Raw genomic sequence first — 144179 nt, 5'->3', positions numbered from 1 at the left:
ATTATCCTGTACCCCCAGTGTCATTATCTCGTACCCCCAATGTCATTATCCTGTACCCCCAGTGTCAATGTCATTATCCTGTACCCCCAGTGTCATTATCCTGTACCCCCAGTGTCAATGTCATTATCCTGTACCCTCAGTGTCATTATCTCGTACCCCCAGTGTCATTATCTCGTACCCCCAATGTCATTATCCTGTACCCCCAGTGTCAATGTCATTATCCTGTACCCCCAGTGTCATTATCTCGTACCCCCAATGTCATTATCCTGTACCCCCAGTGTCAATGTCATTATCCTGTACCTCCAGTGTCATTATCCTGCACCCCCAGTGTCATTATCCTGCACCCCCAGTGTCATTATCCTGCACCCCCAGTGTCATTATCCTGCACCCCCAGTGTCATTATCCTGTACCCCCAGCGTCATTATCCTGCACCCCCAGTGTCATTATCCTGCACCCCCAGTGTCATTATCCTGTACCCCCAGTGTCATTATCCTGCACCCCCAGTGTCATTATCCTGTACCCCCAGTGTCATTATCCTGTACCCCCAGCGTCATTATCCTGCACCCCCAGTGTCATTATCCTGCACCCCCAGTGTCATTATCCTGCACCCTCAGTGTCATTATCCTGCACCCCCAGTGTCATTATCCTGCACCCCCAGTGTCATTATCCTGCACCCCCAGCGTCATTATCCTGCACCCCCAGTGTCATTATCCTGCACCCCCAGTGTCATTATCCTGTACCCCAGCGTCATTATCCTGCACCCCCAGTGTCATTATCCTGTACCCCCAGCGTCATTATCCTGCACCCCCTGCGTCATTATCCTGCACCCCCAGTGTCATTATCCTGTACCCCCAGTGTCATTATCCTGTACCCCCAGCGTCATTATCCTGCACCCCCAGTGTCATTATCCTGCACCCCCAGTGTCATTATCCTGCACCCCCAGTGTCATTATCCTGTACCCCCAGTGTCATTATCCTGCACCCCCAGTGTCATTATCCCGCACCCCCAGTGTCATTATCCTGCACCCCCAGTGTCATTATCCTGTACCCCCAGTGTCATTATCCTGCACCCCCAGTGTCATTATCCTGTACCCCCAGTGTCATTATCCTGTACCCCCAGTGTCATTATCTCGTACCCCCAGTGTCATTATCCTGTACCCCCAGTGTCAATGTCATTATCCTGTACCCCCAGTGTCATTATCCTGTACCCCCAGTGTCATTATCCTGTACCCCCAGTGTCATTATCCTGCACCCCCAGTGTCATTATCCTGTACCCCCAGTGTCATTATCCTGTACCCCCAGTGTCATTATCCTGCACCCCCAGTGTCATTATCCCGCACCCCCAGTGTCATTATCCTGCACCCCCAGTGTCATTATCCTGTACCCCCAGTGTCATTATCCTGTACCCCCAGTGTCATTATCCTGTACCCCCAGTGTCATTATCTCGTACCCCCAGTGTCATTATCCTGTACCCCCAGTGTCAATGTCATTATCCTGTACCCCCAGTGTCATTATCCTGTACCCCCAGTGTCATTATCCTGCACCCCCAGTGTCATTATCCTGTACCCCCAGTGTCATTATCCTGTACCCCCAGTGTCATTATCCTGTACCCCCAGTGTCATTATCCTGTACCCCCAGTGTCATTATCCTGTACCCCCAGTGTCATTATCCTGTACCCCCAGTGTCAGTGTCATTATCCTGTACCCCAAGTGTCATTATCCTGTACCCCCAGTGTTATTATCCTGTACCCCCAGTGTCATTACCTTGTACCCCCAGTGTCATTATCCTGTACCCCCAGTGTCATTATCCTGTACCCCCAGTGTCATTATCCTGTACCCCCAGTGTCATTATCCTGTACCCCCAGTGTCAGCGTCATTTTACCGCACCTCCAGTGTTACTACCTTACACTATTATAGCAATGTCCTGCTATACACTGGTTACAGCCCCTAGTCTGGTATATACCCGCCCTTGTTGTGCAGAATATGATGTGCCCATCTGCTGTCACTAATTCCACGTCTGATACGTGGAGGCCTCGAGTGCAGGAAGCTCCACCGTCTATACAGACTCCAGGAGCAGAGGAGCAGCAGAGAGGAGACCTCGGGCACGGATTCAGCAGAAGCCGCCGCTCCCGAATGTGGAGCAGGTTACACTACATATAGGCACACGGTCTATTACCCTCCAGATCCACCAGGCACACTATGAAGATCTATGGACAGACATCACTGCTCCTGGCGGCTCTGATAAGTGATTGATGTCAGGTTATTACCGGCTCCTGCCCCAACCGCACCTCAACTATCACTGCACAAGGAAAATGGGAGGCTATCCTCACCTGGGGCTGAGGGCTTCCAAAGACATACAAGTTCTGTACGACAAGTTCTGCCACAATCTCTCCAGCGATGGATCCATAATTCACATCTACACTGTTCAGTACTGCGGTATAATGTCTGCCCCGCTGTTATTTCTAGTAAGTGTTTATCTCTCCCCAGAGCTGGATTCACATCTACACTGTTCAGTACTGCTGTATAATGTCTGCCCCGCTGTTATTTCTAGTAAGTGTTTATCTCTCCCCAGAGCTGGATTCACATTTACACTGTTCAGTACTGCAGTATAATGTCTGCCCCGCTGTTATTTCTAGTAAGTGTTTTCTATTACCACACAGCTGGACTCACATCTACACTGTTCAGTACTGCTGTATAATATCTGCCCCGCTGTTATTTCTAGTAAGTGTTTATCTCTCCCCAGAGTTGGATTCACATCTACACTGCACAGTACTGCTGTATAATATCTGCCCCGCTGTTATTTCTAGTAAGTGTTTATCTCTCCCCAGAGCTGGATTCACATCTACACTGCACAGTACTGCTGTATAATGTCTGCCCCGCTGTTATTTCTAGTAAGTGTTTATCTCTCCTCAGAGCTGGATTCACATCTGCACTGCTGAGTACTGCAGTATAATGTCCACCATGCTGCTGTCATGCCTCGGATTTGATCCTGCCGCCTTCTGTGGTGTGGTCCGTTTCCCTCTCCTCTGAGCCACAGTCAGGTTCGGTCGCTGTCCTGGTTCTGAACACTTTGTCTCTGTGCGGACACTTTGTGTGTTCATTGCCTTTTAGCCAACAAGTGTTTCCTATTATGTAATTTAGTCTGCCCGATCATCCGGTGGCTGTACTTATGTAAAGCCTCCCCAGGCTCTCGATAGTGTGTTATGGTACTCAGGTGCCATGTTCGAGTCCCCACCCCACATATTTAGCGGCTATTTTTCAGCTGCTAAACATGCGGGAATTACCTGATGGCCCTCCAAAAATGATGGAGTGAGGGACGCCTGATGGCCCTCCAAAAATGATGGAGTGAGGGACGCCTGATGGCCCTCCAAAAATGATGGATTGAGGGACGCCTGATGATCCTCCAAAAATGATGGAGTGAGGGACGCCTGATGGCCCTCCAAAAATGATGGATTGAGGGACGCCTGATGGCCCTCCAAAAATGATGGATTGAGGGACGCCTGATGGCCCTCCAAAAATGATGGAGTGAGGGACGCCTGATGATCCTCCAAAAATGATGGATTGAGGGACGCCTGATGGCCCTCCAAAAATGATGGAGTGAGGGACGCCTGATGATCCTCCAAAAATGATGGATTGAGGGACGCCTGATGGCCCTCCAAAAATGATGGAGTGAGGGACGCCTGATGGCCCTCCAAAAATGATGGAGTGAGGGACGCCTGATGATCCTCCAAAAATGATGGATTGAGGGACGCCTGATGGCCCTCCAAAAATGATGGAGTGAGGGACGCCTGATGGCCCTCCAAAAATGATGGAGTGAGGGACGCTTGATGGCCCTCCAAAAATGATGGATTGAGGGACGCCTGATGATCCTCCAAAAATGATGGATTGAGGGACGCCTGATGATCCTCCAAAAATGATGGAGTGAGGGACGCCTGATGGCCCTCCAAAAATGATGGAGTGAGGGACGCCTGATGGCCCTCCAAAAATGATGGAGTGAGGGACGCCTGATGATCCTCCAAAAATGATGGATTGAGGGACGCCTGATGGCCCTCCAAAAATGATGGAGTGAGGGACGCCTGATGGCCCTCCAAAAATGATGGAGTGAGGGACGCCTGATGATCCTCCAAAAATGATGGAGTGAAGGACGCCTGATGATCCTCCAAAAATGATGGAGTGAGGGACGCCTGATGGCCCTCCAAAAATGATGGAGTGAGGGACGCCTGATGGCCCTCCAAAAATGATGGAGTGAGGGACGCTTGATGGCCCTCCAAAAATGATGGATTGAGGGACGCCTGATGATCCTCCAAAAATGATGGATTGAGGGACGCCTGATGATCCTCCAAAAATGATGGATTGAGGGACGCCTGATGATCCTCCAAAAATGATGGATTGAGGGACGCCTGATGATCCTCCAAAAATGATGGAGTGAGGGACGCCTGATGATCCTCCAAAAATGATGGATTGAGGGACGCCTGATGGCCCTCCAAAAATGATGGAGTGAGGGACGCCTGATGATCCTCTAACAATTATCAGTGAGTGCCACATGATTACTCTATGGATATGGTGAAGGAGGAAGAGGAGGAGGAGGAGGAGGAGGAGGAGGACAAGAAAAATAATAAACCATGGTGAAAAAAATGCTGCAAAATGCTGTGTGTGAACATAGCCTAAGGGGTGGAGGAGGTCAGCTCCAGGAGGCCACGGCATGGCCACGCGAGGCAGCGAGATCCCGGCCAGCTCGGCGTCTGCGGCCATTGTTAGGATGAATGACAGCCGCTTCTGGCTCAGAGAAAACATTTCATTTCCAAGAACTAAAATTGGACCCAGAGAGTTAAAAATATTTTTACTTAAACACTTCGTCAGTGTATTCACACATTGTGCGGAGCGTCTGCCAGAGGAGATTGTGGCGAGACGTGCGGGACGCACAATGTGCAGCAGCCATACTGGTCTGTACAGACTACAGCGTACAGTATAGCATATATACTATATACACCAGCTGTACAGGGTGACTGCATACGTCGGGATCAGAGACATCAGATGACAAATCACTGGATACAAAAAGCAAGATATATGGAACAATCATATCTGGGTGTAAGATGTAAAACACGGGAGACACCGGCCACATCGTATCTGCAGGCACCAGCGCGCAATAATACAAGAACATATACAAATGGCTGATATCTCATCAATTAACGCAGGTCTCATTAGTGATCCACTTTTCATCTCTCTGCCTCTAAATCTCATCAATCTCCCATCGGACAGAGGAGAAGTATTAATTCAGTCCCTCATCTATATTAGTGTTTTTGGATCCCAGTAACATCAGAGTGCTGATATAGTGGGGGAGAGGTCGTTTGGTCTCAGGGTTTTTCCATATCAGTAGTGCTGGTATTTATTAGGGTTTTTACAGCTGCAGACAGTTGCTCCTTCCTCTCCTTTCCTATAAAGATAGTTTTGGCCTCACCTTTGCTGAATATGTCTTTTCTGGCTTTGTTTTGTGTTTTCCTATATCACCGTAGCCTTTACATGTGGGGGGCTACATATCTATCTTTGGGGACTGCTCCGAGCCAGATTAACTTTCTAATATATCTCTATCTGTGAGAATATTTAGTTCTCCGGCTGTGTCCAGACGACTAGGTCATCGTAGGCTCGTCCCACGGCAACTTCTAGTTGTGTGGCAGAATTAGGTCTGCAGTCCGTTAAGGTTCTAGCCACTCTGTTACCATTGAGGATTCCACATTTTTTGATCCTTTTTGGTCCCTGAATCATAACACACTGCTGTACAATATTCTGCAAGCTGCTGCTTTCTAGTACAGGTTGTATATCTATTACTGGATTCACAACTACTCTGCTAAGCACTGCTGCACAATATTCTGCAAGCTGATGCTTTCTAGTAAGTGTTATATCTCACTCTAGAGCTGGATTCACAGCTACACTGCTCAGCACTGCTGTACAATATTCTGCAAGCTGCTGCTCTCTAGTAGAGGTTATATCTCACTCTATTGCTGGATTCACAGCTACTCTGCTCAGCGCTGCTGCACAATATTCTGCAAGCTGCTGCTTTCTAGTAGAGGTTATATCTCACTCTATTGCTGGATTCACAGCTACACTGCTCAGCGCTGCTGTACAATATTCTGCAAGCTGCTGCTTTCTAGTAGAGGTTATAACTCACTCTAGAGCTGGATTCACAGCTACTCTGCTCAGCGCTGCTGTACAATATTCTGCAAGCTGCTGCTTTCTAGTAGAGGTTATATCTCACTCTATTGCTGGATTCACAGCTATTCTGCTCAGCGCTGCTGTACAATATTCTGCAAGATGCTGCTTTCTAGTAGAGGTTATAACTCACTCTAGAGCTGGATTCACAGTTACTCTGCTCAGCACTGCTGTACAATATTCTGCAAGCTGCTGCTTTCTAGTAGAGGTTATAACTCACTCTAGAGCTGGATTCACAGCTACTCTGCTCAGCGCTGCTGTACAATATTCTGCAAGCTGCTGCTTTCTAGTAGAGGTTATATCTCACTCTATTGCTGGATTCACAGCTATTCTGCTCAGCGCTGCTGTACAATATTCTGCAAGATGCTGCTTTCTAGTAGAGGTTATAACTCACTCTAGAGCTGGATTCACAGTTACTCTGCTCAGCACTGCTGTACAATATTCTGCAAGCTGCTGCTCTCTAGTAGAGGTTATATCTCACTCTATTGCTGGATTCACAGCTACTCTGCTCAGCACTGCTGTACAATATTCTGCAAGCTGCTGCTTTCTAGTAGAGGTTATATCTCACTATTGCTGGATTCACAGCTACACTGCTCAGCGCTGCTGTACAATATTCTGCAAGCTGCTGCTTTCTAGTAGAGGTTATAACTCACTCTAGAGCTGGATTCACAGCTACTCTGCTCAGCGCTGCTGTACACTATTCTGCAAGCTGCTGCTTTCTAGTATAGGTTATAACTCACTCTAGAGCTGGATTCACAGTTACTCTGCTCAGCACTGCTGTACAATATTCTGCAAGCTGCTGCTCTCTAGTAGAGGTTATATCTCACTATATTGCTGGATTCACAGCTACTCTGCTCAGCGCTGCTGTACAATATTCTGCAAGCTGCTGCTTTCTAGTAGAGGTTATATCTCACTCTATTGCTGGATTCACAGCTACTCTGCTCATCGCTGCTGTACAATATTCTGCAAGCTGCTGCTTTCTAGTAGAGGTTATATCTCACGCTATTGCTGGATTCACAGCTACTCTGCTCAGCGCTGCTGAACAATATTCTGCAAGCTGCTGCTTTCTAGTAGAGGTTATATCTCACTCTATTGCTGGATTCACAGCTACTCTGCTCAGCACTGCGGTACAATATTCTGCAAGCTGCTGCTTTCTAGTAGAGGTTATATCTCACTCTATTGCTGGATTCACAGCTACACTGCTCAGCACTGCTGTACAATATTCTGCAAGCTGCTGCTTTCTAGTAGAGGTTATATCTCACTCTATTGCTGGATTCACAGCTACACTGCTCAGCACTGCTGTACAATATTCTGCAAGCTGATGCTTTCTAGTAGAGGTTATAGCTCACTCTAGAGCTGGATTCACAGTTACTCTGCTCAGCACTGCTGTACAATATTCTGCAAGCTGCTGCTTTCTAGTAGAGGTTATAGCTCACTCTATTGCTGGATTCACAGCTACTCTGCTCAGCGCTGCTGTACAATATTCTGCAAGCTGATGCTTTCTAGTAGAGATTATATCTCACTCTATTGCTGGATTCACAGCTACTCTGCTCAGCACTGCTGCACAATATTCTGCAAGCTGCTGCTTTCTAGTAGAGGTTATATCTCACTCTATTGCTGGATTCACAGCTACACTGCTCAGCACTGCTGTACAATATTCTGCAAGCTGCTGCTTTCTAGTAGAGGTTATATCTCACTCTATTGCTGGATTCACAGCTACTCTGCTCAGCACTGCTGTACAATATTCTGCAAGCTGCTGCTTTCTAGTAGAGGTTATATCTCACTCTATGGCTGGATTCACAGCTACACTGCTCAGCACTGCTGTACAATATTCTGCAAGCTGCTGCTTTCTAGTAGAGGTTATATCTCACTCTATTGCTGGATTCACAGCTACACTGCTAAGCACTGCTGTACAATATTCTGCAAGCTGCTGCTTTCTAGTAGAGGTAATATCTCACTCTATTGCTGGATTCACAGCTACACTGCTCAGCACTGCTGTACAATATTCTGCAAGCTGCTGCTTTCTAGTAGAGGTTATATCTCACTCTATTGCTGGATTCACAGCTACTCTGCTCAGCGCTGCTGTACAATATTCTGCAAGCTGCTGCTTTCTAGTAGAGGTTATATCTCACTCTATTGCTGGATTCACAGCTACACTGCTCAGCACTGCTGTACAATATTCTGCAAGCTGCTGCTTTCTAGTAGAGGTTATATCTCACTCTAGAGCTGGATTCACAGTTACTCTGCTCAGCACTGCTGCACAATATTCTACAAGCTGCTGCTTTCTAGTAAGTGTTATATCTCACTCTATTGCTGGATTCACAGCTACTCTGCTCAGCACTGCTGCACAATATTCTGCAAGCTGCTGCTTTCTAGTAGAGGTTATATCTCACTCTAGAGCTGGATTCACAGTTACACTGCTCAGCACTGCTGTACAATATTCTGCAAGCTGCTGCTTTCTAGTAGAGGTTATAACTCACTCTAGAGCTGGATTCACAGTTACTCTGCTCAGCACTGCTGTACAATATTCTGCAAGCTGCTGCTTTCTAGTAGAGGTTATATCTCACTCTATTGCTGGATTCACAGCTACTCTGCTCAGCACTGCTGTACAATATTCTGCAAGCTGATGCTTTCTAGTAGAGATTATATCTCACTCTAGAGCTGGATTCACAGCTACTCTGCTCAGCACTGCTGTACAATATTCTGCAAGCTGCTGCTTTCTAGTAGAGGTTATATCTCACTCTATTGCTGGATTCACAGCTACTCTGCTCAGCACTGCTGTACAATATTCTGCAAGCTGCTGCTTTCTAGTAGAGGTTATATCTCACTCTATTGCTGGATTCACAGTTACTCTGCTCAGCGCTGCTGTACAATATTCTGCAAGCTGCTGATTTCTAGTAGAGGTTATATCTCACTCTAGAGCTGGATTCACAGCTACTCTGCTCAGCACTGCTGTACAATATTCTGCAGAAATATCAAAAAACTGACCCGCACATCCAACAAATGTGAACAAGTGCTAACTGAAAAAACATAGTAACTATAAATGCATACAGTCGCACACTGAAAAAGCCAAAAATGTAGAAGGGAAAATATGGCACTGCATTATTGCAAAAGAGAGATATTTAGTTTATGTATAGGCCAATGCATGTAAGCCCGGAGACCAACGGCAAGGTATATCTCTGTAATCCGGGAACCTAACTTAAAATGCCACTATCTAGGTTAAAAACATCCTTATCTGGGCAAAATGCCACTATTTGGACTACAAACCTCCATGTATGGGCTGCTAGGCTCCTGCTATAATGGTTATGAACACAGCCAGGTCTTAGGGCGGAGTGCCCAGTCAGAAAGAGACTCACTAGAAATATCAAAAAACTGACCCGCACATCCAACAAATGTGAACAGGTGCTAACTGAAAAAACATAGTAACTATAAATGCATACAGTCGCACACCTGGCTGTGTTCCTAACCATTATAGCAGGAGCCTAGCTGCCCATACATGGAGGATTACAGAGATATACCTTGCCATTGGTCTGCGGGCTTACATGCATTGGCCAATACATAAACTAAATATCTCTCTTTTGCAGTAATGCAGTGCCATATTTTCCCTTGTACATTTTTGGCTTTTTCAGTGTGCGACTGTATGCATTTATAGGTACAATATTCTGCAAGCTGCTGCTTTCTAGTAGAGGTAATATCTCACTCTATTGCTGGATTCACAGCTACTCTGCTCAGCGCTGCTGTACAATATTCTGCAAGCTGCTGCTTTCTAGTAGAGGTTATATCTCACTCTATTGCTGGATTCACAGCTACTCTGCTCAGCACTGCTGTACAATATTCTGCAAGCTGCTGCTTTCTAGTAGAGGTAATATCTCACTCTATTGCTGGATTCACAGCTACTCTGCTCAGCGCTGCTGTACAATATTCTGCAAGCTGCTGCTTTCTAGTAGAGGTTATATCTCACTCTATTGCTGGATTCACAGCTACTCTGCTCAGCACTGCAGTACAATATTCTGCAAGCTGCTGCTTTCTAGTAGAGGTTATATCTCACTCTATTGCTGGATTCACAGCTACACTGCTCAGCGCTGCTGTACAATATTCTGCAAGCTGCTGCTTTCTAGTAGAGGTTTTATCTCACTCTATTGCTGGATTTACAGCTGATCTGCTCAGCACTGCTGTACAATATTCTGCAAGCTGCTGCTTTCTAGTAGAGGTTATATCTCACTCTATTGCTGGATTCACAGCTACACTGCTCAGCACTGCTGTACAATATTCTGCAAGCTGCTGCTTTCTAGTAGAAGTTATATCTCACTCTATTGCTGGATTCACAGTTACACTGCTCAGCACTGCTGTACAATATTCTGCAAGCTGCTGCTTTCTAGTAGAGGTTATATCTCACTCTATTGCTGGATTCACAGTTACACTGCTCAGCACTGCTGTACAATATTCTGCAAGCTGCTGCTCTCTAGTAGAGGTTATATCTCACTCTATTGCTGGAGTCACAGCTACACTGCTCAGCACTGCTGTACAATATTCTGCAAGCTGCTGCTTTCTAGTAGAGGTTATATCTCACTCTATTGCTGGATTCACAGCTACTCTGCTCAGCGCTGCTGTACAATATTCTGCAAGCTGCTGCTTTCTAGTAGAGGTTATATCTCACTCTATTGCTGGATTCACAGCTACTCTGCTCAGCGCTGCTGTACAATATTCTGCAAGCTGCTGCTTTCTAGTAGAGGTTACACACGGCCCTGAAATACTCTGTGCTGCAGCGGGAACCTGCACCTTCACAATTCACGAATCCCTCTATAACGTCTTCATCCCCTCCTTCACAGGTTTGATAATATGTCACCAACTATCAGCTAAAATCCTCCAAAATGATAAAAGGACCAGGGGTGAGACATGAAGGCTGACGGCGGATGTCGCCCAGGCACGCGCCGGAGATTCCCGGGATCCGCCTCTTCGCGAGAGCGGCGAGACCCGGAGCGACAGCGGCGAGACCCGGAGCGACAGCGGCGAGACCCGGAGAGAGAGCGGCGTGACCCGGAGAGAGAGCGGCGAGACCCGGAGCGACAGCGGCGAGACCCGGAGAGACAGCGGCGTGACCCGGAGAGACAGCGGCGTGACCCGGAGCGACAGCGGCGAGACCCGGAGCGACAGCGGCGAGACCCGGAGCGACCCGGAGCGAGAGCGGCAAGACCCGGAGCGACAGCGGCGTGACACAGAGCGACATCGGCGAGACTTGGAGCAAGAGCGGCGTGACCCGGAGCGACAGCGGCGAGACCCGGAGCGACAGCGGCGAGACCCGGAGCAACAGCGGCGACACCCGGAGCAAGAGCGGCGAGACCCGGAGCAAGAGCGGCGAGACTCGGAGCAAGAGCGGCGAGACTCGGAGCAAGAGCGGCGAGACTCGGAGCAAGAGCGGCGTGACCCAGAGCGACTGCGGCGAGACTCGGAACAAGAGCGGCGTGACCCGGAGCAAGAGCGGCGAGACCCGGAGAGAGAGCAGCGAGACCCGGAGAGAGAGCAGCGAGACCCGGAGAGAGAGCGGCGTGACCCGGAGCGGGCGCTCATTATACTGTACAATCAAGAGGGAGAAGATCACAGTCAGCTCGCACGGGAGCAGTATTATAGTAGATAAATTCTTGTACATAGGGAGCAGTATTATAATAGTTATATTCTTGTACATAGGGGGTAGTATTATAGTAGATATATTCTTGTACATAGGAGCAGTATTATAGTAGATATATTCTTGTACATAGGGGACAGTATTATAGTAGTTATATTCTTGTATATAAGGGGCAGTATTATAGTAGTTATATTCTTGTATATAAGGGGCAGTATTATAGTAGTTATATTCTTGTACATAGGGGCAGTATTATAGTAGTTATATTCTTGTACATAGGGGACAGTATTATAGTAGTTATATTCTTGTATATAAGGGGCAGTATTATAGCAGTTATATTCTTGTACATAGGGGGCAGTATTATAGTAGTTATATTCTGGTACATAGGGGGCAGTATTATAGTAGTTATATTCTTGTACATAGGGGGCAGTATTATAGTAGTTATATTCTTGTATATAGGGGCAGTATTATAGTAGTTATATTCTGGTACATAGAGGGCAGTATTATAGTAGTTATATTCTTGTACATAGGGGGCAGTATTATTGTAGTTATATTCTGGTACATAGGGGGCAGTATTATAGTAGTTATATTCTTGTATATAAGGGGCAGTATTATAGTAGTTATATTCTTGTACATAGGGGCAGTATTATAGCAGTTATATTCTTGTACATAGGGGGCAGTATTATAGTAGTTATATTCTGGTACATAGGGGGCAGTATTATAGTAGTTATATTCTTGTACATAGGGGCAGTATTATAGCAGTTATATTCTTGTACATAGGGGGCAGTATTATAGTAGTTATATTCTGGTACATAGGGGGCAGTATTATAGTAGTTATATTCTGGTACATAGAGGGCAGTATTATAGTAGTTATATTCTTGTACATAGGGGGCAGTATTATAGTAGTTATATTCTGGTACATAGGGGGCAGTATTATAGTAGTTATATTCTTGTATATAGGGGGCAGTATTATAGTAGTTATATTCTTGTACATAGGGGGCAGTATTATAGCAGTTATATTCTTGTACATAGGGGCAGTGTTATAGCAGTTATATTCTTGTACATAGGGGCAGTATTATAGTAGTTATATTCTTGTACATAGGGGGCAGTATTATAGCAGTTATATTCTTGTACATAGGGGCAGTATTATAGTAGTTATATTCTGGTACATGGGGGCAGTATTATAGTAGTTATATTCTTGCATATAGAGGGCAGTATTATAGTAGTTATATTCTTGTACATAGGGGCAGTATTATAGTAGTTATATTCTTGTACATAGGAGCAGTATTATAGTAGTTATATTCTTGTATATAGGAGCTGTATTATAGTAGTTATATTCTTGTACATAGGGGCAGTATTCTAGCAGTTATATTCTTGTACAATGGGGCAGTATTATAGTAGTTATATTCTTGTACATAGGGATAGTATTATAGTAGTTATATTCTTGTATATAGGGGGCAGTATTATAGTAGTTATATTCTTGTATATAAGGGGCAGTATTATAGTAGTTATATTCTTGTACATAGGGGCAGTATTATAGCAGTTATATTCTTGTACATAGGGGTAGTATTATAGTAGTTATATTCTTGTATATAGGGGGCAGTATTATAGTAGTTATATTCTTGTACATAGGGGGCAGTATTATAGCAGTTATATTCTTGTACATAGGGGCAGTATTATAGCAGTTATATTCTTGTACATAGGGGCAGTATTATAGTAGTTATATTCTTGTACATAGGGGGCAGTATTATAGCAGTTATATTCTTGTACATAGGGGCAGTATTATAGTAGTTATATTCTGGTACATGGGGGCAGTATTATAGTAGTTATATTCTTGTATATAGGGGGCAGTATTATAGTAGTTATATTCTTGTACATAGGGGCAGTATTATAGCAGTTATATTCTTGTACAATGGGGCAGTATTATAGTAGTTATATTCTTGTACATATGGGAGCAGTATTATAGTAGTTATATTCTTGTACATAGGGAGCAGTATTATAGTAGTTATATTCTTGTACATAGGAGCAGTATTATAGTAGTTATATTCTTGTACATGGGAGCAGTATTATAGTAGTTATATTCTTGTACATAGGGAGCAGTATTATAGTAGTTATATTCTTGTACATAGGGGGCAGTATTATAGTAGGTATATTCTTGTACATAGGAGCAGAATTATAGTAGTTATATTCTTGTATATAGGGGGCAGTATTATAGTAGTTATATTCTTGTACATAGGGGCAGTATTATAGTAGTTATATTCTTGTACATAGGGGCAGTATTATAGTAGTTATATTCTTGTACATAGGGGGCAGTATTATAGTAGTTATATTCTTGTACATAGGGGCAGTATTATAGTAGTTATATTCTTGTACATAGGGGCAGTATTATAGTAGTTATATTCTTGTACATAGGGAGCAGTATTATAGTAGTTATATTCTTGTACATAGGGGGCAGTATTATAGTAGGTATATTCTTGTACATAGGAGCAGAATTATAGTAGTTATATTCTTGTATATAGGGGGCAGTATTATAGTAGTTATATTCTTGTACATAGGGGCAGTATTATAGTAGTTATATTCTTGTACATAGGGGCAGTATTATAGTAGTTATATTCTTGTACATAGGGGGCAGTATTATAGTAGTTATATTCTTGTACATAGGGGCAGTATTATAGTAGTTATATTCTTGTACATAGGGGCAGTATTATAGTAGTTATATTCTTGTACATAGGGGCAGTATTATAGTAGTTATATTCTTGTACATAGGGGCAGTATTATAGTAGTTATATTTTTGCATATAGAGGGCAGTATTATAGTAGTTATATTCTTGTACATAGGGGCAGTATTATAGTAGTTATATTTTTGCATATAGAGGGCAGTATTATAGTAGTTATATTCTTGTACACCGTATACACCGTATACACAGTATATGATGGTCACCACATCTGTGCTGCTCCCCCGTCTCCCGCAGGTCCGCAGGGCTGGCACACGGCTTATACATGAGCTGTCTGATAATCTGTGAATATTCTGATCCCTGTGGAGTTGATTAATACAAAATATTTCTATATGCTGAGGATAATGAGCTAAGAATAAAGCAAAAACTCCGCGCCGCGCTACGTTTGTGCTCCCGGCGGTCAGTGAGCCGACATATAAATGGCCGCCCGAATATATGTGCAATAGACGTCCGATCAGTGAAGCGTCTCACTGCCAAGAAATACAACTGAGAAAAGGGCACGGAAAAGGGGGATAAACACTACGGATTTGGGTATACACAGTCTATACTCTACAGCTGAAATTTTCTTCGCCTTATTAAAAAAGATCGGCGCTGCTCTACCCTCATGCTTTACACTGCAGGTACGCTCACTCACAGCACAGTTATTGTGACACACATATCCTGGATCTGGGCTTTGCTTCCCTCACCCCGGTCCGGTGAACTCTGTTGTGCTCCACGTCAGGCTTTGCAGGTGGCCCGGCGTGATCCTATGTGATCGTCTGCATTGGGCCTACATACAATAAAGCTCACTAAGGCTACTTTCACACATCCGGTTTTTGCTCTGCGGCACAATACGGCACTCTGCAGAAAAACCGCAACTGGTTTTTTTGCCGCCGGTTGCGTTTTTTTTTGCATAGACTTACATTAGTGCCGTATTGTGCCGCATGGGCTTGCGTTCGGTCCGGTTTTTGCCGCATGCGGCAGATTTAGCCGATGCCGCGGACGGATGGAACGTTGCCTGCAAAGTTTTTTGCTCCGGCAAAAAAAAAAAACGCATCGCGCCGCATCCGGCCGCTGCGGCGCATTTTCAATGCATGCCTATGGACGCCGGATGCGGCGCGATGCGGAAAAAAACGCATCCGGCCGCCGCATGCGGTTTCTTCCACTGCGCATGCTCAGTAGCTTGCCGCAACCGGAAAAAAACGGAGCGGCCGCATGTAAAAACTTATGCAAAGGATGCGGTGTTTTCGCCGCATCCGTTGCATAGGTTTCACTGCCGGATTGAGCCGCACTGCTCAAACCGGATGTGTGAAAGTAGCCTAAGATGCACACCTATGTCATGGAATTAAGACTGTGTTCATGTGTCCTGTCTGCCTGCGGTCTCCAGTGCTTCCACTACCTGCTTCCCGGTCTCCTGTCTGCCTGCGGTCTCCAGTGCTTCCACTACCTGCTTCCCGGTCTCCTGTCTGCCTGTGGCCTCCAGTGCTTCCACTACCTGCTTCCCGGTCACTGTCTGCCTGCAGCCTCCAGTGCTTCCACTACCTGCTTCCCGGTCTCCTGTCTGACTGCGGTCTCCAGTGCTTCCACTATCTACTTCCCAGTTTTCTGCCTGTGGCCTCTGTTGCTTCTACTACCTGCTTCCCGATCTCCTGACCACCTGCAGCCTCCAGTGCTTCTACTACCTGCTTCCCAGTGTACTGTCTGCATGCGGTCTCCAGTGCTACCACTACCTGCTTCCCAGTCTCCTGTCTGCCTGCAGCCTCCAGTGCTTCCACTACTTGCTCCCCTGTCTGCCTGAATCCTCCAATGCTTCTACTACCTACTTCCCGTTCTCCTGACCACCTGCAGCCTCCAGTGCTTCTACTACCTGCTTCCTGGTCTCCTCTCTGCCTGCGGCCTCCAGTGCTTCCACTACCTGCTTCCCAGTCTCCTGTCTGCCTGCGGCCTCAAGTGCTTCCACTACCTGCTTCCCAGTCTCCTGTCTGCCTGCGGTCTCCAGTGCTTCCACTACCTGCTTCCCAGTCTCCTGTTTGACTGTGGTCTCCAGTGCTTCCACTATCTACTTCCCAGTTTTCTGCCTGTGGCCTCTGTTGCTTCTACTACCTGCTTCCCGATCTCCTGACCACCTGCAGCCTCCAGTGCTTCTACTACCTGCTTCCCAGTGTACTATCTGCATGCGGTCTCCAGTGCTACCACTACCTGCTTCCCGGTCTCCTGTCTACCTGCAGCCTCCAGTGCTTCCACTACTTGCTCCCCTGTCTGCCTGCATCCTCCAATGCTTCTACTACCTACTTCCCGTTCTCCTGACCACCTGCAGCCTCCAGTGCTTCTACTACCTGCTTCCCAGTCTCCTCTCTGCCTGCGGCCTCCAGTGCTTCCACTACCTGCTTCCCAGTCTCCTGTCTGCCTGCGGCCTCCAGTGCTTCCACTACCTGCTTCCCAGTCTCCTGTCTGCCTGCGGTCTCCAGTGCTTCCACTACTTGCTTCCCGGTCACTGTCTGCCTGCAGCCTCCAGTGTTTCCACTACCTGCTTCCCGATCTCCTGTCTGCCTGCAGCCTCCAGTGTTTCTAATATCTGCTTCCCAGTGTCCTGTCTGCCTGCGGCCTCCAGTGCTTCCACTACCTGCTTCCCGGTCTCCTCTCTGCCTGCGGTCTCCAGTGCTTCCACTACCTACCGTACTTCCCAGTGTCCTGTCTGCCCGCAGCCTCCAGTGCTTCCACTACTCATGGCCCGTGTGCCTCCTTTACTTGGCCCATGGCTACGTGCCCACCAGGACCTTTGGCTTGGCATATCCATCTCACCATTTGAGTCAGTTATAATCATTCACTTTGGCTTTAGATGAACGGAAATTAAAAATTTGTGGATGGAAAAGAGGAGCTGATTATAGAAGGAGATTTATCAGGGAAGAGTCTATCAAAAAGGGAGGAACCTGGTAAAGAGGAAAAAGACCAAAAATCTGTAAGATTCATATTGTTATCGGAGACCAGCAGTCGCCTTGTAGGACGGTGATCGGGGGCAGCGCCCGGATGATCCCCTTTGTACGAGGCTCCGCGTTTGTGGATTGTGTGAGATATGGACGCCTGTGACGGGGAGAATAATCATCTCCAGTTGCTGACAAACAACACTTTTCTATGGCTATTCATAAAAAATGGTAAATGACTGCCATCGTCATGACAACGGGAGAATCGCCTGTAATCAGCCGCACGGGAACAAGAAAAATCTATTGTTCTGACCTAAAAAACAGAAGAAGAGCATATGTCCTGGAGACGCCGGCGTCTGATAGGCCAAGAGCGCGTCATGTGACTAACTGGTGGGAATTCTCATCGCACTCACGGGAAACCAGAGACAACAAACTGCAGAGAAGATACAGACGCACCTGACGGACGCCGAGTCATTACCGCCATTATCAGCGTCCTGCAACCGCACGACGCTCTGCAACTGACTTGTAACACGTCTTCCTTCCATGGAGAGTCTTAAAGGATATTATAAAGAGGTTTCCAGGGCAGAGAAAAGGTTCCCGACACTCGATGCGCGGCGTGCAGCGCTCACTGTCGCCGTTCTTCTGTACGCCCCACGTGTATATAGGGGGTCATGTGACTACAGGGCCGCGATTTGCTCTATTGAAAAGGGGAAAAAATAATTTAGACAGCACATGACCGTAATCATGCAAATCACAGATCAGTGGCGACAGGGCAGAGGCGAGAGTGGGCGCATCACACCCAGCCGCGGTGCCGCAGTCCGCCCTCACGCCCGGCCGCGGTGCCAGTGTCTGCCCTCACGCCCGGCCGCGGTGCCGCAGTCAGCCCTCACGCCCGGCCGCGGTGCCACAGTCTGCCCTTACGCCCGGCCGCGGTGCCACAGTCCGCCCTCACGCCCGGCCGCGGTGCCACAGTCTGCCCTCACGCCCGGCCGCGGTGCCACAGTCTGCCCTCACGCCCGGCCGCGGTGCCACAGTCCGCCCTCACGCCCGGCCGCGGTGCCACAGTCTGCCCTCACGCCCGGCCGCGGTGCCACAGTCTGCCCTCACGCCCGGCCGCGGTGCCACAGTCCGCCCTCACACACAGTGATGCCAGGCTTGACTACTCAGCCCAAAAACACCTTTAAAGAGAATAACATTCTGCGATATCTGAATGGGCAGGAAAGGGGCTGGAGAAGACATCTTCTGATACCTGCCGCATCTCAAAGATTGCAGATGCCCTGGAGAACAGATTTTTGCAGTTTGGTCTAGAGGAGGCCATAGATGTAAAAATACATCGTCCCTCTATAGTTTAAGACCCCTCTGCCCGCCTCCCCATAGCGTATGGCCACTCTGCCCGCCAACCCATAGCATAAGGCCCCTCTGCCCACCAACCCATAGCGTATGGCCCCTCTGCCCGCCAACGCATAGCGTATGGCCAGACTGCCTGCCACCCATAGCATATGGCCCCTCTGACCGCCAATCCATAGCGTATGGCCCCTCTGGCCGCCACCCATAGCGTATGGCCACTCTGACTGCCTCCCCATAGCGTATGGCCCCTCTGCCCGCCAACCCATACCGTATGGCCACTCTGCTATGGCTATGTTATGGGAATGATTGTCTAAAAGGATAAGGGACGTTGAGATGAAAAAATGGTCAAGATGTGCCATCTTCTCTGGATGACCTAGTATCACCAGCTATCTGCAACAACATTTCAGTTCCAAGAATGATCCAGAGAGGCGAAGTGGGAGAAGAAGTCGTTGTGCTTGGTTCCTTCTTTCTAGAGGCCCATCATGTCGCTACCTGTAGCCTCTGAGACTCCTTACGTGCCCATGGAGGTGGATCAAGTGCTATAGGCGAAGCCCCACCATGAGGTCCGTCACACCAGAGAGGGGTGCTTTTTCTGCTTAAGCCCTGTGCACCTGACCCGCTTCTGTAATAAAAAGCCAGGAAACCGCTCAGCCTAGGGTCGGTAGGAGAGGCTACCCTAGGTGAGAGCAAGTCCTCTCCACCCCTATATATGACTGTGTCCATAACTAATGGCGACATCAGTTTAACCAAAATGGCCCTACTGGACTCTGATTCTGTTAGGAATTTCAGTCAGCAGGCCATAGTGGATCGGTATCGGATTCCTGTCTATCAGCTTCAAACTCCCATTGCTATGTCGTCTGTGGATGGGAGGCCTGTGTCTAAGTCTAACCAGTTCGTCATCAAGCAAGTTGAGCTTTGGGTGGGGATGCTGCATATGGAAAGAAATTCCTTCCACGTGCTACCGGGAATGTCACATCAACTGTTATTGAGCCTCCCATGGCTACAGAAACATGAACCGGTTTTGGCCTGGAGATCCGGAGATGTGCTCAGATGGGGACACTTCTGCCACGAAAGTTATCTAGTCTCTGTGCAACCTGCTTGACCGCCTGCGAGACCCTCTAATCTTCCGGGTCTGCTGTCCGCTTGCTGGGCGCCTTCGACAAAAAGGAGGCCGAGACTCTGCCACCACATAGGACATATGACTGCCCTATGGACCTTCTCGCCAGTTCCACTCCTCCCCATGGCTGTATCTACCCTCTGTCTCAGGCTGAGACCCAAGACATGCTCGAATACATTAAAGGAGAATCTGGCAAGGAGATTCTGGCAAGGGGATTCATCCAAAAGTCCTCCTCACTAGCCGGAGCCGTTTTCTTCTTTGTAAATAAAAAGGACGGTTCACTTTGACTATGTATTAATTGTAGGGGTATCAACCAAATCATGGTCAAGAAAAATACCCGCTGCCACTTATACCAGAATTGTTTAACCGCCTCCGAGGTTCCAGCATCTTCTCCAAGCTTGACCTCCGTGGTTCGCACAACCTCGTCCAGATACGGGCGGGTGACGAATGACAGACGGCCTTCAATACCGGGGCCAGCCACTATGAGTATTGGGTAACGTCATTCAAACTCAGCAATGCTCTGGCTATCTTCCAGGAATACGCCAACAATATATTCTGACATATGCTCTACTTATGGGTAGTGGTGTACCTACAGGACATTCAATCTTCTCACACACAGGAAGAATGTTCATCAGGTGCTACAGAGACAAAGGGAGAATCGTCTCTATACAAAATTCGAGAAGTGCCTGTTTGACCAGTCTTCCCTGCCTTTCCTAAACTACATAATCTCCGACACCGGATTTAGAAGGGATCCAGACATCGGCGATGTTATTGGCGGTGCTGAAGTGGCCTCAGTCCAACAGATTAAAAGTGATCCAGCTGCTCTTTGGTTTTGCCAACTAATATCATTCGTTCATCCCATAATTCTTGTCATGGATTCTGCCCATCTCAGCCCTGACCCACGAGCGGGAAAATCCTAAAACATGGACTCCAGAAGCAGAAAGCGCGTTTATCGCCCTCAAGCAAGGCTTCTCTTCGGCCCCGACACGGCTTAGACTGGAGATCAGTAGGCAGTTACTCCAGGAAGTGGATGCTTCGTGATCCAGGCCTGGTGTGGTTCTCACGCAGAAGTCGGCTGCTGGTAAGACGATAACCTGAGTTTCTTTTCCAGGGCCTTCTTTCCTTCTAAGCGCAACTACTCGATTCACAACTGAGAACTGTTGGCGATCAAGATAGTTCTGGAGGAGTCGTGATACCTACTGAAAGGAGCAGTGCATCCAGTCATCATTTACAGTAACTATAAAAACTTGGTCTACCTACAGTCAGCCCAAAGGCTGAATCCTCAACTGGTGGTCGTTGTTCTACACCCGCTTTGATTTTGTTCTGCATTTGCGTCCTGCCGAGAAGAATGTCAAGGCAGATGTACAGTCAAGACCCTTTCTGTAGGCCGATCAAGAGGAGGAGCCTCAGCATATTATCGAGTCTTCCAAGATACTCACAGTGGCTCTAACAGACGTGTCTCGAGTCCCTCCCGGAAAGACGTTCGTCGCTGAAGTAGACAGTAAGAGTGTTCTGTAGTGGGGTCATTTCTCCAAGTTGGCCAGCCATGCTAGACAGAAGACTTCTGATCTGTCGGCATTACTGGTGGGCAACGCTGCATCAAGATGTTCTGTAGTTTGTTTCAGCCTGTCCCTCGTGCTCACAACAAGACCTCTACGAAGCTTCCTGCTGGACGACTATTGCCCCTAACGGTGCCATCCACAACTTGCAGGCAGCAATGGATTAACACCGAACTGCCAAAATTCTCTGGTTGCACAGTCATCTGGGTAGTAGTGGACAGATTTTCCAAAATGGCCCATTTTACTTCGCTGACTGGTTTGCCCTCTGCGCTAGTTCTCCCTGGGCACTTTGTCCAAGACATCTTCCGGATGCACAGTCTACCGCTCCACATAGTTTCCAACAGAAGTGTCCAGTTCACATCTCTGTTCTGGAAAGCCACCTGTAAGCTGCTGGATGTCACCTTGTCTGACAGCTGCAGTCCAACGGCCAAGTAGAACAGTCAATCAGATCTTGATGAACTTCTTGTGGCACTTCGTCAACAAGTACCACAGCGATTTGGCCAAGGTCCTTCCTACGGTGGAGTTCTTGTGCAATAACCATGTGAGTGAATCCTCCGCTAAGTCTACATTTCACATAGTGTATGGACAGCAGCCCAAAATTCTGTTCCCAGTAGCGATCACCTCTGGAAACCCAACGGCTGATGTTCTTGTCAAAACTTTCTCTGAAATCTGGGCAGAAACCAAGTCCTCCATCCAAATAAAGAGGCATGCAGAAAAGAAACGCCTAGACCTTTCTTTGGTTCGGCCCGGAGACAAGGTATGGCTCTCTTCCAGATACCTCTGCCTTAAGTTGCCATGCCACAAGTTTGGTCCCCGCTTTATCGGTCCCTTCGAGGTGCTCCAGCTGATCAAGGAGGTATCCTAAAAGTTAAAGCTCCCAGCTTCCTTATGTATTCCCAACTCGTTCCATGTATCCCTCCTCAAATCTGTCATCCTGAGGAGTTACTACAGGGATCCAGGTACGTAGCCTCCCCGGTCAGTGAAGAAGACATCTTTGAGATAAAAGCCATCCTGGCTGGTAAAAGGATCTGTGGTAAAAACTGCTTCTTAGTGGACTGGAAGGGGTTTGGTCCTGAGGAGAAGTCAATGGAGCCAAGGGACAATATTAATGCCCCACTTCTCCTTAAGAGATTCCTGGAAAAGGGGGGGGGGGGGCGGTACTGTAACGCCCTTACCGGCGTCCCTGGACTGTCCTGCTCCCCTCACTCGGCGAGGACGCTGACACACTCACCCTCACAGCCACTCAGAGGTAGTTGTCTCGGTTTCTGCCACCACCGCCTCCTGGAGCCTGCACACGATGCACAGGTCTCCTGTGAGAGTGCTCTTAGGGCACACGTGCATACCATGAGTTAAAGAGCCAGTATGCCCTAACCCGGAAGTGCCTCACAACTTATGGCTGAGAGGCATCAGGTATTTAAGGCACCTTCCCCTTAAAGGAGGTGCCTGGGCAACATGGTCTATTCATTGCTAGTTCTTAGGTCCCTAAGTGCTGTTGCTGTTTAGTGCTGTGATCCACATGCTGTCGGCCACGTCTACTATACCAGTCGCTGCTGCATCGTATCCTATCAGTCAAGCCTGCTGTACTGGATGCTGCTGTATTGTTCCATATCATCTGAGCCGCCGCATCAGCCGCACCCGTATACACCTACCACATCAGTAACTGTCCGTGTCCATATCCCCAGAGGCCATCTCCAGTCTTCCCGAGTGGCACCTAGTGTCTAGCGCAATACCCTCACCTTTAGAGTCTCTGGTGAAAACCTAGTGAGAAGCCATAGTTAAGATCCTCTAGGTTTTCTGTGTGCTGTGCCCAGCAGGTCCACTCTCCCCTCGCACTTGCAAGCATTACACCATCTCTATAGTGTGAGGCCCCTCTCTATAGTGTGAGGTGCCTCTGCCCATCTCTCTATAGTGTAAGGCCCTTCTCTATAGTGTGAGGCCCCTCTGACCATCTCTCTATAGTGTGAGGTCCCTCTGCCCATCTCTCTATAGTATAAGGCCCCTCTCTATAGTGTGAGGCCCCTCTGCCCATCTCTCTATAGTGTGAGGCCCTTCTCTATAGTGTGAGGCCCCTCTGCCCATCTCTCTATAGTATAAGGCCCCTCTCTATAGTGTGAGGCCCCTCTGCCCATCTCTCTATAGTGTAAGGCCCTTCTCTATAGTGTAAGGCCCCTCTGCCCATCTCTCTATAGTGTAAAGCCCTTCTCTATAGTGTGAGGTCCCTCTGCCCATCTCTCTATAGTATAAGGCCCCTCTCTATAGTGTGAGGCCCCTCTGCCCATCTCTCTATAGTGTTAGGCCCTTCTCTATAGTGTGAGGCCCCTCTGCCCATCTCTCTATAGTGTAAGGCCCTTCTCTATAGTGTAAGACCCCTCTGCCCATCTCTCTATAGTGTAAGGCCCTTCTCTATAGTGTAAGGCCCCTCTACCCATCTCTCTATAGTGTAAGGCCCTTCTCTATAGTGTGAGGTCCCTCTGCCCATCTCTCTATAGTGTAAGGCCCTTCTCTATAGTGTAAGGCCCCTCTGCCCATCTCTCTATAGTGTAAGGCCCTTCTCTATAGTGTGAGGTCCCTCTGCCCATCTCTCTATAGTATAAGGCCCCTCTCTATAGTGTGAGGCCCCTCTGCCCATCTCTCTATAGTGTAAGGCCCTTCTCTATAGTGTGAGGCCCCTCTGCCCATCTCTCTATAGTGTAAGGCCCTTCTCTATAGTGTGAGGCCCCTCTGCCCATCTCTCTATAGTGTTAGGCCCTTCTCTATAGTGTGAGGCCCCTCTGCCCATCTCTCTATAGTGTTAGGCCCTTCTCTATAGTGTGAGGCCCCTCTGCCCATCTCTCTATAGTGTAAGGCCCTTCTCTATAGTGTGAGGCCCCTCTGCCCATCTCTCTATAGTGTAAGGCCCTTCTCTATAGTGTGAGGCCCCTCTGCCCATCTCTCTATAGTGTAAGGCCCTTCTCTATAGTGTAAGGCCCCTCTGCCCATCTCTCTATAGTGTAAGGCCCTTCTCTATAGTGTGAGGCCCCTCTGCCCATCTCTCTATAGTGTAAGGCCCTTCACTATAGTGTGAGGCCCCTCTGCCCATCTCTCTATAGTGTAAGGCCCCTCTCTATAGTGTGAGGCCCCTCTGCCCATCTCTCTATAGTGTAAGGCCCTTCTCTATAGTGTGAGGCCCCTCTGCCCATCTCTCTATAGTGTAAGGCCCCTCTCTATAGTGTGAGGCCCCTCTGCCCATCTCTCTATAGTGTAAGGCCCTTCTCTATAGTGTGAGGCCCCTCTGCCCATCTCTCTATAGTGTAAGGCCCTTCTCTATAGTGTAAGGCCCCTCTGCCCATCTCTCTATAGTGTAAGGCCCTTCTCTATAGTGTGAGGCCCCTCTGCCCATCTCTCTATAGTGTAAGGCCCTTCACTATAGTGTGAGGCCCCTCTGCCCATCTCTCTATAGTGTAAGGCCCTTCTCTATAGTGTGAGGCCCCTCTGCCCATCTCTCTATAGTGTAAGGTCCTTCTCTATAGTGTGAGGCCCCTCTGCCCATCTCTCTATAGTGTAAGGCCCCTCTCTATAGTGTGAGGCCCCTCTGCCCATCTCTCTATAGTGTAAGGCCCTTCTCTATAGTGTGAGGCCCCTCTGCCCATCTCTCTATAGTGTAAGGCCCCTCTCTATAGTGTGAGGCCCCTCTGACCATCTCTCTATAGTGTAAGGCCCTTCTCTATAGTGTGAGGCCCCTCTGCCCATCTCTCTATAGTGTAAGGCCCTTCTCTATAGTGTGAGGCCCCTCTGCCCATCTCTCTATAGTGTAAGGTCCTTCTCTATAGTGTGAGGCCCCTCTGCCCATCTCTCTATAGTGTAAGGCCCCTCTCTATAGTGTAAGGCCCTTCTCTATAGTGTAAGGCCCTTCTCTATAGTGTGAGGCCCCTCTGCCCATCTCTCTATAGTATAAGGCCCCTCTCTATAGTGTGAGGCCCCTCTGCCCATCTCTCTATAGTGTAAGGCCCTTCTCTATAGTGTGAGGCCCCTCTGCCCATCTCTCTATAGTGTAAGGCCCTTCTCTATAGTGTGAGGCCCCTCTGCCCATCTCTCTATAGTGTAAGGCCCCTCTCTATAGTGTGAGGCCCCTCTGCCCATCTCTCTATAGTGTAAGGCCCTTCTCTATAGTGTAAGGCCCCTCTGCCCATCTCTCTATAGTGTAAGGCCCCTCTCTATAGTGTGAGGTCTCTCTGACCATCCCTCTATAGTGTAAGGCCCCTCTCTATAGTGTGAGGCCCCTCTGCCCATCTCTCTATAGTGTAAGGCCCTTCTCTATAGTGTGAGGCCCCTCTGCCCATCTCTCTATAGTGTAAGGCCCTTCTCTATAGTGTGAGGCTCCTCTGCCCATCTCTCTATAGTGTAAGGCCCCTCTCTATAGTGTGAGGTCCCTCTGCCCATCTCTCTATAGTATAAGGCCCCTCTCTATAGTGTGAGGCCTATCTTCCCCTCCCCCACAAACAAGCCTGTTATTTTACCATCTAGGTATAGATTTTCCCATCTGCTGCTGGCAGAGGATTTCGGCTCAGATGTGCAGATTTGCTGGATATGGGGCTGTCGCATATATATATATATATATATATATATATATATATATATATATATATATATATATACACACACCGGTCTGCACAGAGCGGCCGCTGCGTCTCCATCGGTTCTTGCTTCGTGTGTGGACACCAAGAGCGTCTGAAGGACAAAGTCCACCGTTCATCAGTGAATGCTCAGCAGAGTCTCCTATAAACCCCTGTGTATCCCCTAATAAACCGCGGCTCCATTTCATCATGTGCGGTTTTATTTATAGTGTTGGCCTTTGTATGTTGTGATGTTATTACGATGAATGGAGACAGGGGGGTCCTACCGCAATCTGGAGCTGAATGTTGTATCGCATTGTGGCAAGCGCTGGACGAACAGATCTCACACCATCCTGGTTAGTAAAATTCAATTTATTGGGAGTCGATCATCACAAAACGACTGTTCAAACAAAGCGGAGGTGCTTACTGCGCCCTCATTGTGGTGGGGCAGGTCGGTGCACACTGTGGTGGGGCAGGTCGGTGCACATTGTGGTGGGGCAGGTCGGTGCACACTGTGGTGGGGCAGGTCGGTGCACACTGTGGTGGGGCAGGTCGGTGCACATTGGGGTGGGGCAGGTCGGTGCACATTGTGGTGGAGCAGGTCGGTGCACATTGTGGTGGGGCAGGTCGGTGCACATTGTGGTGGGGCAGGTCGGTGCACATTGTGGTGGAGCAGGTCGGTGCACATTGTGGTGGAGCAGGTCGGTGCACATTGTGGTGGGGCAGGTCGGTGCACATTGTGGTGGGGCAGGTCGGTGCACATTGGGGTGGGGCAGGTCGGTGCACATTGGGGTGGAGCAGGTCGGTGCACATTGTGGTGGGGCAGGTCGGTGCACATTGGGGTGGAGCAGGTCGGTGCACATTGTGGTGGGGCAGGTCGGTGCACATTGGGGTGGAGCAGGTCGGTGCACATTGTGGTGGGGCAGGTCGGTGCACACTGTGGTGGGACAGGTCGGTGCACACTGTGGTGGGACAGGTCGGTGCACACTGTGGTGGGGCAGGTCGGTGCACATTGGGGTGGGGCAGGTCGGTGCACATTGGGGTGGAGCAGGTCGGTGCACATTGTGGTGGGGCAGGTCGGTGCACATTGTGGTGGGGCAGGTCGGTGCACATTGTGGTGGAGCAGGTCGGTGCACATTGTGGTGGAGCAGGTCGGTGCACATTGTGGTGGAGCAGGTCGGTGCACATTGTGGTGGAGCAGGTCGGTGCACATTGTGGTGGGGCAGGTCGGTGCACATTGGGGTGGAGCAGGTCGGCACACATTGTGGTGGAGCAGGTCGGTGCACATTGTGGAGGAGCAGGTCGGTGCACATTGTGGAGGAGCAGGTCGGTGCACATTGTGGTGGTGCAGGTCGATGCACATTGTGGTGGAGCAGTGGAGCAGGTCGATGCACATTGTGGTGGGGCAGGTCGGTGCACATTGGGGTGGGGCAGGTCGGTGCACATTGGGGTGGAGCAGGTCGGCACACATTGGGGTGGAGCAGGTCGGCACACATTGTGGTGGAGCAGGTCGGTGCACATTGTGGTGGAGCAGGTCGGTGCACATTGTGGTGGAGCAGGTCGGTGCACATTGTGGTGGGGCAGGTCGGTGCACATTGTGGTGGAGCAGGTCGGTGCACATTGTGGTGGGGCAGGTCGGTGCACATTGTGGTGGAGCAGGTCGGTGCACATTGTGGTGGGGCAGGTCGGTGCACACTGGGGTGGGGCAGGTCGGTGCACATTGTGGTGGGGCAGGTCGGTGCACATTGTGGTGGGGCAGGTCGGTGCACATTGTGGTGGGGCAGGTCGGTGCACATTGTGGTGGGGCAGGTCGGTGCACATTGTGGTGGGGCAGGTCGGTGCACATTGTGGTGGGGCAGGTCGGTGCACATTGTGGTGGGGCAGGTCGGTGCACATTGTGGTGGGGCAGGTCGGTGCACATTGTGGTGGGGCAGGTCGGTGCACATTGTGGTGGGGCAGGTCGGTGCACATTGTGGTGGGGCAGGTCGGTGCACATTGTGGTGGGGCAGGTCGGTGCACATTGTGGTGGGGCAGGTCGGTGCACATTGTGGTGGGGCAGGTCGGTGCACATTGTGGTGGAGCAGGTCGGTGCACATTGTGGTGGAGCAGGTCGGTGCACATTGTGGTGGAGCAGGTCGGTGCACATTGTGGTGGGGCAGGTCGGTGCACATTGTGGTGGAGCAGGTCGGTGCACATTGTGGTGGGGCAGGTCGGCGCACATTGTGGTGGAGCAGGTCGGCACACATTGTGGTGGAGCAGGTCGGTGCACATTGTGGAGGAGCAGGTCGGTGCACATTGTGGTGGGGCAGGTCGGTGCACATTGTGGTGGTGCAGGTCGATGCACATTGTGGTGGAGCAGTGGAGCAGGTCGATGCACATTGTGGTGGGGAAGGTCGGTGCACATTGTGGTGGGACAGGTCGGTGCACATTGTGGTGGGGCAGGTCGGTGCACATTGTGGTGGTGCAGGTCGATGCACATTGTGGTGGAGCAGTGGAGCAGGTCGATGCACATTGTGGTGGAGCAGTGGAGCAGGTCGATGCACATTGTGGTGGAGCAGTGGAGCAGGTCGGTGCACATTGTGGTGGGGAAGGTCGGTGCACATTGTGGTGGGACAGGTCGGTGCACATTGTGGTGGGGCAGGTCGGTGCACATTGTGGTGGGGAAGGTCGGTGCACATTGTGGTGGGACAGGTCGGTGCACATTGTGGTGGGACAGGTCGGTGCACATTGTGGTGGGACAGGTCGGTGCACATTGTGGTGGGGCAGGTCGGTGCACATTGTGGTGGGGCAGGTCGGTGCACATTGTGGTGGGGCAGGTCGGTGCACATTGTGGTGGGGCAGGTCGGTGCACATTGTGGTGGAGCAGGTCGGTGCACATTGTGGTGGAGCAGTGGAGCAGGTCGGTGCACATTGTGGTGGGGCAGGTCGGTGCACATTGTGGTGGGGCAGGTCGGTGCACATTGTGGTGGGGAAGGTCGGTGCACATTGTGGTGGGGCAGGTCGGTGCACATTGTGGTGGAGCAGGTCGGTGCACATTGTGGTGGGGCAGGTCGGTGCACATTGTGGTGGGGCAGGTCGGTGCACATTGTGGTGGAGCAGGTCGGTGCACATTGTGGTGGAGCAGGTCGGTGCACATTGTGGTGGGGCAGGTCGGTGCACATTGTGGTGGGGCAGGTCGGTGCACATTGTGGTGGGGCAGGTCGGTGCACATTGTGGTGGGGCAGGTCGGTGCACATTGTGGTGGGGCAGGTCGGTGCACATTGTGGTGGGGCAGGTCGGTGCACATTGTGGTGGGGAAGGTCGGTGCACATTGTGGTGGGACAGGTCGGTGCACATTGTGGTGGGGCAGGTCGGTGCACATTGTGGTGGTGCAGGTCGATGCACATTGTGGTGGGGCAGGTCGGTGCACATTGTGGTGGGGCAGGTCGGTGCACATTGTGGTGGGGCAGGTCGGTGCACATTGTGGTGGGGCAGGTCGGTGCACATTGGGGTGGGGCAGGTCGGTGCACTTTCCCACCTACTTGCATTCACGTCTGTCACTATACCGGTATCCTGAAGGTGTGTAATGATTTTATGTTTTTTGGTGCATTTGTTAATTATGAATTTGATGATTTTTTTTGTGAAGTCTGACCCCCTCGGGTTTAAAGGCACCCGTGAAGGTCGGACACTCGAGAAATAAAAAAAAAAAGTACAGTAATACTAAAGAAAAGTAATAAAGTAAAATAATAAACTGTTACGCTGCTCCTGCAGCCGCTCATTCTTTTTCTGGGGACACTCATTAGGCTCATGCATATTTACTGCTTCCCCCGCCCACCGGTGTCTGTGATTGGCTGCGGTCAGACGCGCCCCCTTGTTGTGTGACAGCCTGTCTGAGGCTTCCAATCACAGACCCGGTCTGCGGGCATACAGTAAAATTAAATTTAAAAAAAACAGCGTATGGTCTCCCCAAATTTTGATAAACAGACAAGATATAGCCAGACAGCTGGGGGCTGCTATTCTCAGGCTGGGGAGACCCATAGTTATTGGGAGCCCCCCAACCTAAAAATAACAGCCTGCTGCCACCCAGGATTGTCGCATCCATTAGATTTGACAACCCCAGCACTTTACCCGGCTCTACCTTCCCCCACTCACAGCTGCCACTAAGCCCTAGATTAGAGATGACAGGTGTCCATGAGACACCCCCCCTCATCAGTAATCTGTAAGTGAAAAGAAATAATCACAAACACCGAAAAAATCCGGCTGCATTTTTTCTTTTTGGTGCGCACATCAAATGTGAATTCTCATAGACTTTGCTGAGAAGTCAAAAGTCAGAACTTTCTGACAAAACTGCACCAAAAAACGAGACAAAAATGCAACAAAAATGCAGCGTGCGCACAAAGCCGAAGAGTTGTGCGTTACTAGATGAAGGGACAAACTTCTAAGGGGCCTGAAATAATGAATGTAATAGAGGTCATCAGGTTTCTAACTCCAGAATCCTCAGGTGGAGGTAACCGCTTGGTCCTCCGGTGCCGCTCCTGGCAGCAGATTTCCATTGTCCCGAACCCCCACCCTCCACGTTACCTCCACCCATCCCAATAGGCTAACAGGGCCTTAAAGGGGTTGTGTCTCGGCCCTCGCCAGGAGCTGGGGAACCCTCTATGATCTCCATGGGCCATGATAGACAGCCCACGCAGCAGACCAGCAATCTGCTCCCTCTGGAGGATACAGATGGGGGTCTGTCGGATCTACAGGAGCGAAGAGCGGAGCTATAACTGGCCGATTTACTAATTATTAATTGATGCCGTCCAGCCGCTCGATCGATAGCTCTAAACAAACAATGTATTGTTACACGGCATTCAGATCCATGATGATGCGCGGAGCGGAGCGCGACTGGTTATTAGATGGTGCACAAAAAGGGTCTGATGGAGGAGTACGGCCGAGGACGGGGCCATAGGGGATTCATAGAGACTGCACCATAGCTCTATACGCTGTATTACTGTCCTGACAGCAACGTCTGGGCTGCGGGTCTCTATGGCAGGAGATTGGGGTCTCGTGTCCTGCACTGAGGGTCTCTATGGCAGGAGATCGGGGTCTCGTGTCATGCACTGAGGGTCTCTATGGCAGGAGATCGGGGTCTCGTGTCCTGCACTGAGGGTCTCTATGGCAGGAGATCGGGGTCTCGTGTCATGCACTGAGGGTCTCTATGGCAGGAGATCGGGGTCTCGTGTCCTGCACTGAGGGTCTCTATGGCAGGAGATCGGGGTCTCGTGTCATACACTGAGGGTCTCTATGGCAGGAGATCGGGGTCTCGTGTCCTGCACTGAGGGTCTCTATGGCAGGAGATCGGGGTCTCGTGTCCTGCACTGAGGGTCTCTATGGCAGGAGATCGGGGTCTCGTGTCATGCACTGAGGGTCTCTATGGCAGGAGATCGGGGTCTCGTGTCCTGCACTGAGGGTCTCTATGGCAGGAGATCGGGGTCTCGTGTCCTGCACTGAGGGTCTCTATGGCAGGAGATCGGGGTCTCGTGTCATGCACTGAGGGTCTCTATGGCAGGAGATCGGGGTCTCGTGTCCTGCACTGAGGGTCTCTATGGCAGGAGATCGGGGTCTCGTGTCATACACTGAGGGTCTCTATGGCAGGAGATCGGGGTCTCGTGTCCTGCACTGAGGGTCTCTATGGCAGGAGATTGGGGTCTCGTGTCCTGCACTGAGGGTCTCTATGGCAGGAGATCGGGGTCTCGTGTCATGCACTGAGGGTCTCTATGGCAGGAGATCGGGGTCTCGTGTCCTGCACTGAGGGTCTCTATGGCAGGAGATCGGGGTCTCGTGTCATACACTGAGGGTCTCTATGGCAGGAGATCGGGGTCTCGTGTCCTGCACTGAGGGTCTCTATGGCAGGAGATTGGGGTCTCGTGTCCTGCACTGAGGGTCTCTATGGCAGGAGATCGGGGTCTCGTGTCCTGCACTGAGGGTCTCTATGGCAGGAGATTGGGGTCTCGTGTCCTGCACTGAGGGTCTCTATGGCAGGAGATCGGGGTCTCGTGTCCTGTACTGAGGGTCTCTATGGCAGGAGATCGGGGTCTCGTGTCCTGCACTGAGGGTCTCTATGGCAGGAGATCGGGGTCTCGTGTCCTGCACTGAGGGTCTCTATAGATCGGGGTCTCGTGTCATGCACTGAGGGTCTCTATGGCAGGAGATCGGGGTCTTGTGTCCTGCACTGAGGGTCTCTATGGCAGGAGATCGGGGTCTCGTGTCATGCACTGAGGGTCTCTATGGCAGGAGATCGGGGTCTCGTGTCCTGCACTGAGGGTCTCTATGGCAGGAGATCGGGGTCTCGTGTCATGCACTGAGGGTCTCTATGGCAGGAGATCGGGGTCTCGTGTCCTGCACTGAGGGTCTCTATGGCAGGAGATCGGGGTCTCGTGTCCTGCACTGAGGGTCTCTATGGCAGGAGATCGGGGTCTCGTGTCATGCACTGAGGGTCTCTATGGCAGGAGATCGGGGTCTCGTGTCCTGCACTGAGGGTCTCTATGGCAGGAGATCGGGGTCTCGTGTCATACACTGAGGGTCTCTATGGCAGGAGATCGGGGTCTCGTGTCCTGCACTGAGGGTCTCTATGGCAGGAGATTGGGGTCTCGTGTCCTGCACTGAGGGTCTCTATGGCAGGAGATCGGGGTCTCGTGTCCTGCACTGAGGGTCTCTATGGCAGGAGATTGGGGTCTCGTGTCCTGCACTGAGGGTCTCTATGGCAGGAGATCGGGGTCTCGTGTCCTGTACTGAGGGTCTCTATGGCAGGAGATCGGGGTCTCGTGTCCTGCACTGAGGGTCTCTATGGCAGGAGATCGGGGTCTCGTGTCCTGCACTGAGGGTCTCTATAGATCGGGGTCTCGTGTCATGCACTGAGGGTCTCTATGGCAGGAGATCGGGGTCTCGTGTCCTGCACTGAGGGTCTCTATGGCAGGAGATTGGGGTCTCGTGTCCTGAACTGAAGGTCTCTATGGCAGGAGATTGGGGTCTCGTGTCCTGTACTGTAAGTCTCTATGGCAGGAGATCGGGGTCTCGTGTCCTGTACTGAGGGTCTCTATGGCAGGAGATCGGGGTCTCGTGTCCTGCACTGAGGGTCTCTATGGCAGGAGATCGGGGTCTCGTGTCCTGTACTGAGGGTCTCTATGGCAGGAGATCGGGGTCTCATGTCCTGTACTGAGGGTCTCTATGGCAGGAGATCGGGGTCTCGTGTCCTGTACTGAGGGTCTCTATGGCAGGAGATCGGGGTCTCATGTACTGTACTGAGGGTCTCTATGGCAGGAGATCGGGGTCTCATGTCCTGTACTGAGGGTCTCTATGGCAGGAGATCGGGGTCTCGTGTCCTGCACTGCGGCACCATATACCAGTGCGAGGGCCATGGCGTCTACCTCTGACGCCGGCGGTGTACGATGGTACATTACGATGCTCTCCTGGAGAGCGGCCATCAATCTCTGAATATACAGAATTGCACAAAGTGTCTCCTTTTTTTTTTTTTTTTTTTGCTGTTTTTACAGATGGAAAATGTTTCTGTGAGGTAAATCCTGGGATATGAAGAGGAATTATGACTAGAAGTCATAATTGCTCTCATCACTCCCTGGCAGTGCCCCCCCTCCATTCTTGTTCTCAGATGTCCAGCATCTGTGAAGCACACAACTGGTTTAGCAACAAATTCCATGGCCATGTCCTGTGATATGGAAATTAGGTGGCTTTAAGACAATGGACACAGGATGACTCCCTGCCGTCACCCTGTAGTAGGAGCTGCTATCTCATTAGCAAGGCTATGGAAATAGCCAGACAGAACGACTCCAGTAAAAAATGGTTCATATCTCGCAAGCCATATTTCCGATAAATATGGCAACCATAAAAATGGTGTCTCCGCATGTGGACGATGCCGGCACCCCCTTTTTATGGGAGCAGGACATTGGGAAATGCCCCAGGCGTGATATCAGCCAATGGGGAACTAGTAGACAAGTCATGAGTCCCCTCGTTCTGTAGCTAAATTCATAACTGTCACAATGAGAGCATTGGCGTCCGCCTACGACGCTCCCAGGCAAAGTTATGGCCATATTCCATGTTGTGGATTTTGTCCATAACTCAAGCCAGGGGTGGAGCAGTGCTTCCCTGTGAGGTCACTAAGGTAGGAGGGGACCTGGATTGCCCAGGTTGATAACCCTACTTCGGCCATTTTCCAGGGTTCTTCTGCTCGGGGGCCTGGTTGGGACAGACCTGTGAGAGAGTTCCTGGAAACCTGGTCTACAGCGCCCCCCTGTGGCCAGACGCAACAAGGTAACTGCTGGAACTGTGTATGCCTGTTTGTAACCCATGCTTTGATTGTAACTGTACTCTGACATAACTGTATATTCTGTAGATTCCCTATTGTATATATTGTAGTTTCTAGTGTGCTTTAGGCGATTAAATTATATAATTAATCTTGGGCTGTTCTGTTATCTCGATCTTGAATCCCACGTCTGTGTGTTCGGCTAATAGTTACCGTAAATCGGTTGGTGGCAGCGAGTTGTGCCAAGGATTATTGTGGGGAGGCCAGTGAGATTCGGGAAGATATTATATATTCCGCCCGCGGAGGTCGGGGGAATATATACCTTACTCTCACCGGGGACCCTTCAATAATCGGCATAAGTAGTATAGCGGCCTCCTTTCTTATTGTCGGGCAATTCCATAATTGGCCTGACTATAAGAGGGGCGCTAGAGAGCGCGTCACGTGCTCTGTCTGTCGGTCGGGAGGTATAAAGGAGGGGTGACTCCTGCTTGTTACCCCCCGATCGTGACGTACTGGTAGCCAGCGCGGGGGATTTCTGAGTGACCCCCCCGGTGGTTTGTGACATATTGGTGGCAAGCGGTGGGATCGAGATAATAGTGTGTGTGAGTGTGAGACCCATACTCCCAGACACTAAAGACTGCCTGCAGCAGCTGTGGCTGCTGGGGTCTTCAGACTAGCTCAACACTAGAGTGTCAGAGTGCAGATACTGTAAGGTGTGTGGAGGCATCAGGTGTCAGTTCTGTGTCAGTGACCAAAAGTCTGCAAGAATGGCTGAGAGCACCAGGAGCAAAGCCAAAGGAATGGCCGATGCTCAGGCCAGAGACGATGAGGAGGTTGTCCACGAGTCCTCCAGGAGCCCGACGCCAGAGAACAGCTCTGCAGAGGACATCGCACAACCTTGCACTGCTGGACAAGATGAGGAGGAGCTCGCCCAAGGTTCCTCAACGAGCCAGATGCCAGCCCTCCGCTCTGCAGTGGACAGTGAAGCACCAGGCTCCGCAGCGGGCCGCAGATCACCACGTGCCATTCCACCGAGCCTGGGAGGCTCGGATAGCCTTCTTCAAATGGCTATGGCCCTTCTCCAGGCTGGAGACCGGGATACCTACGAGATACTCATGGCAGAGCGCAGGGCAGAGCGGCAGGCAGCGCGTGAAGAGCGCCAGGCAGAGCGTGACTACCAGCTGCAGCTAGCTCAGCTCCGGCCCTCATCAGCCGCACGTGACCTTCAAGACACCAAACTTCCAAAGGTCCGTGTTGAGGACTTCCCAGTGCTGGAGAAGGATGGAGACTTGGACTCTTTCTTGACTGCTTTTGAGCGGACTTGCTTGCAGCACCATCTGAACAAGGACCAGTGGGCCAAATACCTGACCCCCCGTTTAAGGGGTAAGGCCCTGGATATCCTTGGGGACTTGCCTGCTGAGGCAGATCAGGGCTACGACACCATCAAGCGGGCCCTGATCCAACAGTACAACCTCACCCCGGAGTCCTACCGCAAGAAGTTCCGGAGCCTACAGAAGGGACCAAAGGACTCCTGGGCTGACCACAGGCGGGCACTTGCCCGAGCTGCCGACCACTGGACCCAAGGCCTGCAGCTTTCCACCGGACCGGAGATCCTGGACTTGTTCATCACGGAGCAACTCTTGTGGAACTGCCCTGAGGATCTCCGCCAGTTCATCCGAGACCAGAAGCCAAAGGGGTCCACGGCTACAGCTGCCCTGGCCGATGACTACACCAACAATCGGGCTCCTGAAGCCAGGAGAGCAGCCACCAGCAGCACCTGGAGAGGGGGTAAGATGAACTCTGCGACTGCCCCACCTGCCCCTAGACTGCAGGGGGTGTCCCCCTCAACTCCCCTCTCCAGGCCCGTGGCAGAACCAAGACGGTGCCACCAGTGCAACCTACCTGGACACTTCAAGGCCATGTGCCCTCAGCGTCCCAAGGCCCCGGCTCCGTCCCCGTCCCAAGGGCCGCCCAAAGTGTATTGTGTGGGTGGGGGTGGTGGTAGGTCCCTGGACAGCTTCCAACCTGTCACCGTCGGCCAGTCTGTGACCATAGGACTGCGAGACAGCGCCTCGGAGGTGACTCTGGTGCGGCCTGAGATGGTGTCCCCCCAAGACTTGATCCCTGGAAAAACCCTCGCTGTCTCCGGGATTGGAGGCATTGACCCGGCGCTGCCTGTTGCTGACATTTATGTGGACTGGGGCGCAGGGCGAGGGGTGAGGGAGGTGGGGGTAACTGATCGGATCCCTGCAAACGTGCTACTTGGGACAGATTTGGGGCAAATAACCTCCCAGTTTGGCCCCGCCCCAAAGGGTGAACCTTCAGCCAGTGCTGACGTGCCTCCGGACAATGTTAATGTGTTATCTATGAATGATGTAAGGGAGGAGGGAGTGAACTCTGATATTTCTGCTTGCATAGACACCATAGACACACACTCAGCTGCAGCTGTGACAGGGGGGGGGGTCAGAGAAAGGTGTGACAATGCCTCTACAAGTAATCAGCCTGTGAGCTGGGATCTGTTGCCCTCTGCAGGGATAAGCAGAGAGCAGGGTGCTGCAGGGGGAGGACCAGTGTGTGGGGTGGGGGCTACCACAGCAAATGTGGGGTCCCCAGAGATTTCACAGCGGGGTTCTGTTGCTGCAGGGGGGGAACAGGCAGGTGAGATTGGGGCCGGTCCAGGAGCGGAAGTGCTCCCAGGTAAGATCTCGGTGCAGGGTTCCCCCACAACCGGGGTGTCAGGAAGCCAGGTAGGTCTGCCTGAACCGGCGACTTGGTCAGGAACGGAGGAGGAGCAGGCACGACCCACGGTCGCAGCGGCTGTGGCCGCTGTCACCCGCAGTGGGAGTGCTGGAAGCCAAGGGGCCTCCCGGAGGTCCGATAGCTCTTCCCCTTCTGACCAAGTGGCAGCCGAGTCAGGTGGAGGCCAGGACACAGGTCCCGGGGTACTGACTGAAGATGTGACAGTCTCGTCGATTCTGGCCACATCTAGTCAGGAGTTTCAGGCAGCGTTAGAAGCTGACGACAGCCTGAAAGCTCTAAAGGAGCAGGCGGCACAGCCTCCCTCGGACTCGGACCCGGAGCGAGTGGTCTGGGACCAAGGACGGCTGTACCGGGCCACGGTCCAGCAGGGTTCACCGGAGGCGTGGCCCAGGGACCGACAGTTGGTGGTACCCTATCCGTTCCGGACGGAGTTGTTGCGGATCGCACATGAGATTCCGATGGCCGGACACCTAGGGATCGCTAAGACCAAGGCCAGGTTAAACCAGCATTTCTACTGGCCAAAAATGGGGGCCGATGTGGCTGCCTACTGCCGTTCGTGTGAAACCTGTCAGAGAGTGGGGAAGGCGGGGCCACGCCCCAAAGCCCCACTGGTATCTCTGCCAATCATCGATGAGCCTTTCAGGAGGGTGGCTGTGGATCTGGTCGGCCCGCTGGCCATCCCCAGCAGCTCCGGGAAACGCTTCATACTGACGGTAGTGGACTATGCCACCCGGTACCCAGAAGCCGTGGCCTTGTCGTCCATTCGGGCTGACAAGGTGGCCACCGCATTGCTGGAGATTTTCTCCCGAGTGGGTTTTCCCCAGGAAATGCTCACTGACCGGGGGACCCAATTCATGTCCCAGCTGATGGAGACCCTCTGTAAGCAAGTCCAGGTGCGACATCTGGTGGCCAGCCCGTACCATCCACAGACTAATGGCCTGTGCGAGCGGTTCAATGGCACCTTAAAGCAGATGCTTAAGATGTTGGTCGACTCCCATGGGCGTGACTGGGAGCGGTATCTCCCACACCTGTTATTTGCTTACCGGGAGGTTCCACAGGCCTCAACAGGATTCTCACCGTTTGAGCTCCTGTACGGGCGACGTGTGCGGGGCCCCCTGGCTCTGGTGAAAGAGGCTTGGGAAGGGGATTTGGCCACCCCTGGAGTGTCGGTTATCGAGTATGTCATGCGCTTCCGGGACAAAATGCAGGCCTTGACGCAACTGGTACACGACAATATGGCTCAAGCCCAGGCCGATCAGAAGCGTTGGTACGACCAGAACGCTTGTGAGAGGACCTACCAAGTGGGTCAAGGGGTGTGGGTACTGGTCCCCGTACCACAGGACAAGCTTCAGGCAGCCTGGGAAGGCCCATACCTCGTGTACCAGCAGCTCAACCCTGTGACGTACCTGGTCACCCTGGACCCTGCCCGTGGAAGGCGGAAGCCCTTCCATGTGAACATGATGAAGGCACATCATGAGCGGGAGGCATGTGCACTCCCTGTGTGCAACCTGCCCGAGGAGGGAGAAGCGGAAACCCTCTTGGATATGCTAGCCCAGGTTAGGGCAGGCGGATCCATTGAGGATGTGGAGGTTGGCCACCAGCTCTTGGAGGACCAACGGTCCCAGCTGTGGGCCACCCTACACCCCTTCCGGGGGTTGTTTACCAACCAGCCCGGAAGGACTGACTTGGCTGTCCATCACGTGGACACTGGGGATCATCCCCCGATCCGGCGTTCAGCATATCGGGTCTCCCTGGAGGTGCAGCAACACATGCGCCAGGAGATTGACGAGATGCTGAAGCTGGGGGTGATCCAGGCATCCAACAGCGCTTGGGCCTCGCCTGTAGTCCTCGTCCCTAAGAAGGACCGAACCACTCGGTTCTGCGTGGACTACAGGGGGCTCAATGCTGTCACGGTCGCCGATGCGTACCCAATGCCACGCATCGATGACCTGCTCGATCAGTTGGCCGGGGCTCAGTACCTGACCATCATGGACCTGAGCCGGGGATATTGGCAGATCCCCCTGACTCGCAAGGCCAGGGAACGCTCTGCCTTTATTACCCCATTTGGACTGTACGAGTCCACGGTGATGCCATTCGGGATGAGGAATGCCCCTGCCACTTTCCAGCGGATGGTCAACACCCTGCTCAAGGGACTTGAAGGGTACGCGGCCGCGTACCTGGATGACATTGCCGTCTTCAGTCCCACCTGGGAAGATCACCTAGAGCATCTAGCACAGGTGCTCAGGTGGATCCACCGGGCAGGTTTGACCATCAAGCCGGGAAAGTGTCAGCTGGCCATGAGCGAGGTCCAGTACCTCGGTCACCGGGTAGGTGGGGGAACGCTGAAGCCCGAGCCTGAGAAAGTGGAGGCCATCGCATCCTGGCCCACCCCCAGGACCAAGAAGCAGGTGATGTCCTTCTTGGGGACCGCTGGGTACTATAGGAGGTTTGTTCCATGCTATAGTAGCCTGGCAAAGCCCTTGACGGACCTCACCAAGAAGAAGCTGCCCTCTGCAGTCGATTGGACAATGGACTGCGAGACAGCCTTCCGGGCCCTAAAGGACGCCCTGTCCAGCCCGCCCGTGCTACAGGCAGCCGACTTCACGCGGCCGTTTGTAGTACAGACCGACGCCAGTGACTTCGGCCTCGGTGCGGTGCTCAGCCAGGTGGACTCTGCGAGCCAAGAGCACCCAGTCTTGTACCTGAGCAGGAAGCTGTTACCAAGGGAAGTGGCCTATTCCACGATGGAAAAGGAGTGCCTGGCCATAGTGTGGGCCCTGCAGCGTCTGCAACCCTATCTATACGGGCGCCACTTCATCGTGGAGACGGACCACAATCCCCTCAGCTGGTTGCACACCGTCTCTGGGACGAATGGGCGATTGTTGCGATGGAGCCTTGCGCTCCAGCAATACGACTTCACCATTCGCCACAAAAGGGGCCGTGACCACGGTAACGCAGACGGGCTGTCCCGACAAGGACAGGTCGCGGACGGGCGCACGGGGGAACACCGGAGTGTGCTGCCCCCTAGCGCCCTCAAAAGGGGGGAGGTGTGAGGTAAATCCTGGGATATGAAGAGGAATTATGACTAGAAGTCATAATTGCTCTCATCACTCCCTGGCAGTGCCCCCCCTCCATTCTTGTTCTCAGATGTCCAGCATCTGTGAAGCACACAACTGGTTTAGCAACAAATTCCATGGCCATGTCCTGTGATATGGAAATTAGGTGGCTTTAAGACAATGGACACAGGATGACTCCCTGCCGTCACCCTGTAGTAGGAGCTGCTCTCTCATTAGCAAGGCTATGGAAATAGCCAGACAGAACGACTCCAGTAAAAAATGGTTCATATCTCGCAAGCCATATTTCCGATAAATATGGCAACCATAAAAATGGTGTCTCCGCATGTGGACGATGCCGGCACCCCCTTTTTATGGGAGCAGGACATTGGGAAATGCCCCAGGCGTGATATCAGCCATATGGGAACTCGTAGACAGGTCATGAGTCCCCTCGTTCTGTAGCTAAATTCATAACTGTCACAATGAGAGCATTGGCGTCCGCCTACGACGCTCCCAGGCAAAGTTATGGCCATATTCCATGTTGTGGATTTTGTCCATAACTCAAGCCAGGGGTGGAGCAGTGCTTCCCTGTGAGGTCACTAAGGTAGGAGGGGACCTGGATTGCCCAGGTTGATAACCCTACTTCGGCCATTTTCCAGGGTTCTTCTGCTCGGGGGCCTGGTTGGGACAGACCTGTGAGAGAGTTCCTGGAAACCTGGTCTACAGCGCCCCCCTGTGGCCAGACACACAAGGTAACTGCTGGAACTGTGTATGCCTGTTTGTAACCCATGCTTTGATTGTAACTGTACTCTGACATAACTGTATATTCTGTAGATTCCCTATTGTATATATTGTAGTTTCTAGTGTGCTTTAGGCGATTAAATTATATAATTAATCTTGGGCTGTTCTGTTATCTCGATCTTGAATCCCACGTCTGTGTGTTCGGCTAATAGTTACCGTGAAGCGGTTGGTGGCAGCGAGTTGTGCCAAGGATTATTGTGGGGAGGCCAGTGAGATTCGGGAAGATATTATATATTCCGCCCGCGGAGGTCGGGGGAATATATACCTTACTCTCACCGGGGACCCTTCAATAATCGGCATAAGTAGTATAGCGGCCTCCTTTCTTATTGTCGGGCAATTCCATAATTGGCCTGACTATAAGAGGGGCGCTAGAGAGCGCGTCACGTGCTCTGTCTGTCGGTCGGGAGGTATAAAGGAGGGGTGACTCCTGCTTGTTACCCCCCGATCGTGACGTACTGGTAGCCAGCGCGGGGGATTTCTGAGTGACCCCCCCGGTGGTTTGTGACAGTTTCCTTCACTGTTAAAAAGGTGATAAAAAAAAGAACCCACATTATAAACAGTGGCCACTATGAAAGGGCATCCGACTACTAATGTCTCTTATGCCACAGATGATGTATAGCAGCACAAGCTCCCGGTATGTTCACACATGGGAAAAATAAGAACAATGATCAGACCTGGCAGCTGACATCGGGAGCTGCCGCGGATCGGGCCCCAGGACTGACATACGTGTGGCCACTTCCCTCATGTCCGGAGCCGCATCAAGACACAACAACTACAAGGGACGCGTCACTGACGGAAACGGTTATAGAACCACGGAGAAAAATAATCTGAAAAAACTTAAAAAAGTGGCTTCCCTATGGGGCGGCATTTTATAATCTTCATGTCTCCTTGCATTATGGAGGGTGCACCTGCCTCCTTGCATTATGGAGGGTGCACCTGCCTCCTTGCATTATGGAGGGTGCAACTGCCTCCTTGCATTATGGAGGGTGCACCTGCCTCCTTGCATTATGAAGGGTGCACCTGCCTCCTTAAATTATGGAGGGTGCACCTGCCTCCTTGAATTATGGAGGGTGCACCTGCCTCCTTGAATTATGGAGGGTGCACCTGCCTCCTTGAATTATGGAGGGTGCACCTGCCTCCTTGAATTATGGAGGGTGCACCTGCCTCCTTGCATTATGGAGGGTGCACCTGCCTCCTTGCATTATAGAGGGTGCACCTGCCTCCTTGCATTATGGAGGGTGCACCTGCCTCCTTGCATTATGGAGGGTGCACCTGCCTCCTTGCATTATGGAGGGTGCACCTGCCTCCTTGCATTATGGAGGGTGCACCTGCCTCCTTGCATTATGGAGGGTGCACCTGCCTCCTTGCATTATGGAGGGTGCACCTGCCTCCTTGCATTATGGAGGGTGCACCTGCCCCCTTGCATTATGGAGGGTGCACCTATCTCCTTGCATTATGGAGGGTGCACCTGCCTCTTTGCATTATGGAGGGTGCACCTGCCTCCTTGCATTATGGAGGGTGCACCTGCTCCCTTGCATTATGGAGGGTGCAACTGCCTCCTTGCATTATGGAGGGTGCACCTGCCTATTCGCATTATGGAGAGTGCACCTGCCTCCTCGCATTATGGAGGGTGCACCTGCCTCCTTGCATTATGGAGGGTGCACCTGCCTCCTTGCATTATGGAGGGTGCACCTGCCTCCTTGGATTATGGAGGGTGCACCTGCCCCCTTGCATTATGGAGGGTGCACCTACCTCCTTGCATTATGGAGGGTGCACCTGCCTCCTTGCATTATGGAGGGTGCACCTGCCTCTTTGCATTATGGAGGGTGCACCTGCCTCCTTGAATTATGGAGGGTGCACCTGCCCCCTTGCATTATGGAGGGTGCACCTACCTCCTTGCATTATGGAGGGTGCATCTGTCTCCTTGCATTATGGAGGGTGCACCTGCCTCTTTGCATTATGGAGGGTGCACCTGCCTCCTTGCATTATGGAGGGTGCACCTGCTCCCTTGCATTATGGAGGGTGCAACTGCCTCCTTGCATTATGGAGGGTGCACCTGCCTATTCGCATTATGGAGAGTGCACCTGCCTCCTCGCATTATGGAGGGTGCACCTGCCTCCTCGCATTATGGAGAGTGCACCTGCCTCCTTGCATTATGGAGGGTGCACCTGCCTCCTTGCATTATGGAGAGTGCACCTGCCTCCTCGCATTATGGAGAGTGCACCTGCCTCCTCGCATTATGGAGGGTGCACCTGCCTATTCGCATTATGGAGAGTGCACCTGCCTCCTTGCATTATGGAGGGTGCACCTGCCTCCTTGCATTATGGAGGGTGCACCTGCCTGCTTGCATTATGGAGGGTTCACCTGCCTCCTTGCATTATGGAGGGTGCAACTGCCTCCTTGCATTATGGAGGGTTCACCTGCCTCCTTGCATTATGGAGGGTGCATCTGCCTCCTTGCATTATGGAGGGTGCATCTGCTTCCTTGCATTATGGAGAGTGCACCTGCCTCCTTGCATTATGGAGGGTGCACCTGTCTCCTTGCATTTTGCAGGGTGCACCTGCCTCCTTGCATTATGAAGGGTGCACCTGCCTCCTTGCATTATGAAGGGTGCACCTGCCTCCTTGAATTATGGAGGGTGCACCTGCCTCCTTGAATTATGGAGGGTGCACCTGCCTCCTTGAATTATGGAGGGTGCACCTGCCTCCTTGAATTATGGAGAGTGCACCTGCCTCCTTGCATTATAGAGGGTGCACCTGCCTCCTTGCATTATGGAGGGTGCACCTGCCTCCTTGCATTATGGAGGGTGCACCTGCCTCCTTGCATTATGGAGGGTGCACCTGCCTCCTTGCATTATGGAGGGTGCACCTGCCTCCTTGCATTATGGAGGGTGCACCTGCCTCCTTGCATTATGGAGGGTGCACCTGCCCCCTTGCATTATGGAGGGTGCACCTACCTCCTTGCATTATGGAGGGTGCACCTGCCTCTTTGCATTATGGAGGGTGCACCTGCCTCCTTGCATTATGGAGGGTGCACCTGCTCCCTTGCATTATGGAGGGTACACCTACCTGCTTGCATTATGGAGGGTGCAACTGCCTCCTTGCATTATGGAGGGTACACCTACCTGCTTGCATTATGGAGCGTGCACCTGCCTCCTCGCATTATAGAGGGTGCACCTGCCGCCTCGCATTATAGAGGGTGCACCTGCCTCCTCGCATTATAGAGGGTGCACCTGCCTCCTCGCATTATAGAGGGTGCCCCTGCCTCCTTGCATTATAGAGGGTGCACCTGCCTTCTTGCATTATACAGGGTGCACCTGCCTCCTTGCATTATAAAGGGTGCACCTGCCTCCTTGCATTATGAAGGGTGCACCTGCGTGCTTACATTTTGGAGGGTGCATCTGCCTCCTTGCATTTTCGAGGGTGCACCTGCCTCCTTGCATTTTCGAGGGTGTACCTGCCTTCTTGCATTATAGAGGGTGCACCTGCCTCCTTGCATTATGGAGGGTGCACCTGCCTGCTTGCATTATGGAGGGTGCACATGCCTGCTTGCATTATGGAGGGTGCACCTGCCTGCTTGCATTATGGAGGGTGCACCTGCTTGCATTATGGAGGGTGCACCTGCTCCCTTGCATTATGGAGGGTGCACCTGCCTCCTTGCATTATGGAGGGTGCACCTGCCTCCTTGCATTATGGAGGGTGCAACTGCCTGCTTGAATTATGGAGGGTGCACCTGCCTGCTTGCATTATGGAGCGTGCACCTGCCTGCTTACATTTTGGAGGGTGCATCTGCCTCCTTGCATTTTCGAGGGTGCATCTGCCTCCTTGCATTTTCGAGGGTGCACCTGCCTCCTTGCATTTTCGAGGGTGCACCTGCCTTCTTGCATTATAGAGGGTGCACCTGCCTGCTTGCATTATGGAGGGTGCACCTGCCTGCTTGCATTATGGAGGGTGCACCTGCCTGCTTGCATTATGGAGGGTGCACCTGTCTCCTTGCATTATAGAGGGTGCACCTGCCTGCTTGCATTATGGAGGGTGCACCTGTCTCCTTGCATTATAGAGGGTGCACCTGCCTCCTTGCATTATGGAGGGTGCATCTTTCTCCGTGCATTATAGAGGGTGCACCTGCCTCCTTGCTGCATCTGTGATTTGTATTTTCTGCATACAGACGGGTTTGGGATTGTGCCTGCGTGCTATGGCGGGGACGGACGCGGCCGCTCACTCCAGCATTGTGCATCTGTGCATTGTTATTGCTGGAGGAGACGAGAACAAAAGCCAGGCGGCGAGGGGATGACACAGCCTCCAATCACGGCCACGCTGCACACCGAATGACAGGTCCAGTAAGCCGGCTGGGCAGGCGAATATTAATGGCCAATCTCCGGCGGGGGCACATCAGCCAATCAGAGCCGCTCTTACAGCTTCCATTTTGCTGGCAGAGATTCAGTCCTCTAAGGAGAAATTGTGGTACCTTTTCACTAGCTGCATCACTGCTACCACCGCTTGTGTATTTTTTTTCCTCCCCTCTATCCCTGCCCTCCCTTTTCAAGGCAAACTTTTGGCAAAAGCAATACCATCATTTTGTGCTCCATTGAGTTCCTCCTTGCAAATGCCTTTCAGTCCAGGAAGCCATTAAAGAGCCCCAACACCCAAGACACAAGGAGCGGATCTGGGATAGCGCACAATATGCCAAGTGTGCACTTCACACCCCAGACTCCTTGCCTCGTCTCCTAGGGCTGCCGAGACACGCCAGAAGGAACGAAGGACGGACCCCCCCCGGAACAAAAGCACCGCGAAGAGGAGGAAGAAGAAGAAAGGCAAGAAATCCTCGAGGCAGCGAGCGAGAGGAAGGAACCGGATCAAGACTGGCACCGAGAAATGCAACCCACAAGCAAGCTGATGAGCCTGGTCCTCCTCATCCTGATGGGCACTGAACTCACCCAAGTAGGTTACCTTCCTGCATCCTCATCTCCCCCCTCCCCCACTCCCCTGAAAGTGATCTGGGTGCAGGCACCCCGACCGGAGCAAGGTGGTGCAATCTGAACCCCGGCCCCTCGTGGTGTGTTGGGCTGGTCGGACGGGAGGAGAGGTCTTGCCGCGGCCGGATGGGTGTAGTGGTTGTCAGCATGCGGATACAGTCAGCCATCCGTCAGTAGGGCAGTAGTCACACGTGCCAGATTTCTCACACAGATTCCGGGGACTGGCGGTCGGCTCCTTGCACCTCAGGGGGGCGGTTTCTGCAGAGGGTGCAAGTATTTCTCCAAGCTCTTTGTAGAGATGGAGAATTCTGCAGTGTGTGAACGAACCCTATGACAAAGTGCTGTATAAAGAAAGGGACATTGCCCTGCGCCGGGGGCACCCCACGTCCTGGTAAGCACAGACAAGGGCACCCCACGTCCTGGTAAGCACAGACAAGGGCATCCCACATCCTGGTAAGCACAGACAAGGGCACCCATGTCCTGGTAAGCACAGACAAGGGCACCCCACATCCTGGTAAGCACAGACAAGGGCACCCCACATCCTGGTAAGCACAGACAAGGGCACCCATGTCCTGGTAAGCACAGACAAGGGCACCCCACATTCTGGTAAGCACAGACAAGGGCACCCCACATCCTGGTAAGCACAGGCAGGGGTACCGCACATCCTGGTAAGCACAGACAGGGGCACCCCATATCCTGGTAAGAACAGGCAGGGGCGCCCTACATCCTGGTAAGCACAGGCAGGGGCACCCACGTCCTGGTAAGTACACACAGGGCACCCCTTGTCCTGGTACGCACACATGGGGCACCCCACGTCCTGGTAAGTACAGGCATCGCACCCCTCCCCAAGTCCTGGTAAGAACAGACAGGGGCACCCCACATCCTGGTAAGCACACACGAGGCACCCCATCTCCTGGTAAGCATAGACAGGGGTACCCCATATCCTGGTAAGCACAGGCAGGGGCGCCCTACATCCAGGTAAGCACAGGCAGGGGCACCCCACGTCCTGGTAAGCACAGGCTTCACACCCCTCCCCATGTCCTGGTAAGCACAGGCTTCACACCCCTCCCCATGTCCTGGTAAGCACAGGCATCGCACCCCTCCCCACATCCTGATAAGCACAGGCTTCGCACCCCTCCCCATGTCCTGGTAAGCACAGGCATCGCACCCCTCCCCACATCCTGGTAAGCACACACGAGGCACCCCATGTCCTGGTAAGCACAGGCAGGGGCGCCCTACATCCTGGTAAGCACAGGCAGGGGCACCCCACGTCCTGGTAAGCACAGGCTTCACACCCTTCCCCACATCCTGGTAAGCACAGGCTTCGCACCCCTCCCCACATCCTGGTAAGCCCAGGCATCGCACCCCTCCCCACGTCCTGGTAAGCCCAGGCATCGCACCCCTCCCCACGTCCTGGTAAGCCCAGGCATCGCACCCCTCCCCACGTCCTGGTAAGCACAGGCATCGCACCCCTCCCCACGTCCTGGTAAGCACAGGCATCGCACCCCTCCCCACATCCTGGTAAGCCCAGGCATCGCAACCCTCCCCACATCCTGGTAAGGTCAGGTATTGCACTCTTCCCCACATCCTGGTAAGCACAGGCATCGCACCCCTCCCCACGTCCTGGTAAGCCCAGGCATCGCACCCCTCCCCACATCCTGGTAAGCCCAGGCATCGCAACCCTCCCCACATCCTGGTAAGGTCAGGTATTGCACTCTTCCCCACATCCTGGTAAGCACAGGCATCGCACCCCTCCCCACGTCCTGGTAAGCCCAGGCATCGCACCCCTCCCCACGTCCTGGTAAGCACAGGCATCGCACCCCTCCCCACATCCTAGTATGCACAGGCATCGCACCCCTCCCCACGTCCTGGTAAGCACAGGCATCGCACCCCTCCCCACATCCTGGTAAGCCCAGGCATCGCACCCCTCCCCACGTCCTGGTAAGCCCAGGCATCGCACCCCTCCCCACGTCCTGGTAAGCCCAGGCATCGCACCCCTCCCCACGTCCTGGTAAGCCCAGGCATCGCACCCCTCCCCACATCCTGGTAAGCCCAGGCATCGCACCCCTCCCCACGTCCTGGTAAGCCCAGGCATCGCACCCCTCCCCACGTCCTGGTAAGCACAGGCATCGCATCCCTCCCCACGTCCTGGTAAGCCCAGGCATCGCACCCCTCCAACTTTCCCCCGACTGCTCGGTGGTGGTGTCCCCCTCACAAGCCATCATTCGTCTCCAGCCGTGGACTTTTCCTCACATGACTATGGCTTTTGATTGACGGTGACATTTCAATGTCCTTTGTGGGTGTGTGGCGGGAGATTTCCGGGGGGTAATTAGTTTCGCGGCTGCTGGAGAAGTTCACCTACGTGAGCGCTGGGAACCGGCCCCGAGACGTTACGGATTTGTTTGATTAGCAGAATCGGAGTCAAGTGAAAGGGGATTTACACTTTCCTAATGAGATTAGGGCTATAAAGTGCTCGGAGCCGGCGGGCGCTGAACCCAATTACATCCGGCTTACAGGAGACCGGGGAGCGCAGGGAATTCTCACCAGATTTTGGGGGGCTGTATGGGGGGAGCGGGACATCACATGGCCCCCGAGAGCTGTACGATCTCCTTCCGCCTCGGGGGGCGGTATTATGTGTGACCTCTATAGCACCATCCGCCACTGTAGCGCTGTACAGTGACCCACATACACTGTATTGTGAGGGAACAGCTGCAGACATAAGTGAGGACCCCGAGAGGCCGTGCTTACACCTCGCCCAGGCGCAGGACGCGGCCCCCCGGGGACACACAATCAGCCGACATCAGGGGACAATCAGGCACCGCTGGAGCCTTTGATCTGCCGAGTACAGGACACAAGCTGCCTGTGGGGGGCGCTGCGCTGTGGTGGGAAGGAGACAAGGTGGGACAGAAACTTCCAGCATCTTGTAAGATCAGCAGAAGTCACATGTCCTCTCTGGAGATGGCTCTTCTGCTGACATACTGCTCCGAACAAGGAGTTTAGTGACAGAGATAGCAGAACCGAGCGGCCAGAGGCAGCAGAACCGAGCGGCCAGAGGTACCAGAGCCGAGCAACCAGAGGTAGAAGAGCCGAGCGGCCAGAGGTACCAGAGCCAAGCGGCCAGAGGTACCAGAGCCGAGCGGCCAGAGGCACCAGAGCCGAGCAACCAGAGGTAGAAGAGCCGAGCGGCCAGACGCACCAGAGCCGAGCGGCCAGAGATAGAAAAGCCGAACAACCAGAGGTAGAAGAGCCGAGCAACCAAAAGTAGAAGAGCCGAATGGCCAGAGGTACCAGAGCCGGGCGGCCAAAGGTAGAGGAGCCGAGCAGCCAGAGGTAGAAGAGCCGAGCAGCCAGATGTAGAGGAGCCGAGCGGCCAGATGTAGAAGAGCCGAGCGGCCAGAGGTAGAAGAGCCGAGCGGCCAGAGGTAGAAAAGCCGAGCGGCCAGATGTAGAGGAGCCGAGCGGCCAGAGGTACCAGAGCCGAGCGGCCAGAGGTAGAAGAGCCGAGCGGCCAGAGGTAGAAGAGCCGAGCGGCCAGAGGTAGAAGAGCCGAGCGGCCAGAGGTAGAAGAGCCGAGCGGACAGAGGTAGAAGAGCCGAGCGGCCAGAGGTACCAGAGCCGAGCGGCCAGAGGTAGAAGAGCCGAGCGGCCAGAGGCACCAGAGCCGAGCGGCCAGAGGCACCAGAGCCGAGCGGCCAGACGCACCAGAGCCAAGCGGCCAGAGATAGAAAAGCCGAACAACCAGAGGTAGAAGAGCCGAGCAACCAAAAGTAGAAGAGCCGAATGGCCAGAGGTACCAGAGCCGGGCGGCCAAAGGTAGAGGAGCCGAGCAGCCAGAGGTAGAAGAGCCGAGCAGCCAGAGGTAGAGGAGCCGAGCGGCCAGATGTAGAAGAGCCGAGCGGCCAGAGGTAGAAGAGCCGAGCGGCCAGAGGTAGAAGAGCCGAGCGGCCAGAGGTAGAAGAGCCAAGCGGCCAGAGGTAGAAGAGCCGAGCAGCCAGAGGTACCAGAGCCGAGCGTCCAGAGGTAGAAGAGCCGAGCGGCCAGAGGTAGAAGAGCCGAGCGGCCAGAGGTACCAGAGCCGAGCGGCCAGAGGTAGAAGAGCCGAGCGGCCAGAGGCACCAGAGCCGAGCGGCCAGAGGCACCAGAGCCGAGCGGCCAGAGGCACCAGAGCCGAGCGGCCAGACGCACCAGAGCCAAGCGGCCAGAGGTAGAAGAGCCAAGCGGCCAGACGTAGAAGAGCCGAGCGGCCAGAGGCACCAGAGCCAAGCGGCCAGAGGTAGAAGAGTCAAGCGGCCAGAGGTAGAGGAGCCGAGCGGCCAGAGGTAGAGGAGCCGAGCGGCCAGAGGTAGAAGAGCCGAGCGGCCAGAGGTAGAAGAGCCGAGCGGACAGAGGTAGAAGAGCCGAGCGGACAGAGGTAGAGCAGCCGAGCGGACAGAGGTAGAGCAGCCGAGCGGACAGAGGTAGAAGAGCCGAGCGGCCAGAGGTACCAGAGCCGAGCGGCCAGAGGTAGAAGAGCCGAGCGGCCAGAGGCACCAGAGCCGAGCGGCCAGAGGCACCAGAGCCGAGCGGCCAGAGGCACCAGAGCCGAGCGGCCAGACGCACCAGAGCCAAGCGGCCAGAGGTAGAAGAGCCAAGCGGCCAGACGTAGAAGAGCCGAGCGGCCAGAGGCACCAGAGCCAAGCGGCCAGAGGTAGAAGAGCCGAGCGGCCAGAGGTAGAGGAGCCGAGCGGCCAGAGGTAGAGGAGCCGAGCGGCCAGAGGTAGAAGAGCCGAGCGGCCAGAGGTAGAAGAGCCGAGCGGACAGAGGTAGAAGAGCCGAGCGGACAGAGGTAGAGCAGCCGAGCGGACAGAGGTAGAAGAGCCGAGCAAGCAGAGGTAGAGGATCTGAGCGGCCAGAGGTAGAGGATCTGAGCAGTTACTGGTTCATCTATACCATGGCCCTGGATGAAAGAGAAGCAATAGGGGAATCTGCAGTCCTATGTAACCTACAACAAACACACAGTGATACCTACTATATCATACAGTATCACCTGCAGTCCTATGTAACACAACTTATAACGTACTGATATCTGCGAGCACAGATCACAGCAGATGTTACGTGCAGTCCTATGTAACATGTAGTGATGCCTCCGAGCACTGGTAATATAGGGTGTTGTTGAGAACTCATTACCCGCAGTCCTATGCAAAACTAAATATAGCACATTGTGGTATCAGGACAATCTGTCCAAAGTGATGACCTCAGGTCTCCTGTGGACCAGCACCGGCTGCAGAACAAGACTGCGCTGCAAATGCCACAAGAGCCCCTGGATCTGTCACCACATGTTTCGCCGTGTATTGGTGGCTGCAGTATAGTTACGTTTCGCCGTGTATCGGTGGCTGCAGTATATTTACGTTTCGCCTTGTATCGGTGGCTGCAGTATAGTTACGTTTCGCCTTGTATCGGTGGCTGCAGTATATTTACGTTTCGCCTTGTATCAGTGGCCGCAGTATAGTTACGTTTCGCCCTGTATCAGTGGCCGCAGTATAGTTACGTTTCGCCCTGTATCAGTGGCTGCAGTATAGTTACGTTTCGCCCTGTATTGGTGGCTGCAGTATAGTTACGTTTCGCCTTGTATCGGTGGCTGCAGTATATTTACGTTTCGCCTTGTATCGGTGGCTGCAGTATAGTTACGTTTCGCCCTGTATTGGTGGCTGCAGTATAGTTACGTTTCGCCTTGTATCGGTGGCTGCAGTATATTTACGTTTCGCCTCTCCGCTGTGGAGATATTAGCAAACAAATGTTTGGTACCTGATAAGTTAACATGAACTCTATCTTCATGCTTGTTTCTGGCTGGCAGGCCCTGTGGACTCTGGTCATGTGACCCTGATGACATCATCACAGGTCCTTCTGCACTTCTATGTTGTTGCCCACTTATGATTGGTCGGTGTCATACAGGAAGCAGAAGGCCACGCCCCCCAGTGAACACTATGCAGTAACACTCAGACTTAACTCAGCTTTACATGTATGTCCTCTAAAGGACACCGTAGGATGGGTCAATACTGTTCAGTGCCCGGATCCGAGTGTATCCAGCCAGCTGCAGATCAGAACTTGGGGCGTCACTGAGCCCCCCGCACCGTGGAGCCCCCCGCACATTCTGCTTGACATAGGGGAAGCAGAAATGGTCGCCTAAAGGTTTTCTTGGCGCTCGTGCACACGATCGATTTTCTGATGCTTTGTGTGGTTTTCAGAAGTTTCTCTCGGGCCTATGATAGCCTATGGGTCTGTCCAATCTTTATCTGTCAGATCAAAATTGGCAATGCAAGTCTGTGAATAACAGTGCACTGTACTAGGACGACAGGGATCAGTCACTGAGCGTCTCCGGTAGGGATCAGTCACCGAGCGTCTCCGGTAGGGATCAGTCAGTGAGCGTCTCCGGTAGGGATCAGTCAGTGAGCGTCTCCGGTAGGGATCAGTCACCGAGCGTCTCAGGTAGGGATCAGTCAGTGAGCGTCTCCGGTAGGGATCAGTCACCGAGCGTCTCCGGTAGGGATCAGTCAGTGAGCGTCTCTGGTATGGATCAGTCACCGAGCGTCTCCGGTAGGGATCAGTCACCGAGCGTCTCCGGTAGGGATCAGTCACCGAGCGTCTCCGGTAGGGATCAGTCACCGAGCGTCTCCGGTAGGGATCAGTCACCGAGCGTCTCCTGTAGGGATTAGTCACTGAGCGTCTCCTATAGGGAGCAGTCATTGAGAGGAATCAGTCAGTAAGCATCTCCGGTAGGGATCAGTCAATAAGCGTCTCCGGTAGGGATCAGTCACCGAGCGTCTCCGGTAGGGATCAGTCACTGAGCGTCTCCGGTAGGGATCAGTCGCTGAGCGTCTCCGGTAGGGATCAGTCACTGAGCGTCTCCGGTAGGGATTAGTCACTGAGCGTCTCCTGTAGGGATCAGTCACTGAGAGGAATCAATCAGTAAGCATCTCCGGTAGGGATCAGTCAGGGAGCGTCTCCGGTAGGGATCAGTCACCGAGCGTCTCCGGTAGGGATCAGTCACCGAGCGTCTCCGGTAGGGATCAGTCACTGAGCGTCTCCTGTAGGGATTAGTAACTGAGCGTCTCCTATAGGGAGCAGTCACTGAGAGGAATCAGTCAGTAAGCATCTCCGGTAGGGATCAGTCGCTGAGCGTCTCCGGTAGGGATCAGTCGCTGAGCGTCTCCGGTAGGGATCAGTCGCTGTGCGTCTCCGGTAGGGATCAGTCGCTGAGCGTCTCCGGTAGGGATCAGTCGCTGAGCGTCTCCGGTAGGGATCAGTCGCTGAGCGTCTCCGGTAGGGATCAGTCGCTGAGTGTGTTTAGACATGGATTCTGACTACATAGAAGTGTCATTGGTGCCCCGCTCAGGGGAGAGCTCTGGCAATTCGGGGACCGGAGGATCACACTGTCTTACAGGTCTGCAGCATGTGGTTGAGTGAACCTGCTTTCTTTTGATGCTGTAGGGGTTAAGGACTCTTTCATATCTGCCTGTCCTTTGTATCCTTGATCACAGGTGCAGCTCTGTGTGATCACTCCCCTACGCTATACACACTCACGTGTCTCACCATCTGATGCCGGTTGTAGAATCTCACTCTTACACTGACCACTTTAGAAGGAGCTGGTCTCTGGGAGAAGCTGAGGAGTGGTGACTATTGCAGCTGTGGTGTTCACTGCACTGGAGGAGCTGGGAGTTTTCCGCTTTGTGTCTGTCTTGCTCTTCTTGTGTTGTATTATTGCATTGGTGAGACTAGTGCTCTTGCGGCCTTCTCACTAGCCAGGGTGAGTTCAGGGTAAGAGAGGGCCTAGGCTCGTGACAGTGACGGGGTGGGGGGGTTCTGCATTTACATACCCTAGCGTACGGTCTCCTCCATATAACGGCCGGTTCTGAGCTCAGTGGTTTGAGACAATTACATATGTATTAACTACATAATATTATCTGAGAATAGGGACAGAGGTTCAGGCAGAATTCTGCAGGATTGCAGAGAGTGGCAGCCTGTATTCTGATAATGGACTTTATGGTGGACTCTGTACACAGGCCTGGGGTTATCATGGGATCAGGTATGCGGACGCTGTATTGCGGCACTTTATTTTAGCACTCCACACTCGGCCGCTCCCTTCCCTCCGCTCCCACTCGGGTCCACACTCGGCCACTCCTTCCCTCCGCTCCCGCACTGTCCACTCTCGGCCGCTTCCTTCCCTCCGCTCCCACACGGGTCCACACTCAGCCGCTCCCTTCCCGCCGCTCCCACACGGGTCCACACTCGGCCGCTCCCTTCCCTCTGCTCCCGCTCAGGTCCACACTCAGCCGCTCCCTTCCTTCCCGCACTCGTCCACCCTCGGCCGCTCCCTTCCCTCCGCTCCTGCACGGGTCCACCCTCAGCCGCTCCCTTCCCTCCGCTTCCGCACTCGTCCACCCTCGGCCGCTCCCTTCCCTTCACTCCCGCACTTGTCCACCCTCGGCCGCTCCCTTCCCTTCCCTCCCGCACTCGTCCACCCTCGGCCGCTCCCTTCCCTCCTGCACGGGTCCACGCTCGGCAACTCCTTCCCTCCACTCCCGCATGGGTCCACTCTCGGCCGCTCCCTTCCCTTTGCTCCTGCACGGGTCCACCCTAGGCCACTCCTTCCCTCCGCTCCTGCACGGGTCCACCCTCGGCCACTCCTTCCCTCCCGCACTCGTCCACCCTCGGCCGTTCCCTTCCCTTTGCTCCCGCACTGTCCACGCTCGGCAACTCCTTCCCTCCACTCCCGCATGGGTCCACTCTCGGCTGCTCCCTTCCCTCGGCTCCTGCACGGGTCCACGCTCGGCCGCTCCCTTCCCTCCGCTCCCGCATGGGTCCACTCTCGGCCGCTCCCTTCCCTTTGCTCCTGCATGGGTCCACTCTCGGCCGCTCCCTTCCCTTTGCTCCTGCACGGGTCCACCCTAGGCCACTCCTTCCCTCCGCTCCCGCACGGGTCCACCCTCGGCCACTCCTTCCCTCCCGCACTCCTCCACCCTTGGCCGTTCCCTTCCCTCTGCTCCCGCACTGTCCACCCTCGGCCACTCCTTCCCTCCGCTCCCGCACTGTCCACTCTCGGCCGCTCCCTTCCCTCCGCTCCCACACGGGTTCACACTCGGACACTCTCTTTCCTGCGCTTCCTTCCCTCTGCTCCTGCACGGGTCCACCCTAGGCCACTCCTTCCCTCCGCTCCCGCACGGGTCCACCCTCGGCCACTCCTTCCCTCCCGCACTCCTCCACCCTTGGCCGTTCCCTTCCCTCTGCTCCCGCACTGTCCACCCTCGGCCACTCCTTCCCTCCGCTCCCACACGGGTTCACACTCTGACACTCCCTTCCCTGCGCTTCCTTCCCTCCGCTCCCGCATGGGTCCACACTCGGCCGCTCCTTTCCCTCCACTCCCTTCCCTCCCGCACGGGTCCACGCTCGGCCGCTCCCTTCCCTCCCGCACTCGTCCACCCTCGGCCGTTCCCTTCCCTCCGCTCCCGCACTGTCCACTCTCGGCCGCTCCCTTCTCTCCGCTCCCGCACGGGTTCACACTCGGACACTCCCTTCCCTGCGCTCCCTTCCCTCCGCTCCCGCATGGGTCCACGCTCGTCCGCTCCCTTCCCTCCGCTCCCGCACGGGTTCACACTCGGACACTCCCTTCCCTGCGCTCCCTTCCCTCCGCTCCCGCATGGGTCTACGCTCGGCCGCTCCTTTCCCTCCGCTCCCTTCCCTCCCGCACGGGTCCACGCTCGGCCGCTCCCTTCCCTCCCGCACGGGTCCACGCTCGGCCGCTCCCTTCCCTCCCGCACGGGTCCACGCTCGGCCGCTCCCCTCCCTCCCGCACGGGTCCACGCTCGGCCGCTCCCTTTCTAGCTGCGGTCTGCAGATAAGCTCTCCATCTCATTCTGCTTGACCAGTCCTGACTCCAGGTATTAATAGTAATGATCCAGGAGGACACAGGAAAGCTCAGAGCCATCACTGCCACCACCCTGCAGATACGGCGTATACACACCCGTGTGATATCAGGCATTGGGGTTATGTATGCGCCCACTATTCCAGCCACACTAACAATCCTGGATAGTAAATGTGGCCACAAATAAGGAGAGCAGCTGAATCAGCGCCAAACCAGGGAGTATGCTGTCATATAGTGTATAGGAGAGATATATATATTACAGTGTAAACCCTTAATTTCCCTCCGCTCTCTATACAGACACATCTGCAGGTTTTTCCCTCCGCCTTCTATAAAGACAAATCTGCAGGTTTTTCCCTTTGTTTCTATTAAGACACATGTGGAGGTTGTTCCCTCCGCTCTTTATAAAATCACACATCTGCAGGTTTTTCCCTTTCTTGCTATACAGACACATCTGTAGGTTTTTCCCTCCCTCTCTATAAAGACATCTGCAGATTTCTCCCTCCCTCTCTATAAAGACATCTGCAGGTTTTTCCCTGCACTCTATAGACACATCTGCAGGTTGTTCCCTTTCTTGCTATACAGGTACAGACAACAGGATGTCTCCAAAAATTAAAGTTCCTATGTGCATTTGCAAACATTAATCTGGCTTTTTCCTGTTTCTTTTGGAGTAATGGCTTCTTCCTGGCAGAGCGGTCTTTCAGCCCATGATGATACAGGACTCGTCTCACTGTGGATAATGACACAATCTTACCAGCTTCCGCCGGCATCTTCACAAGGTCTTTAGCTTTTGTTTTTGGGTTGATCTGCACATGTCTGACCAAAGCACGTTCATCTCTGGTACACAGAACCCGTCTCCTTCCTGAGCGGTATGATGGCTGCACATTCCCATCTTGTCTGTACTTGTGTATAATTGTTTGTACAGATAAACAAGGCACCTTCATGTATCTGGAAATTGCCCCCAAGGATGAACCAGACTGTGCAAGTCCACAATTCTCTTCCTTAGATCTTGGCTGATTTATTTTGACTTTTCCATGATGCTCCACAAAGAAGCCGAGTGTTTCATGTGTGTCTGTGATTACCTCAGATGTTGCCAATAAACCTATCAGAAGCTTCCAAAGTCATGACATCATCAAATAGGCCGTCCCATATTGTTTAAGGCATCCAAAAGGTTTCCCCCAAGTCACACAGTGTAAGGGCAATGGCACCAAATACTAATGACCTGGAGGAAACTGCACTGTGCAGAAAGGAAGAAAAATGTCTGAAAACATTCTCTATATCATTATTCTGGAGAGCGGAGGGAAAAACCTGCAGATGTGTCTGTATAGAAAGGGTGGGAAAAACCTGCAGGTGTGTCTGTATAGAGAGCGGAGGGAAAAAGCTGCAGATGTGTCTGTATAGAGAGCGGAGGGAAAAAGCTGCAGATGTGTCTGTATAGAGAGCGGAGGGAAAAAGTTGTAGATCTGTCTGTATAGAGAGCGGAGGGAAAAAGCTGCAGATGTGTCTGTATAGAGAGCGGAGGGAAAAACCTGCAGATGTGTCTGTATAGAGAGCGGAGAGAAAAACCTGCAGATGTGTCTGTATAGAGAGCGGAGGGAAAAACCTGCAGATGTGTGTGTGTATAAAGAGCGGAAGGAAAAACCTGCAGAGAGAGTGGAGGGAAAAACCTGCAGATCTATCTATATAAAGAATGGAGGGAAAAACCTGCAGATTAGTCTGTATAGAGAGCGGAGGAAAAAACCTGGAGATGTGTCTGTATAGAGAGTGGAGGGAGAAACCTGCAGATGTATCTATATAGAGAATGGAGGGAAAAACCTGCATATGTGTCTGTATAGAGAGTAGAGGGAGAAACCTGCAGATGTATCTATATAGAGAATGGAGGGAAACACTTGCAGATGTGTCTGTATAAAAAGCGGAGGGAAAAACTTGCACATGTGTTTTTGCATAGAGAGCGGAGGGAAAAACCTGCAGATGTGTTTGTAAAGAGAGTGGAGGGAAAAACCTGCAGATGTGTCTGTATAGAGAGCGGAGGGAAACACCTACAGATGTGTCTATATAGAGAGCGGAGGGAAAAACCTGCAGATGTGTCTGTATAGAGAGCGAAGGGAAAAACCTGCAGATGTGTCTGTATAGAAAGTGGAGGGAAAAACTTGCAGATGTGTTTGTATAGAGAACGGAGGGAAAAACCTGCAGATGTGTCTGTATAGAGAGCGGAGGGAAAAACCTGCAGATGTGTTTGTATAGAGAGTGAAGGGAAAAACCTGCAGATGTCTGTATAGAGAGCGGAGGGAAAAACCTGCAGACGTGTCTGTATAGAGAGAGGAGGGAAACATCTGGTTTCAACTGTATCTACAATATCTGTAGACCACCACAAGTTCGCCCAACATAGTCGTGAACAAATGGCATCACTCAGGAACATACCTGCTATTCGTCACCATCTTACCCCTCAATCACCCACATCCCACTCCACCAGTGGGTGTAACAGTCCCGTGTGAACATGACATCACTGCGCAGCCACTAACTGTGTAAAGGTGTGACACTGATTGTGCAGACGTATATACAGACTGACAGAGGAGGACGTGCACAGTGACTATGGAGATGCCGGATTCTCATTACTACTTTACATTGTCACCAGTAATATAATCTACAGCATAACACTGCACAGTGCCGCTCCTCCTCTCCTGTATATACTATACACTGCACAGTGCCGCTCCTCCTCTCCTGTATATACTATACACTGCACAGAGCCGCTCCTCCTCTCCTGTATATACTATACACTGCACAGAGCCGCTCCTCCTCTCCTGTATATACTATACACTGCACAGTGCCGCTCCTCCTCTCCTGTATATACTATACACTGCACAGTGCCGCTCCTCCTCTCCTGTATATACTATACACTGCACAGAGCCGCTCCTCCTCTCCTGTATATACTATACACTGCACAGTGCCGCTCCTCCTCTCCTGTATATACTATACACTGCACAGTGCCGCTCCTCCTCTCCTGTATATACTATACACTGCACAGAGCCGCTCCTCCTCTCCTGTATATACTATACACTGCACAGTGCCGCTCCTCCTCTCCTGTATATACTATACACTGCACAGTGCCGCTCCTCCTCTCCTGTATATACTATACACTGCACAGTGCCGCTCCTCCTCTCCTGTATATACTATACACTGCACAGTGCCGCTCCTCCTCTCCTGTATATACTATACACTGCACAGTGCCGCTCCTCCTCTCCTGTATATACTATACACTGCACAGTGCCGCTCCTCCTCTCCTGTATATACTATACACTGCACAGAGCCGCTCCTCCTCTCCTGTATATACTATACACTGCACAGTGCCGCTCCTCCTCTCCTGTATATACTATACACTGCACAGTGCCGCTCCTCCTCTCCTGTATATACTATACACTGCACAGTGCCGCTCCTCCTCTCCTGTATATACTATACACTGCACAGAGCCGCTCCTCCTCTCCTGTATATACTATACACTGCACAGTGCCGCTCCTCCTCTCCTGTATATACTATACACTGCACAGTGCCGCTCCTCCTCTCCTGTATATACTATACACTGCACAGTGCCGCTCCTCCTCTCCTGTATATACTATACGCTGCACAGTGCCGCTCCTCCTCTCCTGTATATACTATACGCTGCACAGTGCCGCTCCTCTTCTCCTGTATATACTATACGCTGCACAGTGCCGCTCCTCCTCTCCTGTATATACTATACGCTGCACAGTGCCGCTCCTCCTCTCCTGTATATACTATACACTGCACAGTACCGCTTCTCCTGTATATACTATACACTGCACAGTGCCGCTCCTCCTCTCCTGTATATACTATACACTGCACAGTGCCGCTCCTCCTCTCCTGTATATACTATACGCTGCACAGTGCCGCTCCTCCTCTCCTGTATATACTATACACTGCACAGTGCCGCTCGTCCTCTCCTGTATATACTATACACTGCACAGAGCCGCTCCTCCTCTCCTGTATATACTATACACTGCACAGTGCCGCTTCTCCTCTCCTGTATATACTATACGCTGCACAGTGCCGCTCCTCCTCTCCTGTATATACTATACACTGCACAGAGCCGCTCCTCCTCTCCTGTATATACTATACACTGCACAGAGCCGCTCCTCCTCTCCTGTATATACTATATACTGCACAGAGCCGCTCCTCCTCTCCTGTATATACTATATACTGCACAGAGCCGCTCCTCCTCTCCTGTATATACTATACACTACACAGAGCCGCTCCTCCTCTCCTGTATATACTATACACTGCACAGTGCCGCTCCTCCTCTCCTGTATATACTATACACTGCACAGTGCCGCTCCTCCTCTCCTGTATATACTATACACTGCACAGTGCCGCTCCTCCTCTCCTGTATATACTATACACTGCACAGTGCCGCTCCTCCTCTCCTGTATATACTATACACTGCACAGTGCCGCTCCTCCTCTCCTGTATATACTATACACTGCACAGTGCCGCTCCTCCTCTCCTGTATATACTATACACTGCACAGTGCCGCTCCTCCTCTCCTGTATATACTATACACTGCACAGTGCCGCTCCTCCTCTCCTGTATATACTATACACTGCACAGTGCCGCTCCTCCTCTCCTGTATATACTATACGCTGCACAGTGCCGCTCCTCCTCTCCTGTATATACTATACGCTGCACAGTGCCGCTCCTCCTCTCCTGTATATACTATACACTGCACAGAGCCGCTCCTCCTCTCCTGTATATACTATACACTGCACAGAGCCGCTCCTCCTCTCCTGTATATACTATACGCTGCACAGTGCCGCTCCTCCTCTCCTGTATATACTATACGCTGCACAGTGCCGCTCCTCCTCTCCTGTATATACTATACACTGCACAGTGCCGCTCCTCCTCTCCTGTATATACTATACACTGCACAGAGCCGCTCCTCCTCTCCTGTATATACTATACACTGCACAGTGCCGCTCCTCCTCTCCTGTATATACTATACGCTGCACAGTGCCGCTCCTCCTCTCCTGTATATACTATACACTGCACAGTGCCGCTCCTCCTCTCCTGTATATACTATACACTGCACAGTGCCGCTCCTCCTCTCCTGTATATACTATACACTGCACAGTACCGCTCCTCCTGCATATACTATACACTGCACAGTACCACTCCTCCTGTATATACTATACACTGCACAGCGCCGCTCCTCCTCTCCTGTATATACTATACACTGCACAGTACCACTTCTGTCCTGTATACTGGGTGTAATCCTCAGTATCTGCATTATTCTGTATATATACACTGCACAGTACCACTTCTCCTGTCCTGTATACTGGGTGTAATTCTCACTATCTGTATTATTCTGTATATATACACTGCACAGTACCACTTCTCTTGTCCTGTACACTGGGTGTAATCCTCAGTATCTGTATTATTCTGTATATATACACTGCACAGTACCACTTCTCCTGTCCTGTATACTGGGTGCAATCCTCAGTATCTGTATTATTCTTTATATATACACTGCACAGTACCACTTCTCCTGTCCTGTATACTGGGTGTAATCCTCAGTATCTGTATTATTCTGTATATATACACTGCACAGTACCACTTCTCCTGTCCTGTATACTGGGTGTAATCCTCAGTATCTGTATTATTCTTTATATATACACTGCACAGTACCACTTCTCCTGTCCTGTATACTGGGTGTAATCCTCGGTATCTGTATTATTCTGTATATACACTGCACAGTACCACTTCTCCTGTCCTGTATACTGGGTGTAATCCTCAGTATCTGTATTATTCTGTATATACACTGCACAGTACCACTTCTCCTGTCCTGTATACTGGGTGTAATCCTCAGTATCTGTATTATTCTTTATATATACACTGCACAGTACCACTTCTCCTGTCCTGTATACTGGGTGTAATCCTCAGTATCTGTATTATTCTGTATATACACTGCACAGTACCACTGCTCCTGTCCTGTATACTGGGTGTAATCCTCAGTACCTGTATTATTCTGTATATATACACTGCACAGTACCACTGCTCCTGTCCTGTATACTGGGTGTAATCCTCAGTATCTGTATTATTCTGTATATATACACTGCACAGTACCACTTCTCCTGTCCTGTATACTGGGTGTACTCCTCAGTATCTGTATTATTCTGTATATATACACACTGCACAGTACCACTTCTCTTGTCCTGTATACTGGGTGTAATCCTCAGTATCTGTATTATTCTGTATATACACTGCACAGTACCACTTCTCCTGTCCTGTATACTGGGTGTAATCCTCAGTATCTGTATTATTCTGTATATATACACTGCACAGTACCACTGCTCCTGTCCTGTATACTGGGTGTAATTCTCAGTATCTGTATTATTCTGTATATATACACGGCACAGTACCACTTCTCCTGTCCTGTATACTGGGTGTAATCCTCAGTATCTGTATTATTCTGTATATATACACTGCACAGTACCACTGCTCCTGTCCTGTATACTGGGTGTAATTCTCAGTATCTGTATTATTCTGTATATATACACTGCACAGTACCACTTCTCCTGTCCTGTATACTGGGTGTAATCCTCAGTATCTGTATTATTCTGTATACATACACGGCACAGTACCACTTCTCCTGTCCTGTATACTGGGTGTATTCCTCAGTATCTGTATTATTCTGTATATATACACTGCACAGTACCACTTCTCCTGTCCTGTATACTGGGTGTAATCCTCACTATCTGTATTATTCTGTGTATATATGCACTGCACAGTACCACTTCTCCTGTCCTGTATACTGGGTGTAATCCTCAGTATCTGTATTATTCTGTATATATACACTGCACAGTACCACTTCTCCTGTCCTGTATACTGGGTGTAATCCTCAGTATCTGTATTATTCTGTATATATACTCTGCACAGTACCACTTCTCCTGTCCTGTATACTGGGTGTAATCCTCAGTATCTGTATTATTCTGTATATATACACTGCACAGTACCACTTCTCCTGTCCTGTATACTGGGTGTAATCCTCACTATCTGTATTATTCTGTGTATATATACACTGCACAGTACCACTTCTTCTGTCCTGTATACTGGGTATAATCCTCAGTATCTCTATTGTTCTGTATATATACACTGCACAGTACCACTTCTCCTGTCCTGTATACTGGGTATAATCCTCAGTATCTGTATTATTCTGTATATATACACTGCACAGTACCACTTCTCCTGTCCTGTATACTGGGTGTAATCCTCAGTATCTGTATTATTCTGTATATATACACTGCACAGTACCACTTCTCCTGTCCTGTATACTGGGTGTAATCCTCAGTATCTGTATTATTCTGTATATATACACTGCACAGTACCACTTCTCCTGTCCTGTATACTGTGTGTAATCCTCAGTACCTGTATTATTCTGTGTATATATACACTGCACAGTACCACTCCTCCTGTCCTGTATACTGGGTGTAATCCTCAGTATCTATATTATTCTGTATATATACACTGCACAGTACCACTTCTCCTGTCCAGTATACTGGTTGTAATCCTCAGTACCTGTATTATTCTGTATATATACACTGCACAGTACCACTTCTCCTGTCCTGTATACTGGGTGTAATCCTCAGTATCTCTATTGTTCTGTATATATACACTGCACAGTACCACTTCTCCTGTCCTGTATACTGGGTGTAATCCTCAGTATCTGTATTATTCTGTATATATACACTGCACAGTACCACTTCTCCTGTCCTGTATATTGGGTATAATCCTCAGTATCTGTATTATTCTGTATATATACACTGCACAGTGCCACTTCTCCTGTCCTGTATACTGGGTGTAATCATCAGTATCTGTATTATTCTGTATATATACACTGCACAGTACCACTTCTCCTGTCCTGTATACTGGGTGTAATCTTCAGTATCTGTATTATTCTGTATATATACACTGCACAGTACCACTTCTCCTGTCATGTATACTGGATGTAATCCTCAGTATCTGTATTATTCTGTATATATACACTGCACAGTACCACTTCTCCTGTCCTGTATACTGGGTGTAATCCTCAGTATCTGTATTATTCTGTATATATACACTGCACAGTACCACTTCTCCTGTCCTGTATACTGGGTGTAATCCTCAGTATCTGTATTATTCTGTATATATACACTGCACAGTACCACTTCTCCTGTCCAGTATACTGGTTGTAATCCTCAGTACCTGTATTATTCTGTATATATACACTGCACAGTACCACTTCTCCTGTCCTGTATACTGGGTGTAATCCTCAGTATCTCTATTGTTCTGTATATATACACTGCACAGTACCACTTCTCCTGTCCTGTATACTGGGTGTAATCCTCAGTATCTGTATTATTCTGTATATATACACTGCACAGTACCACTTCTCCTGTCCTGTATACTGGGTATAATCCTCAGTATCTGTATTATTCTGTATATATACACTGCACAGTGCCACTTCTCCTGTCCTGTATACTGGGTGTAATCATCAGTATCTGTATTCTTCTGTATATATACACTGCACAGTACCACTTTTCCTGTCCTGTATACTGGGTGTAATCCTCAGTATCTGTATTATTCTGTATATATACACAGCACAGTTCCACTTCTCCTGTCCTGTATACTGGGTGTAATCCTCAGTATCTGTATTATTCTATATATATACACTGCACAGTACCACTTCTCCTGTCCTGTATACTGGGTGTAATCCTCAGTATCTCTATTATTCTGTATATATACACTGCACAGTACCACTTCTCCTGTCCTGTATACTTGGTGTAATCCTCAGTATCTGTATACTGTATATATACACTGCACAGTACCACTTCTCCTGTCCTGTATACTGGGTGTAATCCTCAGTATCTGTATACTGTATATATACACTGCACAGTACCACTTTTCCTGTCCTGTATACTGGGTGTAATCCTCAGTAGCTGTATTATTCTGTATATATATACTGCACAGTACCACTGCTCCTGTCCTGTATACTGGGTGTAATCCTCAGTATCTGTATTATTCTGTGTATATATACACTGCACAGTACCACTTTTCCTGTCCTGTATACTGGGTGTAATCCTCAGTATCTGTATTATTCTGTATATATACACTGCACAGTACCACTTCTCCTGTCCTGTATACTGGGTGTAATCCTCAGTATCTGTATTATTCTGTATATATATACACTGCACAGTACCACTGCTCCTGTCCTGTATACTGGGTGTAATCCTCAGTATCTGTATTATTCTGTATACATACACGGCACAGTACCACTTCTCCTGTCCTGTATACTGGGTGTAATCCTCAGTATCTGTATTATTCTGTATATATATACACTGCACAGTACCACTGCTCCTGTCCTGTATACTGGGTGTAATCCTCAGTATCTTTATACTGTATATATACACTGCACAGTACCACTTCTCCTGTCCTGTATACTGGGTGTAATCCTCAGTATCTGTATACTGTATATATACACTGCACAGTACCACTTCTCCTGTCCTGTATACTGGGTGTATTATTATACTGTATATACCCTCCTCATCATTGAAAATTTCAGCACGAAGAAGGAAAAGTCGTGGAGTTCTGTAAATCACATGTTAGTAAAGGCAGTTGGGCAGCGAATCATCAGGATCAGCTGCCGGCAGCTCCTGTGCAATCACTAACCAATGACGTATCAGATGTGGAAAGAGTTAATAAAGGAAATCTAGGGATGAGGTGGGGGTGTTCTGTGTGGCAGCCGGACCCCTCTGGTCTTCATTCCAGGTTCACTAACAGATCAGTGTTACGTTGATTTGTTGGTGGAATTAGTAGTGCGGCCATTTCTCCAAAGCGCGCAGGAGCTGTTTTGTAACAAAGCGCATGTTCCTCTTACTATTGTGCGCTTTCTGTATAGCCTGAACCAGCTCCCCTGGCTGCAGAACCTCCTGACGTGACTGCAGTGGCTACAGCTTCTCCGGACCCGTCTCCCCTGGCTACAGCTTCTCCGGACCCGTCTCCCCTGGCTGCAGCGTCTCCGGACCCGTCTCCCCTGGCTGCAGCGTCTCCGGACCCGTCTCCCCTGGCTGCAGCGTCTCCGGACCCGTCTCCCCTGGCTGCAGCGTCTCCGGACCCGTCTCCCCTGGCTGCAGCGTCTCCGGACCCGTCTCCCCTGGCTGCAGCGTCTCCGGACCCGTCTCCCCTGGCTGCAGCGTCTCCGGACCCGTCTCCCCTGGCTGCAGCGTCTCCGGACCCGTCTCCCCTGGCTGCAGCGTCTCCGGACCCGTGTCCCCTGGCTGCAGCGTCTCCGGACCCGTGTCCCCTGGCTGCAGCGTCTCCGGACCCGTCTCTCCTGGCTGCAGCGTCTCCGGACCAGTCTCCCCTGGCTGCAGCGTCTCCGGACCCGTCTCCCCTGGCTGCAGCGTGTCCGGACCCGTGTCCCCTGGCTGCAGCGTCTCCGAACCCGTGTCCCCTGGCTGCAGCGTCTCCGGACCTGTCTCCCCTGGGTGCAGCGCCTCCGGACCTGTCTCACCTGGCTGCAGCGTCTCCTGACCTGTCTCACCTGGCTGCAGCGTCTCCTGACCTGTCTCACCTGGCTGCAGCGTCTCCTGACCTGTCTCACCTGGCTGCAGCGTCTCCTGACCTGTCTCACCTGGCTGCAGCGTCTCCTGACCTGTCTCACCTGGCTGCAGCGTCTCCTGACCTGTCTCACTTGGCTGCAGCGTCTCCTGACCTGTCTCACCTGGCTGCAGCGTCTCCTGACCTGTCTCACCTGGCTGCAGCGTCCCCTGACCTGTCTCACCTGGCTGCAGCGTCTCCTGACCTGTGTCACCTGGCTGCAGCGTCTACTGACCTGTCTCTCCTGGCTGCAGCATCTACTGACCTGTCTCTCCTGGCTGCAGCATCTACTGACCTGTGTCCCCTGGCTGCAGCGTCTCCGGACTTGTCTCCTGGCTGCAGCATCTACTGACCTGTCTCTCCTGGCTGCAGCGTCTCCTGACCTGTCTCTCCTGGCTGCAGCGTCTCCGGACCTGTCTCTCCTGGCTGCAGCATCTCCGGACCTGTCTCTCCTGGCTGCAGCGTCTCCGGACCTGTCTCTCCTGGCTGCAGCGTCTCCGGACTTGTCTCTCCTGGCTGCAGCGTCTCCGGACCTGTCTCTCCTGGCTGCAGCGTCTCCGGACCTGTCTCTCCTGGCTGCAGCGTCTCCGGACCTGTCTCTCCTGGCTGCAGCGTCTCCGGACCTGTCTCTCCTGGCTGCAGCGTCTCCGGACCTGTCTCTCCTGGCTGCAGCGTCTCCGGACCTGTCTCTCCTGGCTGCAGCGTCTCCGGACCTGTCTCTCCTGGCTGCAGCATCTCCGGACCTGTCTCCCCTGGCTGCAGCATCTCCGGACCTGTCTCTCCTGGCTGCAGCGTCTCCGGACCTGTCTCCCCTGGCTGCAGGGTCTCCAGACTTGTCTCCCCTGGCTGCAGGGTCTCCGAACTTGTCTCCCCTGGCTGCAGGGTCTCCAGACCTGTCTCCTCTGGCTGCAGGGTCTCCAGACCTGTCTCCCCTGCCTGCAGGGTCTCCGGACTTGTCTCCCCTGCCTGCAGGGTCTCTGGACCTGTCTCTCTTGCCTGCAGGGTCTCTGGACCTGTCTCTCCTGCCTGCAGGGTCTCCGGACTTGTCTCCCCTGGCTGCAGCGCCTCTGGACCTGTCTCCCCTGCCTGCAGGGTCTCCGGACTTGTCTCCCCTGGCTGCAGCGCCTCTGGACTTGTCTCCCCTGGCTGCAGGGTCTCCGGACTTGTCTCCATTCAGCACATCTGGATGTCATTGGTCGGTGATTACACAGGAGCTGTCGGCAGCGGATCCTGATCATTTCAACAAGTGCATTCACGCGGCAGAACCTTCCTCGGACCACCATTAATAACCTCAGTGACAGAAGCCGAGGCTGGGGGTGCCGGGATTTCTGCACTGGTTTCAAACTGAAGGAAAGGATTGTATATCACACAGTGTTGTGTATATTGTGTGTATACAGCAATGTATATGTTATATATTTCCCAAATATATTATTCCATTTCCAGCCTTGCAATAAAAGGAAAGATTGGGCTCTGCAGGGGCGTACCCGGGCGGCTCCTCTACCTCCTCCCAGCCAATAGGAAACCTTTATTCCTTCCTTCTTAAATTAATCATACAGGGCTAATTCAGACACGGGTCCATGGGATGTTTGCATCCGGCAGTTCCAGGGGTTTGCAATTCTGCAGTGAAGTTGGTCCTCGGTCCCTAAATAGGATGAATTTGGGGTTGGAATGGGGGAGTACTTTTTTGCATAACGATCATGCACCCGTCACACACCTGCGCTTTCCTGGACTACTGAGCTGGCAGTGACATGATTCCTCTGTGCAGAGCATTTTGCACTGGCAAATGCTCTGCTGTGTTTTTCTGGACTACTGAGCTGGCAGTGACACGATTCCTCTGTGCAGAGCATCTTGCACTAGATGCTCTGCTGCGTTTTCCTGGACTACTGAGCTGGCAGTGACATGATTCCTCTGTGCAGAGCATCTTGCACATTAGGAGATGCTCTGCTGTATTTTCCTGGACTATTGAGCTGGCAGTGACACTATTCCTCTGTGCAGAGCATCTTGCACTAGGAGATGCTCTGCTGCGTTTTCCTGGACTACTGACATGGCAGTGACACGATTCCTTTGTGCAGAGCATTTTGCACTAGGAGATGCTCTGCTGCGCTTTCCTGGACTACTGAGCTGGCACTGACATGATTCCTCTGTGCAGAGCATTTTGCACTAGGAAATGCTCTGCTGTGTTTTTCTGGACTACTGAGCTGGCAGTGACACTATTCCTCTGTGCAGAGCATCTTGCACTAGGAGATGCTCTGCTGCGCTTTCCTGGACTACTGAGCTGGCACTGACACGATTCTTCTGTGCAGAGCATTTTGCACTAGATGCTCTGCTGTGTTTTTCTGGACTACTGATCTGGCAGTGACACTATTCCTCTGTGCAGAGCATCTTGCACTAGGAGATGCTCTGCTGCGCTTTCCTGGACTACTGAGCTGGCAGTGACACTATTCCTCTGTGCAGAGCATCTTGCACTAGGAGATGCTCTGCTGCGCTTTCCTGGACTACTGAGCTGGCAGCGACACTATTCCTCTGTGCAGAGCATCTTGCACTAGGAGATGCTCTGCTGTGTTTATCTGGACTACTGACATGGCAGTGACACGATTCCTTTGTGCAGAGTATTTTGCACTAGGAGATGCTCTGCTGCGCTTTCCTGGACTACTGAGCTGGCAGGTTGATTGATTACTCCTGGTAATTGTTCTTTTTTTACTGAGCATGCTCCCACAGAATTTTGCCAGTCGTACATTCTGGTTCTGTAGTTGTGCTGCTGGCCTGTATTCCTGAGTGTATTCTGATCTTTGTTTCCTGACACCGGATTGTTGTTTGACTCCCCTCTAACCGCTCCCTGTTCTTGTCATGACCTGGCTATAGATCTCTGACTGTTACCTGACCACGTTTCAATTTACGCCCTGAATCCATTGCGTGCCCTCCTGGAATCCTGAACCCTGGATCATGACCTGACTACGCCTCTGTTTACTCCTGGTACCTGACCTCGGCCTGTCTGACTACTCTCCCGTTTGTACTATCCGTAAGTAGTGACTTGCATCACATCAACTCCACATTTTTGTGCCTGACAGCTGTATATGTAGGTGCTATAGGCTTGAAATATACATTAAGAGATTGTGCTGCCATATATACTGGGTGTAAAAGAAGGGGCGCAGACAGTGCTTGGCTCTCTGGTAGAGCCAGGAGGGCACATGGGCACTATCGCAGGCTGGATGTGTGGCTGCCTCACAGGAGGGCACATGGGCACTATCGCAGGCAGGATGTGTGACTACCTCACAGGAGGGCACATGGGCACTATCGCAGGCAGGATGTGTGACTACCTCACAGGAGGGCACTATCGCAGGCTGGATGTGTGGCTGCCTCACAGGAGGGCACTATCGCAGGCTGGATGTGTGGCTGCCTCACAGGAGGGTACTATCGCAGGCTGGATGTGTGGCTACCTCACAGGAGGGCACTATTGCAGGCTGGATGTGTGGCTACCTCACAGGAGGGCACTATCGCAGGCTGGATGTGTGGCTGCCTCACAGGAGGGCACATGGGCACTATCGTAGGCTGGATGTGTGGCTACCTCATAGGAGGGCACTATCGCAGGCTGGATGTGTGGCTACCTCACAGGAGGGCACTATCGCAGGCTGGATGTGTGGCTACCTCACAGGAGGGCACTATCGCAGGCTGGATGTGTGGCTGCCTCACAGGAGGGTACTATCGCAGGCTGGATGTGTGGCTGCCTCACAGGAGGGCACTATCGCAGGCTGGATGTGTGGCTACCTCACAGGAGGGCACTATCGCAGGCAGGCAGGATGTGTGGCTACCTCACAGGAGGGCACATAGGCACTATCGCAGGCAGGCAGGATGTGTGGTTGCCTCACAGGAGGGCACTATTGCAGGCTGGATGTGTGGCTGCCTCACAGGAGGGCACATGGGCACTATCGTAGGCTGGATGTGTGGCTACCTCATAGGAGGGCACTATCGCAGGCTGGATGTGTGGCTACCTCACAGGAGGGCACTATCGCAGGCTGGATGTGTGGCTACCTCACAGGAGGGCACTATCGCAGGCTGGATGTGTGGCTGCCTCACAGGAGGGTACTATCGCAGGCTGGATGTGTGGCTGCCTCACAGGAGGGCACTATCGCAGGCTGGATGTGTGGCTACCTCACAGGAGGGCACTATCGCAGGCAGGCAGGATGTGTGGCTACCTCACAGGAGGGCACATAGGCACTATCGCAGGCAGGCTGGATGTGTGGCTACCTCACAGGAGGGCACTATTGCAGGCTGGATGTGTGGCTGCCTCACAGGAGGGCACATGGGCACTATCGTAGGCTGGATGTGTGGCTACCTCATAGGAGGGCACTATCGCAGGCTGGATGTGTGGCTACCTCACAGGAGGGCACTATCGCAGGCTGGATGTGTGGCTACCTCACAGGAGGGCACTATCGCAGGCTGGATGTGTGGCTGCCTCACAGGAGGGTACTATCGCAGGCTGGATGTGTGGCTGCCTCACAGGAGGGCACTATCGCAGGCTGGATGTGTGGCTACCTCACAGGAGGGCACTATCGCAGGCAGGCAGGATGTGTGGCTACCTCACAGGAGGGCACATAGGCACTATCGCAGGCAGGCAGGATGTGTGGCTGCCTCACAGGAGGGCACATGGGCACTATCGCAGGCAGGCTGGATGTGTGGCTACCTCACAGGAGGGCACATGGCCACTATCGCAGGCTGGATGTGTGGCTGCCTCACAGGAGGGCACTATCGCAGGCTGGATGTGTGGCTACCTCACAGGAGGGCACTATCGCAGGCAGGCAGGATGTGTGGCTGCCTCACAGGAGGGCACATGGGCACTATCGCAGGCAGGCTGGATGTGTGGCTGCCTCACAGGAGGGCACATGGCCACTATCGCAGGCTGGATGTGTGGCTACCTCACAGGAGGGCACATGGCCACTATCGCAGGCTGGATGTGTGGCTACCTCACAGGAGGGCACATGGCCACGGCACTATCGCAGGCAGGCCCGGCTGTTACGGCCCTGTTCTCAGAAGCACTTAGGCTGTAGTGAGGATGCACAGTGTCAGACCGCACTAATATTTAATGATAAGTGCAGTGGTGAAATATTCATGGTGTACAGTACTTGCGGCCGGTGACGATTGCCGGAGCCAGGAGGAGCATGCGTGCCTCCTGTAAGATGAAGCGTGAACACAGAAAACACATTTGTCCTCGCTGGGGACATGCGATGCCGGTCCTGTCTGGAGACTGGACCTGCTGCCACCGATGGGGAGAAGGCTGCCATTGCCTGTCCTGTGCTGCCCTCTACAGCCGGTCTGTGGACCTGCACCATCTCATCCAGCCTCACCATTCCTGACCAGGAGTGCAGATGATGGGAGCGGTGGTTGTGAAGGACAGTGCGAGGTCGTCGTCATCCTCCAGCTTCTCTGCTTTTACATTTCATGGTCTTTATATACATACACACACGTCACACTGGGGAGTGACACCGCTGCGTCATTTTCAAGCCCTCTGCTGGCTGTCAGTGACTAGAAACATTTAGAAACTGGGGGCAGGAGGAGATGTGACGGCTGGATGTAAGGAGGACACGTCACGGGTGACAGACGGCCCTGTGGTGCCCGGCTGCAGAAGGTCGCCGTGTTCAGCTGCACAAACAGCTCCTTATATTCCAATCTTTCTTCCGTGGTGTGAATGGAGTTCTATGCATCTTCTGAGTTAGGGGTGACCCACTAATGGAAAAACTAAAAAAAAACACTAACATACTAAATCTGCAGAACTGGAAACACACACACAACATAAACCAGCCCCTGTGCATATGGCCTGTGCCCAGTATATAGGGTCAGCAGCGGATATAGGGTCGGCCGCGTATATAGGGTCGGCCGCGTATATAGGGTCGGCAGCGTATATAGGGTCGGCAGCGTAGATAGGGTCGGCCGCGTATATAGGGTCGGCCGCGTATATAGGGTCGGCAGCGGATATAGGGTCGGCAGCGGATATAGGGTCGGCAGCGGATATAGGGTCGGCAGCGGATATAGGGTCGGCAGCGTATATAGGGTCAGCAGCAGTGGAGCCACGATGTGCTGGATACAGCGTCAGCCAAAAAACTGATACTTCCAGGAATCCATAGAAAAAGACATGGAGAATTATCCCCGGCCCCCGTATAACACGGTCCACCAGGATCTGAACTCCTGGAGCAAGCGGGAGGCAGCGATGAGAAAGGGTCAGCAAGCAGGAGGCAGCGATGTGAAAGGGTCAGCAAGCAGGAGGCAGCGATGTGAAAGGGTCAGCAAGAAGGAGGCAGCGATGAGAAAGGGTCAGCAAGAAGGAGGCAGCGATGAGAAAGGGTCAGCAAGCAGGAGGCAGCGATGAGAAAGGGTCAGCAAGAAGGAGGCAGCGATGAGAAAGGGTCAGCAAGCAGGAGGCAGCGATGAGAAAGGGTCAGCAAGCAGGAGGCAGCGATGAGAAAGGGTCAGCAAGCAGGAGGCAGCGATGAGAAAGGGTCAGCAAGCAGGAGGCAGCGATGAGAAAGGGTCAGCAAGCAGGAGGCAGCGATGAGAAAGGGTCAGCAAGCAGGAGGCAGCGATGAGAAAGGGTCAGCAAGCAGGAGGCAGCGATGAGAAAGGGTCAGCAAGCAGGAGGCAGCGATGAGAAAGGGTCAGCAAGCAGGAGGCAGCGATGAGAAAGGGTCAGCAAGAAGGAGGCAGCGATGAGAAAGGGTCAGCAAGCAGGAGGCAGCGATGAGAAAGGGTCAGCAAGCAGGAGGCAGCGATGAGAAAGGGTCAGCAAGCAGGAGGCAGCGATGAGAAAGGGTCAGCAAGCAGGAGGCAGCCATGAGAAAGGGTCAGCAAGCAGGAGGCAGCGATGAGAAAGGGTCAGCAAGCAGGAGGCAGCGATGAGAAAGGGTCAGCAAGCAGGAGGCAGCAATGAGAAAGGGTCAGCAAGAAGGAGGCAGCGATGAGAAAGGGTCAGCAAGCAGAAGGCAGCAATGAGAAAGGGTCAGCAAGCAGGAGGCAGCGATGAGAAAGGGTCAGCAAGAAGGAGGCAGCGATGAGAAAGGGTCAGCAAGCAGGAGGCAGCGATGAGAAAGGGTCAGCAAGCAGGAGGCAGCGATGAGAAAGGGTCAGCAAGCAGGAGGCAGCGATGAGAAAGGGTCAGCAAGCAGGAGGCAGCCATGAGAAAGGGTCAGCAAGCAGGAGGCAGCGATGAGAAAGGGTCAGCAAGCAGGAGGCAGCGATGAGAAAGGGTCAGCAAGCAGGAGGCAGCAATGAGAAAGGGTCAGCAAGAAGGAGGCAGCGATGAGAAAGGGTCAGCAAGCAGAAGGCAGCAATGAGAAAGGGTCAGCAAGCAGGAGGCAGCGATGAGAAAGGGTCAGCAAGCAGGAGGCAGCGATGAGAAAGGGTCAGCAAGCAGGGGGCAGCGATGAGAAAGGGTCAGCAAGAAGGAGGCAGCGATGAGAAAGGGTCAGCAAGAAGGAGGCAGCGATGAGAAAGGGTCAGCAAGCAGGAGGAAGCCATGAGAAAGGGTCAGCAAGCAGGAGGCAGCGATGAGAAAGGGTCAGCAAGCAGGAGGCAGCGATGAGAAAGGGTCAGCAAGCAGGAGGCAGCAATGAGAAAGGGTCAGCAAGCAGGAGGCAGCGATGAGAAAGGGTCAGCAAGCAGAAGGCAGCAATGAGAAAGGGTCAGCAAGCAGGAGGCAGCGATGAGAAAGGGTCAGCAAGCAGGAGGCAGCGGTCATCAAATGGGAGGCAACGGTCGGCAAGCGGGAAGCAACAGTGAGAAAGCGGGAGCCAACAGTGAGAAAGCTGGAGGCAACTGTGAGAAAGCTGAAGGCAACGGTCAGCAAGCGGGAGGCAACGGTCAGAAAGCGGCAGGCAACGGTCAGAAAGCGGGAGGCAACGGTCAGAAAGCGGGAGGCAACGGTCAGAAAGCGGGAGGCAACGGTCAGAAAGCGGGAGGCAACGGTCAGAAAGCGGGAGGCAACGGTCAGAAAGCGGGTGGCAACGGTCAGAAAGCGGGTGGCAACGGTCAGAAAGCGGGAGGCAACGGTCAGAAAGCGGGAGGCAACGATGAGAAAGGGTCAGCAAGCGGGAAGCAGCGGTCAGAAAGCAGAGGAAGAACATAAGGACACAAGAGAGGGAGGCCAATAATGCACCTTCTCAGGTTGAAAATGGGGGTAGTGGTCAATATTATATAGACTGGAGGGAATACGGGGGTAGTGATCCCTGATATGTAGATATGGAGGGAATATGGAGGTAGTGATCCCTGATATGTAGATATGGAGGGAATATGGGGGTAGTGATCTCTGATATGTAGATATGGAGGGAATATGGGGGTAGTGATCCCTGATATGTAGATATGGAGGGAATATGGGGGTAGTGATCTCTGATATGTAGATATGGAGGGAAAACGGGGGTAGTGATCCCTGATATGTAGATATGGAGGGAATATGGGGGTAGTGATCCCTGATATGTAGATATGGAGGGAATACGGGGGTAGTGATCCCTGATATGTAGATATGGAGGGAATATGGGGGTAGTGATCCCTGATATGTAGATATGGAGGGAATATGGGGGTAGTGATCTCTGATATGTAGATATGGAGGGAATATGGGGGTAGTGATCCCTGATATGTAGATATGGAGGGAATACGGGGGTAGTGATCCCTGATATGTAGATATGGAGGGAATATGGGGGTAGTGATCTCTGATATGTAGATATGGAGGGAATATGGGAAGTGATCCCTGATATGTAGATATGGAGGGAATATGGGGGTAGTGATCCCTGATATGTAGATATGGAGGGAATATGGGGGTAGTGATCTCTGATATGTAGATATGGAGGGAATATGGGGGTAGTGATCCCTGATATGTAGATATGGGGGGGAATATGGGGGTTGTGATCTCTGATATGTAGATATGGAGGGAATACGGGGGAAGTGATCCCTGATATGTAGATATGGAGGGAATACGGGGGTAGTGATCCCTGATATGTAGATATGGAGGGAATACGGGGGTAGTGATCTCTGATATGTAGATATGGGGGAATATGGGGGTAGTGATCTCTGATATGTAGATATGGGGGAATATGGGGGTAGTGATCTCTGATATGTAGATATGGGGGAATATGGGGGTAGTGATCCCTGATATGTAGATATGGAGGGAATATGGGGGTAGTGATCTCTGATATGTAGATATGGGGTGAAAATGGGGGTAGTGATCTCTGATATGTAGATATGGAGGGAATATGGAGGTAGTGATCCCTGATATGTAGATATGGGGGAATATGGTGGTAGTGATCTCTGATATGTAGATATGGAGGGAATATGGTGGTAGTGATCTCTGATATGTAGATATGGGGGGGGAATATGGAGGTAGTGATCTCCGATATGTAGATATGGAGGGAATATGGAGGTAGTGATCTCTGATATGTAGATATGGGGGGAATATGGGGAAGTGATCTCTGATATGTAGATATGGAGGGAATATGAGGGAAGTGATCTCTGATATGTAGATATGGAGGGAATATGGGGGAAGTGATCCCTGATATGTAGATATGGAGGGAATATGGGGGTAGTGATCTCTGATATGTAGATATGGAGGGAATATGGGGGAAGTGATCCCTGATATGTAGATATGGAGGGAATATGGGGTAGTGATCCCTGATATGTAGATATGGAGGGAATATGAGGGAAGTGATCTCTGATATGTAGATATGGAGGGAATATGGGGGAAGTGATCCCTGATATGTAGATATGGAGGGAATATGAGGGAAGTGATCTCTGATATGTAGTTATGGAGGGAATATGGGGGAAGTGATCCCTGATATGTAGATATGGAGGGAATATGGGGGTAGTGATCTCTGATATGTAGATATGGAGGGAATATGGGGAAGTGACCCCTGATATGTAGATATGGAGGGAATACGGGGGTAGTGATCTCTGATATGTAGATATGGGGGAATATGGGGGTAGTGATCTCTGATATGTAGATATGGAGGGAATATGGGGGTAGTGATCTCTGATATGTAGATATGGAGGGAATATGGGGAAGTGATCTCTGATATGTAGATATGGAGGGAATATGGGGAAGTGATCTCTGATATGTAGATATGGAGGGAATATGGGGGTAGTGATCTCTGATATGTAGATATGGAGGGAATATGGGGGTAGTGATCTCTGATATGTAGATATGGAGGGAATATGGGGGTAGTGATCCCTGATATGTAGATATGGGGGAATATGGTGGTAGTGATCTCTGATATGTAGATATGGAGGGAATATGGTGGTAGTGATCTCTGATATGTAGATATGGGGGGGAATATGGAGGTAGTGATCTCCGATATGTAGATATGGAGGGAATATGGAGGTAGTGATCTCTGATATGTAGATATGGGGGGAATATGGGGAAGTGATCTCTGATATGTAGATATGGAGGGAATATGGGGGAAGTGATCCCTGATATGTAGATATGGAGGGAATACGGGGGTAGTGATCTCTGATATGTAGATATGGGGGAATATGGGGGTAGTGATCTCTGATATGTAGATATGGAGGGAATATGGGGAAGTGATCTCTGATATGTAGATATGGAGGGAATATGGGGGTAGTGATCTCTGATATGTAGATATGGAGGGAATATGGGGGTAGTGATCTCTGATATGTAGATATGGGGTGAAAATGGGGGTAGTGATCTCTGATATGTAGATATGGAGGGAATATGGAGGTAGTGATCCCTGATATGTAGATATGGAGGGAATATGGGGAAGTGATCTCTGATATGTAGATATGGAGGGAATATGGGGGTAGTGATCTCTGATATGTAGATATGGGGTGAAAATGGGGGTAGTGATCTCTGATATGTAGATATGGAGGGAATATGGAGGTAGTGATCCCTGATATGTAGATATGGAGGGAATATGGTGGTAGTGATCTCTGATATGTAGATATGGAGGGAATATGGGGGTAGTGATCTCTGATATGTAGATATGGAGGGAATATGGTGGTAGTGATCTCTGATATGTAGATATGGAGGGAATATGGGGGTAGTGATCTCTGATATGTAGATATGGGGGGGAATATGGAGGTAGTGATCTCCGATATGTAGATATGGAGGGAATATGGAGGTAGTGATCTCTGATATGTAGATATGGAGGGAATATGGTGGTAGTGATCTCTGATATGTAGATATGGAGGGAATATGGGGGTTGTGATCTCTGATATGTAGATATGGAGGGAATATGGGGGTAGTGATCTCTGATATGTAGATATGGAGGGAATATGGTGGTAGTGATCTCTGATATGTAGATATGGGGGGAATATGGAGGTAGTGATCTCCGATATGTAGATATGGAGGGAATATGGAGGTAGTGATCTCTGATATGTAGATATGGAGGGAATACGGGGGTAGTGATCTCTGATATGTAGATATGGAGGGAATATGGGGGAAGTGATCTCTGATATGTAGATATGGAGGGAATATGGGGGTTGTGATCTCTGATATGTAGATATGGAGGGAATACGGGGGTAGTGATCTCTGATATGTAGATATGGAGGGAATATGGGGGAAGTGATCTCTGATATGTAGATATGGAGGGAATATGGGGGAAGTGATCTCTGATATGTAGATATGGAGGGAATACGGGGGTAGTGATCTCTGATATGTAGATATGGAGGGAATACGGGGGTAGTGATCTCTGATATGTAGATATGGAGGGAATATGGGGGAAGTGATCTCTGATATGTAGATATGGAGGGAATACGGGGGTAGTGATCTCTGATATGTAGATATGGGGGGGAATATGGGGGTAGTGATCTCTGATATGTAGATATGGAGGGAATATGGGGGAAGTGATCTCTGATATGTAGATATGGAGGGAATATGGGGGAAGTGATCTCTGATATGTAGATATGGAGGGAATATGGGGGTAGTGATCTCTGATATGTAGATATGGGGGGGAATATGGGGGTAGTGATCCCTGATATGTAGATATGGAGGGAATATGGGGGAAGTGATCTCTGATATGTAGATATGGAGTGAATATGGGGGTAGTGATCCCTGATATGTAGATATGGAGGGAATATGGGGGTAGTGATCTCTGATATGTAGATATATGGTCTCTTAGTTCCCGCTGGCTGTGTGGTAACGTGTGATATTGATGTGATACAGGTTATAGTCGCACACGATGCTGATGTTTGACGCCTCCAGATTGTCTCCATCTTCTTAAATTATTTGTAAACCAAAATTAGAAGTGGATCCAAGACCCAGAAGCGGTGCAGACCCCCAGCAGCGTCTCTCTGCCCCGTCTAGGACTGATTTTGCCTTACTGACCATAGCGCAGGTGTGTGTTGTACGCGGTGCGGATCTCCAGCAATGTATCCGGCCCGAGCCGACACCTCGTGTATCTAAGTAAAGCAAGCAATGATGTTCCCTCGATAAATCATTACATATTGCCCACCAGATGTGTGCACGTACAGTGACTGCACACCAGCAATGTACCACTCCCAGAGCCGCTGTCAGGAGATGCTGAGTGTGGTAGTAACCTATTACTGGCACTGCATCACTGATGGTATATACTGTATATACTCTGCCGAATAATCTCCCTGTATCTAATCCGAAGATGGAAACAGTCATGTGGCTCCTGTGGTCTAACAGCCGGGGACCTGCAGGATTTGGGGTCATTTTAGGGATGAGCAACAAGATGATGCGATGCCAACAGCTCCAAAAATAGGTCACGTTACGTATCGGGACTCCTGTGCAGGAGACGTGTCCTCTGTGCCTTCATTGTGTATGAACACGTGACTGGACTCAACATGTACAGGAAAAAAGTTTAATCATCATAGACTGATTCTTTACTGTACGAGCAGTGATGCTATGGATTCTTTACTATATGAGCAGTGAGACTATGGATTCTTTACTATATGAGCAGTGAGACTATGGATTCTTTACTATATGAGCAGTGAGACTATGGATTCTTTACTATATGAGCAGTGAGACTATGTATTCTTTACTGTACGAGCAGTGATGCTATGGATTCTTTACTATATGAGCAGTGAGACTATGGATTCTTTACTGTACAAGCAGTAATCCTATGGATTCTTTACTATATGAGCAGTGAGACTATGTATTCTTTACTGTACGAGCAGTGATGCTATGGATTCTTTACTATATGAGCAGTGAGACTATGGATTATTTACTGTACAAGCAGTAATCCTATGGATTCTTTACTATATGAGCAGTGAGACTATGTATTATTTACTATATGATCAGTGAGACTATGGATTCTTTACTGTACAAGAAGTAATCCTATGGATTCTTTACTATATGAGCAGTGAGACTATGGATTCTTTACTGTACAAGAAGTAATCCTATGGATTCTTTACTATATGAGCAGTGAGACTATGTATTCTTTACTGTACGAGCAGTGATGCTATGGATTCTTTACTAAATGAGCAGTGAGACTATGTATTCTTTACTGTACAAGCAGTAATCCTATGGATTCTTTACTATATGAGCAGTGAGACTATGTATTCTTTACTGTACAAGCAGTAATCCTATGGATTCTTTACTATATGAGCAGTGAGACTATGGATTCTTTACTGTACAAGCAGTAATCCTATGGATTCTTTACTATATGAGCAGTGAGACTATGTATTCTTTACTGTACGAGCAGTGATGCTATGGATTCTTTACTATATGAGCAGTGAGACTATGGATTCTTTACTGTACAAGCAGTAATCCTATGGATTCTTTACTATATGAGCAGGGAGACTATGTATTCTTTACTGTACGAGCAGTGATGCTATGGATTCTTTACTAAATGAGCAGTGAGACTATGTATTCTTTACTGTACAAGCAGTAATCCTATGGATTCTTTACTATATGAGCATTGAGACTATGGATTCTTTACTGTACAAGCAGTAATCCTATGGATTCTTTACTATATGAGCTGTGAGACTATGTATTCGTTACTGTACAAGCAGTAATCCTATGGATTCTTTACTATATGAGCAGTAATCCTATGTATTCTTTACTGTACGAGCAGTAATGCTATGGATTCTTTACTAAATGAGCAGTGAGACTATTTACTGTACAAGCAGTAATCCTATGGATTCTTTACTATATGAGCAGTAATCCTATGTATTCTTTACTGTACGAGCAGTAATGCTATGAATTCTTTACTAAATGAGCAGTGAGACTATGTATTCTTTACTGTACGAGCAGTGATGCTATAGATTCTTTACTATATGAGCAGTGAGACTATGTATTCTTTACTGTACAAGCAGTAATCCTATGGATTCTTTACTATATGAGCAGTGAGACTATGTTTTCTTTACTGTACAAGCAGTAATCCTATGGATTCTTTACTATATGAGCAGGGAGACTATGTATTCTTTACTGTAAGAGCAATGAGACAATGGATTCTTTACTGTATGAGCAACAGAGCTATGGATTCTTCACTATAGGAGCAGTGAGACTATGAGGTTATGAATTTTTTACTGTACGATCATTGAGACTATGGATTCTTTACTGTACAAGCATTGAGACTCTGCATTCTTCAATGTACAAACAGTAAGACTATAGATTCTGTACTATGGTTATACTGTACAAGCAGTGAGGATATGGATTATTTGCTTTACGAACATTGAGACTAATTTTACATTATGAGCAGTGAAGGTATGGATTCTTTATGGTACGAGCAGTAAAACTATGAATTTTTATTGTATGAGCAGTGACTCTATCAAACTAGTGAGACCATTAATTTGCTGTACGAACAGTGAGGGTATGAATTCTTTACTGTATGAGCATTGATACTATGGATTCTTTACTGTACGAGCAGTGAGACTATGGATTCTTTACTGCACAGTAGTGAGACTATGGATTCTTTATTGTTCAAGTAGTGAGACTATGGATTCTTTACTGTACATGCAGTTAGTCTATGGATTCTTTACTATATGAGCAGTAATCCTATGTATTCTTTACTGTACGAGCAGTGATGCTATAGATTCTTTACTATATGAGCAGTGAGACTATGGATTCTTTACTGTACAAGCAGTAATCCTATGGATTCTTTACTATATGAGCAGTGAGACTATGTATTCTTTACTGTACGAGCAGTAATCCTATGGATTCTTTACTGTACGAGCAGTGATGCTATAGATTCTTTACTATATGAGCAGGGAGACTATGTATTCTTTACTGTACAAGCAGTAATCCTATGGAATCTTTACTATATGAGCAGGGAGAGTATGTATTCTTTACTGTACAAGCAGTAATCCTATGGATTCTTTACTATTTGAGCAGGGAGACTATGTATTCTTTACTGTACGAGCAGTGATGCTATAGATTCTTTACTATATGAGCAGTGAGACTATGTATTCTTTACTGTACAAGCAGTAATCCTATGGATTCTTTACTATATGAGCAGGGAGACTATGTATTCTTTACTGTAAGAGCAATGAGACAATGGATTCTTTACTGTATGAGCAACAGAGCTATGGATTCTTCACTATAGGAGCAGTGAGACTATGAGGTTATGAATTTTTTACTGTACGATCATTGAGACTATGGATTCTTTACTGTACAAGCATTGAGACTCTGCATTCTTCAATGTACAAACAGTAAGACTATAGATTCTGTACTATGGTTATACTGTACAAGCAGTGAGGATATGGATTATTTGCTTTACGAACATTGAGACTAATTTTACATTATGAGCAGTGAAGGTATGGATTCTTTATGGTACGAGCAGTAAAACTATGAATTTTTATTGTATGAGCAGTGACTCTATCAAACTAGTGAGACCATTAATTTGCTGTACGAACAGTGAGGGTATGAATTCTTTACTGTATGAGCATTGATACTATGGATTCTTTACTGTACGAGCAGTGAGACTATGGATTCTTTACTGCACAGTAGTGAGACTATGGATTCTTTATTGTTCAAGTAGTGAGACTATGGATTCTTTACTGTACATGCAGTTAGTCTATGGATTCTTTACTATATGAGCAGTAATCCTATGTATTCTTTACTGTACGAGCAGTGATGCTATAGATTCTTTACTATATGAGCAGTGAGACTATGGATTCTTTACTGTACAAGCAGTAATCCTATGGATTCTTTACTATATGAGCAGTGAGACTATGTATTCTTTACTGTACGAGCAGTAATCCTATGGATTCTTTACTGTACGAGCAGTGATGCTATAGATTCTTTACTATATGAGCAGGGAGACTATGTATTCTTTACTGTACAAGCAGTAATCCTATGGAATCTTTACTATATGAGCAGGGAGAGTATGTATTCTTTACTGTACAAGCAGTAATCCTATGGATTCTTTACTATTTGAGCAGGGAGACTATGTATTCTTTACTGTACGAGCAGTGATGCTATAGATTCTTTACTATATGAGCAGTGAGACTATGTATTCTTTACTGTACAAGCAGTAATCCTATGGATTCTTTAGTATATGAGCAGGGAGACTATGTATTCTTTACTGTAAGAGCAATGAGATAATGGATTCTTTACTGTATGAGCAACAGAGCTATGGATTCTTCACTATAGGAGCAGTGAGACTATCGATTCTTTACTGGACAAGTAGTGAGACTATGGATTCTTTAATCTACGAACAATGAGGTTATGAATTTTTTACTGTACGATCATTGAGACTATGGATTCTTTACTGTACAAGCACTGAGACTCTGCATTCTTCAATGTACAAACAGTAAGACTATAGATTCTGTACTATAGTTATACTGTACAAGCAGTGAGGATACGGATTATTTGCTTTACGAACATTGAGACTAATTTTACATTATGAGCAGTGAAAGTATGGATTCTTTATGGTACGAGCAGTAAAACTATGAATTTTTATTGTATGAGCAGTGACACTATCAAACTAGTGAGACCATTAATTTGCTGTACAAACAGTGAGGGTATGAATTCTTTACTGTATGAGCATTGATACTATGGATTCTTTACTGTACGAGCAGTGGGACTATGAATTATATACTGTACGAGCAGTGAGACTATGGATTCTTTACTGCACAGTAGTGAGATTATGGATTCTTTATTGTTCAAGTAGTGAGACTATGGATTCTTTACTGTACATGCAGTTAGTCTATGGATTCTTTACTATATGAGCAGTAATCCTATGTATTCTTTACTGTACGAGCAGTGATGCTATAGATTCTTTACTATATGAGCAGTGAGACTATGGATTCTTTACTGTACAAGCAGTAATCCTATGGATTCTTTACTATATGAGCAGTGAGACTATGTATTCTTTACTGTACGAGCAGTAATCCTATGGATTCTTTACTGTACGAGCAGTGATGCTATAGATTCTTTACTATATGAGCAGGGAGACTATGTATTCTTTACTGTACAAGCAGTAATCCTATGGAATCTTTACTATATGAGCAGGGAGAGTATGTATTCTTTACTGTACAAGCAGTAATCCTATGGATTCTTTACTATTTGAGCAGGGAGACTATGTATTCTTTACTGTACGAGCAGTGATGCTATAGATTCTTTACTATATGAGCAGTGAGACTATGTATTCTTTACTGTACAAGCAGTAATCCTATGGATTCTTTACTATATGAGCAGGGAGACTATGTATTCTTTACTGTAAGAGCAATGAGATAATGGATTCTTTACTGTATGAGCAACAGAGCTATGGATTCTTCACTATAGGAGCAGTGAGACTATCGATTCTTTACTGGACAAGTAGTGAGACTATGGATTCTTTAATCTACGAACAATGAGGTTATGAATTTTTTACTGTACGATCATTGAGACTATGGATTCTTTACTGTACAAGCACTGAGACTCTGCATTCTTCAATGTACAAACAGTAAGACTATAGATTCTGTACTATAGTTATACTGTACAAGCAGTGAGGATACGGATTATTTGCTTTACGAACATTGAGACTAATTTTACATTATGAGCAGTGAAAGTATGGATTCTTTATGGTACGAGCAGTAAAACTATGAATTTTTATTGTATGAGCAGTGACACTATCAAACTAGTGAGACCATTAATTTGCTGTACAAACAGTGAGGGTATGAATTCTTTACTGTATGAGCATTGATACTATGGATTCTTTACTGTACGAGCAGTGGGACTATGAATTATATACTGTACGAGCAGTGAGACTATGGATTCTTTACTGCACAGTAGTGAGATTATGGATTCTTTATTGTTCAAGTAGTGAGACTATGGATTCTTTACTGTACATGCAGTTAGTCTATGGATTCTTTACTGTACGAGCAGTGAGACTATGGATTCTTTACTATACGAGTAGTGAGACTATGGATTCTTTACTATACGAGTAGTGAGACTATGGATTCTTTACTGTATGAGCAGGGAGACTATGGATTCTTTGCTGTACGAGCAGTGAGACCAGGGATTCTTTACTGTACGAGCAGCGAGACTATGGATTCTTTACTGTACGAGCAGCGAGACCATGGATTCTTTACTGTACGAGCAGTGAGACTATGGATTCTTTACTGTACGAGCAGTGAGACTATGGATTCTTCACTGTACGAGCAGTGAGACTATGGATTCTTTACTGTACAAGTAGTGAGACTATGGATTCTTTACTGTACAAGTAGTGAGACTATGGATTCTTTACTGTACGAGTAGTTAGACTATGGATTCTTTACTGTACGAGCAGTGAGACCATGGATTCTTTACTGTATGAGCAGTGAGACTATGGATTCTTTACTGTAAGAGTAGTGAGACTATGGATTCTTTACTGTACGAGCAGTGAGACTATGGATTCTTTACTGTACAAGCAGTGAGACTATGGATTCTTTACTGTACAAGTAGTGAGACTTTGGATTCTTTATTGTACGAGTAGTTAGACTATGGATTCTTTACTGTACGAGCAGTGAGACTATGGATTCTTTAATGTACGAGCAGTGGGACTATGGATTCTTTACTGTATGAGCAGTGAGACCATGGATTCTTTACTGTACGAGCAGTGAGACCATGGATTCTTTACTGTACGAGCAGTGAGACCATGAATTCTTTACTGTACGAGCAGTGAGACTATGGATTCTTTACTGTACGAGCAGTGAGACTATGGATTCTTTAATGTACGAGCAGTGGGACTATGGATTCTTTACTGTATGAGCAGTGAGACTATGGATTCTTTACTGTATGAGCAGTGAGACTATGGATTCTTTACTGTAAGAGTAGTGAGACTATGGATTCTTTACTGTACGAGCAGTGAGACTATGGATTCTTTACTGTACAAGCAGTGAGACTATGGATTATTTACTGTACAAGTAGTGAGACTATGGATTCTTTACTGTACAAGTAGTGAGACTATGGATTCTTTACTGTACGAGTAGTGAGACTATGGATTCTTTACTGTAAGAGTAGTGAGACTATGGATTCTTTACTGTACGAGCAGTGAGACCATGGATTATTTACTGTACAAGTAGTGAGACTATGGATTCTTTACTGTACGAGTAGTGAGACTATGGATTCTTTACTGTACGAGCAGTGAGACCATGGATTCCTTACTGTACGAGCAGTGAGACCGTGGATTCTTTACTGTACGAGCAGTGAGACCATGGATTCTTTACTGTACGAGCAGTGAGACTATGGATTCTTTACTGTACGAGCAGTGAGACTATATATTCTTTACTGTATGAGCAGTGAGACCATGGATTCTTTACTGTACAAGCAGTGAGACTGTGAATTCTTTACTGCACGAGCAGTGAGACCATGGATTCTTTACTATACGAGCAGTGAGACTGTGGATCCTTTACTGTATGAGCAGTGAGACCATGGATTCTTTACTGTACGAGCAGTGAGACCATGCATTCTTTACTGTATGAGCAGTGAGAGCATGGATTCTTTACTGTACGAGCAGTGAGACTATGGATTCTCTACTGTACGAGCAGTGAGACTATATATTCTTTACTGTATGAGCAGTGAGACCATGGATTCTTTACTGTACGAGCAGTGAGACTGTGAATTCTTTACTGCACGAGCAGTGAGACCATGGATTCTTTACTATACGAGCAGTGAGACTGTGGATCCTTTACTGTATGAGCAGTGAGACCATGGATTCTTTACTGTACGAGCAGTGAGACCATGCATTCTTTACTGTATGAGCAGTGAGACCATGGATTCTTTACTGTACGAGCAGTGAGACTATGGATTCTTTACTGTACGAGTAGTGAGACTATGGATTCTTTACTGTCCGAGCAGTGAGACTATGGATTCTTTATTGTACGAGCAGTGAGACTATGGATTCTTTACTGTACGAGTAGTGAGACTATGGATTCTTTACTGTACAAGTAGTGAGAGTACGTTAGTCTATGCTACATGATTTTGTGATGATCAATTGTTGACAGATCATATTATATGTTATAGACTCTGTGATAGGCCACTGACCTAGGGGACTAGTCTGATTGCCATATCATGAGTCTGATAGCAAATTTTGGGACATGTGGCCGCTGCATTGTTGGGCTTTTGCCTTCATCTGGATCCGCTAGTCAGCGTACAGGTTCCGCTCCTTAGACTTGTATCTTCTTTTAAACTTAAAACTACATAAGATGCAGGAAGATTTCATCCTTTTGGCTGCTGGATTCAGAGGTAAATTGTGTCGCTTCCCCCTTAAATTATAATAGCCGCAATTACATTATGCGAGATAAGAACCAGCAAAACATACGAAGCCGCAGACAGGAGCCACCAACACCAAGGGAGGGCGCTAGAGAGCTACTGCATGTGGATACAGAGTTCAGCTCTGCAGGGAGGAGACGGCAATAACGCTGCAATGCTCCCCCGTCACTCTACCCCTATAATGCTGGGAGTATGAGGAGGGGGAGGGGATACCTGCAATTTACTATCACCCCCCCATATAATCAGGCATAGTAATCTAATGATAGTCACATCAGTCAGATGATGTAACTACTATGGGGAGATCATTTTTATATATTTTTTTATGGTTTTTTTAGTTTTTTTTAGGTTTTTTTAGGTTTTTGCACCCAGTTTAGACTTAGAATGGTGTTCCAAACGTTATCCTTATTGTTAGATGATGTAACTACAACTCCCAGCATGCACAATACTGCGCTCACTCCCCGGGCTCATGTCCGCGTGTTTCTATACCATGTATGATGTATAGTCCTGAGCATCACATCTGGAGCCTCTGTCCCATGAGGCCTGTGCGGCAGCTGCGGTGCGATCATCAATGCACTGCAACATTCCCCCGGCCACACTTACACAGGTATATGCGCTATTGTTCTCTTTTATCATCCCCCTCCTCTGCTCCTTCCCCTTGAAATCATCTTTTTAGGACTCTGGAATCCTGAGCACAGGCTGCAGTGCTGGTGCGGGGCAGCAGATGGCGCCACAACATCGCATTTCCCCCGCTGTCATTCCTGTGGTATCAGAGCTGCGTCCCCCCTCCAGGGCTCCAGCCGGGGGGCTCTACCTGTGGACGCACTTTCTCAGGGCACAATTGCAATGCATTATGTTAATGGCTTTCATACCTGAGCTTCTGTCAGGATCTGTAGCTTCCTCTAATGTATTCCCAGAAGGAAGCCTGCAGCCTGCGCTCCGCATCCATCACTGTCACCGCTAACCCCTTCCTGGCCGCAGCGGCAGATACAGCAGGCCTGGGAAAAGAGGAAAAATAATGAGCAACCCCCCTATATCACATACAGACCCCCCCCCTCTCTATATCACATACAGACCCCCCCCTCTCTATATCACATACAGACCCCCCCCTCTCTATATCACACAGACCCTCCTATATAATGACCCCCCTCCACTATATCACATACAGACCCCCCCTGTATATAATGACCCCCCCTCCACTAGATCACATGCAGACACCCCCTCTATATCACATACAGACCCCCCCCCTCTATATCACATACAGACCCCCCCTCTATATCACACAGACCCTCCTATATAATGACCCCCCTCCACTATATCACATACAGACCCCCCCTGTATATAATGACCCCCCCTCCACTAGATCACATGCAGACACCCCCTCTATATCACATACAGACCCCCCCCCCTCTATATCACATACAGACCCCCCCTCTATATCACACAGACCCTCCTATATAATGACCCCCCTCCACTATATCACATACAGACCCCCCCTGTATATAATGACCCCCCCTCCACTATATCACATACAGACCCCCCCTGTATATAATGACCCCCCCCTCCACTAGATCACATGCAGACACCCCCTCTATATCACATACAGACCCCCCCCCCTCTATATCACATACAGACCCCCCCCCCTCTCTATATCACACAGACCCTCCTATATAATGACCCCCCTCCACTATATCACATACAGACCCCCCCTGTATATAATGACCCCCCCTCCACTAGATCACATGCAGACACCCCCTCTATATCACATACAGACCCCCCCCCTCTATATCACATACAGACCCCCCCTCTATATCACACAGACCCTCCTATATAATGACCCCCCCTCCACTAGATCACATACAGACCCCCCCTCTATATCACACAGACCCTCCTATATCACATACAGACCCCCCCCTCTATATCAGATACAGACCCCCCCCCTCTATATCACATACAGACCCCCCCTATATATCACATACAGACCCCCCCTCTCTATATCACATACAGACCCCCCCCTCTATATCAGATACAGACCCCCCCTCTATATCACATACAGACCCCCCCCCTCTATATCACATACAGACCCCCCCTATATATCACATACAGACCCCCCCTCTCTATATCACATACAGACCCCCCCCTCTATATCACATACAGACCCCCCTATATATCACATACAGACCCCCCCTCTCTATATCACATACAGACCCCCCTATATATCACATACAGACCCCCCCTCTCTATATCACATACAGACCCCCCTATATATCACATACAGACCCCCCCTCTCTATATCACATACAGACCCCCCCTCTATATCACATACAGACACCCCCCCTATATCACACAGACCCTCCTATATAATGACCCCCCCTCCACTATATCACATACAGACCCCCCCTGTATATAATGACCCCCCTCTATATCACATACAAACCCCCCCTCCTATATCACATACAGACCCTCCTATATAATGACCCCCCCTCCACTATATCACATACAGACCCCCCTCTATATAATGACCCCCCTCTATATCACATACAAACCCCCCCTCCTATATCACATACAGACCCTCCTATATAATGATTCTCCCTCCACTATATCACATGCAGACCCTCCTATATAATAATGAGCCCCAGGGGTGGACACTGACAGCTTGGGGCCCCTGAGCAAGAAATTGTGCCTGGGCCCCCCTTTCTTTTATGGTGACAAAGCTGCAGATATATACGTATACATTACATAGTGCCCTCTCTTGTTATGTACAGAACCATCCCTCACCTCCCCCCCTCCTCCTCATTGTCCCCTCCTCATTGCCCCCTCCTCAGGGTATTAGTCGCCCCTCACCACCCCCTCCTCATTGTCCTCTCCTCAGGCTATTAGTCGCCCCTCACCTCACCTCTCCACTCCGGCCTCCGCCGCGCCGCGGGTACTTTTCTTTCAAATAACACACAGGCCCGCGGCGTGGTGACGTCATCAATGTGCGCGCGTGTGTCCCACAGAAAGTGTCCGGCAGGGAGCAGAGGACAGACTCCTGCGTTCCGCTGCCTGCACTGTGCGGAGCTGCGGGATGAGGACAGTCTGGCCCCGGAGCCCTCATTACTGACCGGCCAACAAGGACCCCCTGAACCTCCGGCCCGGAGCGACGGTATGTCCGCCACTGATGAGCCCCTCTATAAATTGTAGAATTAGTCCTAGGGTATTATAGTGATTGGAGCACTGGCGGGGGCAGACAGGAGAGGCCCCTGTGCAGTATATGGGGCCCCTGTGCAGTATACGGGGCCCTGTGCAGTATATGGGACCCCTGTGCAGTATACGGGGCCCTGTGCAGTATATGGGGCCCTGTGCAGTAAATGAGGCCCCTGTGCAGTATACGGGGCCCTGTGCAGTATATGGGGCCCCTGTGCAGTATATGGGGCCCCTGTGCAGTATACGGGGCCCTGTGCAGTATATGGGGCCCCTGTGCAGTATATGGGGCCCCTGTGCAGTATACGGGGCCCTGTGCAGTATATGGGGCCCCTGTGCAGTATATGGGGCCCTGTGCAGTAAATGAGGCCCCTGTGCAGTATACGGGGCCCTGTGCAGTATATGGGGCCCCTGTGCAGTATATGAGGCCCCTGTGCAGTATATGGGGCCCCTGTGCAGTATATGGGGCCCCTGTGCAGTATATGAGGCCCCTGTGCAGTATATGGGGCCCCTGTGCAGTATATGGGGCCCCTGTGCAGCATATGGGGCCCCTGTGCAGTATATGGGGCCCCTGTGCAGTATATGAAGCCCCTGTGCAGTATATGGGGCCCCTGTGCATTATATGGGGCCCCTGTGCAGTATATGAAGCCCCTGTGCAGTATATGGGGCCCCTGTGCAGTATATGGGGCCCCTGTGCAGTATATGAGGCCCCTGTGCAGTATATGGGGCCCCTGTGCAGTATATGGGGCCCCTGTGCAGTCCAATATCTCATTATATCGCCCGGTTCCCCTGCCCTGCAGCTGGATGTGGCCCCCTCACCTCTTGCGCCCCCGTGTGGCTGCACCGATTCTATGTCTTGAATGGGCCTCTGACATTCCCGGCTGGGGAATGAGCAGAGCCCCCACCTCTGATGCCCCCCTCTCCTCTGATGCCCCCTCCCTTCTGATGCCCCCTCACCTCTGATGCCCCCTCACCTCTGATACCCCCACCTCTGATGCCCCCTTCTCCTCTGATGCCCCCTTCTCTGATCCCCCCACCTCTGATGCCCCCCTCTCCTCTGATACCCCTCACCTTTGATGCCTGCCCCACTGATACCCCCTCCACCTCTGATGCCCCCCCTCCTCCTATGCTCCCCTCTCCTTTGATGCCCCCCTCTCCTCTGATGCCCCCTCCCCTCTGATTCCCCCAAACTCTGATGTCCCCACCTCTGATGCCCCCCTCTCCTTTGATGCCCCCCTTTCCCTGATGCCCCCCTCCCCTCTGATGCTCCCTCCCCTCTGATGCCCCCCTCCCCTCTGATGCTCCCTCCCCTCTGATGCCCCCCTCTCCTCTGATGCTCCCCTCCCCTCTGATGCCCCCCTCTCTTCTGATACCCCCTCCACCTCTGATGCGCCCCCTCCTCAGATGCCCCCCTCTCCTTTGATGCCATTCCCTCTGATGCCCCCCTCCCCTCTGATGCCCCCTCTCCTCTGATGTCCCCACCTCTGATGCTCCCCTCTCCTCTGATTCCCCTCCCCTCTGATGCCCCCCTCTCTTCTGATACCCCCTCCACCTCTGATGCGCCCCCTCCTCAGATGCCCCCCTCTCCTTTGATGCCATTCCCTCTGATGCCTCCCTCTCCTCTGATGCCCCCCTCCCCTCTGATGCCCCCCTCTCCTCTGATCCCCCTCCCCTCTGATGCCCCCTCTCCTCTGATGCCCCCCTCCCCTCTGATGCCCCCTCTCCTCTGATGCTCCCCTCTCCTCTGATCCCCCTCCCCTCTGATGCCCCCTCTCCTCTGATGCCCCCCTCTCCTCTGATCCCCCCACCTCTGATGCTCCCCTCTGATGCCCCCCTCTCCTCTGATCCCCCCACCTCTGATGCTCCCCTCTCCTCTGATCCCCCTCCCCTCTGATGCCCCCCTCTCCTCTGATCCCCCCACCTCTGATGCTCCCCTCTCCTCTGATCCCCCTCCCCTCTGATGCCCCCCTCTCCTCTGATACCCCTCACCTTTGATGCCTGCCCCACTGATACCCCCTCCACCTCTGATGCCCCCCTCCTCCTATGTCCCTCTCTCCTTTGATGCCCCCCTCCCCTCTGATGCCCCCCTCTCTTCTGATGCGGCTCTATAAATATCCATTACATGCTGTGATTCCTCCATTATCACGTTATAGTTGTGCCTCCCCTGATCTGCTCCAGCGCTGATGATGGGAGGAGGAGGAGTCAGGGGGAGGAGCCTCGGTGTGACGTCACGCAGCCCCGTCCTCCGCTCCGCCGTCCCTCTCCCATCAGTAAGTTGCTCGTCTATCGCAGCGCTCGGTGGGATCTGGAGATCGGGCGGAGCGGCAGGTGCGGCGCTTCCATCTCCCCGGACTAGGATCGGGAGCAGCGGTCGCAGGAGGCTCGGTGTGCGCTGCGCCCAGGAGCTGCCGGATCGCGGTTTCCCCGGACTGACGATGTGTAGGAAGCGGCTGTGTGCGCCGGGCTCCGGGGAGGCTCCGATGTCGCCCGCCAGCTGTCTGCAGAGTGCCGGCCGCCGCCTCCGCGCAGTATGAGGCTCTGCAGCAGCGCAGCGGGAGACACGCAGAGATGTCGGTGCCTTTACTCAAAATCGGGGTTGTCCTGAGCACCATGGCGATGATCACCAACTGGATGTCGCAGACGCTGCCCTCGCTGGTCGGCTTAAACACCACCAAGCTAACGGCGGCCAGCGCCGGCACCCTGGACCGGAGCACGGGGGTGAGTGCCCAGCATCAGCGGAGACACCGGGGGAGACACCGGGGGGCATCTCACAGGCAGGAGCGCATGGGAGAAGGCTCGTTATGGAGCTGTCATCATAGGGTCAGCACGGAAGGACAGGTGGGGAGAGAGTACACAAGAGGGGGGGCATACAAGGGATAAGAGGGGGCACAGGAGAGGACAATGGGGGATACAGAAGGGGCTGAGGGACAAGGGGGGCACACAGGAGGGGCTGAGGGATAGGGAGGACACAGGAAGGGGGGGGGGCACAGGAGAGGCCGAGGGATAGGGAGGACACGGGAAGGGGGGGATATAGAAGGGATAAGGGTGGGACACAGGAGGGGCTGGGGGACACAGGAGAGGCCAAGGGATAGGGAGGACACAGGAAGGGGGGGACATAGAAGGGATAGGGAGGACACAGGAAGGGGGGGACATAGAAGGGATAAGGGTGAGACACAGGAGGGGCTGAGGGACAAGGGGGACACAGGAGAGGCCAAGGGATAGGGAGGACACAGGAAGGGGGGGACATAGAAGGGATAAGGGTGGGACACAGGAGGGGCTGAGGGACAAGGGGGGGACACAGAAGAGACTGGTAGGACACAGGAGAGGCCGAGGGATAGGGAGGACACAGGAAGGGGGAGTTACAAGAGAGGGGACATAGAAGGGACAAAGGGGGTACACAGGAGGGGATGGCGGGGGACGGCGGGGGACATAGGAGGGGCCCAGAGACAGGGGGCACAGAAGAGGACAGGAGGGGAACATGGGTGGAGACAGGATAGTCAAAGATTGGGACATAGGAGCGACCGAGGTGCAGGTGGGGGATACAGGAGGGGCCTAGGTACAGAAGGACACAGGAGAGGCTGAGGAACACTGAAGGTGGCGGGGGAGGAGGGGCTGAGGGACAGGGGCGGGAACATGGGGCCCAGGGGACACGAGGGGCTGAGCGACGGCGGGGGGAGGGATAGGGGGGAGACAGGAGGTGACGAAGGAAGAGACTAGGGGGACTGGAGGAACCGAGGGACAAGGTGGGGGGGTGAGGGATGGGCTGGAGACACAGAAAGGGCTGGGGGACAAAGGGAGGGGTAGCCAGGGAGAGGGACAGGAGGTGTCGGGGGAGACAGGAGGCGCCAAGAAACAGAAACACAGGAGGGGCTGGGGCACGGGAGGGAGGGGACAAGAGATGGGGAGGACAAGAGACTGGGTGAGGGTGGGCTCATAGCAGGGGACAGGGGAGGGGCTTGGGGGCAAAAGAAGGGAGAGAATGGGTCCAGGGGAGATGCAGAGGAGGACAAAACATTAGATGGGGGGGACAAGAGAAGGGGGAGACACAGCAGGGGAGGGGGAGAAGACACAGCAAAGTAACAGGAGGGAACTGGGGAGATAAAAGGTTCTGGGCAAAAGAGACAACCGAAACAGGGGCATCATGGGAACAAGAGATGGGCAGGAGACGTGAGGGGATGGGAAGACTGAAAAGGCCAGAAGAGAAGACATGGGTGGGGGAAAGAGGGGATGCATAGGGGGACAAGAGGTGGAGAAGACACAAGAGGGAGCGGGGGACAAAAAATGAGGGAGAGGCAGGAGGGGCCGGGGGACGAGAAATGAGGGAGATGCAGGAGGGGCCGGGGGACGAGAAATGAGGGAGATGCAGGAGGGGCCGGGGGACGAGAAATGAGGGAGATGCAGGAGGGGCCGGGGGACGAGAAATGAGGGAGATGCAGGAGGGGCCGAGGGACGAGAAATGAGAGAGATGCAGGAGGGGCCGGGGGACGAGAAATGAGAGAGGTGCAGGAGGAGGGACCAGGGGACGAGAAATGTGGGAGATGCAGGAGGGGCCGGGGGACGAGAAATGAGGGAGATGCAGGAGGGGCCGGGGGACGAGAAATGAGGGAGATGCAAGAGGGGCCGGGGGACGAGAAATGAGGGAGACGCAGGAGGGGCCGGGGGACGAGAAATGAGGGAGATGCAAGAGGGGCCGGGGGACGAGAAATGAGGGAGATGCAGGGGGGGCCGGGGGACGAGAAATGAGAGAGGTGCAGGAGGAGGGACCAGGGGACGAGAAATGAGAGAGGTGCAGGAGGAGGGACCAGGGGACGAGAAATGAGAGGTGCAGGAGGGGACAAGGGACAGAGAAATGAGGGAGGGGCCGGGGGACGAGAAATGAGGGAGAGGCAGGAGGGGCCGGGGGCCGAGAAATGAGGGAGAGGCAGGAGGGGCCGGGGGCCGAGAAATGAGGGAGATGCAGGAGGGGCCGGGGGACGAGAAATGAGGGAGACGCAGGAGGGGCCAGGGGACGAGAAATGAGGGAGACGCAGGAGGGGCCGGGGGACGAGAAATGAGGGAGATGCAGGAGGGGCCGGGGGACGAGAAATGAGGGAGGTGCAGGAGGGGACAAGGGACAGAGAAATGAGGGAGACGCAGGAGGGGCCGGGGGACGAGAAATGAGGGAGACGCAGGAGGGGCCGGGGGACGAGAAATGAGGGAGGGGCCGGGGACGAGAAATGAGGGAGAGGCAGGAGGGGCTGGGGGACGAGAAATGAGGGAGGGGCCGGGGACGAGAAATGAGGGAGAGGCAGGAGGGGCTGGGGGACGAGAAATGAGGGAGGGGCCGGGGACGAGAAATAAGAGAGACGCAGGAGGGGCCGGGGGCCGAAAAATGAGGGAGACGCAGGAGGGGCCGGGGGACGAGAAATGAGGGAGACGCAGGAGGGGCCGGGGGACGAGAAATGAGGGAGACGCAGGAGGGGCCGGGGGACGAGAAATGAGGGAGACGCAGGAGGGGACGAGAAATGAGGGAGACGCAGGAGGGGACGAGAGATGAGGGAGACGCAGGAGGGGACTGGAAATGAGGGAGACGCAGGAGGGGACGAGGGACGAGAGATGAGGGAGACGCAGGAGGGGACGAGAAATGAGGGAGACGCAGGAGGGGACGAGGGACGAGAGATGAGGGAGACGCAGGAGGGGACTGGAAATGAGGGAGACGCAGGAGGGGACGAGGGACGAGAGATGAGGGAGACGCAGGAGGGGACGAGAGATGAGGGAGACGCAGGAGGGGACGAGGGACGAGAGATGAGGGAGACGCAGGAGGGGACGAGAGATGAGGGAGACGCAGGAGGGGACGAGAGATGAGGGAGATGCAGGAGGGGCCGGGGGACGAGAGACGCAGGAGGGGCCGGAGGACGAGAAATGAGGGGGGCCGGGGGACGAGAAATGAGGGAGATGCAGGAGGGGGGCCAGGGGACGAGAGACGCAGGAGGGGCCGGGGGACTTGAGATGAGGGGGGCTGGGGGACTTGAGATGAGGGGGGCCGGGGGACTAGAAATGAGGGAGGTGCAGGAGGGGCCGGGGGACTAGAAATGAGGGAGGTGCAGGAGGGGCCGGGGGACGAGAAATGAGGGAGGTGCAGGAGGGGCCGGGGGACGAGAAATGAGGGAGGTGCAGGAGGGGCCGGGGGACGAGAAATGAGGGAGATGCAGGAGGGGCCGGGGGACTTGAGATGAGGGGGGCCGGGGGACTTGAGATGAGGGGGGCCGGGGTCCCTTCCGGTTTTGATCCTCCTGATTGGAGGGCTATAGACCAGCGGTTACAATGTGGCGGATTCTGCGGGTCGCTGATGTCACTGATTCCGCCCTTCATCTTCCTCTGTGCATTTGCTGCCCGGATTCTCGGATGATACTGATGGGGCAGACCCTGAGCCCGCCGCTGGTAATGATTAGTGGATTGCCCGCTGCGGCCCCCGCCCCTCCCCCGGCCGTGCATTTCTTGCCGGGTGCAGTTATTTAATGTTTTTCTCTCCTTTGTTACATGATACGAGGTCTTTACAGATTGTTATTGATTTGCATTGTTGGAGGCTCCGGCTCCTCTCCGCCATAGTGTATACAGTGACCGCTCCAGCATGAGTATGGCCGGGGTGCGGAGTATAGGCTGGACCTGGAATCTGCTCTGGATGGAAGGGGATATGCTATTCTGTGGATACTGGGTATCCTCCCTGCGAGGCCTGTACGCGCTGCTCTGAGCCCCTGGAGACGGCTGAGTTTCCGATGCTCTTAGTGTTGCCGGGCTGGTTGCAGCTTTTCCAGTATTGTACATGGTGATGACGGCGGAGGCTTTTATCCATTTCCCAGCAGAGCACAATTACCAAGTGTTGACTTTCACTATATGCAATCACTGCTCTGACTGCCTGAGCCGCCTGTCAGTGATCACCCTGCAGAGCGCTGACTGCCTGAGCCGCCTGTCAGTGATCACCCTGCAGAGCGCTGACTGCCTGAGCCGCCTGTCAGTGATCACCCTGCAGAGCGCTGACTGCCTGAGCCGCCTGTCAGTGATCACCCTGCAGAGCGCTGACTGCCTGAGCCGCCCGTCAGTGATCACCCTGCAGAGTGCTGACTGCCTGAGCCGCCCGTCAGTGATCACCCTGCAGAGTGCTGACTGCCTGAGCCGCCCGTCAGTGATCACCCTGCAGAGTGCTGACTGCCTGAGCCGCCCGTCAGTGATCACCCTGCAGAGTGCTGACTGCCTGAGCCGCCCGTCAGTGATCACCCTGCAGAGTGCTGACTGCCTGAGCCGCCCGTCAGTGATCACCCTGCAGAGTGCTGACTGCCTGAGCCGCCCATCAGTGATCACGCTGCAGAGTGCTGACTGCCTGAGCTGCCCGTCAGTGATCGCCTGCAGCAGTTCTGACTGCCTGAGCTGCCCATTAGTGATCGCCTGCAGCAGTTCTGACTGCCTGAGCCGCCCGTCAGTGATCACCCTGCAGAGCGCTGACTGTTCTGACTGCCTGAGCTTCCTGTCAGTGATCACCCTGCAGAGCACTGACTGTTCTGACTGCCTGAGCCGCCCGTCAGTGATCACCCTGCAGAGTGCTGACTGCCTGAGCCGCCCGTCAGTGATCACCCTGCAGAGTGCTGACTGCCTGAGCCGCCCGTCAGTGATCGCCCTGCAGAGTGCTGACTGCCTGAGCCGCCCGTCAGTGATCGCCCTGCAGAGGGCTGACTGCCTGAGCCGTCGGTTATTGATCGCCCTGCAGAGTGCTGACTGCCTGAGCCGTCGGTTATTGATCGCCCTGCAGAGCGCTGACTGTTCTGACTGCCTGAGCTGCCCGTCAATGATCGCCTGCAGCAGTTCTGACTGCCTGAGCTGCCCGTCAGTGGTCGCCTGCAGCAGTTCTGACTGCCTGAGCTGCCCGTCAGTGATCGCCTGCAGCAGTTCTGACTGCCTGAGCTGCCCATTAGTGATCGCCTGCAGCAGTTCTGACTGCCTGAGCCGCCCGTCAGTGATCACCCTGCAGAGCGCTGACTGTTCTGACTTCCTGAGCTTCCCGTCAGTGATCACCCTGCAGAGCACTGACAATCCGCTATATCTAGGAGTCACAGGACATAGAAGGATATAGGAGTGTTACAGTCCCGCAGACTCTGTCTCTCTGTTCTCCTCGCCCCCGCGTCTCCCTCTGGGCCCCCCGTCTCCCTCTGGGCCCCCCGTCTCCCTCTGGGCCCCCCGTCTCCCTCTGGGCCCCGCGTCTCCCTCTGGGCCCCGCGTCTCCCTCTGGGCCCCGCGTCTCCCTCTGGGCCCCGCGTCTCCCTCTGGGCCCCGCGTCTCCCTCTGGGCCCCGCGTCTCCCTCTGGGCCCCGCGCCTCCCTCTGGGCCCCGCGCCTCCCTCTGGGCCCCGCGCCTCCCTCTGGGCCCCGCGCCTCCCTCTGGGCCCCGCGCCTCCCTCTGGGCCCCGCGCCTCCCTCTGGGCCCCGCGTCTCCCTCTGGGCCCCTGTCTCCTCGCCCCACGGTGATAACATTGTTACGTTTTTGCCTTCTCCATTCCTAGGTGTTGCCAACTAACCCAGAAGAAAGCTGGCAGGTGTACAGCTCGGCCCAGGACAGCGAGGGGCGCTGTATATGCACAGTGGTGGCTCCACAGCAGACCATGTGCTCACGAGACGCCAGGACAAAGCAGCTCAGACAGCTACTAGAGAAGGTAAGAGGCCGGCCCGGTGACCATCCGCCGAGAAGAAACGCTATGTGCGGGGGAAGGGCATGGAAGCAGAATGACTACTCCGCTCCTCCAGGCACCAGGTCCCTCGCGCTTCCTCCTCCAGACCCCATTGTATGCGATGGGAGCAGATTATCTCACCAGCTTTGTTGTCTAATAATGGAGTGAATGACCCTTTAAATACTGACCTGTGTACTGAGCTCTCATTATACTGAGACAGACCGCACGTGTCGGGCGACTTTTGCTATCATGGTCTCAGCCCCATCCATCTGAGGTGTAATATTGGGTCCTGGTAGATCATCAGCACTGACCTGTCCATTATACAGGGATTTAGTAGAGATTATAATCTGATGGGGGTGGGGGGGTGCAGCACCACAGCAGGTGACGGCGCTACACATATATTGATATAACATTATTACTGTGCTTCTGTGTCGTTAGGTGCAGAACATGTCGCAGTCCATAGAAGTGCTGGACAGGAGAACTCAGCGGGACCTGCAGTACGTAGAACGGATGGAGAATCAGATGAAAGGCCTGGAGTCCAAATTTAAGCAAGTGGAGGAGTCTCACAGACAGCACCAGGCCAGACAGTTCAAGGTGGGTCCTCTCCCCCAGCCATAGGCCGAGTGCAATGCTGCAGCCGCTGTGCACCACAAGTCCCAGCATGACCGTGAGGCTTGTAGTCCTACAGCAGCTGCAGCATTACACAAAGCCTATGTACAGGAGTCGCTGACAGATATTTTATGGAAATCCCATCCAAGAGCCGCTAAACCATATTATTATAGTCCGAATATAACTGGATATTTCCACCAGACCCCCGAGCTCTCACCCGGTCAGATGCTGGATCTTTCCACCAGACCCCCTGAGCTCTCGCCCGGTCAGATGCTGGATCTTTCCACCAGACCCCCTGAGCTCTCGCCCGGTCAGATGCTGGATCTTTCCACCAGACCCCCTGAGCTCTCGCCCGGTCAGATGCTGGATTTTTCCACCAGACCCCCTGAGGTCTCGCCCGGTCAGATGCTGGATATTTCCACCAGACCCCCTGAGCTCTCGCCCGATCAGATGCTGGATATTTCCACCAGACCCCCTGAGCTCTCGCCCGGTCAGATGCTGGATATTTCCACCAGACCCCCTGAGCTCTCGCCCGGTCAGAGGCTGGATATTTCCACCAGACCCCCTGAGCTCTCGCCCGGTCAGATGCTGGATATTTCCACCAGACCCCCTGAGCTCTCGCCCGGTCAGATGCTGGATATTTCCACCAGACCCCCTGAGCTCTCGCCCGGTCAGATGCTGGATATTTCCACCAGACCCCCTGAGCTCTCGCCTGGTCAGATGCTGGATATTTCCACCAGACCCCCTGAGCTCTCGCCCGGTCAGATGCTGGATATTTCCACCAGACCCCCTGAGCTCTCGCCCGGTCAGATGCTGCATATTTCCACCAGACCCCCTGAGCTCTCGCCCGGTCAGATGCTGGATATTTCCACCAGACCCCCTGAACTCTCGCCCGGTCAGATGCTGGATATTTCCACCAGACCCCTGAGCTCTCGCCCGGTCAGATGCTGGATATTTCCACCAGACCCCCTGAGCTCTCACCCGGTCAGATGGCTGGATATTTCCACCAGACCCCCTGAGCTCTCGCCCGGTCAGATGGCTGGATATTTCCACCAGACCCCCTGAGCTCTCGCCCGGTCAGATGGCTGGATATTTCCACCAGACCCCCTGAGCTCTCGCCCGGTCAGATGGCTGGATATTTCCACCAGACCCCCTGAGCTCTCGCCCGGTCAGATGGCTGGATATTTCCACCAGACCCCCTGAGCTCTCGCCCGGTCAGATGGCTGGATATTTCCACCAGACCCCCTGAGCTCTCGCCCGGTCAGATGCTGGATATTTCCACCAGACCCCCTGAGCTGTCGCCCGGTCAGATGCTGGATATTTCCACCAGACCCCCTGAGCTGTCGCCCGGTCAGATGCTGGATATTTCCACCAGACCCCCTGAGCTCTCGCCTGGTCAGATGCTGGATCTTTCCACCAGACCCCCTGAGCTCTCGCCCGGTCAGATGCTGGATCTTTCCACCAGACCCCCTGAGCTCTCGCCCGGTCAGATGCTGGATCTTTCCACCAGACCCCCTGAGCTCTCGCCCGGTCAGATGCTGGATCTTTCCACCAGACCCCCTGAGCTCTCGCCCGGTCAGATGCTGGATATTTCCACCAGACCCCCTGAGCTCTCGCCTGGTCAGATGGCTGGATATTTCCACCAGACCCCCTGAGCTCTCGCCTGGTCAGATGGCTGGATATTTCCACCAGACCCCCTGAGCTCTCGCCCGGTCAGATGCTGGATATTTCCACCAGACCCCCTGAGCTCTCGCCCGGTCAGATGGCTGGATATTTCCACCAGACCCCCTGAGCTCTCGCCCGGTCAGATGGCTGGATATTTCCACCAGACCCCCTGAGCTCTCGCCCGTCAGATGCTGGATATTTCCACCAGACCCCCTGAGCTCTCGCCCGGTCAGATGCTGGATATTTCCACCAGACCCCCTGAGCTCTCGCCCGGTCAGATGCTGGATCTTTCCCCTCTCCTTATAGAGGAGGATTCGCTGCTATGTCTGAATGATACATGTTCGGCCGGAGGATGGGAAATCCGGATAAAATATCTGCTCAGACGTCTCCTCTGATGTAATGATGAATCTTATATAGAGCAGAATATTAGACCCCACCGAGAAATTGGGCAGGGATCCCCTCCGATAGTCACTAGAGCAGGAGAGACTATACAGGTTATTAGAGCCCTTGTGGTCGGGGGGTCTCCAGGCCAGGACCCCATACACAGGATCAGTTATTACAGGTACCAGTGAGCAGGGAACAGACTGACCCCCCCCCCCTCCATCCCCCCCACTTACCCCACACTATATACCACACAATGAATGAATGACCAACTGTCCCCAAAAAACCCAAGTGTCTCTATGGAGGCGCCTCAAAAACCTGGCAACGCTGCAGACAATCAGAACCATCACAGCCCGAAACACCAAAGAACCCAAACCCCGTCCATGATACTGGGGGACTGCACAGCAGACACCGCGCAGCAAGGAAGATCAGTGGCCCGGATACATACAGGCACATACAGCGTGAATCCAACCCGATACATGTCACAGCCAGCAACTGGAAACATGGTGGGTACAGTACAATTACAGTGGAGGCACTCTGTAAATTCTGCAGCTTCAGAACTGAAATCTCTCAGAATTGATCCTAAGTACACAGTGACTGCACCAGCAGAATAGTGAGTACAGCTCTGGAGTATAATACAGGAGGTAACTCCGGATCAGTAATGTAATGTATGTACACAGTGACTGCACCAGCAGAATAGTGAGTGCAGCTCTGGAGTATAATACAGGATCAGTAATGTATGTACACAGTGACTGCACCAGCAGAATAGTGAGTGCAGCTCTGGAGTATAATACAGGAGGAAACTCAGGATCAGTAATGTATGTACACAGTGACTGCACCAGCAGAATAGTAAGTGCAGCTCTGGAGTATAATACAGGAGGTAACTCAGGATCAGTAATGTATGTACACAGTGACTGCACCAGCAGAATAGTGAGTGCAGCTCTGGAGTATAATACAGGAGGAAACTCAGGATCAGTAATGTATGTACACAGTGACTGCACCAGCAGAATAGTAAGTGCAGCTCTGGGGTATAATGATGATTTTGGATAGTGTGGGGGCCTATAGAGCAGTTCTGCAGGAGAGGTGGTGTGATGAGGCGTGACACTGGGTAATTGGAGGGATTGATGTCAGCGTGGCCGGAGTGACTGAATACCAAGCTCTGTTATGGCCGCTTGTCTCTGGTGGGTCAGGCGTCTGCTCCATTAGTGTAACATCCCGGCGTGCGGTAGATGCAGCACTCCTGGTTTAGCTGGTGGAGAGCCCCCCTCTCATAGGTAACAGGGGGGTCCGGCCTCAGCTGGTGGAGAGCCCCCCTCTCATAGGTAACAGGGGGGTCCGGCCTCAGCTGGTGGAGAGCCCTCCTCTCATAGGTAACAGGGGGGTCCGGCCTCAGCTGGTGGAGAGCCCCCCTCTCATAGGTAACAGGGGGGTCCGGTCTCAGCTGGTGGAGAGCCCCCCTTCTCATAGGTAACGGGGGTCCGGTCTCAGCTGGTGGAGAGCCCCCCTTCTCATAGGTAACAGGGGGGTCCGGTCTCAGCTGGTGGTGAGCCCCCTCCTCTCATAGGTAACAGGGGGGTCCGGCCTCAGCTGGTGGAGAGCCCCCCTCTCATAGGTAACAGGGGGGTCCGGTCTCAGCTGGTGGAGAGCCCCCCTTCTCATAGGTAACGGGGGTCCGGTCTCAGCTGGTGGAGAGCCCCCCTTCTCATAGGTAACAGGGGGGTCCGGTCTCAGCTGGTGGTGAGCCCCCTCCTCTCATAGGTAACGGGGGTCCGGTCTCAGCTGGTGGAGAGCCCCCCTCTCATAGGTAACGGGGGTCCGGCCTCAGCTGGTGGAGAGCCCCCCCCCTCTCATAGGTAACAGGGGGTCCGGTCTCCGCTGGTGGAGAGCCCCCCTTCTCATAGGTAACGGGGGGTCCGGTCTCAGCTGCTGGAGAGCCCCCTCTTCTCATAGGTAACGGGTGTCCGGTCTCACCTGGTGGAGAGCCCCCTTCTCATAGGTAACAGGGGGGTCCGGTCTCAGCTGGTTGAGAGCCCCCCTTCTCATAGGTAACAGGGGGTCCGGTCTCAGCTGGTGGAGAGCCCCCCTTCTCATAGGTAACGGGGGGTCCGGTCTCAGCTGGTGGAGAGCCCCCCTTCTCATAGGTAACGGGGGTCCGGCCTCAGCTGGTGGAGAGCCCCCCCCCTCTCATAGGTAACAGGGGGGTCCGGCCTCAGCTGGTGGAGAGCCCTCCTCTCATAGGTAACAGGGGGGTCCGGCCTCAGCTGGTGGAGAGCCCCCCTCTCATAGGTAACAGGGGGGTCCGGTCTCAGCTGGTGGAGAGCCCCCCTTCTCATAGGTAACGGGGGTCCGGTCTCAGCTGGTGGAGAGCCCCCCTTCTCATAGGTAACAGGGGGGTCCGGTCTCAGCTGGTGGTGAGCCCCCTCCTCTCATAGGTAACAGGGGGGTCCGGCCTCAGCTGGTGGAGAGCCCCCCTCTCATAGGTAACAGGGGGGTCCGGTCTCAGCTGGTGGAGAGCCCCCCTCTCATAGGTAACAGGGGGGTCCGGCCTCAGCTGGTGGAGAGCCCCCCTCTCATAGGTAACAGGGGGGTCCGGTCTCAGCTGGTGGAGAGCCCCCCTTCTCATAGGTAACGGGGGTCCGGTCTCAGCTGGTGGAGAGCCCCCCTTCTCATAGGTAACAGGGGGGTCCGGTCTCAGCTGGTGGTGAGCCCCCTCTTCTCATAGGTAACGGGGGGTCCGGTCTCAGCTGGTGGAGCGTCGGGGTCCGATGCCAATTAGGAGATCTGCAGCCTGAAACAGGCAGGAAAGTGTAACCACATCCTAGGGTGGTATCTGTGAGATTCGGGGGGGACGTCGCTGGCGCCGCTGCTCTCGCTTCCGCTATCTAATTGCTCCCACTGGGAGAGCAGCGGGGCCTAAAGAACAATTCTGGTATGAGCGGGGCAATGGCGGAGCCGCTCCACGACACTGCGCACATCGGGACGGCTCAGACTTTTATCACATCTTGCATCCGCCGGCCCCAGAAATAAACACCGCGGCTTATCACGGGCAACAGAAAGAATAACCAAACTGTTGTGTAGAATACTCCTCCGGGCTTTACAGAGTTCTGAATCTGACTAATCTAGAACAGACTCCATCACCTTAGTTTGCTTCCAGTGCGATTTTAGCTTCCCTGTCCATGGCTCTTTTAGAAGCGTCTTTGAACTGCTGCTCCATTAAGAATCAGCGCTCAAACACTTCCCCGTCTGAGCACGGGGGATGGGAGCAGAGATGTTCACACAGGGAAGTGTTTCTAATTAATATTTGAGCTTAGATCCTTGCTGAAGCAGCAGATCAAAGCAGCTTCTAAAAGAGCATGAACTGGGCAGATAAAACGTTCAGCATGTAGTGTGGGAGAGAGAGGCAAAATGAGGTAATGAAGTGTAATATAAGGATTAATAACTTTTCAAAGACCGATTAAATAAAAAATAAAAGTGCAGTTACTCTTTGTGTACTGAGGACAGTACATCTGATCACATTTGGCATCCTGATAGTCATAGACCTCAATAAGCATTGTGCTTTTAATATGTTAACAATCTGGTCTCCAACTATGGAAGCCGCTGTAGTACAGTGCTGACCACTGAGCCCCCGGGCTGCTCTATATACAGTACAGTGCTGACCACTGAGCCCCCGGGCTGCTCTATATACAGTACAGTGCTGACCACTGAGCCCCCGGGCTGCTCTATATACAGTACAGTGCTGACCACTGAGCCCCCGGGCTGCTCTATATACAGTACAGTGCTGACCACTGAGCCCCCGGGCTTCTCTATATACAGTACAGTGCTGACCACTGAGCCCCCGGGCTGCTCTATATACAGTACAGTGCTGACCACTGAGCCCCCGGGCTGCTCTATATACAGTACAGTGCTGACCACTGAGCCCCCAGGCTGCTCTATATACAGTACAGTGCTGACCACTGAGCCCCCGGGCTGCTCTATATACAGTACAGTGCTGACCACCGAGCCCCAGTGCTGTCCTATATACAGTACAGTTCTGACCACTGAGCCACCGTGCTGCCCTATATACAGTACAGTGCTGACTACTGAGCCCCCGGGCTGCTCTATATACAGTACAGTGCTGACCACCGAGCCCCCGTGCTGTCCTATATACAGTACAGTTCTGACCACTGAGCCACCGTGCTGCCCTATATACAGTACAGTGCTGACCACTGAGCCCCCGGGCTGCCCTATATACAGTACAGTGCTGACCACTGAGCCCCCCTATATACAGTACAGTGCTGACCACAGAGCCCCCCTATATACAGTACAGTGCTGACCACTGAGCCCCCGGGCTGCCCTATATACAGTACAGTGCTGACCACTGAGCCCCCGGGCTGCCCTATATACAGTACAGTGCTGACCACTGAGCCCCCGGGCTGCCCTATATACAGTACAGTGCTGACCACTGAGCCCCCGGGCTGCCCTATATACAGTACAGTGCTGACCACTGAGCCCCCGGGCTGCCCTATATACAGTACAGTGCTGACCACTGAGCTCCCGTGCTGCCCTATATACAGTACTGTGCTGACCACTGAGCCCCCGTGCTGCCCTATATACAGTACAGTGCTGACCACTGAGCCCTCGTGCTGCCCTATATACAGTACAGAAATCACCACTGAGCCCCCCTGCTGCCCTATATAAAGTACTGTGCTGACCACTGAGCCCCCGTGCTGCCCTATATACAGTACTGTGCTGACCACTGAGCCCCCGTGCTGCCCTATATACAGTACAGAAATCACCACTGAGCCCCCCTGCTGCCCTATATACAGTACTGTGCTGACCACTGAGCCCCCGTGCTGCCCTATATACAGTACTGTGCTGACCACTGAGCCCCCGTGCTGCCCTATATACAGTACAGAAATCACCACTGAGCCCCCCTGCTGCCCTATATACAGTACTGTGCTGACCACTGAGCCCCCCTGCTGCCCTATATACAGTACTGTGCTGACCACTGAGCCCCCGTGCTGCCCTATATACAGTACAGAAATCACCACTGAGCCCCCCGCTACCCTATATACAGTACTGTGCTGACCACTGAGCCCCCGTGCTGCCCTATATACAGTACAGTGCTGACCACTGAGCCCCCGTGCTGCCCTATATACAGTACAGTGCTGACCACTGAGCCCCCGTGCTGCCCTATATACAGTACAGTGCTGACCACTGAGCCCCCGTGCTGCCCTATATACAGTACAGTGCTGACCACTGAGCCCCCGTGCTGCCCTATATACAGTACAGTGCTGACCACTGAGCCCCCGTGCTGCCCTATATACAGTACAGTGCTGACCACTGAGCCCCCGTGCTGCCCTATATACAGTACAGTGCTGACCACTGAGCCCCCGTGCTGCCCTATATACAGTACAGTGCTGACCACTGAGCCCCCGTGCTGCCCTATATACAGTACAGAAATCACCACTGAGCCACCCCTGCTGCCCTATATACAGTACAGAAATCACCACTGAGCCACCCCTGCTGCCCTAAATATAGTACTGTGCTGACCACTGAGTCCCGTGCTTCGCTATATATAGTACAGAAATCACCACTGAGCCCCCGTGCTGCGCTATATATAGTACAGAAATCACCACTGAGCCCCCGTGCTGCGCTATATATAGTACAGAAATCACCACTGAGCCCCCGTGCTGCGCTATATATAGTACAGAAATCACTACTGAGCCCCCGTGCTGCTCCATATATAGTACAGAAATCACTACTGAGCCCCCGTGCTACGCTATATATAGTAGACATCACCACAGAGCCCCCGTGCTGCGCTATATATAGTAGACATCACCACTGAGCCCCCGTGCTGCGCTATATATAGTACAGACATCACCACTGAGCCCCCGTGCTGCACTATATATAGTACAGACATCACCTCTGAGACCCCGTGCTGCGCTATATATAGTACAGAAATCACCACTGAGCCCCCGTGCTGCTCCATATATAGTACAGAAATCACCACTGAGCCCCCATGCTGCTCCATATATAGTACAGAAATCACCACTGAGCCCCCGTGCTGCGCTATATATAGTATAGAAATCACCACTGAGACCCCGTGCTGCGTTATATATAGTACAGACATCACCACTGAGACCCCGTGCTGCGTTATATATAGTACAGACATCACCACTGAGACCCCGTGCTGCGTTATATATAGTACAGACATCACCACTGAGCCCCCGTGCTGCGTTATATATAGTACAGACATCACCACTGAGCCCCCGTGCTGCGTTATATATAGTACAGACATCAGCACTGAGCCCCCGTGCTGCGCTATATATAGTACAGACATCACCACTGAGACCCCGTGCTGCGCTATATATAGTACAGACATCACCACTGAGCCCCCGTGCTGCGCTATATATAGTATAGACATCACCACTGAGCCCCCGTGCTGCGCTATATATAGTATAGACATCACCACTGAGACCCCGTGCTGCCCTATATATAGTATAGACATCACCACTGAGACCCCGTGCTACACTATATATAGTACAGACATCACCACTGAGACCCCGTGCTACACTATATATAGTACAGAAATCACCACTGAGCCCCCGTGCTGCGCTATATATAGTACAGAAATCACCACTGAGCCCCCGTGGTGCTCCATATATAGTACAGAAATCACCACTGAGCCCCCGTGCTGCGCTATATTATAGTACATACATCACCACTGAGCCCCCGTGCTGCGCTATATACATTACTGTGCTGCCCTATATACAGGGTGGTCTAAAAGTAGGTGGACAGAAAATAACAACTTGCTCTAACGGTTTCAGCATTTTGAGATTTCCAATATTCTGTTACAATCCATTTTCTTTGATCTGTATGTAAATGATTTGCCATTATGGGGTATCTGAATTATCTGAAAAGAAAACAGATTTGGGGGGGATTTACCTGTGAAACTCACTATTGCCCTTAGCAACCAATCAGATTCCACCTTTCATTTTCCAAAGAGTCTGTGAAGAATGAAAAGTGGAATCTGATTGGTTGCTAAGGGCAACTGAGTCAGTTACACTTTACACTGTCCATCTACTTTTGGACCACCCTGTATAGTACATTTCTGACCACTGAGCCACCGTACTGCCCTGTATATAGTAGTTCTGACCACTGAGCCCCTGTGTTGCCCTGTATATAGTACAGTGCTGACCACTGAGCCTCCATGTTGCCCTATATACAGTACAGTGCTGACCACTGAGCCACCATGCTGCCCTATATTTAGTACAGTGCTGACCACTGAGCCTCCGTGCTGCCCTATATATAGTACAGTGCTGACCACTGAGCCTCCATGCTGCCCTATATACAGTACAGTGCTGACCACTGAACCTCCATGCTGCCCTATATACAGTACAGTGCTGACCACTGAGCCTCCATGCTGCCCTATATACAGTACAGTGCTGACCACTGAGCCTCCATGCTGCCCTATATACAGTACAGTGCTGACCACTGAGCCTCCCTGCTGCCTTATATATAGTACAGTGCTGACCACTGAGCCTCCATGCTGCCCTATATATAAGTACAGTGCTGACCAAGGAGCCTCCATGCTGCCTTATATACAGTACAGTGCTGACCACTGAGCCCCCGTGCTGCCCTATATACAGGATGGTCCAAAAGTAGGTGGACAGTATGTGTAATAGGGTTATCATCACACATGGTGTAAAGTGAAAGTGACTCAGTTGCCCTTAGCAACCAGTCAGATTCCACCTTTCATTCTTCAGACTTTGGAAAATGAAAGGTGGAATCTGATTGGTTGCTAAGGGCAACTCAGTCAGTTTCACTTTACACCATGTTTGATAACCCTATTACACATACTGTCCACCTACTTTTGGACCATCCTGTATAGTACAGTGCTAACCACTGAGCCTCCGTGCTGCCCTATATAGTACAGTGCTGACAACTGAGCCCTCGTGCTGCCCTATATATAGTACAGTGCTAACCACTGAGCCTCCGTGCTGCCCTATATAGTACAGTGCTGACAACTGAGCCCTCGTGCTGCCCTATATATAGTACAGTGCTAACCACTGAGCCTCCGTGCTGCCCTATATAGTACAGTGCTGACAACTGAGCCCTCGTGCTGCCTTATATATAGTACAGTGCTAACCACTAAGCCTCCGTGCTGCCCTATATAGTACAGTGCTGACAACTGAGCCCTCGTGCTGCCCTATAGTGCTAACCACTGAGCCTCCGTGCTGCCCTATATAGTACAGTGCTGACAACTGAGCCCTCGTGCTGCCCTATAGTGCTAACCACTGAGCCTCCGTGCTGCCCTATATAGTACAGTGCTGACAACTGAGCCTCCGTGCTGCCCTATATAGTACAGTGCTGACAACTGAGCTCTCGTGCTGCCCTATATATAGTACAGTGCTAACCACTGAGCCCCCGTCCTGCCCTATATATAGTACAGTGCTAACCACTGAGCCTCCGTGCTGCCCTATATATAGTACAGTGCTAACCACTGAGCCCCCGTCCTGCCCTATATATAGTACAGTGCTAACCACTGAGCCCCCGTCCTGCCCTATATATAGTACAGTGCTAACCACTGAGCCCCCGTCCTGCCCTATATATAGTACAGTGCTAACCACTGAGCCCCCGTCCTGCCCTATATATAGTACAGTGCTAACCACTGAGCCCCCGTCCTGCCCTATATATAGTACAGTGCTAACCACTGAGCCCCCGTCCTGCTCTATATATAGTACAGTGCTAACCACTGAGCCCCCGTCCTGCCCTATATATAGTACAGTGCTAACCACTGAGCCCCCGTCCTGCCCTATATATAGTACAGTGCTAACCACTGAGCCTCCGTCCTGCCCTATATATAGTACAGTGCTAACCACTGAGCCTCCGTCCTTCCCTATATATAGTACAGTGCTAACCACTGAGCCTCCGTGCTGCCCTATATATAGTACAGTGCTAACCACTGAGCCTCCGTGCTGCCCTATATATAGTACAGTGTTGACCACTGAGCCACCATTCTGCTCTCTATATTGTACATTGCATATTACTTGCCTCTGCTCCAGTCACCTCCAGAGCTGCATTCACAATTCTGCAGGAATATATATTGTATAACTATATCTTTAAAACAAGCAAAGAAATGATGAGTGGAGAATAAAGCGGGGATCATGGACAATGTTTAGTGCTAAACCAGGGGATGGGGCAATCCTGATCCGTACAGCCCCTTTCATGGCCGCCTGCCCCGTGTGATCTTAGGGGGGAGAGGCTAGCACAGACATAGAGGAGGATACAAAAAGCAGGACAGGTCCGATGGGGATTTTTTTTTTCTTCTTGCGCCCTGAGAGAAAGCTACAAAGTAATTCTCCCCGCGCCCCTAAGTGCATGATGTGCGAGCCTCAGGGAGAGTTCAGCTCTGGAGGAAGGTGTGGATGAATGCAGACTAGCGCGCAGACTCTTCACCGCTGTCTCATTTTCTTGATTGCAGGGCTAACTTAACTTGCAGTGATGAAGAGGCAGTTAACTCCTATGTTACCATGAAAGACACACAGCAGTTTGGGCACCAATCAGAATCCTCTTTCCCCCGTTTCCCATCTTTTCTGTTATTTTTGTACCTTTATTCTCCCGATTAGAGCTTTTCACTAAGGAACGTTCAACACCTTGAATCCAATCTTCCTTTGCATGCGAATGTAGCTGCATTTCATGAAGAATTTTTAACCCTTGTTGATGCATTTTTATTTTTTATTTATTTTTTATTTTATTTTATTTTTTTTTAAAGAAAGAAAATCTTTGTGTATGTGTTTAAAGAAAAAAAAAAAGAAAAGCAAGAAAAAAAAAAAAAAAAGACGCATGTGACCATAAGATGTTGCATTTGAAACAAAAAAAACTGACTAATAAAGGCCTTTCCCAAATAAGTTGTACTGCAGATTTTTTAATGTGGTGTTTGCCAGAGGGGTTCTGCACCCACGTAAGGATGGGATAAGGGCAGGGGCAGGCCCAGGACAGGTCAGGACAGGGGCAGTGACAGGACAGGGGCAGAGGTAGGACAGGGCAGGACAGGGGCAGAAGCAGGACAGGCCAAGGGCAGAGGTAGGACAGGACAGGGGCAGAAGCAGGACAAGCAGAGAACAGAGGTTGGACAGGACAGGGGCAGAAGCAGGACAGGCCAAGGGCAGAGGTAGGACAGGACAGGGGCAGAAGCAGGACAGGGTGTTGCCACGTTTTGCATGCAGAGCACTGAACCAGCTTATTTTAACCTTGCAGGCAATAAAAGCGAAAATGGAGGAACTTAGGCCTCTGATACCAGTGTTGGAAGAGTACAAAGCCGATGCCAAATTGGTATTGCAGTTTAAGGAGGAGGTCCAGAATCTGACGTCAGTACTAAACGAGCTTCAGGAGGAGATTGGCGCCTATGACTACGAGGAGCTGCAGAGCAGAGTGTCAAATCTTGAAGAAAGGCTCCGTGCATGCATGCAAAAATTAGGTAGGCTCAGACCTGTTCTGGTGGCGACAGCCTGCTACCTCCATCTGCAAACACCCATACCCGTAGCTGGCGGTGCTCTCCGGGGCTCGGCCACAGCATTGCCCCATTGCACCACATATGGGGGGTTAGAGAGCAAAACACACAGGACTATGGGGGTCACTGATTTAATTGTATGTGCAGATGTAGCAGAGCCGAGCGCGTCTTTGCAGTGTGATTATCATACTCCGCTCTGCTATATCCAGGTGACATTAATTGGATGAGGCACATCTAGGTATAGTGCAGACAATGTGTTGTTTCTTCCATTCCTGCCATCATCTGACTGGTGGAGGCAGCAGTTTGCGTGGACGGATCCGTGGGACAGGGCGTCTCGCAGGTATCAGCCCTTGGCACTATTCCAGTCCTGCATGTTGGCTGCTTTCACTAGGGGTAGATGATGGGTCATCGTTCCGGTGGACACCGGTGGGCTATGTGCCGCCCATTCTTTAGGTGCCACAGCCGTGACCACTCACACAAGTCACCTTTATCAAAAGCTCGAGAGGCGACACGGTGCAGAGCCCTGGTCCGGATATTAGGTTAATGCCATGATGTAATGTTCTGCTGTTGTTAATCAATGCATATATTCCACAGGGGGCGCTCCAGTGCAAAAAGCAAAATGTTACTAAATGTCGGCACACACACTTTGAGGAGGGGGTGCCACTTAGGCCGGAGTCACACTTGCAACTGACTTGTGGGGGTCTGGCATCGCATCACCCGGCACGGCCGCACACTGTGCTGACAGGGGCAGGTCGGCTGCATGTAACTTGATTCATGCTATAAAGCCTCATTCACACACCGAGAGTTCAGCAGTGTTTGTTGCCAAAGCCAGGAATGGAGCTTACAGAGAAAATGTGAAAGCCTGACCCCGATCTGAGCTTTGGAGACGCTCCTGGTTTCTGGCAAATTATGGTGTGTGAATGAGGCCTAATGCTGATGTCGGGGTGGCCCCGGCGCGGCTCCTTTCTCTTCACCCTCCTGATTAGGGCACTGACCCACAACCCACTGCCGCTCGGCGGATATTTCCATGAATATAGCACAGTGTCCATATAGGGTGGTCCAAATGTAGGTGGATAGTACCTATGTGTAACAGGGTTATCAAACATGGTGTAAAGTGAAACTGACTCAGTTGCCCTTAACAACCAATCAGATTTCACGTTTCATTCTTGACAGACTCTTTGGAAAATGAAAGGTGGAATCTGATTGGTTGCTAAGGGCTACTGAGTCAGTTTCACTTTACACCATGTTTTATAAAGCTATTACACATACCGTCCACCTACTTTTGGACCAACCTGTATAGTACAGTGCTAACCACTGAGCCTCTGTGCTGCCCTATATAGTACAGTGCTGACAACTGAGCCCTCGTGCTGCCCTATATATAGTACAGTGCTGACCACTGAGCCTCCATGCTGCCCTATATATATATGTATATATATATATTGTACAGTGCTGACCACTGAGCCATTGTGCTGCCCTATATATAGTACAGTGTTGACCACTGAGCCTCCATGCTGCCCTATATATGTATATATATATATTGTACAGTGCTGACCACTGAGCCATTGTGCTGCCCTATATATTGTACAGTGCTGACCACTGAGCCCCCGTCCTGCCCTATATAGTACAGTGCTGACAACTGAGCCCTCGTGCTGCCCTATATATATATATATATATATATAATTTATTAGTACAGTGCTGACCACTGAGCCCCTGTGCTGCCCTATATACAGTACAGTGCTGACCACTGAGCTCTCGTGCTGCCCTATATACAGTACAGTGCTGACCACTGAGCCCTCGTGCAGCCCTATATATAGTACAGTGCTGACCACTGAGCCCCCATCCTGCCCTATATACAGGATGGTCTAAACGTAGGTGGACAGTATGTGTAATAGGGTTATCAAACATGGTGTAAAGTGAAACTGACTCAGTTGCGCTTAGCAACCAATCAGATTCCACTTTTCATTCTTCACAGACTCTTTGGAAAATGAAAGGTGGAATCTGATTGGTTGGTACGGGCAACTCAGTCAGTTTCACTTTACACCATGTTTGATAACCCTATTACACATACTGTCCACCTACTTTTGGGCCACCCTGTATATACACGTGACTTCTGGGACTCTGACGTGTCTATGTGCTAATAGCAGCTTTGTGACTATAAGGAGGGGGAGGGTCCATGGTGCGGCCATAGTCTGGGCCCCCGAGGGTGCAGGTAACGTCTCGGCTGGGGCCTCTACAACCACTGCGCTAATTAGCGCTTTACTAAACGTCCACAGCCGGAATCCCTACTAAAAAAATGATAAAGTGCCATGGATTGGGGGTCACAATCGCATCTGGGCCCAGGAGCCTACAGGGTCCAGAAAGCCCCTTTGGTCTATGTGGAAAGACCAGTGCAATAATTGGGGGCCTTGTTGGAGCTTTTGCATTGGGGCCCATGAGCTTGACGTTACTCCACTGTATAGCAGCACCCCTCCTATAGAGAACAGCGGCATGGCTTACATCACTTTAGGGGTACATTCACATTGGTTTTCGTGTTTACTGACTTGAATCTGCGTGACATCACACACCACTTCATTTACTCTCATGTAAGATATGCTCAATAACTCACATTATGGCCGAAGGAAGGAGCAGTCGCCTTCCCTATGTAGCTTGTGTAATGGACGACGTCGTATATACATAGCAGTGCCCATTACTGCTCTGATCTATGTACCAGAGCTGTGTGCACAATGTGTCGCAGAAAGGTGTGCGGTGACAGCCACAGCAGAGGAATACAGATCAGGAGAGGAGGACACCACCGGCAGCACTATCGCCGGAGCTGTAATCACATGTCCCTGGTCCTATCTGGCCGGGGGATGTTGCCTGTAGATCATTAGGGAGCTCCAGGCACAATTCACCTCCTTCCATAGGGCATGGTAATTCCCTGCCCGGCGTCCATACTGAAAGTACCAAACCCCGTGCCTCCTGCTGCAGCGACCGGTTCGCCGTGTCCCCCCCCCCGCTGCAGCGACCGGTCGCCATGTCCCCCCCCCCCCCCCCGCTGCAGCGACCGGTCGCCGTGTCCCCCCCCCGCTGCAGCGACCGGGTCGCCGTGTCCCCCCCCCCCGCTGCAGCGACCGGTCGCCGTGTCCCCCCCCCCGCTGCAGCGACCGGTCGCCGTGTCCCCCCCCCCGCTGCAGCGACCGGTCGCCGTGTCCCCCCCGCTACAGCGACCGGTCGCCGTGTCCCCCCCACTGCAGCGACCGGTCGCCGTGTCCCCCCCCCCGCTGCCGCGACCGGACGCCGTGTCCCCCCCCCGCTGCAGCGACCGGACGCCGTGCCCCCCCCCCCCCCCCGCTGCAGCGACCGGACGCCGTGTCCCCCCGATGCAGCGACCGGACGTCCGGCTATGAGGGTCCGCTCTGCACTCACAGAACATTGGATGCAGCTTTAGATTATTTTTTCCAGTAAAGGATTTGCGTTTTGTTTCCGTTTCTGGATCTTCTTCCTTCGGATTCCTTTTGCCATGGATAATTTACCTTCCGCGTGGAAGGCTGTAATCATTTTCTGTGCACATTATGGGATTTGTATGAGGCGGTTTCTCTCCATCCCCGGGCAGAGCTCTCCGGGAGAAGATAAATGAATGCGCCGTCCTCAGACCTGACTAAATACAACATCTTGTTCTGGGAAGATGAATTACAGCCGGTAAAAAGGCAGGAACAGATATAATGCAGGGACGGCTGAAGCCGGGACACCTGGACGGACTGTACAGTGTACAGGTGCGCAATGTACAGGTGCGCAACGTCACCCCCACTGTGTTACAAACGCAGCCAAATCAGCCAGTATCAACTTATGTGGATTTGTTGGAAAATAATCCATAACGTGTATCTAATTCATCTCTAATCATTCTGAGCTTAGGAGTCCAGTGGATGGAGCTCTTGTCAGTGATTGCCCTCTTGTGCCCCTCTTTTCATTCACTTCTAATCATTCTTGAGCTTAGGAGTCCAGTGGGCGGAGCTCTTGACAGTGATTGCCCTCTTTTCATTCATCTCTAATCATTCTGAGTTTAGGAGTCCAGTGGGCGGAGCTCTTTTCAGTAATTGCCCTCTTGTTACCCTCTTTTTATTCACTTCTAATCATTCTTGAGCTTAGGAGTCCAGTGGGTGGAGATCTTGCCACTGATTTGACAACCTTCCACATTTCAGTATGTATGCAGACACAGCTGTCAATCACTAGGTAAGACCGGCCACTGGACTCCTAAGCTCAGAATGATTAGAAATGAATGAAATGAGGGCAACAAGAAGGCAATCACTAACGAGCTCCGCCCACTGGACTCCTAAGCTTAGAATGATTAGAAATGAATGAAATGAGGACAACAAGAAGACAATCACGGACAAGAGCTCCGCCCACTGGACTCCTAAGCTCAGAATGATTAGGGATAAATGAAAAGAGGGCAACAAGAAGACAATCACTGACAAGCTCCGCCCACTGGACTCCTACGCTCAAAACCCCAAATGTTATGACAGGTTTTAATGAATAAACTATTACATACTAATATGCCAAGGAAGAGGATGGGCACTCTGGTGCCACTTACCGGATGTAAGTCAATACTTATCCTGTAACAAGCCTTGTCACATGATGTGCGATTAGGAGCCAAACCCCTCATTAGCACTCGTGTTCCGGGGTTTTGCCCCTAATCAGTTCAAAGCAGGAGCTTTGCTTGTGCTGAGTGGGACGCCTCTGACGGGGCAGAATTGGGAACGGTAGTAAGTGTAGGTTTTAATCTCTGCTCAGCGTGACGGTATGAATAACCCCCTCCCCCCTTGTGTGCTGCCCATACATCTCACCGGACAGCCGCTGACATTGAACTGTTCGCCCCTTGCTTCCGCTCATCAGCGCAGGATAATCCTTCCTGCTCAGCATGCGATGCACAGGGAATAAAGAACAGGGAGAAAGGTTAGGAGAGGAGTTTTAATCTGCTACCTGGGGAGCGTATGCAAATAACACCCTTCTATTCAAGGCAGCGCTAACTCTCCTGGATATATCCGCCATTAATTAAAAACATTTCGTTGGCAGCCGTCCCTCACCGCCGAAATGTCAATCCAGTAAAACAGACGTTCTTAAAGCGCCAGACCTGGCTGTGATGGACGTCTTCTGCAGATCGCAGGTCTCGGCTCCAGCTGGGAACATCCCATAATTACCCTCCGCTGAGGCCGATGACCGGGGACGGTCTCTGGAACCATCGGAGCAAAAGGAGCCGTGTGTCCTCCTTGCGCCCTCCTTAAGGAAGACTTCGGGAATGGGCTCCAAAGTGGCAGCCTTATTGTTGAAGATTATTGCCCCCCGAGCCATTAATGACCCATCCGGTGACACTTCAGGGACAGATGAGGGGTACGGAGTCTTAAGAACAATTAGAAGAACCATCCAAGTGTCCTGTAAACGGACCTACAATACGTCTCATCTCGGAGGTTAACCTTCTCGCTCGGAGTCACAGCGACTTAGAAGAATGTTCATAAGAAACCTTTGATTAGACAATGACTGCTGAGTATCGTGGCCCATATCCTCCACAGAGCGGCTACCTATACAATAAGGAGATGAGCCTCAGATTAATATTCTGTGGCCCAGTGACCCGATATTTGGTAATTACCGGAAATGAGACTGCCCAGACTGTGAGGGAATGGACCCCATAATCATCCAATAGAAAACAGATTAAGGGAAGAAATGTATCCAAGCAGCCGAGGGCCAGATGGAGGCGGATGTCCAACTATCAGGCCGAGGTCCAGATGGAGGCGGATGTCCAGCTATCAGGGCTCGAGGTCCAGATGGAGGCGGATGGCCGACTATCAGGGCCTGAGGTCCACATGGAGGCGGATGGCCGACTATCAGGGCCTGAGGTCCGGATGGAGGCGGATGTCCGACTATCAGGGCCTGAGGTCCAGATGGAGGCGGATGTCTGACTATCAGGGCTCGAGGTACAGATGGAGGCAAATGTCCGACCATCACGGCCCAAGGTCCAGATGGAGGTGGATGTCCGACCATCACAGCCTGAGGTCCAGATGGAGGCGGATGTCCAACCATCACGGCCCGAGGTCCAGATGGAGACGGATGTCCGACCATCACGGCCCGAGGTCCAGGTGGAGGCAGATTTCCGACCATCACGGCCCGAGGTCCAGGTGGAGACGGATGTCCGACCATCACGGCCCGAGGTCCAGATGGAGGCAGATGTCTGACCATCACGGCCCGAGGTCCAGATGGAGGCAGATGTCTGACCATCACAGCCCGAGGTCCAGATGGAGGCAGATGTCCGACCATCACTTCCTGTGGTCCAGCTGGAGGCGGATGTCTGACCATCGCTTCCTGCAGATGGAGGCGGATTTCCGACCATCACGGCCCGAGGTCCAGGTGGAGGCAGATTTCCGACCATCACGGCCCGAGGTCCAGGTGGAGGCGGATGTCCGACCATCATGGCCCGAGGTCCAGGTGGAGGCGGATGTCTGACCATCATGGCCCGAGGTCCAGATGGAGGCGGATGTCCGCCCATCACGGCCCGAGGTCCAGATGGAGGCGGATGTCCGACCATCACGGCCCGAGGTCCAGGTGGAGGCGGATGTCCGACCATCACGGCCCGAGGTCCAGATGGAGGCGGATGTCCGACCATCACTGCCTGAGGTCCAAATGGAGGTGGATGTCCAACCATCACGGCCTGAGGTCCAGATGGAGGCAGATGTTTGACCATCACTTCCTGTGGTCCAGATGGAGGCGGATGTCCGACCATCACAGCCTGAGGTCCAGATGGAGGCGGATGTCTGACCATCACAGCCCGAGGTCCAGATGGAGGCGGATGTCTGACGGCCCCTGATAGATAGTAATTCACTCGTAAACTTAGAACTGGGACAAAAGATAAAGGAAACGGCTCGATCTTTGCTGCTTTTTCCCTAATGTATCATCCAGACATGCTGCATTGGTTGACAAAACTTAATAAAATCTTTAGGAAAGAAGCCTCAGAGCAAAAATCATAATACAGTTCTCTCTCCAGCCTCCAAATATGTTGTAAGTAGAATAGTCCACAATGAATATGGCTGTACAATGTAGAGGATGAAACCGTTCGCCCCGCCTGACCCTACGGGGACAATGTACAGGCCCTGAGTTCTCCGCAGTAATAAGTGGAGGGGTCTCGCACCCTTTCCTCAGTAATCTCGGGTCCATCTGTGATGTGATATTCCAGGGGTCCGCTCCATGTAATGCGGATCTCTGCAGATGCACTGACCGCTATGACCATGACCGGGGCGAACGGCTGATGGAGATTTCACAGAAAGGATTCGACGTGACTGTTGGATTTTAGATTTACACATGGTAGGAAAACTCATTTACAGATCTATTTCATCCATATTTACTCATCTGTGATGCACCTTGTGACTGCAACATAAATCCACCCAGGATATAAATTGAGGATCTTCACAGTGATTGGGATACTAAAAAATGCATGAGATTGTAATTCATTGGTGTCTTGCAGCTTGCGGAAAGCTGACGGGCATCAGCGAGCCAGTGACAGTCAAGGCGTCTGGATCCAGGTTTGGATCGTGGATGACGGATCCTCTGGCTCCTGAAGGAGATAACAGGGTAAGTGGCATTTATCTTCATATAATCTCCAATAGATCACCCAACTGCACAGAGGAGGAAGCGGAGATCACCAAAGAGGCAGAGAAGAGAGCGGAGATCACCAAACAGGCAGAAGAGGGAGGGGAGATCACCAAACAGGCAGAGGAGGGAGGGGAGATCACCAAACAGAGGGCAGAGGAGGAAGCAGAGATCACCAAACAGGCGGAGGAGGGAGGGGAGATCACCAAACAGGCAGAGGAGGGAGGGGAGAAAACCAAACAGGCAGAGGAGAGAGGGGAGATCACCAAACAGGCGGAGGAGGGAGGGGAGATCACCAAACAGGTGGAGGAGGGAGGGGAGATCACCAAACAGAGGGCAGAGGAGGAAGCAGAGATCACCAAACAGGCAGAGGAGGGAGGGGAGATCACCAAACAGGCGGAGGAGGGAGGGGAGATCACCAAACAGGCGGAGGAGGGAGGGGAGATCACCAAACAGGCAGAGGAGGGAGGGGAGATCACCAAACAGGCAGAGGAGGGAGGGGAGATCACCAAACAGGCGGAGGAGGGAGGGGAGATCACCAAACAGGCGGAGGAGGGAGGGGAGATCACCAAACAGGCGGAGGAGGGAGGGGAGATCACCAAACAGGCAGAGGAGAGAGCAGGGATCACCAAACAGGCAGAGGAGAGAGCGGAGATCACCATACAGAGGGCTGAGGAGGAAGCAGAGATCACCAAACAGGCAGAGGAGAGAGCGGAGATCACCAAACAGGGCAGAGGAGGAAGCAGAGATCACCAAATAGGCAGAGGAGGGAGCAGAGATCACCAAACAGACGGAAGAGGGAGCAGAGATCACCAAACAGGCAGAGGAGGGAGCGGAGATCTCCAAACAGACGGAAGAGAGAGGGGAGATCACCAAACAGGCAGAGGAGGGAGCGGAGATCTCCAAACAGGTGGAGGAGGGAGGGGAGATCCCCAAACAGACAGAGGAGAGAGCGGAGATTACCAAACAGGCGGCAGAGGAGGGAGCGGAGACCACAAAACAGGCGGAGGAGAGAGGGGAGATCACCAAACAGGCAGAGGAGGGAGTGGAGATCCCCAAACAAACAGAGGAGAGAGCAGAGATCACCAAACAGGCGGAGGAGGGAGGGGGCATCACCAAACAGGCGAAGGAGGGAGGGGGGATCACCAAACAGTCAGAGGAGGGAGTGGAGATCACCAAACAGGCAGAGGAGGGAGGGGAGATCACCAAACAGACGGAGGAGGGAGCGGAGATCACCAAACAGGCGGAGGAGAGAGGGGAGATCACCAATCAGGCAGAGGAGAGAGGGGAGATCACCAACAAGCGGAGGAGAGAGGGGAGATCTCCAAACAGATGGAGGAGGGAGCGGAGATCACCAAACAGGCAGAGGAGAGAGCGGGGATCACCAAACAGGCGGAGGAGGGAGCGGGGATCACCAAACAGGCGGAGGAGGGAGCGGGGATCACCAAACAGGCGGAGGAGGGAGCGGGGATCACCAAACAGGCGGAGGAGGGAGCGGGGATCACCAAACAGGCGGAGGAGGGAGCGGGGATCACCAAACAGGCGGAGGAGGGAGCGGGGATCACCAAACAGGCGGAGGAGGGAGCGGAGATCACCAAACAGGCAGAGGAGGGAGTTAGGATCACCAAACAGACAGACGAGAGAGCAGAGATCACCAAACAGGCGGAGGAGGGAGGGGGGATCACCAAACAGGCGAAGGAGGGAGGGGGGGATCACCAAACAGGCAGAGGAGGGAGCGGAGATCACCAAACAGGCAGAGGAGGGAGTTGGGATCACCAAACAGGCAGAGGAGAGAGCGGAGATCACCAAACAGGCAGAGGAGAGAGCGGGGATCACCAAACAGGCAGAGGAGGAAGCGGAGATCACCAAACAGGCAGAGGAGAGAGCGGGGATCACCAAACAGGCAGAGGAGGGAGTTAGGATCACCAAACAGACAGACGAGAGAGCAGAGATCACCAAACAGGCGGAGGAGGGAGGGGGGATCACCAAACAGGCGAAGGAGGGAGGGGGGGGATCACCAAACAGGCAGAGGAGGGAGCGGAGATCACCAAACAGGCAGAGGAGGGAGTTAGGATCACCAAACAGACAGACGAGAGAGCAGAGATCACCAAACAGGCGGAGGAGGGAGGGGGGATCACCAAACAGGCGAAGGAGGGAGGGGGGGATCACCAAACAGGCAGAGGAGGGAGCGGAGATCACCAAACAGGCAGAGGAGGGAGTTGGGATCACCAAACAGGCAGAGGAGAGAGCGGAGATCACCAAACAGGCAGAGGAGAGAGCGGGGATCACCAAACAGGCAGAGGAGGAAGCGGAGATCACCAAACAGGCAGAGGAGAGAGCGGGGATCACCAAACAGGCAGAGGAGGGGAGTTAGGATCACCAAACAGACAGACGAGAGAGCAGAGATCACCAAACAGGCGGAGGAGGGAGGGGGGATCACCAAACAGGCAAAGGAGGGAGGGGGGATCACCAAACAGTCAGAGGAGGGAGTGGGGATCACCAAACAGGCAGAGGAGGGAGCGGAGATCACCAAACAGGCAGAGGAGAGAGCGGGGATCACCAAACAGGCAGAGGAGGAAGCAGAGATCACCAAACAGGCGGAGGAGGGAGCGGAGATCACCAAACAGGCAGAGAAGAGAGCGGAGACCACCAAATAGGCAGAGGAGGGAGGGGAGATCACCAAACAGGCAGAGAAGAGAGCGGAGACCACCAAATAGGCAGAGGAGGGAGGGGAGATCACCAAACAGGCGGAGGAGGGAGGGGAGATCACCAAACAGGCAGAGAAGGGAGGGGAGATCACCAAACAGGCGGAGGAGGGAGGGGAGATCTGTAAACAGGCGGAGGAGGGAGCGCAGGTCACCAAATAGGCAGAGGAGGGAGCGGAGATCACCAAACAGGCGGAGGAGGGAGCGGAGACCAGTGTGAGAAACCATGTTCCTTACTGGTATCTGGGGTCCTGCACACGTCCGGGGCACTGTGCTGAGATCTGCAGTGATAGTACTGAGAGGGGGATGATGATGGGCTCGGGGCATCTGGAGATAGGTGGGCATTCGCCGCGCTCTGAGGACGCACAGGCTGATAGGTAAAGTTGCAGTGATGAAATCCTTTCATGACATTTTCATTGGAAATGTCATATGTAAATGCTGTAGCCGGTGGGTGCGTGATCCTCGCCGGCTGTCGCTGCAGGGGCGGATTCATGCAGGCACCAAACGGAAAGAATTGGAGAGAGACCATGGGGGCGTCTGCAGATCTCTGTCATCAGTGACTATAATGAATGTAAGATCTTTAATTCTTATCTGACGTTATTCCTTAACATTAAAGGGGAACTCAGACCTCACTGTGCTGTTAGGGGATCTATCACCCCATGCAAAAACTCTTCACCCCGTCTGTGGCCTTCTACTAGGCTAGCACATATGTCCTGAAATACTCTGTGCTTCTGGGGACTCTGCCTGTCCCATTCCTGTCCTGAGATACTCTGTGCTGCTCTGCACGTTCATTCCTTTGTTATCGTGTCTGTCTTTGCTCCGGCAGGTCTGGTACATGGACGGATATCACAATAACCGCTTTGTAAGGGAGTACAAGTCTATGGAGGACTTCATGAACAGCGACAACTTTACCTCTCACCGCCTCCCCCACCCTTGGTCTGGGACCGGTCAGGTTGTATATAATGGATCTATATATTTCAATAAATTCCAAAGTCACATCATCATCAGATTTGACTTGAAGTCAGAGACAATCCTGAAGACGCGCAGCTTGGACTCCGCCGGTTACACCAATGTCTACCACTACGCATGGGGCGGCCAGTCGGACATTGACATTATGGTGGATGAAAGTGGGTTATGGGTGGTTTACGCCACGAATCAAAATGCTGGGAACATTGTGATCAGCAAACTGGACCCCAATACTCTGCAGATACTGAAGACTTGGAATACGGGTTACCCCAAGAGAAGCGCCGGCGAGGCCTTCATGATCTGTGGGACTCTTTATGTCACCAATGGCTATTCTGGAGGAACCAAAGTGCACTACGCTTACCAGACCAACACATCCAACTACGAGTACATTGACATACCCTTCCAAAACAGGTATTCCCACATTTCCATGTTGGACTACAATCCCAAGGATCGTGCTCTGTACGCCTGGAATAACGGACACCAGGTCCTCTACAACGTCACCCTGTTCCACGTCATCAGGTCCGACGAGTTGTAGCCAAATCTGCCGCCCGTGAACAAACTGGCCCCAAAAATAAAATAAAAAATTACACAAAAATAAAACCACTAGGGTGAAAAGAACTCAACAAGTAGAATAAAAATGGCTGCCAAAACTCAACCGTCCTTCTATGTGTTCCGACCGGATCGAACGATTCCCTCGAAACCTAATCGGAATCCTCGGAAACTTTACATTTTAATCCCACGTAACACAAAGACAACGGAAATCCCGAATAAACTGCTGCACTCTGTTCTATACAAGGCAGTGACTGTTTGCTACAATGGACGATGCCCATAGACGACATCGGGAGTAAGGCGTTCCTATTAGGAGAGCAGAGACTTGTATCATTCCAGAGACCGGACTATCGGAGGATTCGGCCTCACGAGTGATGACGGATTTATCGCTCCTTTTTATTTCTTAGGTTAAAAGAAAGATGAGGAAATCCATAGAGGTTCTATAGATATAAATATATATATATATGAGGGGCCGCGGCTCCGCGAGTATTCGTAGTAGAGAAGCTCTCTCCTAATCACAGTGGATTGCGGTCTGTATTGCGGCGATTACGGTAGATTGTCCATATTGTTTAATCTTATGTATCAGAACGTTCTCATGTATACTGTCTGTCGTCCTGAAGTATTCCGCTGTATTTGTCTGTTCACGCGATGAATGTCGTTCAGTTTGAAGTAGTTTGGATTTATTAAGAGCAATGAATTTCGTTTCTGTAAAAACTATAAAAAAAAAATGAAGAAAAACTATTTATGACATATAATCTATACATAGGGATCCGTGCGAGCAGAGCAGGTCGTTCCCCGTCACGCTTTATCCCGAGGAGGAACGCCGGTGGCAGTGGAGACTACATCCGTACATGGGAAGATGGTGGGGGTAGTTGTCGGTGGAGCGGTCCTTCCTCCCACCTCCACTACATGTCGGGGGGGACACGCGGGGTTTGTTTTCTAATGACTGTATTATTATTATTACTCCACCACCACTCATCAGGAGACACCAAACCACAAGAGACAGGACAAAGCAATTTGTACGATCCACAACTATGTAAAGAACAATAAAAAGAGATATTAGACCCCGCGCCTGGTTTTATCATGTGTTGTGCCCTGGGGGCTCCATACTGCAGTGGTGACCCCAGACAATACAGGAGGGGTTACAGGCTACATCAGCCTCCATGAGCTCAGCAGGGGGTCTCTGAGAGGGCCCCATTATTACTGTGCCATAGGCCCCAATGTTACCAGTAGGCCCCATCATTACTGTGCCACAGACGCCATGGTTATAAGCAAGCCCGATCATTACTGTGCCACAGGCCCCAATGTTACCAGTAGGCCTCATCATTACTGTCCCACAGACGCGATGGTTATAAACAAGCCCGATCATTACTGTGCCACAGGCCCCATGGTTACCAGCAGTTCCCATGGTTACCAGTAGGCCCCATCATTACTGTGCCACAGGTGCAATGGTTACCAGTAGGCCCCATTGTTATCCGCAGGCCCCATCATTACTGTGCCACAGGCCCCATGTTTATCAGCAGGTCCCATTGTTACCTGCAGGCCCCATCATTACTGTGCCACAAGTGCCATGGTTACCAGTAGATCCCATTGTTATCTGCAGACCCTATCATTACTGTGCCACAGACACAATTGTTATCAGCAGGTCCCATCATTACTGTGCCACAGGTCCCATGTTTACCAGCAGGTCCAATGGTTACCAGCAGGCCCCATCATTACCAGCAGGCCCCATTATTACTGTGCTACAGGACCCATTGTTACCTGCAGGCCCCATCATTACTGTTGCACAGGTCCCATTGTTACCTGCAGGCCCCATTGTTACCTGCAGGCCCCATCATTACTGTGCTACAGGACTCATTGTTACCTGCAGGCCCCATCATTACTGTTGCACAGGTCCCATGGTTACTAGCAGGTCCCATTGTTATCAGCAGACCCCATCATTACTGTGCCACAGGCCCCATCATTACCAGCAGGTCCCATTGTTAACTGCAGGCCCCATCATTACTGTGCCATAGGCGCCATCATTACCAGTAGGTCCCATTGTTATCTGCAGACCCTATCATTACTGTACCACAAGCTTCATCATTACCGTACCACAGGCGCCATCATTACCAGCAGGTCCCATTGTTACTGTTCCACAGGCCCCATTGTTACCAGCAGGTCTCATGGTTACCTGCAGGCCCCATCATTACTGTTCCACAGGCCCCATCGTTACCGAGCAGTCTCATGGTTACCTGCAGGCCCCATCATTACTGTTCCACAGGCCCCATCATTACCGAGCTGAAGGACCACTTCTCCTTCCCTGACGTGATTATTTTATGCATTAGAAATTTTGGTACAATTTAGTGCTAAAAAGTCACAAAAAAAGGATTAAACCAAAAAGACCATTTTTTACTTTAAGCAAAATTCATGCCCCATTTTGAAGAATTCATAAGAGAGAAAAGCAAATCCAGTGAACCACAGACAGTACAGACAGACGTAGGCATCCACAGTATATAACATGACAAACAGTACAACGCGTTTTGACAGAAAAATTCGTTAAGTCTTATTCATGGATACAAGATCGCACAACCGATATCCCTAAATAGTCTAAAAAATGCCATCATGTAACAGATTAGAACCGGGATTAGCCCCTGTGGGATCTGGTTCATAATTTAAATATCCAAAAGGATTCAAGGTTCAAGATCTTCCTTTGAAAATCCCCTCCCACGTCTAATCTAATCTAATCTCCATGCTGTAGGAGAAACGCTTAGAGACCGCTGAAGAACCGCATCGGTGTGTCTTACCCGCATCCAAGATGTGACGTCTGATGCGGTTCTTCAGCGGTCTGATTGTACAGCCGACATATTGTGTACTTCAAATAGTACAATCAATGAGGTATACAGTATGTTGGCGCTAGATAAATAAAAGATTATTATTATTATTATACATTACAATTCATGTCCTATTGAGTTGATATTGTAATCCCGTAGCATAGGAAACGAAGGTATCACCCCCAGCAACAAACTACATGGAAAGTGCCCACACCATTTTGAAGAGTTGAATGCAAAAACCGTCAAGACATGTAAAAAAAATCCCAAATAATGAATGGGGGCCATGCGCTATGTTCCCGGGTTGTTACGGGGGGACCGGCAGATTAGGACCAGGGGGTATATATCCTAATCGCCAGTCGGGGCCCACCGTGCTCCAGATGACAATGGAGCTGCTGGCACCTGAGGGTTAGGCGGAGACTATAGAGCTGGATGGCTCTGAGATAACCCAGGAACTCTGGGAACCGGTCACGTGTGTTGGGACACGTCAGACCAGATGACAACCCGATTAGCGTTTTGGTGCACCTAGCGCTACACCAACCACGTGTGCAGGAAACACGTCAGGCCGGGTGGTAACCAGGTAGCGTTGACCGGAAGACCGCCACGAAAGCGCCCTGTCGGCCACGTGTGTAGGACACGTCAGGCCGAGCGGTCCTCCGATTAGCGTTTCTGGCCACCTCTCGACTGGCCACGTGTGTGTAGGACACGTCAGGCCAGATGGGTACACCAGTACCGTTGACCGGGAAGCCGAGGAAAATAAGGAACACCCTGTTAACTCCACAGGGGTCCTGGAGTACGCTGTCCGTGCGCGTAGGGGGCACAACCGGACAGGTGGCGCAGCAGGTGCGTTGTCCGTGTGCGTAGGGGGCACAATCGGACAGGTGGCGTAGCAGGTGCGTTGTCCGTGTGCGTAGGGGGCACAATCGGACAGGAAGCACAGCAGCCGCAGCCCAGTTAACGCCACTGGACTGCTATAGCAAGACTGGAACGGCAGGAGGGAAGCACGGCGCCTGACCCTGATGTGCCGAGCCACGAATCTTGGCGTGACAGGCACCGTTCGCCTAACCCTACCTACCGCTTCCCAACATAGGCTTATGCCGCAATGAGGCTCTAACATGGAGGTGTGCTCTGACTGAGCAAATGTGAAGACTGCGCACCTCCATGTTGTCTCCAGCCCCTTTTATAACCTGGGTCCGCCCCAAACCCAGGGTGGAACCACCAAGGTCCAATAACATAGTGCCATGTCATCAGTGACGTCACATGCGACCTATCTGGAACCGCCACGTCATTGATGACCTCATGGCAGCCACGCCCCAAACACTTCACCAGTCATCGTCTGACGACCAATACTGAGGTGCCAGATCATAGGGGCGGGCCTCTGTGAGCCAGTCCGGAGTTGCCACGTCATCAGGACACCTGACACCCTCTGCCCTATCAGGACCTGCCACCTCACGGACATGCTCAGTGAGGTCCTTACCGGACCTAGCCTCTGATGCACTAAGTGCCTGAGCATGCTCCGTAGCCTGAGCCACAGGCTTAGAAAGCAGACTATCAGTTTGAGCATGCTCAGTAGCCTGAACTGAGGACTTAGTCTCAGACATAACACAAACAGGCTGAGCATGCTCACTAGGCAAAACACCGGGCTTAAACTCTGGCTGGGGTAAATCGGCGCACGCATGCGCACTAGCCGCCTCTCCACACTTAGACGTGGTGGAAGGAACAGCCAACTGGACCACCCGAGGCACGGCCAAGAATGGCAGCCGGCGCCTGGGCGCAACAGGAACCGCAGCAGGCTGCTTGCGGCTATGGCGGCGCTGGTTCGTAACACGGGTCATGTGACTCCACTACTTGGTTAGACATTTCAATCAATCAGTCTGGCTTCTGCCGTTTCCTAGACAACCGTTCCAGCGGTCAGAGAGCACCGAGGCACGCGGCGTCACCTGATTACCGGAGGCGCCTGCTGAGGCACAATCTTCTCTGAATTAATAGGGGAAAAACCATTCCACCGTTGTTCTTCTGAAGCGGCCGCACACTAGGAGCGGGGGAGCGATTCCTGCCCCTCGTTCTATTCAGCCGTTCCCTCATTACTGGAGCAGATCAAGTGCGAGCACGGGCCGAGGCGCTTTCATGGTGTGCCCGGCTGGAGGCCGCCCGCTGGGCTCACACATTCAGGCCCTTAAAGCCAAATGCCAGAGCTGAAAGCTGCAATTAGCGGCTCCACAAATTCCTGTAAATCTGACATTTCCCGTCTACACGCTCCATACTCTGGTGACACACGGGTAGGACGATGGATCTGGAGGAGACATTACACCTCAATGTTCTCTGGGAAGCGTCCCGGTGGCAGTGATGGAGTCAGAGCGGGGGAGGGGGCGCCGCTGCCACAGCCATATCTTACTCCTGGCACATGGGGGCTGATGGGCACCGATACAGATTTGGCATTGATGTCGTAAGTGCACTTTACACGCTGTGATATCGGTATTGATATCGCTAGCGAGCGTACCCGCCCCCGTCGGTTGTGCGACACGGGCAAATCACTCAACATCGCTTACACCCGTCACACGGACTTACCTTCCCTGCGACGTCGCTCTGGCCGGCGATCCGCCTCCTTTCTAAAGGGTGCTTTACACGTTGTGACATCGCTAGCGATGTCATGCGCGATAGCACCCGCCCCCGTCGTTCGTGCGAAATTTGGTGATCGCCTCTGTAGCGAACATCGTTACGGCAGCGTCACACGCACATACCTTTTCAGCGACGTCGCTGTGACCGCCGAACAATCCCTCCTTCAAGGGGGAGGTGCGTTTGGCGTCATAGCGGCATCACTAAGCGGCCGTCCAATAGCAGAGGAGGGGAGGAGATGAGCGGCCGGAACATCCCGCCCACCTCCTTCCTTCCTCATTGCGGGCGGTTGCAGGTACGAGGTTGTTCCTCGTTCCTGCGGTGTCACACATAGCGATGTGTGGTGCCGCAGAAACGACAAACAACCTCGCAACTGACCAGACAACGATTTTTGGTAAGTGAACGACGTATCACAGACCAACGATTTTTGTCTCTTTTGCGGTCGTTTACGGTTGCACATAGGTGTTACACGCTGCAATGTCGCTAACGACGCCGGATGTGCGTCACTAACGACGTGATGCAGACGATATATCGTTAGCGATGTCGCAGCGTGTAAAGCACCCTATACACTTCAGCCTACATTGCTGCTGTACAGATTCACCAGGGCCCCTGCAGCCACCGCTGTACCCCTATATCTACACTTCTGAGGGCCTAGAAGATGGGGCTTCACCTCTGGGCATGATTCCTGGTACTATGTACACACCAATGTCCCCTCTGCACTTGCTGCTCGGAAGCTCCTGATTCTGAAGAGCAGCTGTCATGTTGATCAATGGTAGGAGGGAGGACTGCTCATTCTGCTCTCAGTAGTCCAGTGGGCGGTCCTATCAGTGATTGACAGCTGCCCCTACATGACTATACCGCCTCCTGGACCCCGATGCTCTGAATGAGCAGGAACCTATAAGTCATACATAACCTTTCCCATAAATCTCTATACATTTTCCTTCATACGGTGCTCCTGTCAAAAACCACAGGACCCCATTCACTCAAAGGGTCAATCCGCCCGCCAGGTGATGTCTTACTGTTCGGTTTAGCGCAGCAGTTGGCCATATCCCATACACTGGTGTCCAGTAAAGATGTACACTGTGCAGTACACGATATACAGAAGCCAGTACCGCCGCGCACATCATATATACTCCATATACTCTCCAATGTTACACAATGTCACACACCGATCCAATGGTGGGGACGTCGCCCGTGTCCCCCGCTCGTGACCACCTCCAGCAGGAGAGGAGGGAAGACGTCATCACCTCCGAGGACGACACAGGGAAAATATTTGCTTTTTAATGTGTCGCGTTCTTAATACCTGTCCCCAAAATCGGCTCCACAAAGCAGCTCTGACAATGGAAAGGTCAGATGCAAAATGTCATTGTGATGTGTTATCCATAGGCTTCCCTCTAAAAATAGCCGCGGCCGGTGAATCCCAGGAGAGGCTCTCTTTCAGTAAAGTGGAAAAGGAAAAAAATGCTGGAAACACATCCAGAAATAATGGATCTCAGTGGGAGGCAGTGCAGCCGCAGAGAGGACGGCATCGAGATACTGAGTACATTAGGAAACGGGCATTGTACTGCTACTTACATCATCCGCAGTCACTACCCACATCATCCGCAGTCATTGTACTACTACCCTTTCCCAGACTGATAGATCTCAATTGCTTTGTTTCTCATTTATTCCTGAATTTCTTTGGATCGCGGCTTTTGAGGATCTTTTGGTCTACTTTGCTTTGTCAGATAGGTCCTATTTAAGTGATTTCTTGATTAAGAACATAAGAACAGAAGTGGCAGTAATCAGGCCGGGGTGTGGATAGGGGGGGACGACACTTTTCTCCCATCCCTCCGTATAGACCGGCACACTCCCCCTCGGTTCTCCCATCCCTCCGTATAGACCGGCACACTCTCCCTCGGTTCTCCCATCCCTCCGTATAGACCGGCACACTCCCCCTCGGTTCTCCCATCCCTCCGTATAGACCGGCACACTCCCCCTTATCCATCCGTATAGACCGGCGCACTCCCCCTCGGTTCTCCCAACCCTCCGTATAGATCGGCGCACTCCCCCTCGGTTCTCCCATCCCTCCGTATAGACCGGCACACTCCCCCTCGGTTCTCCCATCCCTCATATAGACCGGCGCACTTCTCCTCGGTTCTCCCATCCCTCCGTATAGACCGGCACACTCCCCCTCGGTTCTCCCATCCCTCCATATAGATCAGTACACTCCTCCTCGGTTCTCCCATCCCACCGTATAGATCAGCACACTCCTCCTCGGTTCTCCCATCCCTCCATATAGACCAGCACACTCCTCCTCGGTTCTCCCATCCCTCCATATAGATCGGCACACTCCTCCTCGGTTCTCCCATCCCTCCGTATAGATCGGCACACTCCCCCTCGGTTCTCCCATCCCTCCTTATAGACCGGCACACTCCCCCTCGGTTCTCCCTTCCGTCCATATAGACCGGCACACTCCCCCTCGGTTCTCCCATCCCTCCGTATAGATCGGCACACTCCCCCTCGGTTCTCCCATCCCTCTGTATAGATCGGCACACTCCCCCTCGGTTCTCCCATCCCTCCATATAGACCGGCACACTCCCCCTCGGTTCTCCCATCCCTCCGTATAGATCGGCACACTCCCCCTCGGTTCTCCCATCCCTCCGTATAGATCGGCACACTCCTCCTCGGTTCTCCCATCCCTCCATATAGACCGGCACACTCCCCCTCGGTTCTCCCATCCCTCCGTATAGATCGGCACACTCCCCCTCGGTTCTCCCATCCCTCCGTATAGATCGGCACACTCCCCCTCGGTTCACCCATGCCTCCATATAGATCGGCACACTCCCCATCGGTTCTCCCATCCCTCCGTATAGATTGGCACACTCCCCCTCGGTTCTCCCATGCCTCCATATAGACCGGGACTTCTCCTCGCTTCTCCCATCCATCCGTATAGATCGGCACACTCCTCCTTTGTTCTTCCATCCCTCCGTATAGACCGGCACACTCCTCCTCGGTTCCCCCATCCCTCCACATCATCCACAGTCATTGTACTACTACCCGCATCATCTACAGTCATTGTACTACTACCCGCATCATCTGCAGTCACTATACCACTACCCGCATCATCGGCAGTCATTGTACTACTACCCGCATCATCCATAGTCATTGTACTACTACCCGCATCATCCACAGTCATTGCACCATTACCCTCATCATCCGCAGTCATTAGAGGGTTACGGAGGATGAACCGGCTCTTTAAGGTCCGGCCACAGCATCTCAATCAGATTAAGGTCAGGACTGTGACTCGGCCGCTCCAGAGTCTTCATTTTGTCTTTCTTCAGCCATTCATAGGTGACTTGCTGATGTGTTGGATCATTATCCTGCTGCATAACTCAAGTGTTCTTCATCTTGAGGTCACAGACAGATGGCCAGACATTCTCTTCCAGGATTGTTAGGTATAGAGCAGAATTCATGGCTCCATTTACCACAGTAAGTCTTCCAGATCCTGAAGCAGCAGCACAGCCACATACCATCACACAGCCACCATCATACTTTACTGTAGGTATGATGTTCCTTCTCTGAAATGCTATGACTTCTACACCAGATGTAATGGGACATTCACATTCCAGAAAGTTCAGCTTTTGTCTTGTCAGTCCACAGAGTATTCTCCCAAAAGTCTTCGGAATCATCAAAATGTTTTCTGGCAAAACTGAGCCAATCCTTTATGCTCTTTTGCTCAGCAGTGTTTTTTTCTTCTTGGAGCTCAACCAAGTCGCCATTTTTGCCCAGTCTTTTTCTTATGGTGGAGTCATGAACACTGACCTGAGACAAATGAAGTCTGCAGTTCTTTGTATGTTGTTGTGGGGTCTAGATGAGTCATCACTGCGCTCTTGGGGTCATTTTGGAATATTCACCACTGTTCCATGTTTTCGCCATTTGTGGATAATGACTCTTACTGTGGATCGCTGGAGGCCTAAAGCTTTGGAAATGGCTTTATAACCTTTCCCAGACTGATAGATCTCAATTGCTTTGTTTCTCATTTATTCCTGAATTTCTTTGGATCGCGGCTTTTGAGGATCTTTTGGTCTACTTTGCTTTGTCAGATAGGTCCTATTTAAGTGTTTTCTTGATTAAGAACATAAGAACAGGAGTGGCAGTAATCAGGCCGGGGTGTGGATAGGGGAGTATTACTCCGCTTCCCAAAGATGTGATAAACTACAGGCAATTTATGTTTTGACGGGGGGGGACACTTTTCTCCTTCTCCGATCCCTCCGTATAGACCGGCACACTCCCCCTCGGTTCTCCCATCCCTCCGTATAGACCGGCACACTCCCCCTTGGTTCTCCCATCCCTCCGTATAGACCGGCACACTCCCCCTCGGTTCTCCCATCCCTCCATATAGATCGGCACACTCCTCCTTGGTTCTCCCATCCCTCCATATAGATCGGCACACTCCTCCTCGGTTCTCCCATCCCTCCGTATAGATCGGCACACTCCTCCTTGGTTCTCCCATCCCTCCATATAGATCGGCACACTCCTCCTCGGTTCTCCCATCCCTCCATATAGATCGGCACACTCCTCCTCGGTTCTCCCATCCCTCCGTATAGATCGGCACACTCCTCCTCGGTTCTTCCATCCCTCCATATAGACCGGCACACTCCCCCTTGGTTCTCCCTTCCCTCCATATAGACCGGCACACTCCCCCTCGGTTCTCCCATCCCTCCATATAGACCGGCACACTCCCCCTCGGTTCTCCCATCCCTCCGTATAGATCGGCACACTCCCCTTCGGTTCTCCCATCCCTCCGTATAGATCGGCACACTCCCCCTCGGTTCTCCCATTCCTCCATATAGACCGGGACTTCTCCTCGCTTCTCCCATCCCTCCATATAGATCGGCGCACTCCCCCTCAGTTCTCCCATCCCTCCGTAGAGACTGGCACACTCCCCCTCGGTTCTCCCATCCCTCATATAGACCGGCGCACTTCTCCTCGGTTCTCCCATCCCTCCGTATAGACCGGCACACTCCCCCTCGGTTCTCCCATCCCTCCATATAGATCGGCACACTCCTCCTCGGTTCTCCCATCCCTCCATATAGATCGGCACACTCCTCCTCGGTTCTCCCATCCCTCCATATAGATCGTCACACTCCTCCTCGGTTCTCCCATCCCTCCATATAGATCGGCACACCCCCTTGGTTCTCCCTTCCCTCCATATAGACCGGCACACTCCCCCTCGGTTCTCCCATCCCTCCATATAGATCGGCACACTCCCCCTCGGTTCTCCCATCCCTCCGTATAGATCGGCACACTCCCCCTCGGTTCTCCCATGCCTCCATATAGACCGGCACACTCCCCCTCGGTTCTCCCATCCCTCCATATAGACCGCCACACTCCCCCTCGGTTCTCCCATCCCTCCATATAGACCGCCACACTCCCCCTCGGTTCTCCCATCCCTCCGTATAGATCGGCACACTCCTCCTCGGTTCTCCCATCCCTCCGTATAGATCAGCACACTCCTCCTCGGTTCTCCTATCCCTCAGTATAGACCGGTGCACTCCCCCTCGGTTCTCCCATCCCTCCGTATAGACCAGCACACTCCCCCTCGGTTCTCCCATCCCTCCGTATAGACCGGCACACTCCCCCTCGGTTCTCCCATCCCTCATATAGACCGGCGCACTTCTCCTCGGTTCTCCCATCCCTCCGTATAGACCGGCACACTCCCCCTCGGTTCTCCCATCCCTCCATATAGATCAGTACACTCCTCCTCGGTTCTCCCATCCCACCGTATAGATCAGCACACTCCTCCTCGGTTCTCCCATCCCTCCATATAGACCAGCACACTCCTCCTCGGTTCTCCCATCCCTCCATATAGATCGGCACACTCCTCCTCGGTTCTCCCATCCCTCCGTATAGATCGGCACACTCCCCCTCGGTTCTCCCATCCCTCCTTATAGACCGGCACACTCCCCCTCGGTTCTCCCTTCCGTCCATATAGACCGGCACACTCCCCCTCGGTTCTCCCATCCCTCCGTATAGATCGGCACACTCCCCCTCGGTTCTCCCATCCCTCTGTATAGATCGGCACACTCCCCCTCGGTTCTCCCATCCCTCCATATAGACCGGCACACTCCCCCTCGGTTCTCCCATCCCTCCGTATAGATCGGCACACTCCCCCTCGGTTCTCCCATCCCTCCGTATAGATCGGCACACTCCTCCTCGGTTCTCCCATCCCTCCATATAGACCGGCACACTCCCCCTCGGTTCTCCCATCCCTCCGTATAGATCGGCACACTCCCCCTCGGTTCTCCCATCCCTCCGTATAGATCGGCACACTCCCCCTCGGTTCACCCATGCCTCCATATAGATCGGCACACTCCCCATCGGTTCTCCCATCCCTCCGTATAGATTGGCACACTCCCCCTCGGTTCTCCCATGCCTCCATATAGACCGGGACTTCTCCTCGCTTCTCCCATCCATCCGTATAGATCGGCACACTCCTCCTTGGTTCTCCCATCCCTCCGTATAGATCGGCACACTCCTCCTTTGTTCTTCCATCCCTCCGTATAGACCGGCACACTCCTCCTCGGTTCCCCCATCCCTCCACATCATCCACAGTCATTGTACTACTACCCGCATCATCTACAGTCATTGTACTACTACCCGCATCATCTGCAGTCACTATACCACTACCCGCATCATCGGCAGTCATTGTACTACTACCCGCATCATCCATAGTCATTGTACTACTACCCGCATCATCCACAGTCATTGCACCATTACCCTCATCATCCGCAGTCATTAGAGGGTTACGGAGGATGAACCGGCTCTTTAAGGTCCGGCCACAGCATCTCAATCAGATTAAGGTCAGGACTGTGACTCGGCCGCTCCAGAGTCTTCATTTTGTCTTTCTTCAGCCATTCATAGGTGACTTGCTGATGTGTTGGATCATTATCCTGCTGCATAACTCAAGTGTTCTTCATCTTGAGGTCACAGACAGATGGCCAGACATTCTCTTCCAGGATTGTTAGGTATAGAGCAGAATTCATGGCTCCATTTACCACAGTAAGTCTTCCAGATCCTGAAGCAGCAGCACAGCCACATACCATCACACAGCCACCATCATACTTTACTGTAGGTATGATGTTCCTTCTCTGAAATGCTATGACTTCTACACCAGATGTAATGGGACATTCACATTCCAGAAAGTTCAGCTTTTGTCTTGTCAGTCCACAGAGTATTCTCCCAAAAGTCTTCGGAATCATCAAAATGTTTTCTGGCAAAACTGAGCCAATCCTTTATGCTCTTTTGCTCAGCAGTGTTTTTTTCTTCTTGGAGCTCAACCAAGTCGCCATTTTTGCCCAGTCTTTTTCTTATGGTGGAGTCATGAACACTGACCTGAGACAAATGAAGTCTGCAGTTCTTTGTATGTTGTTGTGGGGTCTAGATGAGTCATCACTGCGCTCTTGGGGTCATTTTGGAATATTCACCACTGTTCCATGTTTTCGCCATTTGTGGATAATGACTCTTACTGTGGATCGCTGGAGGCCTAAAGCTTTGGAAATGGCTTTATAACCTTTCCCAGACTGATAGATCTCAATTGCTTTGTTTCTCATTTATTCCTGAATTTCTTTGGATCGCGGCTTTTGAGGATCTTTTGGTCTACTTTGCTTTGTCAGATAGGTCCTATTTAAGTGTTTTCTTGATTAAGAACATAAGAACAGGAGTGGCAGTAATCAGGCCGGGGTGTGGATAGGGGAGTATTACTCCGCTTCCCAAAGATGTGATAAACTACAGGCAATTTATGTTTTGACGGGGGGGGACACTTTTCTCCTTCTCCGATCCCTCCGTATAGACCGGCACACTCCCCCTCGGTTCTCCCATCCCTCCGTATAGACCGGCACACTCCCCCTTGGTTCTCCCATCCCTCCGTATAGACCGGCACACTCCCCCTCGGTTCTCCCATCCCTCCATATAGATCGGCACACTCCTCCTTGGTTCTCCCATCCCTCCATATAGATCGGCACACTCCTCCTCGGTTCTCCCATCCCTCCGTATAGATCGGCACACTCCTCCTTGGTTCTCCCATCCCTCCATATAGATCGGCACACTCCTCCTCGGTTCTCCCATCCCTCCATATAGATCGGCACACTCCTCCTCGGTTCTCCCATCCCTCCGTATAGATCGGCACACTCCTCCTCGGTTCTTCCATCCCTCCATATAGACCGGCACACTCCCCCTTGGTTCTCCCTTCCCTCCATATAGACCGGCACACTCCCCCTCGGTTCTCCCATCCCTCCATATAGACCGGCACACTCCCCCTCGGTTCTCCCATCCCTCCGTATAGATCGGCACACTCCCCTTCGGTTCTCCCATCCCTCCGTATAGATCGGCACACTCCCCCTCGGTTCTCCCATTCCTCCATATAGACCGGGACTTCTCCTCGCTTCTCCCATCCCTCCATATAGATCGGCGCACTCCCCCTCAGTTCTCCCATCCCTCCGTAGAGACTGGCACACTCCCCCTCGGTTCTCCCATCCCTCATATAGACCGGCGCACTTCTCCTCGGTTCTCCCATCCCTCCGTATAGACCGGCACACTCCCCCTCGGTTCTCCCATCCCTCCATATAGATCGGCACACTCCTCCTCGGTTCTCCCATCCCTCCATATAGATCGGCACACTCCTCCTCGGTTCTCCCATCCCTCCATATAGATCGTCACACTCCTCCTCGGTTCTCCCATCCCTCCATATAGATCGGCACACCCCCTTGGTTCTCCCTTCCCTCCATATAGACCGGCACACTCCCCCTCGGTTCTCCCATCCCTCCATATAGATCGGCACACTCCCCCTCGGTTCTCCCATCCCTCCGTATAGATCGGCACACTCCCCCTCGGTTCTCCCATGCCTCCATATAGACCGGCACACTCCCCCTCGGTTCTCCCATCCCTCCATATAGACCGCCACACTCCCCCTCGGTTCTCCCATCCCTCCATATAGACCGCCACACTCCCCCTCGGTTCTCCCATCCCTCCGTATAGATCGGCACACTCCTCCTCGGTTCTCCCATCCCTCCGTATAGATCAGCACACTCCTCCTCGGTTCTCCTATCCCTCAGTATAGACCGGTGCACTCCCCCTCGGTTCTCCCATCCCTCCGTATAGACCAGCACACTCCCCCTCGGTTCTCCCATCCCTCCGTATAGACCGGCACACTCCCCCTTGGTTCTCCCATCCCTCCGTATAGACCGGCACACTCCCCCTTGGTTCTCCCATCCCTCCGTATAGACCGCCACACTCCCCCTTGGTTCTCCCATCCCTTCGTATAGACCAGCACACTCCCCCTCAGTTCTCCCATCCCTCTATATAGACCGACACACTCCCCCTCGGTTCTCCCATCCCTCCGTATAGATCGGCACACTCCCCCTTGGTTCTCCCATCCCTCCGTATAGACTGGCACACTCCCCCTCGGTTCTCCCATCCCTCCGTATAGACCGGCACACTCCCCCTCGGTTCTCCCATCCCTCCGTATAGATCGGCACACTCCCCCTCGGTTCTCCCATCCCTCCGTATAGACCGGCACACTCCCCCTCGGTTCTCCCATCCCTCCGTATAGATCGGCACACTCCCCCTCGGTTCTCCCATCCCTCCGTATAGACCGGCACACTTCTCCTCGGTTCTCCTATCCCTCCGTATAGATCGGCACACTCCCCCTCGGTTCTCCCATCCCTCCGTATAGACCGGCACACTCCCCCTCGGTTCTCCCATCCCTCCGTATAGATCGGCACACTCCCCCTTGGTTCTCCCATCCCTCCGTATAGACTGGCACACTCCCCCTCGGTTCTCCCATCCCTCCGTATAGACCGGCACACTGCCCCTCGGTTCTCCCATCCCTCCTTAAAGACCGGCACACTTCTCCTCGGTTCTCCTATCCCTCCATATAGATCGGCACACTCCCCCTCGGTTCTCCCATCCCTCCGTATAGACCGGCACACTCACCCTCTGTTCTCCCATCCCTCCGTATAGACCGGCACACTCCCCCTCGGTTCTCCCATTCCTCCATTAATTACTTGGATAGCAGCACTTTTTTCGGGAGGTCACGGAGTGATCCGATCTTTTGGACCAGACCTGACGTGCCAGCCTGATTGATTACCGCTACCATCAGTCTTTCCTAGTCAGATTTTACAGTGTATATTGATCCGCATGAACCTGACCCATTTAACCCATTAAATCAGAGACAGATTTCAGCCGCTGAATAAACAAAATCATTACCGGAAACGCGTTGCACAAACTGTCAGCGGGCGAGTGATGGAGACACAATGGCTGCGGATTAGCCGGCGCTCTACAGAGTCCGATGACCCTATTTTCACAGCTAGAAGCGATCCGTCATCCAGGCACAATGAAAGAATAAATTGCTCCAGTCTAATTACCTCCTCAATGTGGCTAAACCCGGAAAACTGCGCTGAAGGCCGGCACAACTACCGTGCCAGCGGGCAATTAACATTTCCAAGACGTTACATCTCCTTCCCAGGATACCTACAAATTACCTCCGGACGGCACGGCCATTGTGGAAGGGTCCGACATAACGAGATCTCTCCCTGGTGTGTACTGTGTCCTAACCAACCAGACCATCATAAAGGGAGCAGATCCCCGACTGTGGCTTTTTATTTACCGAGACAACGACGTCTTCACGGTCCAAGATACGCCAAGTATTGGAGAATATGTCTATAATATCCCAAAGTGACCGGAACGGAGGTGTCAGCTCCTCGGCCACTATGGACGATCTGCAAAAGGCCCTCACCGGGCATTGGTTGTCCTGGTGGCAGAGGAGCTGGTGGCACGGGCACCTACAAAGATCTGGAGAATACCGAATAGCCCTCATTTGGTCGTTCATAGGCCATATTGGTTATTGATGCTACGTAGACCAAGACTAACAGTAGCGTTAAAGGGGGTCACCCAGGTTTGCACACACAGAATAGAAACCGTCCTGTAGAGTTACATCCCCAATAGTTCATACAGAGGACCTTAGAGGGTTATTCCGATCACAGAGCAGCTATGCCATAAAAGTCTGATAGGTGGAGACCCCCCTGTACCCAAACCACTGCCCAACTCCTCCAAAGACGGGGACACATATTCTGGAGATTGATAGGAAGTTGGATCATTGCCATTGTAGACATATCTGTAGAAAGCTGAATGATCCATATGGGTGGGCAATGCCCCCCATTACTCTGATCAGCAGATGACAGTATATTATTGTGCACCTCTAGTCCATGAGGTTTACATTCTCTATGAACCTTCACCCGACCACCAGCTGCAATGTGCCAATGCCACCTATACTGGAGGCGGCTGTGCCAAAAGCACCAATGCCATTGTGCCCATCCCTATCCCTCCATCACATTGTGCCCATCCCTATCCCTCCATCACATTGTGCCCATCCCTATCCCTCCATCACATTGTGCCCATCCCTATCCCTCCATCACATTGTGCCCATCCCTATCCCTCCATCACATTGTGCCCATCCCTATCCCTCCATCACATTGTGCTCATCCCTATCCCTCCATCACATTGTGCTCATCCCTATCCCTCCATAACATTGTGCCCATCCCTATCCATCCATCACATTGTGCCCATCCCTATCCCTCCATCACATTGTGCCCATCCCTATCCCTCCATCACATTGTGCTCATCCCTATCCCTCCATCACATTGTGCTCATCCCTATCCCTCCATAACATTGTGCCCATCCCTATCCATCCATCACATTGTGCCCATCCCTATCCCTCCATCACATTGTGCCCATCCCTATCCCTCCATCACATTGTGCCCATCCCTATCCCTCCATCACATTGTGCTCATCCCTATCCCTCCATCACATTGTGCCCATCCCTATCCCTCCATCACATTGTGCTTATCCCTATCCCTACATCACATTGTGCCCATCCCTATCCCTCCATCACATTGTGCCCATCCCTATCCCTCCATCACATTGTGCCCATCCCTATCCCTCCATCACATTGTGCTCATCCCTATCCCTTCATCACATTGTGCTCATCCCTATCCCTCCATCACATTGTGCCCATCCCTATCCCTCCATCACATTGTGCCCATCCCTATCCCTCCATCACATTGTGCCCATCCCTATCCCTCCATCACATTGTGCTTATCCCTATCCCTCCATCACATTGTGCCCATCCCTATCCCTCCATCACATTGTGCCCATCCCTATCCCTCCATCACATTGTGCCCATCCCTATCCCTCCATCACATTGTGCCCATCCCTATCCCTCCATCACATTGTGCCCATCCCTATCCCTCCATCACATTGTGCCCATCCCTATCCCTCCATCGCATTGTGCCCATCCCTATCCCTCCATCGCATTGTGCTCATCCCTATCCCTCCATCACATTGTGCTCATCCCTATCCCTCCATCACATTGTGCTCATCCCTATCCCTCCATCACATTGTGCCCATCCCTATCCCTCCATCACATTGTGCCCATCCCTATCCCTCCATCACATTGTGCCCATCCCTATCCCTCCATCACATTGTGCCCATCCCTATCCCTCCATCACATTGTGCCCATCCCTATCCCTCCATCACATTGTGCTCATCCCTATCCCTCCATCACATTGTGCCCATCCCTATCCCTCCATCACATTGTGCTCATCCCTATCCCTCCATCACATTGTGCTCATCCCTATCCCTCCATCACATTGTGCCCATCCCTATCCCTCCATCACATTGTGCCCATCCCTATCCCTGCATCACATTGTGCTCATCCCTATCCCTCCATCACATTGTGCTCATCCCTATCCCTCCATCACATTGTGCTCATCCCTATCCCTCCATCACATTGTGCCCATCCCTATCCCTCCATCACATTGTGCCCATCCCTATCCCTCCATCACATTGTGCTCATCCCTATCCCTCCATCACATTGTGCCCATCCCTATCCCTCCATCACATTGTGCTCATCCCTATCCCTCCATCACATTGTGCTCATCCCTATCCCTCCATCACATTGTGCCCATCCCTATCCCTCCATCACATTGTGCTTATCCCTATGCCTCCATCACATTGTGCCCATCCCTATCCCTCCATCACATTGTGCTTATCCCTATCCCTCCATCACATTGTGCCCATCCCTATCCCTCCATCACATTGTGCCCATCCCTATCCCTCCATCACATTGTGCTCATCCCTATCCCCCATCACATTGTGCCCATCCCTATCCCCCATCACATTGTGCTCATCCCTATCCCTCCATCACATTGTGCCCATCCCTATCCCTCCATCACATTGTGCCCATCCCTATCCCTCCATCACATTGTGCTCATCCCTATCCCTCCATCACATTGTGCCCATCCCTATCCCTCCATCACATTGTGCTTATCCCTATGCCTCCATCACATTGTGCCCATCCCTATCCCTCCATCACATTGTGCTTATCCCTATCCCTCCATCACATTGTGCTTATCCCTATCCCTCCATCACATTGTGCCCATCCCTATCCCTGCATCACATTGTGCCCATCCCTATCCCTCCATCACATTGTGCCCATCCCTATGCCTCCATCACATTGTGCCCATCCCTATGCCTCCATCACATTGTGCCCATCCCTATCCCTCCATCACATTGTGCTTATCCCTATGCCTCCATCACATTGTGCCCATCCCTATCCCTCCATCACATTGTGCTTATCCCTATCCCTCCATCACATTGTGCTTATCCCTATCCCTCCATCACATTGTGCCCATCCCTATGCCTCCATCACATTGTGCCCATCCCTATGCCTCCATCACATTGTGCCCATCCCTATCCCTCCATCACATTGTGCCCATCCCTATCCCTCCATCACATTGTGCCCATCCCTATGCCTCCATCACATTGTGCCCATCCCTATGCCTCCATCACATTGTGCCCATCCCTATCCCTCCATCACATTGTGCCCATCCCTATCCCCCCATCACATTGTGCCCATCCCTATCCCTCCATCACATTGTGCTCATCCCTATCCCTCCATCACATTGTGCCCATCCCTATCCCTCCATCACATTGTGCCCATCCCTATGCCTCCATCACATTGTGCCCATCCCTATCCCTCCATCACATTGTGCCCATCCCTATCCCTCCATCACATTGTGCTCATCCCTATCCCTCCATCACATTGTGCCCATCCCTATCCCTCCATCACATTGTGCCCATCCCTATGCCTCCATCACATTGTGCCCATCCCTATCCCTCCATCACATTGTGCCCATCCCTATCCCTCCATCACATTGTGCCCATCCCTATCCCTCCATCACATTGTGCCCATCCCTATCCCTCCATCACATTGTGCCCATCCCTATCCCTCCATCACATTGTGCCCATCCCTATCCCTCCATCACATTGTGCTCATCCCTATCCCTCTATCACATTGTGCTCATCCCTATCCCTCCATCACATTGTGCCCATCCCTATCCCTCCATCACATTGTGCTCATCCCTATCCCTCCATCACATTGTGCCCATCCCTATCCCTCCATCACATTGTGCCCATCCCTATCCCTCCATCTCTAAACCCTGGAGATTTCATGAGCCGGGAGCCGTCACTGTGGTTTTTCGGGGGGCTCCGGACACTTTCTCTTCTGACTGTAAAGCATGTATTTTGTGCATCGTCCTATCATCAATATGTAGAGAGGAGAATAAAATGCGCCATCGGCCCTGGAAGATACAGATGATACACAGCAGATGATGGCGTCCCCTGTGAGATAACGTCACATCATGTTCTGTTATTTACTGTGAGGCGGATTCATTAGATGATG

At 51.9% G+C, this 144179-nt stretch overlaps 1 protein-coding gene across 3 annotated transcripts; it reads left to right on the top strand.

Moving 5' to 3' along the window:
• The first annotated feature begins 45388 nt into the window (after nucleotides 1–45388).
• Nucleotides 45389–125040, top strand: OLFM1 (olfactomedin 1). 3 transcript variants are annotated; one of them, XM_075324348.1, is made up of 6 exons: nucleotides 45389–45909; nucleotides 98826–98975; nucleotides 99429–99584; nucleotides 111888–112107; nucleotides 119627–119733; nucleotides 123283–125040. In XM_075324348.1, exons 1-6 carry the CDS (start codon nucleotides 45844–45846, stop codon nucleotides 123955–123957), a joined length of 1374 nt encoding a protein of 457 aa, XP_075180463.1. In that variant the 5' UTR covers nucleotides 45389–45843; the 3' UTR covers nucleotides 123958–125040. The 3 variants fall into 3 exon arrangements, with proteins under 3 accessions (XP_075180463.1, XP_075180461.1, XP_075180462.1); XM_075324346.1 differs by lacking the exon at nucleotides 45389–45909 and adding an exon at nucleotides 92554–93013; XM_075324347.1 differs by lacking the exon at nucleotides 45389–45909 and adding an exon at nucleotides 96584–96715.
• Nucleotides 125041–144179: the final 19139 nt, after the last annotated feature.

The sequence above is a fragment of the Anomaloglossus baeobatrachus genome, chromosome 9 (genome assembly GCF_048569485.1).
Source record: "Anomaloglossus baeobatrachus isolate aAnoBae1 chromosome 9, aAnoBae1.hap1, whole genome shotgun sequence".
Classification (NCBI taxonomy): domain Eukaryota; kingdom Metazoa; phylum Chordata; class Amphibia; order Anura; family Aromobatidae; genus Anomaloglossus; species Anomaloglossus baeobatrachus.
The sequence above is the reverse complement of the archived record's forward strand: the minus strand, read 5'-3'. Positions and strand labels throughout refer to the sequence as shown.

What these genes read in the sequence shown, in the direction of transcription:
- OLFM1 (XM_075324346.1), top strand. Translation starts at nt 92,864, where the DNA reads ATGTCGGTGCCTTTACTCAAAATCGGGGTTGTCCTGAGCACCATGGCG. An exon ending in ACCAGGCCAGACAGTTCAAG is followed by an intron (nt 99,585 to 111,887) that starts GTGGGTCCTCTC and finishes TTAACCTTGCAG; the next exon opens with GCAATAAAAGCGAAAATGGA. An exon ending in TGCATGCATGCAAAAATTAG is followed by an intron (nt 112,108 to 119,626) that starts GTAGGCTCAGAC and finishes GGTGTCTTGCAG; the next exon opens with CTTGCGGAAAGCTGACGGGC.